The sequence below is a fragment of the Lepeophtheirus salmonis genome, chromosome 8 (assembly GCF_016086655.4).
Source record: "Lepeophtheirus salmonis chromosome 8, UVic_Lsal_1.4, whole genome shotgun sequence".
In the NCBI taxonomy this organism is placed as follows: Eukaryota; Metazoa; Arthropoda; class Copepoda; order Siphonostomatoida; family Caligidae; genus Lepeophtheirus; species Lepeophtheirus salmonis.
In genome coordinates, this window is record NC_052138.2 from 15,495,374 (window position 1) to 15,639,552 (window position 144,179).

The 144,179-nt window shown below is 32.1% G+C and overlaps 7 protein-coding genes and 1 long non-coding RNA gene across 31 annotated transcripts; 6 read left to right on the forward strand and 2 right to left on the reverse strand.

The window, feature by feature from the left end:
* The first annotated feature begins 3,451 nt into the window (after positions 1-3,451).
* LOC121123564 (T-box transcription factor mls-1) lies at positions 3,452-97,673 on the forward strand. Of its 2 annotated transcripts, none has more exons than XM_040718691.2 (7): positions 3,452-3,527; positions 85,269-85,488; positions 93,806-93,922; positions 93,996-94,252; positions 94,308-94,414; positions 94,464-94,528; positions 97,322-97,673. In XM_040718691.2, the coding sequence occupies exons 1-7, from the start codon at positions 3,515-3,517 to the stop codon at positions 97,536-97,538; spliced, it is 996 nt and encodes a 331-aa protein (XP_040574625.1). In that variant the 5' UTR covers positions 3,452-3,514; the 3' UTR covers positions 97,539-97,673. The 2 variants fall into 2 exon arrangements, with proteins under 2 accessions (XP_040574625.1, XP_040574624.1); XM_040718690.2 differs by lacking the exon at positions 3,452-3,527 and adding an exon at positions 81,030-81,302.
* LOC139906134 (uncharacterized) lies at positions 32,026-34,967 on the reverse strand. Of its 3 annotated transcripts, none has more exons than XR_011781441.1 (4): positions 34,707-34,967; positions 32,910-34,643; positions 32,567-32,847; positions 32,026-32,506 (listed from the first exon to the last, which is right to left on the reverse strand). It is a non-coding gene; the product is annotated as an uncharacterized lncRNA (long non-coding RNA). The 3 variants fall into 3 exon arrangements; XR_011781440.1 differs by having other exon boundaries at positions 32,026-32,847; positions 32,910-34,417; positions 34,509-34,643; positions 34,707-34,965; XR_011781439.1 differs by having other exon boundaries at positions 32,026-32,847; positions 34,707-34,966.
* On the forward strand, positions 57,788-58,453 carry mRpS33 (mitochondrial ribosomal protein S33). Its single transcript, XM_040718692.2, has 2 exons — positions 57,788-57,930; positions 57,995-58,453. Exon 2 carries the CDS (start codon positions 58,027-58,029, stop codon positions 58,369-58,371), a length of 345 nt encoding a protein of 114 aa, XP_040574626.1. The 5' UTR covers positions 57,788-57,930; positions 57,995-58,026; the 3' UTR covers positions 58,372-58,453.
* A 4,388-nt stretch (positions 97,674-102,061) lies between the features above and the next one.
* Positions 102,062-102,391, forward strand: LOC121123769 (transmembrane protein 14C). Its single transcript, XM_040718901.2, has one exon. It carries the CDS (start codon positions 102,062-102,064, stop codon positions 102,389-102,391), a length of 330 nt encoding a protein of 109 aa, XP_040574835.1.
* A 94-nt stretch (positions 102,392-102,485) lies between these two features.
* Positions 102,486-104,540, reverse strand: egh (beta-1,4-mannosyltransferase egh). The gene is made up of 2 exons (XM_040718900.2): positions 104,398-104,540; positions 102,486-104,082 (listed from the first exon to the last, which is right to left on the reverse strand). Exon 2 carries the CDS (start codon positions 104,071-104,073, stop codon positions 102,661-102,663), a length of 1,413 nt encoding a protein of 470 aa, XP_040574834.1. The 5' UTR covers positions 104,074-104,082; positions 104,398-104,540; the 3' UTR covers positions 102,486-102,660.
* Positions 104,541-104,629: 89 nt separating this feature from the next.
* On the forward strand, positions 104,630-107,716 carry LOC121123767 (dihydrolipoyllysine-residue acetyltransferase component of pyruvate dehydrogenase complex). The gene is made up of 6 exons (XM_040718899.2): positions 104,630-105,146; positions 105,218-105,763; positions 105,837-106,249; positions 106,329-106,581; positions 106,646-106,810; positions 106,881-107,716. Exons 1-6 carry the CDS (start codon positions 105,039-105,041, stop codon positions 107,166-107,168), a joined length of 1,773 nt encoding a protein of 590 aa, XP_040574833.1. The 5' UTR covers positions 104,630-105,038; the 3' UTR covers positions 107,169-107,716.
* A 5,709-nt stretch (positions 107,717-113,425) lies between these two features.
* Positions 113,426-120,116, forward strand: Unr (cold shock domain-containing Unr). Its single transcript, XM_040718817.2, has 9 exons — positions 113,426-113,557; positions 113,965-115,738; positions 115,928-116,107; positions 116,177-116,552; positions 116,608-117,284; positions 117,348-117,930; positions 117,989-118,150; positions 118,225-118,393; positions 118,469-120,116. Exons 2-9 carry the CDS (start codon positions 114,872-114,874, stop codon positions 118,659-118,661), a joined length of 3,207 nt encoding a protein of 1,068 aa, XP_040574751.1. The 5' UTR covers positions 113,426-113,557; positions 113,965-114,871; the 3' UTR covers positions 118,662-120,116.
* Positions 120,117-132,609: 12,493 nt separating this feature from the next.
* On the forward strand, positions 132,610-141,706 carry up (Troponin T, skeletal muscle). Of its 21 annotated transcripts, none has more exons than XM_071890488.1 (11): positions 132,691-132,792; positions 132,868-132,983; positions 133,328-133,389; positions 134,772-134,822; positions 136,525-136,560; positions 136,828-137,209; positions 137,273-137,494; positions 138,266-138,336; positions 139,878-139,980; positions 140,441-140,519; positions 141,119-141,706. In XM_071890488.1, exons 3-11 carry the CDS (start codon positions 133,355-133,357, stop codon positions 141,334-141,336), a joined length of 1,197 nt encoding a protein of 398 aa, XP_071746589.1. In that variant the 5' UTR covers positions 132,691-132,792; positions 132,868-132,983; positions 133,328-133,354; the 3' UTR covers positions 141,337-141,706. The 21 variants fall into 21 exon arrangements, with proteins under 21 accessions (XP_040574142.1, XP_040574141.1, XP_071746580.1 ...); XM_071890484.1 differs by lacking the exon at positions 138,266-138,336 and adding an exon at positions 138,827-138,897 and having other exon boundaries at positions 132,703-132,792; XM_071890480.1 differs by lacking the exon at positions 140,441-140,519 and adding an exon at positions 140,120-140,198 and having other exon boundaries at positions 132,708-132,792.
* The last annotated feature ends 2,473 nt before the right edge of the window (positions 141,707-144,179 follow it).

A 144,179-nucleotide genomic window follows, 5' to 3' on the forward strand; every position in this document is an offset into this window, starting at 1 on the left:
TGAAGAAAAACGCTTCTCAAGTGCATAAAATGCTTGTGGGAGCTTACGGTGGACATGCTCTAAGCAGAGCACAGTGCTTCAGGTGGTTTGAAAAATTCCAAAGTGATGATTTTGACGTGAGAAAAGAAGAGCTTCGAAAAGAAGGAAATACAGTATGTATCGAAAAATAGATCCATGGCTGGTTCGCAGCCAAAGACGAACACTTTTTTGGAGAGGTATCCATAAATTGCCTGAAAGATGGAAAAAATGTGTGGCTAGCGAAGGCGCATACTTTGAACATTAAATTTGTAACCATTTTTTCACAATAAACATTCAATGTGTTTTTAAGTATTATTTCATAGGGGCATACCTGGTAAGACAATGATAGTCTGGGATGAGTTTTTAAGAGATAAATAGCAGTTGGTATGATTGCTTGCCTACTAGATAACTTAGGGCCTTTTTTCTGTTTCTTTTTGGAATAAAAGTTGGATGGTACAATAAAGGTAACGGAATATATTAAATACATTTTACACGTACTACATACATTGGTATTTTTGAAAGCAATTGTAATTTATTTTCCCTTCTTTTATTAAGTACAATGTACATACTCATTAGATATTATTGTCATTATTTCATGATATATTATTGAGTGTTCTTGATCAATTTGTCAACATAAAAACAATTTTGAATAAAAATCAATAAAACTACTAAATCCCAATCCATTTTTTTTACTACATACTATTTCATAGACATATTTGAGTCAATCATATACATTGCATTCAAATGACTGAGATGACTTAATACACAAAATAATTTTACCTACATATACTTCAAATATCTTATTACATATATGTTATCTATATTGGCTCCAATATCGCCCCTCTCAAACAACATACTTGGCCCTTGCATGCACCGGTGATTTTGTTACGATGCAGCTGTATAGTGGCTCCTCAGGTAGAAACGTTTTCGTATCAACAAACTTTAGTGTAGCTTTGGGCATCATGGCGACAGCTGCTCCAGATATAAAGAAGATTGAGTTTACATAGGATGAACGGCATTGAGTCGTGACGATGATTTTTGTCCACAACAATTTAGAAATTTCAAAATGAGAAGCCTCAAATGTGACTTGTGCTCCAGTTTGGACCGTGCAAAAGATTCGTAAAGATGTTTTGGAGATTTCTAATCTCAGACAGGCCGCTGAAGTGGCTGAGAGAGCACTGCTATGACTTCATTGGGAAGGAAATATGGCTCCCACTAGTCTGTATCTTAATCCGATGGATTATTTTGTCTGGTATAAGTTGAATTTAAAAAAATCAAACATTTTATGAATCAAGGACTCTCGAATTGCATCCATCAAGGAGACAATGATAAGCATGCCAAGCGACTAACTCATGAATGCCTGCTCCGCCTTCCAGGGCTGGATCCTGGTTGTGATTGATGCTGGAGCCCAATACAATAAATGAGATCTTCCACTACATTCATATTCATAGTTCAAGGCAATTGTCAAGTAAATCTCCCAAAAAAATGAATTGATTTCATCTTAACACCCTGTACATTCACGTGCATTACATTTCTCATAATTTTATTGTGAGGATCAATTTTGGCTATTTTAAATCCAATTTGTGACACACCCAAAGGTTTAATAAAAATAAATTTGATGATACAAATTGACGATAGTTTTTGTTGAAGAATACAAATGTAACTTATACTCAATTTTTAGAAAAATCATTCTCGCTTGCTGTTATTTTGATGGACCACATATTGTATATTGTTACTTGAAGCGTAAAATATTTAGTTAGAGGTCTGTAAGCAGTAGAGGTGAAAATCGTCTAAAAAAAGTAGCTGTTTAAATTTATTAATTTCTCCGTCGAACGCATATATAGGAATGACATAAAGGCTGGAATTACTTCGATGTTGATTCTCAATTATATTGTTTGGGTATGAGCCGGATCCGAGATGAACATTCTCAGTACCGCCATTTGGGACTAAGTTGGCTCCGATGCCAAGGGTTTAAACTTAAGTTATTATAGGGGTGAAACTTCAGAGAATACTCATCTCGAAATTCCTACCCCCAATTATTTATTCATAAAATACTATACCTCATACAATAATAAATACAAATTAATGTTTGGTAATTATGAACAAGCTTAACAAAAACAGTTTTTAATTCTTAGCACCAGTATTTACAACTTTAAATCTTAATATATGGTTTAAAAGTGTTTATATAATTAAGCACTTTCCAACACACTTTAATATGAACAACACCATATTAATCATATCACAATTCTTTCTCTCTTGCTCCCCCCTCCCAGCTATTGTCGGTGAGAAGAAGAAGGAACAATGTTGAGCCATATTGGAGGATATTATCTGTATATTTATAAAAGAGAGATTGTATGTGTGTCTTTGTGTAGATGTCCTGTGGGAATGTATAAAACATTCCCACACCATTCAACCTAGTAGCCTGAAACTTTGCGTGGGTCCCTCTTTTGAGCTGGGACAGGCTACGGCGAGGGTGTCCATTTTTGGGGAGGTTATATAAGGGGGTTTATGCTAAACCCAAAAACAATAATCAATAAATGATTGGCGTTTCGGAAACAACTATACGAATTACTACGTTTTCTAAATTTATTCAAAATCAAAATTTGTCTGGAGATTCGTTTACATATAAATTTCCCAGATAAAAATTGATGTTGACATTTTCTGAATAATTTTTATTTTTTTTATTTTTTCTCTCTTTTTTTTCCCATTTTCATCAAACGTCAATTTTCAGTTTTTTAAGAATAAATGCAACAAGACGATGCTTTTTGAATTAAAAAATGATTTTTTAGATGCATATATGTTACTATGTTATTTGAAGTTTATAACACATTATTTTTTTTTATATTCATAATAATTCTACTAACTAAGGTTAGAAGAGGCAATAATTTTATATTATTTAAATATTTTTTTTTTTTTGGGGGGGGGGAGTTTCGATTATGAGACTTTGTAGATTAGCTTACTTACCCGGATTGATATAGTGTGAAGAATCCAAGAGAATTAGAATTAGAACTATCAGGATCTTTTTCGACAACAACGAAACATTCACATTATAATTATTAGTATTTAAAAGTATTTTCTGAATATTTTTTTAATTATCTTAATTAATTTGACCATTTTCAATTTGATTTCCCGCTCCCTCCTTTTATCGAACAACGCCGGATAATCATTTGCTAGCATTTATATTGGTAATTAGGCTGCAGGCGAGATGTGGGACAATCTGCCTCCTTTTTTCTTTGACTGCACCTCCTTAATCCCACACTAATCGCCGCCATTTTGACTGGTAAGAATATTTATTACTTTACGCACCACTGTGATAGTACGATATTTTATCCTATCCTCCTTTTCTCTTCTTGAATATCCTCACGTCACACAGCCAATAGCACTACATAGTACGGATTAGCTTGTTAGCTAACGATATAACGAGTATTCATCAGTAGTAATGTTTATAACGTGAGTAGTGGTACTGTGTTCAGGTACTTAGTGATCACCAGCATCCATGGATTCGAAAGGTAGGGCTTTGATTTTAATATAGTTGACTTATTTTTAAGGATATAAACTACACGATCTTTCCCCTAACCTTATCTTATATGAATCATTGAGCCCTTAAGCTCAATGTAAGCCAACTCCCTTTTGTCAATACCTAGATCCTTTAGCACTGAGAATAATTTTTCAAATAGTGCACCTGACCAAATATAGACAATAGATTTTGGAATCTATATTCATCCTTAATTAGTTAGCTGAGCTTTTCGTTAATATACTTTTGCATTATATGCGTCTAGCACATTAGTACTTTCTTCCGTTATGGTTGGGTTTAGTTACTATCATGTCTGGCTTCATTAGTACTCCATCGACCTCAAAAATAGGCTCAGAAATTACCATGGTAATGTTTTAGATAATCAACTAATTGATCGTGTCTTAATATCCGGAAGCATATGCGTCTTGACACATGACTGTTGAATATGGTCAAAAATTTGAATGTTAACCCCCACCTCATCTCTGTAGTTAGAAGGTTGCCAGCCATTACTTTATATGTGCGTCGAAGTTCATAATTCGACACAGGAATAGTTCTATCCGTGAGCCATTTCCTAAGGCCCATTGTGCCATTTTGGAGAGTATTTATGAATTTTGGTGTCGACTGATCCAATAAGATTTTGATGTCCCTCCTTCTCATAATCATCTTCATTTAGAACATTTTTATCAATTTTTTTTTACTATAAGTTTATTAAATAGTCCTGGGTTTAAGTTTTTAAGTACCATTATATGTTTATTATCAAAACTGATTAACTTATATATTCTTGCATTTAGCAAAAAGTAACATATTTTAATAAATTCATTTGACCTAGTCTACCCCTCTTTACTGCATTATTTCGAAAATGCAAACACTCTCATCTTTGAAGTGAAGGAAGTCTCAGAATGAAATTTAATAGTGAATTGTTTTTGCATGCTAAAAACTCTATATCGTGATTGATAGTTTATGGTCCCAATTTTCTATATTTGATGTATTCCTATCATCTACAGACATTAATTTTGAAAGGTTCAAGCGTAATATCTTGGCATAGATTTTCTACGATAGTTACACTTCGGAGTAGCGATAATTTCTCTTTCAAAGCTTTATTGCTTACCTGGATTGGGTTTTAATTGTGTTGAATAAACATTATTCCATACAAAAGTAGATCATTCTTCAAAACATCTTTTGTTTTATAGATTGCATCATAGTTTCCATACATAACATTCATATACTCTTTGACTGAATTGAAGTGCTTGGCGTAGTAGTCAATTGTTTTAGATCACCTGAATTAAAAAAATATATATTCACTTCAGAGATTGCCTATGAACAAGACAAGTGATATGCAACATAATTGGAAAATGTTGTTTAAGGCTTTCGGCTGCTTTTAATCTCCGTCGCTAATGAAAACCTTCAGTCTTTCGCCTCTGAAATAAGAGACAAGAACGTTGCTAATACTTTTTACAGTAACACTTGTAATCATTGGATACCTTCTAAATTAATGAGATTAACACCACCCAAAAATTAACCATATAAAGGACCAACCAACACTGTAGTCATGGACCGCTGTCGAGTGTCGGTAGTTTCGTCCAATGCAAGAAACATATCTTTCCCTTCAAGTTTTTTAAAATCTTGGTCAACACTACTTTACTTTGAGACTCCATTGACATTGATGGAGAAGCGAGATGGAATTACTTTTCGGGTGTAAATTTCCATCAACTTAACAAAATTTGGATGATTAACGATATGGAGTGGAATATTACAGGATACAAGCATTTTGGTTCAATCTTCTGTAAAATTGGAATGTTCATTATTGGAATTAATCATATGACTTGTATACAGTTTCAAATTCCTTTCGGGAATTTGGGTTTTACTGTGTTGTTCTACTTTGAACATCATTTTGATTTCATGAGCGATCAAATAATATTTATCAATTAATTTACCCTTTAAAAGCTATTATATAGATATTAAATAATTTTGAAATACAATATTGTTAATTGATTTTACATATATTTTTATTTTAAACAAATTATACTTTCTTCAAGGGAAACATAACTAAAATTAGACTTGTAAGTAAAATGAAAAGTGCCTTTGAATAAACACAATTGATTTTTTTTTTTTTTTTTTAAAATATATGATTGGCATTATATGATAACAATTCTTTTTATTTTAACATGCGTAAAGGAAGATAACAAACTATCAAATTAACATACAATAACAATTTTGCAATTGAGAAGAACTAAATTATTAATGGTATCAACGCAATTATGTAACAAAAACGTGTCAATGACGTAGGATTCGATAGATAAACTGTAAACAGCAGTTTCTTTAGCATAAGATCAACTCTCTCCATACCTTTGTTCAGAGCATTACCATTATACATGAATTACTAGATATATGGATGAGTGGAAATTTTATAAGTCAACAAAATCTCAGAAGCTCACCTTTTTCTATTAATAATAACGAAGGAAAAATATGGTAACTCTTTAATAGTCCTTCATTAATACATTGAATGATGACATAAAAAAATAGCTGTATTTGAATTTTCAAACAAGGAGTGAGCTACAAGTCTGACATTGGAATATTTTGGATTTAAAAATATAATGTAAATATTTATAAACAATATAATTATAACTGACTATAATTATCCGTATAAATCTTCTAAATTAATTTCATAACAGTATCTTTTATTAAAAAAATAGATGCCGTTTACATGAATAGTAAAATTGGAAAAGTTGTTTGAAAAGATATTTAAGAGCATAAGAAGCTTCTTTTTATCAAGTTCTAAGCAAAAATGGAGAGCTTTGGAAGTAGTAATTTATGTATTGTTTTATATAATAATATTAAAAATTAAATTATTAAAAAAACCTTTATTATACAATAACTATCTAACACAAGCAACAAGAAATTTTAACAATATATTTCAGTCATTAAAAATAGTATTTTAAAAGTATAAAAAATAATCATCACTATATTATACACAAATTCCTTATTTGGTTAGGTTTTTGTGGTTTAAAATCAAATAATTAGAGACTAATAGAACCGACTATGTAAATAGTAGGGTTATAGTTGAATTAATATAATATTAACGTTTTTAAAATGGCAATACGCTTCGTTTAATTGGACTCTATCCCGTTGTTCCGATCGTGTATAATAGGTATCCATATTTCTCAGTAGTTTGATTCTGAATTGCATCTAACTTTCTTGAAATATTGATGAAGCAAAGTAATTGTAAGTTTTTTAATAACTATATGAAGTTCGAGCAAGCAATTAAATTGACCAGTCACAGTGTCCATTATTTTAGATGAAGATTTCAGAAACACTAAATCCGAAATGTAATAATCATCTTAATACAATAATTTAAACTAAAGAGCTCACAAAAACCATAATCTGATAACCTTCAGTAATGGATTTTTCGATTTTCCTTACGCTTTAATTCTACACTATTTTAAAAAGTTGAAATGTCAAATTTATAGATTATCTATCAAGACGTTCCGACTCATAAAATATATGGATATGAGGCTTATACCGAGTCAATGATGGGATCAACACTAAGGAAACGACAAAAGGGGTTGCCAGATGAACATTGTGTTATAAAAGTTATTATAGTCATGGTCAAAGGATGAAAGTAAGGGTTGGAATGAATGGGATAAGGAAAATCACTTAAGAGGAGTCATTGACAGGCTTATTTCATTTGTAGGAAGGGAAACCATCCCTGGACCACCATAAAATCCCTTTAACTTTATAAGACTATATATGCATAGAATATGATATATCTTTGTACGCTTATGCCGATAACTCTTCCTCGAAAACCTCAACGCGTTTGATCATTTATAAAGATATCGTAGATATCATCCTATAGGTTGACATTGTAGTATGTAAATTAGGAAAACTCGTTTACTAATTATCTTGAAATGTATCACCCAACATAGATTATATCCTTTTTGATGAAATTTAAGTAAGAAAGGCCCATCCAAATTAATTAGGGATCAGATTGGTGTTTTTCATCTTCCTCTCACTAAAGTCCTTCCGCCACTATAACTAAGGAAATACACTTGCTGTCTCGTTGTAAAATTTGACACTTTGAATCCCATATGACGACAATGAAGTAGATACTTATCCGCCTCGTGATTTGAGGAAGAAATAAGGAACCTGCATTCCTTACTGCTGTTCAGGAACTTATTCCTTTACTTTTAACGAGTCACATGTAACTAATGGCATTATTAAAAGTCTTAAGTATCACAGCAGTAATAAACAATATCCTTTGAATAACTAACTGAAAAGGTGAGCTTCAGAGTTTCGTCATACAGAGTATGATTTGTGTTTTCTTTCTTTCATTCTTTCCATCTCTCTCAGGGCTGTCACAGCTAATCTAATAAAACGTCATGACAGCTAAGTTTCTCTACTCTCAAATATTCTTCAAATTGTGGGTTACCACGTTAATTCGGTTTATTTTTTTTTAACATACCGGCGGGACATTTTCATCACTGGGGATAATCGGGCTGCATAAAGTAGATTTCGTTGCAAACTGTAATCATAAAGTATAGTATCAGTATATTATATCTTTCCTATAGTAACTGCCTCTGACATATTTAAGGGGTCAACTATTGTGGTATCTGCAAAGACCATGTCAATCACAAAATTGAATAGTGTGCCAGACATTGGTTCACCTTGTGGGATTCCCCTCCTAAATTTGACTTCAAACATCCCATGTATGTTAGTTCAAGCTATACTATATACATTATTGATATAAGTGATCGGGTGGCTAGGAATTGATAGCCTCTCAAGGGCTCGACTCAATGAATCATGGCTCACCGAGTCGAGTATTAAGCCAGCAAAATCTTTTATATTCCTTTTCGGCATTTCTATAATACCTTGTAATAGTAGATTATTAATTGAGCAACCATCATCTTGTGACCTTTTATATTTTAACTTCTTATTGTAAATTTTCATTTCATTTGTCCTCTTCGTTAACACAGATGAACTTCTTGAAAAGTTTAAATGCATCGTTTCCACTATTGCTTTTATCAACATCACCTGCTTGATCTAATCTTGATTCATTTGGGGTCCTCGAACTAATTAATTTACCTTTTATATTTTAACTTCTTATGGTCTAACTCATACGTTCAAACATTTCTGTTCATTTGTGCCGACGTTCAAACATTTATGTGTGCCGACCTTTCTTAGAACTTCTGTAGTTATTAAGATTTTAGTTAGTATTCATGCCCCCCATATTTCGATTTGTTTTTGATTCCGATTAAATTGCTCCAAATGTGCTTTTGTTTTTTTGTTATTTCTGCGTAAGGTTTGTTGTCCCTAATTTGTCCATCGTAGTTTTTCTCTTCTATTAGTCTTAATTGCCTGTTTCTATTCAGATTATCACGTGAATCAAAGCTCTCTCTCTCTCTGCATGTTGTCCTGTCCTGGGTGTTGCATTGTTGATCATAGTTCCACTGTTCATTATTATAGCTTCTCTTCTGGTTGTTTTTGAAGAGGGGTTTCCAGGATGTTATAATTCCTTTGTGTAATTTGCTAGTATATATATTATTTCTAGGTAAACCCTTATACCTGCAGGCTTCAAATATACGCTTCACATATAATAGCTTCAGGTAATTCCAGGAAGGCGTTTTTAAAGCTTGAAAAAGGCTGTGTATATTCTTGATGAGCTCCCAAAGTAAAGTTACCAACAGAATTAAAAGCCCGAATAACGTCAAGGTAATCATCGTCCAACACATTATCTATCTGGCCCACAATATCTTAGAGGATAAACCCTGTAAGAGAAAATATCCTAGTTCTAGTTCCAAAGTTAAAGAATAACGACACCTACAAAAGTGGTTGATTAAGACACTGATCCTAGTTGACAGCCGATTTAAGATCAGCACGTTTAGGCCATTATTAATATGCTCATGGTTAGATTGTTGGTATGAAAGTCTATTACGGCTAACACTTTTCCGACCTTCACTGTTCCTAGGGTTACATTTGGTGTCTAGGTTTAACTGATAAATACCTACCATCATTTTTGTCATAATTATTATAAGACCCAGAATCCGCTTTTGAGTTGATTGTTGTGGAATGGTTGGAATCAACTCTTATACATTCATTAGTATGGCCTTTCGCAGGAACTGATTTCACAGTGTCACCCAAATCCATGCCCTCTACTTGAGGTAGGCTCATTATTCGTAGCAAGGACTGTAACCGGAGCACTCTCCTTATACCATTTTAGTATGTCGCCCACTTTCCAGTCAACAAATAAATTATTATCTGTGAAATCTAGTTTCCAAACAAGCGACTCATCATTAGCTAATAACACCCCATCACTTTGACTCGGAGCTTCAAGTAACACCCAATCCAACACCTCTTGACTCTCCATGGTGTTATTAATTCTTGGCTCGTTTGGCTTACCGATAGTCTCAGCTGCAACAGATGGGGTGTCAAGGTCATGCAAATCAATTAGGTTACCAAATAGTAACTCCACAGCAGCCTCCTCCGAAGATGAGTCACCTATTTTTGTAAATTTATTAGGTTGAGAGGAGTCACTACCATGATTTACCACTTGTGTCCTTTTCTTAGGTACAGTATTTCTATCTACGTTCTTATCCAAGGGTGTCTCTTCACATATAAAAGGACTTACACTTAGGACTTACAACTCAAGAGTTATTCTCTCATTGTTAGTTTTCGTATTTCATGAGTAATTGCACAAGTGATTACTTTATATTCAGATCTTCTATCTAAAAGAATTAAATAATAATGATAGCAGCTTTGAAAAATAAAAGTAAACTGTTTTCGCTTTCTATAACATATTTTATATACTTCTGTTAACTAAATTAAAATTTTTACTAATAAAAGCTTCTTGGAATAAGGTTTTGTGGTAGAAAATGAATTACTGCCATAAATTACATTTAAAATTGCGCTAATGCAGGGAAAATATTGTAATTATATTTAAATTTATATATATTTTTTTTATTATTCCTTTTTAAAACAAATTAAATCAAAAATAGGCAATTGTTCTCTCTTTAGACACTAACACCACGACGACTTATTATTCAATTAATGTAGAAAAAGAAGAAAAAACAGACTCAGCAACCGTGTTTCCTTTTCTTATTGCATAACTTATTTTTTTCTTTACAAAGATCCTTTCTTAATTTATAACTTAAAATAATTAATTACTGAAAATGAGAGATATATAATAACTGGTAAAAGGTGGTTAACTTAATTTCATTACTCTACAAGAACGACAGATGGTAATGTTTTCAAGAAAGCCAGCTGAGGTTGTTGCACCCAAAACAATTGAAAAAAATTAAAGTACGGGATACCTCGTAAAAAGCCCTCTTGTACTTGAAGGAATAGCTTCATAATTTTATAAATTCATTAAGTACAGTTTTAAGATCATATTAAAGGTCCAATGTCACAAAAAAAATCAACTTCTTTAAAAAATTTATTTTAGCGTGTGTACCTGGGTGTCCCATTTTTAGGTGGATCTGTTAATTTTATCTTCTGATGTATATGAAAAAGTCATGTTTGAAAAGTTTCAGTTTTCAAAGGCCGTTTTTGTGACCTCTATAGTATTTTGAAAATGTCTTTTTTTTAATGACATTTTCTATTTTTAAAGAGATTCAATTTTAAAATTATGTTACTGAATTATAAAAGCTTTGTTAAAGTTTCTTATCTCAAATGATACATAGGAATATAATCCTGATATTAAATTTTGAAGGAAAAGAAACTACTTCAGATACTCAAAGGATCTTAAACACTGTACTGATTTCCAAATAGAATCAAATAAGTATCTCTTAACTGTATTTCTAAGTGGCTGAAGTAATAGAAATGTGGAGTGTAAAAATCAAATGTACACATAGTTGACAAAGGATTACATGGAAAACTACTTATGAAGTAAGAGAAGAAATCAAAAATAAATTTTGTACAAAAATGGTTTAATATTGTAAAAGGGTATCAAACTTTTATGCAAATATAACAACAAGTATTTTTAATATTCATAATGTATATTTTGCACTAATAACTAACATATTTATAAATTCATTTCCCAAATGACAGCCATATACATTATGAGAAAAGGTGTACATTTTACATACATAAGCTGTCAAAAACTTCATTCTATATTATAATTCAATGAATTTTGACTTGTTTAGCATACACAATTGTTTTTTAAAGTCATATTTATAATCGCTCAATATTAATAATGACATAAAATATATAACTTAGGACATGATTTAGAGTAAATTATTGGTTCCAGTTGATATATATTTAACTTTCAATGTCCAGGAGAAATATGGTATTAAAAAAAAAAAAAAAATTGATAAGTAAATACTTAAATGCTTCCTTGTTAACTGGGTTCAATAAAATTTCCTAATTTTCTGCAATAAATCCTTAAAATAGCAATATATTGGATTGGAGAAAAACTAATTCCGTATTTTTTTCCCGCCTTTTATTTAACTAACTCTATCTTGTTCATTATTGGTCACATTGGATCATACAATAAAGTGCTGTAAAGCCTGTTCAGTCATGAATTATCGTGGGTCAGGAAATGGAGGTCTCAAAGGAAGAAATTCGACATATTTTACAATCATACTAACTGAAAGAGAAAAACACGTCGAAAGCGACCAATAAAATTATGATGTATACATGACCGATACTTTTTCGGTTCGTGTTGCAAAACAGTTGTTCGAACGATTTTCCAGCGAAAATATGAAGTCTGCAACATTTTTTTTTTTTTCCTTTATGTATTTTTTGTACAATTGAATCAAATTTTTTGATAAATTAATAGTGAAAGGATTGGATAATTATAAATCTAGTCTATAATTTTAGAAAGACACTTTTGAATCTAGTCCGAATTTATCTCCGGACCCCTGTATTAAAAAAGAAAAAAAGATGGCATACAAGCACTATATAAAAATGAATGAAATCTTTCACACGTATTGATCAGCTCATATTTTATCCAACTGTAAAAGGAAAATGTGTCTGTTTGTCGACGCATAGTAACACAGGACATTGCTAAGTACTACTGCTAGTACAAAATCAATCTGATTATGATTATTGGAGCATGGCTATGCAAGCATTTATGATTTCCATTCAATATTACTCCGATTTTAAATGATCAAATATTTACATAGTTATTTGTTTTTAAATTGAAATTATTGAGTAGTTTTTCTTGATTCATTGGATGACGAAGATATTTTCATATTTTATTTCTTGGTTTATTCTGTTTACGGCTCCTTAGTGAATAATTGATTTTGTCTTTCCCTTCAGCAAAGATTAGGTATAATTCGTACATATTTTATGAGTGTGCCTCTGAATTAAAAACTAAGAATTAAATGGGTTTTTTATGATTTAGTTTATTCCATATTTGACGTCAATAGAATCAATTATTTATGTATTTAACATTCTTTGACTCAGTATATACCAAAAATTCATAAAAAATTTAGGATACATTTTTATTTTGTCAAGTGTCGACTTGTATACTCTGGCTTCTTAGTTATTTTTTTGTAGTTAGCAAAACATTTTCTTAACTTAACAAGAGCTAATTCCAGCTCAACTGATTCAAGATTTGTTGTGTCTTGACGAGGGAGAGACACAAACTTATTTATAGGTGGAGAGATCCAGGATGACCGAGAGACAAATGAGAAGAAGAAATGGCGTGGAGGAATAAGACTACACTTTTTATAAGGTCATCTGTATTCTTTATAATACAAACCCCTACTCTAATTTATTTACAAAATACATGACTATTTATACTACGTAAAATAGAGTACTTTTAATACATATATATATAAAAGAAAAAACAAGAAGATAAGAACAAGGGGGAAGGAAATATGAAATACATTACAAAATTATATAAATTGTTAGGAATTGTTCACAGGTTAACAATACCTAATTTTAATTCAATCAATCAACGTTCAAAACACTGATAAGGTATTAACAAGCCAAAAAATTAATAGCTGGCAATAAAATACATTATATTTTATGTATTTGTGTGGTAAAGCCGTGCGAAAGGCATTTTTAACCATAGGACCAAAGCGAAACGACGACCATATGCTCGATTGCGTATACAAATTTAATTTGCTACAAGAATACTTTTTGTCTCTAGGGGCACATATTACTCTACACCTAATTATCCAAGGTGAATTCTACAGACAAAAATGTTTTTAATTTGTAGTGACAAGGAGGGAGGGAGACATTTATCATGTCGGGGGTTTAGTCCCAAAAATTATCATCAAGCTGTTATATAATTACGTATATTAATAGGTTTATTTTATGTATGTACTAACAGAGGGTTACCATGTTACAGGTGGGCATAGAGGATAATATAAACAAAGAAAGAAGGTAGAAGAAAAGAGACAGAGAGAGGGATGTACAATGACACAGACAGAGAGATGTAGAAAGAGACAGAGTGAGAAATGTACAAAGAGATGGGAGAACCAGTCATAGAGAAAGAAAAAAAAGTTTTATTTCGGTCAAATACAGGCTTTGAATGATCTCAGAGGCGCAAAAAAATATAAAAGGAATATGCTTGGTTATTTTAAACGTCTATTTGCTAAATTTCAGACTGATTTGTTTGATTATTTTGGATTATACGTGTGATAACACCAAAAACAGACTTATAAATATAAGATATGTTTTTAAAAAAACTAGTAGTGACTCATAATGGACATTTCGTGGATAAAAATATTTTCCTAGTCAATAAAATTTGAGGAATAATTAATGACGTGATCGTCAATTATCAAAAAAAATCTGAAATTATTGGATAAAAGGAAAAAATGGGATGGAATAAAGACATACTTGCTTAAACTATGTAAAGTTGACTCTTTGATCCACCAATGAAGTTTATTGAAGTAAAACTGGAGGAATTTATTTATAAACAATTGGTTATAGATTAATTAAACATAAATACATCAGGATTGTCCTTTGTATCACGTAATATAATATCTGTATTGGTTGGAATATTCAAATATATGTACACTGCACGTAAGATTTCCTTGTTCTTGAAATTATATTATACATTAAATACTACTACTTATAGAGAGTAATTCTTTTCCATAAGTAGTATAATTATATTTTAATTATTGTATAAATGAATAAATAATTTATTTTTGTACAAAATTTGAATAAAAATTATTATCAAGAATATTTTAAGTTGTTTAAATGCTTTTAAATTATTATAGAAGTACAATGACCAATTTTTCAATTTGGAAGAAAAATCTTCCTCTTTTTTAAACCAAAAAGAAGCCTTAATTTTCCAATCTTTTAAATCTTGGTCAGATGCCAACAAATCATTAAACTATTGGAAACTTCATTTTCTGTTCATCAGTGAAAAGAGACGACAGGATGGGATCAAAAATTTTTTATAACATTCAAAGAATTTTTTTGTAATTAAATTATTCATTTCCCCCACTCTAGAGCTCTATTTGAAGAAGAAAAAAAAACCTGATTTTTTCATTGGTCTATAATTAATGAATATGATCATTCCTCATCTAAGACATTCCTTCAGTATCTCTTTATTTCATAGATTCATGCACTCATCCCTATTTATTTCAAGCTCCATAGAGACAAGATGACTCGTTACAGACCCGTAGTGTGTGAGGGATTCCAAGAGACGGAGTTTTTTGAGCAGACCTGAACAAAATAAAATCCTAATCGCCAAGGACATTTCACAAGGAATTCCATACCGCACATGCTCACTTCTTCATTGATGAACACCGATCCCGAATTTGGGATCATACTTTCAAGAGGGATTTTATTTCACCTTTTCAAACTGCTAGCGCCTCGTTTTCTCTCTCTTTCTTCCCCTCTCTTTCTTCCAGCTGGGACAGTCTAAATGTATTTTCTTATGAGATCAATTCAAAAATTAGCTTTATCCTTCAAATATTGTCCTTGACTTATCTCAAATTTACGCGTTTTTGGTGAGGCTCTTTTAAAAAAATTAAAGTTCATATATTTTCCAATGAGATACTTTTAAATATATTCGTCTTGTAGTTATGAGCCTTTGAATAAGAAGTACCTATTTTCAAATTTAAACAATGATAACTTGAGTTATAAGTATGATACAGACATTGTACAAATAGTTTTAGAATTTCTCAACATTGGGCTTTAAATATATGGAAACCCTGGAATCATTCTGATTTTAAGTACTTATATTACTTATGCTATTCTTACCGTCATTATAAAAGAACTTCTCATTGGTCTTAAATCAAGTGTAAGATGGTTCCGACCTTACATCAAACACGATAGAATTCACGTACAATACGTCCACTTATTGTTTTTTTTTCTGCCTTTTGACAGAAAGTCGTACTATCATACAGGAAGTAATGTCAACTACAATTCTTGGGCAGATGATTAATTTTAGATTCTAAATTACACTAATTCAGCTTATATGGAATGTTTAACCTTATTATTCTAGATTTTATGTGATGTAGCAATAAAAAAAACCCATTGGAAATGTGATACATCGATGACTGATATTCATAAATCAAGCAAAAATGCAGAAAAGGCTGTGTAACATGTTATGGGGTAAATTCATGGAAGTTCAAGAACTGAAGAATGTTTAAATTTGAAGTTGATAGGAAAAAATTAATTTAAATAATATAATTTTTGTTAGTCAAAATCATTTATTCAAAAATATTTACATTATAACAATAAAACTGTATATTCATATTATAATTTTGAACATTACAGATTTATACAAAACTTAACTTGAACGGAGGGAGGGAATTTGTTTATTTATTGTCAGAGAACAAAACCAATATTCTTCAACTACAAATAAAAGTTTCTCCCATGTAAGTGGTTTCCCATAAATAAAAATTTGTAATTACCCTAATGTTCATTACTTCCTTCAAATATCCTGAGCGGAAAAATCACCAAAAGACCTATATTTTAATTCCATTTAGAAACTTATTGTGATAAATCTTTTAGCTGTATTACTAAACTACCGGTTAGTACCAGAGTTATTGGGGTGGACGAACAGACAAAATATGTTGGAATAATGTAAATTTCTTTTATTAATCTAGAAAATGACTCACCAACCAATCCTCAGTGTTCCTTTCAATTTTTTATGAGCAATCTTACACATATATATTTACTCAATACTTGGATTTTCTCTCTTCAAGAATGAAAGGATAATGATTACCATAGTTGAAAGTAAATGATCTTCCAGTATGCTTAAAAAAGAAACCGAAAATTAAAGTGGTCACCAGTCTTACCGTGTAAGAGAGTCAAATTGTTTTTTCGGACAGGTTAATACCATAAAATCCCTATAACTTTATAAGGCTATATTTGAATAGATTATGATATATCTTCGTACCCTTATGCTGATAACTCTTCCTCGAAAACAGCAACGCGTTGGATCATTTATAAAGATATCGTAGATATAATCCTATATGTTGACATTGTAGTATGTCAATTAGGAAAACTCATTCACTAATTATCCTGAAATGTATCCACTAACATCGATTATTATATCCTTTTTTGATGAAATTTAAGGTCAGAAAGGTTCATCCAAATTAATAAGGGAACTGATTCCTTTACTTTTTATGTAATTATTGGCACTATTAAAAGTTCTAAGTATCACAACAGTAATAAACAATGTCCTTTGAATAACTAACTGAAAAGGTGAGCTTCAGAGGTTGCGTCATACGGAGTATGATTGGCGTTTTCTTTCTTTCTTTCCATTTCTCTCAGAACTGCTCATAGCTAATATAATAAAACGTCATGACAGCTAAGTTTCTCTACTCTCAAACATTCTTCAAATTGTAAGGGTTACCACGTTAATTTTCGGTTTATTTTTTTTTAACATACCGGCGGGACATTTTCATCACTGGGGATAATCCAACCAGGGCTGCACTCTCTTCAAAGCTTGCCAGATTTCGTTGCAAACTGTGAATATGGTTACTATAAAGTATAGTATCATCAGTATATTATATATTTCCTATAGTAACTGCCTCTGACATACTTAAGGGGTCAACTATTGTGGTATCTGCAGAGACCATGCCCATCACAAAATTGAATAGTGTGCCAGACATTGGTTCACCTTGTGGGATTCCCCTCCTAAATTTGGCTTCAAACATCCCATGTATGATAGTTCAAGCTATACTATATACATTATTGATATAAGTGATCGGGTGGCTAAGAATTGATAGCCTCTCAAGGGCTCGACTTATGGAATCATGGCTCACCGAGTCGAATGCTTTGCGCATATTAAGCCAAGCAAGATGCACGTCTTTTATATTCCTTTTTGGCATTTCTATAATACCTCGTAATAGTTCATTATTAATTGAGCAGCCATCAATTTTTCTAAAGCCCAATTCTTTAGGGTCGATATATCAATAACATTCATCCTTTCATTTATTATTCGATGGAAGATTCTAGGTATATGTGGCAAGACAGAAATAGGCCATAATCAGACGAAGAAATCGGCCTCTCAACTTCAGGAATCAAAGTAGTATGGGATTTAAGCAGCAATGGATGAAGTTGTTCATTGAAAAGTACAAAATTTAAATGTTTGTTAATCACTTCAGGGTCCAGATTGCGAATATCCACTACCGTATAACCAAACTCATCTTTACCTACTCAGGGAGATTCTTCAAAATTTCGTCCTTTCAGACTTTTTGTCATTAGATATTTCTTTCTTCACTATAGGACGGACATCCTCTACAGACCTTGTATCGAAAGTATCTTTCCAATCTCTGAGGAAAGAACTTCTTATATTAATATTTTCTCCAAGTGGTGTGTACGTACCATCAAGAATTGCATTAGTAATACGAGCAAAATCATTTTTGAGGTCCTCTTTGTATATTTAAAAAAAAATCCTTGTCAGGTAGAAACTGCAAAAAGCTACTCACTCTTCCATTATCATATTATTGTTGGTAACAGCTTGACAAAATATAAAATGATGAATTGTTCAGGTTGGCAACAACATCAAAACGTACATAATAAAAAAGCTTATAAAGCTTATTGAGTACAACCTCCCTCTTTCATCCTTTTTTTTTTTTTTTTTTTTTTTTTAAATATGACAGGCGGAGCTTAAGATAATGTTGCCATAATATTTGGGAAATAATGGATTATTTATATCTTTTTTTCAAGAAATATATTTCTTGAAAACTTATTTTTAAGAATACATTTCTTAATAGCGGATGCACCAGGGAGTTTTGTTTGGGATCACTGTCTGCAATCCTGATCAGGATCAAACTATTATGACTTTCTGATCAAAAATATTCATTGCTAGTAAAAATCTGATATTTGACATTAAAATGATTACAATTTACAAAACCTTGCCTGAAGGATGTCACACAAGGTGGGATTTAGGGGGAAGAAAAGAAAGGAAATCTTATAAGTATTGTATATTTACAATATAGCCAAGATAGATTGCTGATAACTAAAGATGGGATGTATCCAAAGAAAAACCTAAGTATGGCGATAAAAAAGAAAACTGTTAGAGTGTGCTCTTTTGTCCTCTTTGCTCCTTATTTAATAGGTCGTTGGATAATTCTGACCATTTTATGCTCATTATTTAATATAATTCTGACCATTTTATGTAGCAGTTATTAATTTTCTCCCCTATTCCTCCTCCCCCTCCTCCAGAAAAAAAGTCATAACACAGGGAGCTGAGTTTTAACAATAGTCTTAACACAGTAATACCATATTATTCTTCCCATCTTCTCCTCACGCTCTTACACAAGTTACATCTACCAGTCATAACGTCAGGCTATGATATACACATACGTATATGTCATTTAAGTAATGCTCATTTTTGTAATTACTCATAGCAGCTAATATCTATCAAACTTTGATAATAATTTTTTTTAAAATATATATTGCTATATAATATGATGTAAATAAGTAAAAATGTAATATGTTTGTATTATACTACATTATGGTTGAATACTCTCCGCCCTCAGATTGTCCCGGAGGTAATTGGGATCGTTAAAAACCACGTCTAATTCATCCAAGGAACCCCTCTAATACCAAAAATAATTTAAGCTCCCAGGTGGGCGTGGAAATCTTGCTTGTGTTAAAAAACCAAGTCTCATATGCCGAATTTCTATATTTTGATAAGCCCTAAGCTAATTATCCCTCTCCCCCCAACACCAATCCTCTCGATCCATTTCTTAGAAGATTGGATTTAATTTAAAAAATTGCAAGGAAATTGTAGTGCGATAATATTACTGGTACTTGAAGGTACTCCCTTGGGGGATGGAACAAACAAATATGTTTAAATATTATGTGTTATCATGAAGTTTGTACAAAATACTGGCAATTTTCTCCCGGGGAATTTTCCTAGTCCCATCTCTTTTACATACCTCAAATATCTTATTTGGCTTAAAAAGCCATCGATATTTTTAGGAAAAAATCTAAGGACTGACAGCCCCAAAGACCGATAGGACAGGTCCTAAGACTAGACTGGACTAAATAAATAAGGACCAACACATCACTATAGGATTTTTTTTACCAAACCCTCAATTTTTTTTTTTTTTTTTTGAAATATAATGAACAGCAATACCAACGGAAAAGTATTTAAAATTACCGTATTTAGAAACCAACTGTGAGATCGTTGATTGGAAGATTAAAAATTTTCTTTATTAAGTAAAATGGTTACGACCTTTTATTACTTTATAAACTCATATAAGTGCAAATATTGACTGGTTAGAATATCAATAATGTATTAATACCAACAGTTTCAATTGGCACAACACGGCCTAATATAGATCTGAAATTTGGAAAAATTTCATTAAGCCTCTATTCCGGTTTATTAGTACAAGATAGAGAAATATGGTAAGCAAGGCCAGATAATGCAAATATATATATATATATATGTATTTTTTTTAATGTTCCTGTGCAAATATTTTATTTATTCAAAACTTTGTATATTCAAAAGATTTACTAATGCTAAAAGCATAATTTGACTGTAACATCAGTATTACTATCACTGAGACCTTGTATGCAAGATTAATAGGCTATTACCATCTATGATGTTAGCTAAAACCACACAAAAAAAAATATCATAATGCATTTGTTCAGAATGTGAATGAGGTCAAAGTTTATTCCGATTGCAGTGCCCGGCCCTGTACAGTGTACATAAAGGATGCATAGACTACAAAAACAATCATTTGTTTATCAACTTTTGCGTCTTATTCCTATAAAAATCAACTAATCAAATCTTAAAATGTCTATTAAATTAAACCATTTTTTACCAACTATAATCGAAATTTTGAATAAAAGAGTAAACTTTTTGTCATAAATTTTTTGATATTTAACATTGATTTGAACACTACTGGAGACACTTCAAGCTCTGAATAGTAATCTAGAAACTTTCTTTTTGTGTCTTTGTTTTTTCAAGCTCATTAAATATTCAGTTTATTTGGAGAGTACAGAACGTAAACTCTAAATATCCACTCAATACTATACTAAAAAACTTGTTGCAAGGAGGAAAAAAGAAGAGTTAATTTATGACTATCACGGTGTTACCTAACTAACACAATAACTTTATAAATTGTTTTGTTGTCAACTAACGATTTTTGTTTTGCTTTTTCCCTCTTACCTGTACTTTGAACTTTGATGAGTTGAATTCAAATTAGCTTTTGTTGAGCTGATAACAATTCCTCACATCATTAAAAAATAATTCCATATTTTTGAGATATTTTTCTGATGCTTTTTGAAAGAAAATTTAACAGTTGAAATTTTTTCTGAGTAAGTGTAGATTTTGAAGAAGAAAAAATTAAATATAACTTTTGAATTTTTTTTCAAAAAGTTTATTTTTGAATTTTTTTTTCAAATTTTTGAAGAAAAAAAATTGAATTTTTTTACAAAAACGGCAACGTTTTCAAAATGGTTTTGTATTTATTTTATTCGGATTCAAAAAGTTTCTCGTCCACAGTAGGAAGAAATCTGCATAATCTGAGCCAGTTAAGAATGTTACTGTATTAACGTTATCATCTCTTATTGGAGAAGAGAAAAACATTTTTTAAATGAGACGTTTTCAATAATTCTTTAAAAAATATGATATTTTAACAAACAAAAAGTGATTGGGCGAGTATCGATAATTTCCTAATTTCTCGAGTGATATTTTTTTTTTTTTAGGGAAGAAACTATACTTAAGGTTGCAAATCCTAATCATTTTCTTACTGTGTAAGTTTTTGATGCTGTTGTTGTAGGCAACCGGAACTATGTTTATTTTATATTGTCTCAAGCTGTTATAACTATTCATTCATTCTTGAGGAGAGATCATCCAAGTATTTAGTAAATACGTGTGAGCGTGCTCATGAAATACGTAGCATACCACTGAAGATTTTTGGAGAGTTATCTTCTATAAGATTAAAACATTGTTTGACTGTTTTTTGGAATTTTTATGAATAAAAATTCATAGAAATTCATAGTAAGTTTAATTTTTTTCAAATTGTTTTTTTAATTTATTTGAAAATAATGTCAAAAATCTATAGTTATTTACAAAAAATACTAAATTATTTGAAAAAAATTTCAAATATTAATTTTTTTGCTCTGCTGCATAATTTTCCCGAATAATGAAAAATAATTATAGTAAAAAGTAAAAACTCCTTTTTTGTTTTATGGGGGTGTGGGTACAAGCCCTATAGCTTACCCCAGCGGACGCCCCTGATTTGTGATATTGATTTGTATAACTAAGTAACATTAATTTGAAAAATAATTTGCATGTACCATCTACGTCATGAATGAATAAAAAAGGAAAATATTTTCATACGTTAAGCCAGCCTCATAAATTATATTACATATGTATTTCATATTAGCACTTATATTGTTTGCAAAAACAAAAAGTAAGTAAATGCATATTTCGGAATGGATTCTTTATGAAGGATATTCATGGACGAGAGGGTATTTAATTTTTTGTTTCTTTGTTTGTAATAAAAGAGCACACATTGTTTATTTCCATGTATAAAAAACAGCTTGCTATGGTAAACAATAATTTATTCTGTTGACTTGAAGGAATTGAAAAGGCCTCTCATCAACTAACTCTCTTATTCTACTTGGCAACGGCACGAGAATGTATTTGCAAGTGGGGTGTGGTATATGAATCGTAAGCATTTTTTAGCAAGAGAGTTTTTTGTTGTTGGTTGTCTGAACAGTGTTTTTTTTTTTTTTTTCTTGAAAAGAGAAGATCTTAGAATATAGTAATCAGAAGTGATTGGAATCATGAGTGGTGGAGAGTGATACTGAGACATTGTTGGGAAGTAATAAGTCCCTGTTGGACTCAGAGTAGAATTGCCCTTGCTTGATAAGGCGCCATTACAGCTAAGCTGATCTTCTTCTAGATTTTCTTCTAATTATCAAGGATATCCTTTTAATTTAAGATTTTTTTTTTTTTACATACCCAAAGTGTTTATGATTTATAAACAAGGTTTTGCCCTTATCGGTCCTAGCGGTTCAAGCTGTTTCGGTTCTAGGCATTCAAAGTCGAATTGATGCCGCAATTTATTGCTTATCGGTCTCAGTTCTTGTGCTTTTGTTCCTAGATAGAATATATATAAAGAAAATACCATATAGATATATAATATAAAAAAATTAATCAAAAAAGTCAATTTATAGAGTTTGTTTTGTGCAATTGTAGCGTTTTCTAATGATTATTGACCCAGCCGCTGGTACCGTGTATCAAATTCAAAATTTTGGCATAACCTTGTATTTCTATTAACCTTGTACTGTCTAGACTTAACGTCTATTTTCATTTCTAAGCACACAATTTATAGTTTAGTAGGAACGTGCCCTGTGTTTTTTTCTCTCTCGAAGAGGTGGAGTCTCAATTTTTATGAAATATTTACCAATTATAATTAAAAATGAATAAATACGTAGAAAATTACAATCTTGCCATGCCAGAATACCCTACTTCCTAAATGAAATAAGGACTAGCAAGGAGTGGATAATTTGTTATTACGGTATCAAATTTTTTTCTCAAACTTCCATTCCCAGTTGCAAGTCTGAACATATAATTCCAGTAGATTTTATAGCTTTATCTTCGAGTTAGTTAGATTTTGTTAATCATATGTGGGCCTCAGGCTAAGCCAGTTGAAAAATAAAGTGAGTGGATGACGTTAGACACTTTTACTTACTCTTTCTTCTTGTAATTAAAAATTTCATTTGTATGGTATTACGATCAGCTATGCATTCGATCTGGGCTAATCCCAATCAATTTGGAGTCCTATGCAAGATATTATTCAATCAATATCACACTCTACCTCAAAGCTGAAAATATAATTTCCCTTAGACATTTATTATATTCGGAGAAACAATAATTTACCTCAAATAATATAATAAATAATTTAAAAATGTAAGATCAATAGTCGATGCAAAAGTTTAATTATGTACAAAACGAAAACTGTAGAGAAGTGTTAGAAAATAAATTATAATATTACAATTGCACGAATATGTGTACAACGTATGCACTTATTATATTCATACTAAAAATGCGGTTCTTAATTAGTCAGGGTAGTGCATTCAGGTCGAGTTGTAGCCAATCATATAGACAAGTGATTCGGGGCTAATTTTATCCTCTCACACGTCAATCACCCCTCCCCAAAATCTTGCATTAATGTCTAAAAAAAGAACCCACATGGTTCGAGAGGTGAACACTATAGACAAACTAAGACCACGTTGGTAATATGAAAGATAAGCTCAGAGGAGAAATTTATAGGATTTTGAAAAAATTAGCAAAGCCATATTAAAAACTGTAATGTTCCGCGAACACCACTTACAGACGGAAGCAACGGACCGGAGTAAAGTTAATAAGAACACCTTTGGATTGGGGGTACTATCATACACTAAAACATATATTCTGTAAGGGATTACATTTAAAAGGACGTACATACATTTGAGTATTAAAATATACAAACTCGTAAAACACCTATCTATTTAAAACAAATCCCTACGTCATGATTTAAAACTAAATAAAAGACAATACATAACACCACCCCTCATTCAACTTGTACTCGAGGACGAAGTTGATTCATGTGTCTTTTCACCATTCCTTGAGGGATCTGAACAGACCACAGCACATCTCCAATCTTCTTTTGTAACACTCCAGCTACCCACTTGGGCTGGCGAAGGCCGTACCAACGGCACCACAAGGTCATTTTGATTTTAAATTCTTTCTTTCGTAATGAAGGAGGAGAAGAAGAAGGATGAGTGAATTGTGACGCCGGGGCTGGAGCACTCTCCTGACATGTACGACACGCTGATACGAAATCCTCGACATCATTATCGAAACCGGGCCACCAAATCACACTTCGAGCAACAGATTTCATCTTAACAACGCCTCGATGCGTCAAATACAACTCTTGCATAAACTTTCTTCTCAAGGGAAGAGGGACGATGAGGCGGATACCCCAAAACAACAAGCCATTCTTGAGGGACAAACAATTCTTCCTTTGGGAGTAGGCCCTGAGGATGGTACTGTCCCATACACCCGTTCTAGCAGCCTCCACAGCGCTGCAAAGCTCTTGATCTTCCTGTAACGCAGACAGGAGGGACGATTCAGAAGAGCATGAGCTAGAGATAGCTCTACATTGTAATAATTCCGTGGGATCATCCAGACACGGAGGATCGTCGACTGGTACGCGGGAAAAAGCATCCGCGTGGGAATGGTCGATGCCTCTCACATGTTCGATTGAGTAATCAAACGTCGACAACAACATTGAAAATCTAGCGAGACGGGCAGAGACGACACTTGGCAAGTCTTTACATGGGTTGAGAATATATTGGAGTGGTTTGTGGTCCGTCTTGATTTTGAAATGACGACCAATCAAATATCTTTCAAATTTCTTCAATCCATAAATAATTCCTGTTGCTTCTTTGTCAATTTGTGAGTAGTTAGCTTCACTCTTTGATAGCTTTCTTGAAGCAAACGCCACCGGGCGCTCCATACCATTTTCCAACTGTGCTAGAACGGCTCCAAGACCAATAGGGGAGGCATCCGTCGACAACACCAACGGCAGAGACGGGTCATAATGAGTGAGAACAGGTGAGTTAGCTATAGCAGACTTTATATTTTGAAAACTCACCTGTCTTTTTTCAGACCACGAGAAGACAATGTCCTTCTTCAACAGTTCGTGGAGGGGAGAAGCTTCCTCTGATAGATGTGGTATAAAATGACCATAGTATTGTACAAGGCCCAAGAACGATTTCACCTCAGTACACGATGCAGGAACAGGAAAGTCCAGGACCGGTCGAATCAACTCTGGATCCAGGGATCGGCCACTTTGGGATATGCGAAACCCTAAATAAGTTAACTCCTCACCCATCAGGATACACTTGCCGGGCTTCAGACGACCTCCAGCATTCGAGATTCGACTGAACACTTCATTTAAAATACGAAAGTGTTCCTCCTTACTTCTGGAGAATATGAGGACATCATCTATATAAATCTTGACACCCCGAATACCACTTAATAGCCTCTCTTGAGCTGCCTGCACAATAGCAGGAGCCGAGGCCAGACCATAAGGTAAGACGTTATATCTATAAAGTCCTAACTGTGTATTTATAACCAAAAACTCTTTTGATTTTTCTTCTAATTCATATTGTTCATAACACCTTGAAAAATCCAATTTGGAGAAGAACCGGGCCTGAGCAAGGTCCGCAAACAATTCATCTGGATGAGGGAGTGGGTGCAACATCTTGTTGACAACTGGAGATATGGTTTGAGTAAAGTCGGCACAAACCCGAACACTTCCATCTGGTTTAAGGACTGAAACGATTGGAGAGGCCCATTCTGACGAATCAATCTTGGAAATGGTACCGCGCTTCTCCATCTCTCGGATCTCCACAGCGACCTTCTCACGGAGTGCGAGTGGCACTGAACGTGCTCTGATGTAACGGGGACGGGCATTATCTTGCAGGTGGATCACTGCTTGTGTATGTTTCATTGTACTTCCTTTGGAGTCGTCGAATATAATATTATATTTTTTCTTTAGAATTTCCACACGGGATTCCGTAGAAGCGCCAGCCGTACATGCGTTGATGGAGTTGCTCAATTTCACCAACCCGAAATCTAGGCAATCACGGAAACCCAGGATTGGCTGCCCAATAGGAGATACAATAAACCTACGAACCACCGGGTCAGAACCATTTAATGAAACCAATAACCTGATAGAGCCAAGAGTCTTGACCTTTCCCCCACCAAAAACCTCTATTGGACCCGTATTCTTAATCAACTTTGACATATCCACCAGATGTTTCGGTAAAATATTTACGTTAGATCCAAGGTCGAGTAACATTTTAACTCTTCTCCCATTTATCCTCAGGAAGGCATAGGCCCTATCCCCTACTCCATCATTCAACTGGAAAGAGATGGAAGAACTAGACAGCGCAGATGACGGACAGCATACTCTAAAATGGCCCATCTTCCCACACCGGGAACACTCCTTGCCAAACGCAGGGCATTTTGCCTTCTGGAAAACATGGCTTCTTCCACAAAACTTGCAGTTCACTCTGTCCATGTTTGGACTAGCCTTTGGCGTCGACCACGTCCCTTTGGAGCGACGGAGACCTTTTGGCCCCTTATACTCTGATGCCATTACAGTTTTACTCGATTCCATTTCTTTTGCGTGGCTGATGGAGGTTTCCAATGCTCTGGCTAATGACAACACGTCTGTCAATTTCGTGCTACCTCTCTCGAAGACAGTTTGGCGGAGCCGTGGGGACGACGTGTTCTTAACCACCACGTCTAGAATAATTTCGTCTTCGAACGAAACTTTGCAGCTCCCACACGCAAAGCGACCAAACTTTGCCTGGCCACGCAACCGAGTCACGTAATCATCCACAGGCTCTCCGACTCCCTGTTTCATCTCAGAGAGCCGGAAGCGTTCAAACAACAGACTTTCCGTTGGGGAGAAAGCATCCCGAATTGCCCTTACCGTCGAGGTGAAGACGTCCTCCTCAGGCAATGCAACAATCTGTATGGTGTTGAACCATTGTTGGACCTCTGTCCCAGCACAGTGAAGCAGGAGAGACTTTTTACGTTCCGGGGACAATTCCCCAAACAAGGACACGTATATTTCGAATTCGTCCCACCATGACGACCATCTATGGCTCTACGTGGACCATCCATCACAAATGGAGAGGGCTGCCGTACCCCAAGCTGTCCTGTCGTGCCTGAAGCACCATCTCCAGAGGCTTGAGCCCCATCGTTGAAGTCGAAGGACTTAGGATCACAACCACAACCCTCGATGTACTCTCTCACCAATACCACGAGTTCCAATTTCTTTTTACCCCTCAACTCGTCCTCACTTCCTAGTTCCAACCTGGAACATTCGCGTCTCAGCTCCGCGAGCGTGAGCCTTGGTAGTAGTTTCACCATCTTTGTCGCCACTTGTAATGTTCCGCGAACACCACTTACAGACGGAAGCAACGGACCGGAGTAAAGTTAATAAGAACACCTTTGGATTGGGGGTACTATCATACACTAAAACATATATTCTGTAAGGGATTACATTTAAAAGGACGTACATACATTTGAGTATTAAAATATACAAACTCGTAAAACACCTATCTATTTAAAACAAATCCCTACGTCATGATTTAAAACTAAATAAAAGACAATACATAACAAAAACCTATCAGAGGCCTCTCCAAAAGAGTTCAATCAGAACATAAAAAAATGAGACCAGGCGCGGTCTCACAATTAATAATTAAAGCCCCACCTGGCTCGAGTGTTACAGGCCCAACTTGGACCAACTATTATGAACTAGTATAAATTGAGCCAAACTCTAAAGGTTTGGACTCATATTTTTTTTCTTCGCACAAATTTTGTACTTTAGGCCTGAGTTCGGAAAAATGAAAAATAAAGGAAGAACTCTTCTTTCAGATGTTCTTTCCCAATCTATCTCCCCAAAAAAAGAATGACTAAATAGTAAGTGATGAAAAAGCTAATTTTTATTGGATTATATATGATTGAATGAAACTTTTGTTTCTTAGGTATAAATGCTTATATCAACAGATATTAAGGGGTATTTCTATTATATCAACATGAGGCTTTAACTTTTAACCTTGAAAATGAGACAATCGAATCCAAGTAAGAGAAAGTCCTCAATTCCAGCATAAATGTTGCTCAACTGTTGTTCAAGGAATTGTACTTGGACACACGCTCTTTGACGTTTACATTAACGATTTAGTGAATAATTTTTCGGAAGTTATATTTTTATACGCAGATGATACGAAAAACATCTGCTCTGATATAAACTCTAGTCGATAATATTTTTACTAAATTTCTTAACTAAAGTGTTACTTTGAGAATAAATAAAATTATTAGTATATGTGTCCTGCTTCCTTTCTCCAAAAAAAAAAAAGAATTCCTCTGCCCATATCTTAAGATGGTAGATGATTATTTAAGCTTAGGAATTTAAATATCTTGTAATCTGAGATATAAGAAGCATATACACTACTGACTAAATTATAAGAAATGCCAACTGAAACTTGGAAATCATTTAAACAAGTTTTAAAATACGTAAACCTTCGTTCATGGTTAAACTTTATGTCCTCCCGATCTTAATGTACGGATCTGAGATCTGGAATCCTTCCAGAAACTACCTGGTTAAGCCCCTGGAAAAGGTGGATTCTAGGTTTGTGTCGTTTTTTTCTACATAAGGAGATAACGACAACTATCCATACAAATCAATGGACTTGGTCTCATCACTCTGTAATATAGATGAAACATTCAAAATGTTATTACGCTCCACCGAATTTTAAAAAAAAGATAAACCTATTTGGATACTAAAAAGGTAAAAAGGCTACCTCTTCCACGAAATGGAACTCTCTAATGACAACACTTTCTACCTCCCATAAGCAAATATAGACATTTTCAAGAATACTTTTTATTGAAGATCGGCTAGTCTTTACAATTTATACCTCTATGCTTTCGTCAGGCAAGTGAGACTGACCTCAAGCAATTTTTAGTTAACTCTGCTTTCGTGTGACATATTTATATACATATTATTTTGATTTTGGGATTCTTTTATTTTGTCATTTATTGATTTATTTTTAATTTTTGCTCTTTTACATTATTTTTAAAATTTTCATATTCTTATCTTAAATGTATTAATTTTGCAAACATTGATATTTTTTATAAATACTAACTATCAGCCCGTTATAAGTCTTTAATTATAGTCGCTGGTCGAAAAAATAAATTTCACAATTTTCCTCTTACACGAAGTGACGAAAAAATCTGTGTTTTGGAAAATTCAGTAGCTTGGCTTCTCTGCTCAGGAAGATTATTTTTTTCAATTTTCTCAACGGGAGTATTATCTTGAACAAATCTTCTACCAATACTATAATGGATTAGACAAGTAAGATCAATAAAAAAAATACCTGTAGGAATATACAAGATATTTGTCAACTTTTAATGTCCAAACGTTGGACAAATTGGGATTTTTTAACACTGTTACTCTGATGCAAAGTAGTGTATGGAGTAGGAACTTGTGCCGTAGAAAAGTTACAAATAAGCAATGTTTTTCTTATCCGGATTTGGCTGCATTGACATTATTTGAAGTAGAATGCAAATGTCCCTTGTGACTCCTCTAATTCGACAGCCCTTAATTACACCCTGGATGTCAGAAGTGGAAAAGGAAAGATCAAATCCCCACACGACATTACCTCACGAACCCCAAAATACAGAATGTTTTTTTTTTTTTTTTTCCGATGTCGATTCACTCATCTCAATTGTTACATCATGGCTATTTCACAATCTATTCTTTTTGATAACTAAACAAAGTAATAAGTTATTCTATACTTATACTCCGTTTCCAAAAGGACATGAATACATTTTCTTGTTGATATTATCTTATATTTGCTATTTTAATAGTTATATGAATAAATTTTTACTATCATATACAATCAGAAATATATAGGTACGCTTAAAATAAAATATTACTTCCTAATATTATAATACAAAATCAAATAGAATACCATGTAGAATATTAATATTATTATGTATATGTAGTTCGTTAGTCATAGTAGTACTTAAAAGATAAATAACAGTTGGTATGATTAACTTATTTGGCTAATTACTAGATAATTTCTGACCACTTTTTTTGTTTGTTTCTTTCTGAGGAAAGGTTGCGTGATACATTAAAGGTAACGTCGTGTTTAAGGACAATATAATTATAATACAGTATTGAATAAATACTATGTAGAATTTTAATAGAACAAAATATATTTATATATGTCTAATTCATTACAAAAATTGTAGATTCATAATCATAGCCTAGGAGTACTTATGAGATAAGTAACTGTTGGTATGATTGACTTATTTGTCTAACTACCAATTGATTTCGGGTATTTTTTTCTGTTTCTTCTTGAATAAAAGGTTGTATGATACAGTAAAAGTAACGACGTGTCCCACAATTGAAATTTTATTATATAAAATTCCTTCCCTCTTATGTTTGACATAATTCCACAGCTCTGCACTAAGGAGGTTTTACAAATATAATGTAAGGACCCTTAAAATATCTTTCTTTCAACTTGAATTGCTTTCGATTAATATTTTTATTTTTTTGATAAATAAATTTTGAATGTTTTTTTAAAGAAAATGATTTTTCGTGGGACCCTCATTTTTTATTTTAAAGTGCAATAACTCAGCAAATTCAGTATTATAGACAGTAAGCCCTTATTTTGTATTTGTTAACTGTGGCTTTGCATAAATTTATATCAGAATACTAAGCTTAATGACGGTTATTAATCAAATTCAAAAATATTTCCTTAATAAACAATAATATTTAGGGCGATCAAGCACGGACCCTACACCAATTTCAAGCAATGCCCTCCAATAAAACCGGGGCTGCACATCAGGGGCATAGGGCAAAGATTTTCTTTCCTTTTTTTAAAATTTGAATATAACTTCATTTTTTATTTTTTTTCAAAGAATTTTCGTTTTAATCGAGAAAAACAAACAAGAAACAAAATTGTAGTTCATTGTTAGTTGTTTTGATCAAGATATTATGGGCCACCTTAATGTTTTGTTCTGTTATTTTTTCAAATGGGTCATTATTTAGGGAAAAATTTTCTAATTTCAAATGTCCCAATGCTTCCCTCCTGGAACCGGTCGTTAACAATGTTAGGAGTTGCTTAAAATAGGACATGCAGGTATGTAAAAATAAAAGAACCCTAAAACTAACTTGGTAATCCTGACAATTTGAAGAACGTTTTGGAGGAGGGAAATAATAATGCTCATGATTATAGTTGATAATATTGTAGAGAAAAACTCGTGCGAGGAGACAGGGGGAGAAAGACACATGGTATCATTGTTTAAAATACTGATGTGATTATCAGTGATAATCACATCAGTATTTATCAGTTGCCTGCTTTATTATGATTTTTGAGGGTGTAACGAAAGTATTTATTAGCAAAATGTTTAATAAAGATATAATACATATAATTGACTTAGACGATTTTTATCCGTTACAGTAGATTTGGAAACGTCACACTCCATGAAATAGTAATTTATTGTGAACCATATTCTCAGAAAAATAACTAATAAAACGACAAAATAAGAGTATTTCGAAATATATTTGAAGTTCCAAATTTAAAATAGAAGGCTTAAATTAAATATAATCTACATACTAAAAAATAAACCATCATACATTTAAGTTAAATATACAAAATTAAACAATTAGAATCATATAACTAATAATAACAATAAATTATAAATACAGAATATTGAAATAATAGATTGATCCAAATAATATCTTCTTGTTCTAACATCGGAATTCAGTTCAATATGTCATAACTTGAGGTTGCAAAATACAAGCCAGACGTGGAGTTTAATCAAAAAGATCATCACCTTTTTTTCCTTATGTGCAAGTTGCATATACAATTGTGCACAGGATAGATATATTTCTACCGATGAGATTTTAATAATTATTAATAATAAAGTAAATCATAAAATAATGTTAGATTTCAATCCATATCTTCTTCCAATCTTAGTAAGAACAGCTTTTAGAATCCCACTTTCATTTATTTCATATTTATCTAAAAAAAAAAAAGTTAATCCATGCAGTCAAATTTAACTGATAAGACAATTCAGGCAACCATTCTTGACTTATTGTAGTTTTCTAACATGACATCGTAAAGATTTAGAGCAAAAGCTAATTATGTAGTAATGTCCGGCGATATTACTCCTTATTAAGAGCATCAAAAAGATTTTTTTCTCCGCTATTTATGCTTATATAACAACATATATACACAATTGGTAATTATAATGCTACACCCAATGCAACTACCCCCGTTGTTGTGACCATTTAAGCAGTTGTTTTTGCCTTTTATGAGTTTTCTGAACACCATTTCTTGGAGCCTATCAACCATAGCTAAGCCTTAAGTGATAAAGAAGTAATATTTATTGACTATGTAATATTGGAAAACCTAATGATCATACCCAAGTCTTTAAGTGAAGAAACTAGTCTCAGACAAACTAGTTGCGAACCATCCAAAGCTACTACCCCCGTTGTTGTGACCATTTAAGCAGTTGTTTTTACTATTTAATGAGTTGTGTATCATAATTCTTGATATGTTTAGCTAAAATAGAATCATATTTTAGGGTTAGATTTAAAAAAGATTGAATACTTACTGTTAGATAGTACAAAATTCAGAGTTTCATTTCGAAATTAGTAAATATTTTATACTTTTTACTGATAACTTGATCGTCATTTGGTGTGGACGACTCAAAACATTTTTATATGTATTTCTATAAATGACATCAGTACCAACATCCTCCATTAATTTAATGATGGCTCCTCGGGAAGGGATAGGTTTACTCGTGTATTTCTCCATAAATTTTTTGAACATAGATGATTAGCAATTGATAAGGTTATATTACATGCAATAAGCATCTTTGTGAGATCAGAGTTAAAGTCTGACTTGATGTATTCATCATTAACTTGATTTTTTAGATGAATATCCATTCTCTTGATATGAGATGAGAATAATGAGTGGCGTGTAATTCTAGATAGGAGACCAAAGGCACATTTATTTCGACAAATCCGACAAACCATCTGTTTCTCATCTGGTAAGTAATTCCCAAATTCCTGGGCCTCCATTTTCAGAAATCCAGACAGAAGGCGACGTTATTTTAGGCATTTTATTCAGTTCTCTATCGACTATCACCATCTAATATTATATTAATATTGAATAATAAAGGCGGGAATGATGACGTTCTTGATTGATAGAAGAAGATGTATATTATTTAATCAATGATGCCATAAGTATTTCTTCTCTTCTGCTCGCACGCTTTTCTATTCTTACCAAAATTATCACCCTTACTCATGATGTTTCATTAATTTTAGCTACAATCAGCTTTGACAAGAGAGGAAGAAGAAAAGGATATAAACATTTGATATGTCGATCCCCAATGATGGTGGTTTATGTAAAAACACGAACGTTCAAACAGGTTTCGAATATAATTGAATATATTTAGGAAAGATTGTTCATAAAATCTTCTACCTCAGTTACCATTTCCAAAAAAAAAAAAATTCAAACGATTTAGATCTCCAATGATATATATGATGGTGGTATGTAAAAATAACAAACATTTGTCAAGTACAATTTGACCATGACATATTATTAGATCAGCTACAAGTAATTTTGAGAAGAAGGAAATGCAGAGAAATCCCACTCCGTTTACCGACTGGTCCATTAAAATTTGAACACTTTGAATTTTAAACTTCAACAAGGTATCATTTATTAATTAACAATATAATTTCAACAATATTAACAGTATAAATAGATGTTTGTCTGAACTCTTTTATTCATTAATGTAGCCACCCTGAGTGGCGATTATGGCTTTTAGGTGGTGGAAGGCCTGGCACTCACTACGGATGTAGTCCTCTTTTCATGGCGTCCAAGTGAGGGGTTCGGTGACGTGCTATTAGATGAACTGTAAGCAGCCTTGAAAGGAAGGAAAAAAACAAGAAAATGGTAAATTGGAATTCCTCCAAAGTCGATCCTCAATTCTAATCAATTTCGGACATGGACTTACACTCATAACTCCCGATCAAACCCTCATTGTTACTCTCCGTCCAGTTGTTATTTTATACTTCAATGTTCCTATAGATCAGAATAGTTTTTTGGAAGGGCTGGTGTCACGTAAGATCATGTATACTTTTGTATGTTCCTGATGTATGATTTAACTATACTTGTATATTCTTTAAAGTCAATATAAAAAATTAGACAATACCTCAACAACAGCTGACGTCATCTTGAGTCAATAACAACCTTCTCAATAAAAAATTTGTGGCTCTTTGTTTTGTCTTTGGATGGTATCTTCTCAATAATTAAATAATAATGATAACAGCCTTAGAAAATATTTAATTATATTTCTATACAACTTCACTAAAAGCTTTCTAAATCACATTTTATACAACTCTAACAATGTACATAACAAAGAGATAAAATAACAAACAATGAATCAGTGTAAAATCCATATACTGTTCGAAAATATATCAAATGCAAAATATATGGGATGTATATTTTTCTCAAATGCGTAGATCCTCAATATAACTACGGAGTCAGTCACCCCATTTTTATTTTAAATACTTATTGCATTGAACGAAGAAGTATTCTGCGCATAACTATTTTTCTTGTTTTTTATACGTAATTAAGTGATAATTCTTGGAAATATTTCAAGATGAATTATTTTTGCAAAATCACTTCGACATGTGTGAAAGGTTTTCTCTCCCCATATACCGGGATCCCGTTTGCACGGATTTTTCTGTGTTTTATACCTATGGAAAAATCCTGCATTTAATTATTTCATAATATGTATAATCTTCTTTCAGTTATATATCTTCTATATTAATAAAGCAAAGTGAGTCTCTGGATGAATCATGTTCAATCATGAGCGTGGATGTAGGTAAAGCTCAGCCTGCATATTTAAAAAAAGAGAAGTAGATATATAAACTAGAATGGGAACTCGGTAGAGCTCAAAAACTCCGCTTAAAATAAAATTGGTTAATGTATCACAATTGGTTCTAAAGTAATGTTCGATTATGCATTTTTTACATTTTGTGTTATCTTGACCATTGACCTTCACCCTCAAACGTTAATTGGCCTCCTCCTGTGACTATTATATAATCTGATATCCAAGTTTGATCAAAATCGATCCGTAACGTGACTAACAAACAGAGGTAAAAAAGGAGATACATATAAAAAAATTAATGTGAGTTTTGAGTATAGATTATGATTAGCTACAAGCCCTGTGTATTTTAAGCTCAGTGCCTCCCATTAATAAAGAAAAGAGGAGTTCATATATTTAGGTTGTAAATTCTAAGCAATTTTTAGCATACAAGTTTTGTTGTTGATGTTGGCAACCTAAAAAAAAGTTTTGTATTTTAACAAGGTGTTGTCATTGTTCTTCATTCTAGAGGAGAAACCCGTTCCAAGTATTGAGTAACTACGTCTGAGTGTGCTCATAAAAGACGGAGAGTAACTCTAAAGCTTTGTTGATAAGTTATCTTCTATATCAGGGGTCACCAAACTACGGCCCAAGAGACATATCTGGGCTGCAACGTCAGTTCATCCAGCCCACCGGCGCTACTTTAATATTTTTGATAAAATATATGTAAACTTTGGGATAAAATTTAAATTTGAATATAATGCTTAGAACACTAGGAGGTTGTGTGTCTAAATTTTACTATTGTTATATTGTATTTTATGTGTATTATCTTGTAAATAATTATGGAGTACCATTGTCCTGTTCCATACATTTCGAGAAATATATGTTCATTGTACATGTTGTACCTGTAGGAGCAACATTCATTCCCTCCATCTCTATTTGGTATCCATTTTTCCGTTCTTTCATTTTCAGATCCCATTTGCTTCACCTTTATTAGGGCTGCTAATAAAAGAAAAGTGGATGCCGAATGTCGTATCTTTTAATGAAGAGTGGGGAGTAAAGTATTTCTTTGTGGAGACAAAGGACCAAGCTAGTTACGTAATATACAGCAAAAATGTTGTTGTTTTGAAATAATATAACCTTTGGCGTCACTATGAAAACAAAACATCTATCAACATATTGAAAGTTTTCTGGAAAGTTAAGCTCTGAGAAATGTGATTGCATGAAAGGTGGTTTAGAAACTTAAAGAAACTTCTCCACAAAAAAAAATTGTTGAAAATTTATCTGTCACTCTTACAAGTTACAAAATATTTTAGATGGGAGATCGAGGAAAGCCCTTTACGGATGGCAACTTTATCAAAGAGTGTATGATGGAAGCAGCAAATAACTTATGTCCTGAGAAAGCTGATTTGTTTGGAAGTATCAACCTTTTGGCAAGTTTGGTTGTGCGTAGATTAGAAGAACTTGGAGATAAAAAAGTGCTACAAAAACTAGGAACTTTTTGTGGTTTTCTCTGTACCAGGAAGGTCTACTAATAGTTCGAGTACGTCACAACTTCTTGTGTTCATTCGTGGTGTCATTTTGGACTTTCAGATAGTGCAAGAGTTGGCATCCGCTTGCAGCATGCATGGAACAACTACTGGAAAATACATTTTCATGTAGGTGCAAAATACTTTGCAAGACAATCGCCTTCAGTTGAATCAGCTTCGTAGTGTTATAGTCGATGAAGGCAACACCATGGCTGGAGAGAGGAAAGGTCTGGCCCGGGAGATCTGTTCATACACTGATCATACATCAGCAAGCATTCTGTGGGAAACACTTAGATATATCTTGTGTACTGAAACCAGTAGTTGCAACTTTGAACTATATTCGTGTACATGCACTCAATCGCCTTCAGTTCCAAGCTTTCCTTGAAGAAATTGATTCTGATTTCTGTGACATACCTTATCAGAAAACAGTGAGGTGGCTCAGCTGCGGTAAACTCCTGTTTCGTTTTTACAACCTCCGAAACGAAATGGATGTGATCCACAGCTGTCAGATCCTACCTGGCTGTGAAAGTTGTCATTTTTGGTCGACATTACATCCTACATTAATGAATTGAACTTAAAACTTCAAGTAAAGAATAACTTCATCTGTAATCTTTATAGAACCATCAGGAGATGTCTGAGAAAGCTGTCATTGTTTGAAGTACAACTGTAAAGAAAAAATATTCTAATTTTCACTCTTCAAAGAGTTTGTGCACCAATCAATGTCAACCTTGATTTTTCTTTACTAAAGGGTATCCCAAAATTGAAAATCAAGTTTCTTGGGATGCCCATCAAATACAATCAGAGGCGTCACAAGAGGAGGGGGGCTTATTTTTGGATTTATTTTTTTAATTTCAAAAATCCATGGCTATTCACAAAAAATAAGCATTTTATATGAAAACTTTCAAATAATAAACATAGCTATTCCATAAAAACAATTCAAATATTAAATTTTCTAGTAAAAAACAAAAATTCCTTTATTTGGGGAGAGCCCCTCTAGTCCACCACTGCGGACGCCTCTGACAATGTTCCAGGAAATGAAAAACCCTTTTACATGCACATACATACTTTAATAATACAATTACATTATTGAAGAAAAATTTATAAAACTCACAGGGTTGTTACTTTGAACTCCTAAACGATATTATTTATTCATTGAAAGAATTATTTATTAAAAAAAATAAAAATAACCTTATTTTCATGTTTGCAATCAATCGATATCTTAGTACATATTTACTATTCAGTCGCTAACATCTTGCATATAACTACATAAATAATGTATTGACATGAATTATTATCTTGAACATTAAAACCTCAAAATAATATCGTCCCTATTTTGCCGTTTAAAAATTTTAAATTTTAGTTTTCTATCAATTTATGCATGGTGTTGCTCTTTTTCATATTATTTTTTTTTTTTTTTTTTTTTGGGGGAGCTGAGCCCTCAATCAATCAGCACCTTAATATAATCTTATTAATACAGCAAATTTTATCTACCTATATATTTTATGCATGAAAAACAGTCACAAGGTATATTGGATGTGATGGTCCCTGATGTATATCATGCACATATTTTGAACAATGTACTCGTATTAATGAAATATAGCAGACATGTGCATATAGCGTCGAACATGTATACATGTTACACTGTATATAATGCTTGCTGATGTACATCACCCTCTAGGAAGTAAATGTAGCGTAGCATAATATATGTATGTATTTAAAAAAAAAAAAAAACAAGGGCCACTATATAGTACACCCAAAGGGTAGCTATAGACTGGGAAAGCCACCGATTTTTTACCTGTAGAAGTGTAGTACCAAAATCAAAAAAGATTAATAAAGTCAGTAGTGCTGAAATATCATTAAAAATTGATGGATAACAAAATATGATATATTTGAGCAGTATTTTTTATATATTCCCTTAAATTGAGACCTTTTATTACAACGTAAGGTATAATTCTGCATTATCAATTATAAAAAAATGAAGAAAAAAACATTAATCTTAATCAAAATGTGGAATGCATTTTTAGGATTTAAAAGAGGTTATCTTAGAATTTTTTTTTAAGACACAGAGCTAATTTAGCAGCTTTTTTTCGTCGATATGATGTTAATTATGTTTTCCGCTTCAGACTTGAACGAATTTCATCATTTCTTGGCCTTACAAAGTTCCTGATATTAATATTGAATACTTTGCATCAAATCTTGCTCAATAAATCCTAGTATTTGTAGCCAGATTCACATTTTTTATCAAGAAGTGACACTTTTATCCCCCATTAACTCACCGCACAATTGAAAATATTAGTAGCAGATGAAGCGTTGAATAACTTTCTAATTAAATCTGGATTCTTCAAAATGCGACTTATGAATTTGTTTATGTAGCAAATAAGCAAAAAGAGCAAATTCGAAGGGATAATAAGTCCTCCCCTATTAATCAACTCAATTCAACAACTGTTTTTTTTAGCTCCTTCTTCAGTAGGTGCTTTAATCTTATTGATATCGAAGGAAATCTCTCTAATTTAAAGATTTTTCAGCTGGAACAATAACTTTTTTTAGAGAACGACCTTATAATGAACCTACAGATGTAGTAAAGACTAGCATTGAGAGCGGTATCTTCATTGGTAATCCCGATTTCGGTGTTATAGAGTTTGTTGCCGATGATAAACGCCAAATTTAAGTCTATTTCATATTCCAATTAATTGGTGTCTTCAAATATTCCGGAAAACTCGGTTATTGAAACTTTGGGATATTTTATAAAAGCTCTCAATCGAAGTGCTTCTTCTGCTTGAAGAAGTTGTCTAATTGAGATGAAATAGTTTGCCCCTGCCATCATTCGATATCGTCCAAATCTCTGTTCAATAAGGTCAGATTTGAATTTCCCAGTAAGTACAAACTCAAATCCCCAGGTATTAATCAAATAAAGTAAAAAGAGTGATTTAAAATACTGCAAAGCTGTTACCAGATGTTTTGCAACATTGTTACAAATCACTGTGATTACTTATGCATAACACACTTAGTAAAATTGTTATTGAAATGACATATACTTTTAGGCTTTTGAGTTCTTAGGTTGTTCATATTGTTTTAGTAAAAGTAAAATTCCTATTAATAATAAAGATTTTTTTTTAAATGATGTATTTTTCTTTGCACTAGTTATTAGCCATAGTGAGTTGGAGCAGCATAGTTTTGCAAAAATAATATACTATCAAAATGACACCCCAAACTCAGAAGCGTTGACATTTGGCTTTCGGAATCTGTTGAGGATAAAATATTCCAGACAAGGAATCATAGTTGTCAACTTTGCAATTTCTAAATATGATCAAAACATGATTTTAAACCACCTACAAAATGGTTATTCCAATTAGTTGAAGCTTCTGATTGCTATATGATTAAATATTTTTTCGCATATTATGATATATTCTTGTAAATATCACTCTCAGCTCTCAGAATTGCTATAAAATCTCACTTGTTGGGGTTTATACCAATTCGAAACAAAACAAAGGATACTAAATGTGCACATTTAGTAACAAGTTGATTCCTCCTTTCTTCTTCAATCCCAAGGATAGGGTTAACGCGATAAGGTACAGCGAAGTCATGGAGGAGTTCGTCATCCCCTGGATGAAGGATATGGCCGCTGGGAGGGAGTTCATATTCCAACAAGACTCAGCGCCCGCACACATCGCTATGAGGACCACTAACCTCTTCAACTCCCACGACATCACTTTTTGGGATCGCAACACCTGGCCCTCCAACTCACCCGACCTCAATCCGTGTGATTACTACTGGTAGGGGAAGTTGTAGAGGGAGGTGTGCAAGGTCAGCCACAAGAGCATCGTGGCCCTGAAGGGCTCCATTACGAGGGAGTGGAGTGCTGTCGATTCCGCGGAAGTCCTCAGGGCATGCAAATCCTTTAGGGGCAGGATGGAGAAGATGGTGGCTGCTGAGGGAGGACATGTTGAATTAATTTATTTTTTAATATCATGTCTAACTTTTTCATATTAACAAATACACTCCAAATTCCATTTTTATCAAGCAGGTTGAATTTTAAGATAGTTACAATTTATCGTGGACACCCTGTATGTATTCATTCAATTCAATTTAGAATGAGAATCCAGAACCAATTTCATTAACTTGTAAAATATATATTCATGTAAATTCCTTTGTCAATGTTTAATTCCATCGATTAATTGATTTATAAATGCATACTTAATGACAAAAGAAACGGCTCTAAAAACTTTATTCCACACTCATCCAGTAATCAAATTTGGTTAATTTTGGTACGTATGGTTGGGGGCAACTCTATGCGAAGGTTTCAGGCCCACAAGATTTCAGGTGGTTTATATTTCTTTTAACTGAATTGTATTTTAGAAGTGTGTCATTTGTGATATTGTTTTGTCTATTTAACTCTAGGTTTACGTTTCAATTATAGAAAAGTACAATGGTGGGTATTAGTCTATTTCTGGTGATCTTAAATATACTAATAATTTTTCAAATGCCCTTGAAATGTCGTTTCATGAATTAAATACATATCATCAAATTAGTGATTTCGATCGTTATTTTCTGCTTATGTATGTTTAAAAAATCCATAATTTTCAACTCATTTATATCAAATATAAATCCATAGAAAAATCAACAAAGTTGCGAAAGAGAATTTACATAGTTGTAAAAGTTACATCTATCAATTTGTGATAAATAAATAGGTTTAATTGGTCATTGGCGAATGTCTAGTCATACGCCCTCTTACAAACACTAAAATTATAATGGAATAAAATAAGAGCTTTAATGTCGTATATAATAGATTAATATATGTTTACTTAGGATTATCACAACATGAATATGATACATTAGTTATTATCTTAATGTTGAAACATATCAAACATATTACATAATACAGAAAAACATTTGGATAAATGGAGCGATGCATATTTAATTTAGATGTGCTTTTCATATGCTTAGATCGATCTTCATTCATTAAAGACAGAAATGTTCTCTAAGAATTAGGACAAAAGAAGATATTCGAGATACTTTATACCTCAACAAGAGATGCTTGATTTCTGATATATACGGAGATGATGATGGGATGAAAATTTATCCTAAGAAGTGAACCAAACCAAGCAAAGGTTCATACGAAAGTAGAGTGGATTTCTTCCTAATCTATTCATCTATATGTAACACTAAATATATTCAGTGGTTGAAACTCTGACGGGATCCATTCACTTTGAGATTCAAATATAAGGCTCTGGATGGGAAATATTAAATAAGATATATTAATTACAAATACTAATAGGTACTAGAACAATTTGAATTTATTACCATAAAACTAAAATATTTAAAAAACAACACACATAAACAATTGAATAATTCTAAGAGAGACAAATTTAATATTTATATGTACTTTTAATTTGTCATTTGCGAATGCCTAAGGGTGATAATTTCGGTAAGAATAAAAAAGCGTGCGAGGCGAAAAGAATAAATACGCATGGCATCATTGATTAAATAATATACATCTTCTTCTATCAAGAACGTTATCATTACCGCCTATATAATTCAATATTAGATGCTGATAGTCGATAGAGAATTGAATAAAATGCCTAAAATAACGTCGCCTTCTGTCTGGATTTATAAAAATGGATGCTTAGGAATTTGAAAAATACTTACCAGGTGTGAAACAAATGGCTAATCTGATTTGTCGATATAAATGTGCCTTTAGTCCCCTGTCCATAATTCCACGCCACTCATTATCCTCATCTCATATCAAGAGCATGGATATTCATCTAAAAAATCAAGTTAATGATGAATACATCAAGTCAGACTTTAACTTTGATCTCAAAAAGATGCTTATTACATGTAATATACTATCCATTGCTAATCATCCTACATTCAATAAATTTATGGAGAAATACACGGGTAAACACGTCCACTCCCGAGGATCATCATTAAATTAATGGAGGATGTTGGTAATGATGTCATTTATAGAAATACCCTCATTGTAAATTGTGAAGTTGAGATAATTTTCAGCATGTCTTGAGTCATCTACACCAAATTACGATCAAGTTATCAGTAAAAAGTATAAAATATTTACTAATTTCGAAATGGAACTCTGAATTTTGTACTATCTCACAGTAAGTATTCAATTTTTTTTAAATCTAAACATAAAATATGATTTTATTTTCTAAAAATGGTGTTCATAAATTCATAAAAGGCAAAAACAACTGCTTAAATGGTCACAACAACGGGGGTAGTAGCTTTGGATGGTTTGTAACTAGTTTGTCTGATACTAGTTTCTTCACTTAAAGACTTGGGTATGATCATTAGGTTTTCCAATATTACAGTCAATAAATATTATCACTTAAGGCTTATCTATGGTTGATAGACTCCAAGAAATGGTGTTCAGAAAACTCATAAAATGCAAAAACAACTGCTTAAATGGTCACAACAACGGGGGTAGTTACATTGGGTGTAGCATTATAATTAGCAATTGTGTATATCCTTCATGATAATAGTATGTTGTTATACAAGCATAAATAACCGGGGGGATATCTTTTTTAATGATCTTAATAAGGAGTAATATTGCCGGACATTACTACATAATTAGCTTTTGCTCTAAATCTTTACGATGTCATGTTAGAAAACTACATTAAGTCAAGAATGGTTGCCTAAATTGTCTTATCAGTTATAAAGGAGTCTTATTTTTATATCTAAGATAAGTAATTAAGGTTTAAAATTTGACTGCATGGATTAACTTTTCTTTTTTTTAGATAAACATGAAATAAATTGAAGTGGGATTCTAAAAGCTGTTTGTACTAAGATCGGAAGAAGATGGATTTAAATCTAACATTATTTTATGATTTTGACATTTACTTCATTATTAATAATTATTAAGATCTCATCAGTAGAGATATATCTATCTTGTGCACAATTGTATATGCAACTTGCATATGAGGAAAAAAGGGTGATGATATTTTTGATTAAACATCATGTCTGGCTTGGGTTTTGCAACCTAAAGTTGACATATTGAACTGAATTCCGATGTTAGAACAAGAAAATATTATTTGGATCAATCTATTATTTCAATATTCTGTATTTATAATTTATTGTTATTATTAGTTATATGATTCTAATAGTTTAATTTTGTATATTTAACTTAAATGTATGATGGTTTATTTTTTAGTATGTAGATTGTATTTAATTTAAGCCTTCTATTTTAAACTTGGAACTTCAAATATATTTCGAAATACTCTTACTTTGTCGTTTTATTAGTTATTATTCTGAGAATATGGTTCATAATGAATTACCATTTCATGGAATGTGATTGTAATCAAATCTACTGTAACGGATAAAAACCGTTCAAGTCAATTATACGTAGTATATCTTTATTAAACATTTTGCCAATAAATACTTTCATTATACCCTCAAAAGTCATAATAAAGGAGGCAACTGATTAATACTGATGTGATTATCAGTAAGAATCACATCAGTATTTTAAACAATGATACCATATGTCTTTCTCTCCTCGCACGCGTTTTTCTCTACAATATTATCAACTATACAGTAATGCCTTAGATCATTCTTCAATCATTAAGATCGAAAGAAGTGGACTTCTAGATTCTCCAAGAGTTAGGACCAAAAGAAGGTAGAGGGAATCGAAGAAAGATAATTCTATCTTGTTCATCCATCTCAAGAGATGTTCAGATTCCACTAGGGATGGCGGGATGAAAATTAACTCCTTCTTGGGACGAGATTCTACCCCTCAAACATTTCAGGTGCTTTGTGTTTCTCAATATATTATGCTAACACTTGTTCGTCAATCCATGAGTACCTGGAGAAGGAAAGTGATATGTTTTTCTTCCATTCGAACCGCTGTTGGGTTTGTTAATTTTTCTTTTATCTTAATATTGGTGATAGCTTTTATTTCAGTTTAAAAGAATCTTGCAATTTTTTCCACTTTTACACATTTTCTTTTTTTTTCTCCTGCCATTTTTTCCTGACACCGTTTTTGGAACCACTGTCTTACGGAAATATATTTACGAGGTGTCCTGTAATATTATCCAGTTAAGCTTGATAATTAGCTTGACTTGAACAAAAGTTTCTCAAGTTTTTGAACTTATACTTGCGTGAGATTTTGAGATCTTATGTCAATTTACAACATAAAAATATAAGAAAATCGTATTTCAGTTCAGTTTCAGGGGGAGCGATATATGAGTCTTTTTTTAAGTGGCCAGCTATATAAAAGGCAAACTCGTGAATCCAAAACAGCAGAGAGGCATGGGGAAAAAATTCTAGCCAATCTTGAGATATTAGAGATAACAGCAGAAATAGTCATAAAAACTTATGACTATAAATAAGTGAAGATACGAGCAATTTTATTGCCCTTCTAAAATGACGAGCACACTTCTACTCTCGCTCAAGAATATTGAGTGGTGCTCTACTGAGCACCGCTCACTCATGCTTTAGCTATTAGTATTAGTGACTAATAGAAAGGGGGAAAAAAGTAGACAGATTTTCAGTTTTATGTAATTATGCAATGATTTTACTGGCCGGTATGCTTGGGATCAGATTAAATTACATTCAGACCCCAAAGCAAAATGATTTTGACAACATTGATATACATAGTTTGGAAAGTTAGTCTCTTTTTTGGAGTATGTCAGGAGGAGGGTCTCGGAGTCGATCCTTGGACTGAGGGATGAGGCCGGAGCAGATCATTACGTAAGGCATTACGACTTTTTCTTGTTATTAAAAGATTGTGATAATTGAATACCAACTTTCCACGCACGCAGTCTCCCAATTTCAAGATAGAATGAGGAAGTATTGTGTGCGAGCAAATATATATTATGTACCCAAAGCAAACCTTTTACTCTTTTTTAATAAAAATGTGGGGTTTTTTTCCAGTCATTAATTAATATTTTATGACTGACATCTCTTTTTTTTTTCTTCTTTTTTCACAAAAATAATTCATGGGGGTCACCCCTCCCTCTACTCCATGGCAACAGTCTTGCATATCACACTACAATATATGTTTCTATACTAACAAGTATTTTGTTCTATGCATATAATATTAAGAATATTATTATTTTCAAGCTTTTCACAAACTTACGTTCTTTGCTGATGAGTAATGAAATATATTATTAATTTTTGAATAAAGATGCTTCTCAAATGCTTAGACAAAGAAACCGTTTTATGTTATTATAAATACAACAAGACTAGCAGTATTTTAATAATACAGTCGAAAGAGTTACAACGAATAACCAGAGTTGAAAATAATTCGTTACTTCTTCAGTAAGGAAGTAACTTATTTGAATAATTTCCTTTCCCTTATAAAGCCGTTACACAAAAATGGACTGTAACTTTATAAAAAAAAATTTATTCTAATAATTCCATCAATTTTACCTCTAACTATTTTTATCTATATTAATAAATCAATATACGTATGTGTTTATGTACTACGTAAAAGTCATTTTTGAATGTATCTTAGGACTTGATCGAAGAAATAACAATCAAATCCAGCGTGTGCGTCATATTAAAAAAAAGAAGTAAGTATTCTCTATAAATGAATCATATTTGCATTCAAGAACTTTCTGGATTAGATAATTTCCGCAAGTGGGAATTTGAGGTTGCGAAACCAAATATATTTTGGCAAACAAATGTACCGGCTTTTTTACATGTTATTTCATTTACTAAAAAAATGAATAAATCCTTATTATTTATAGTACATATAGGTGCCATAAATTGGCCATAGTAAACTATTAATCATTTTCTATAACCAGTAGAAAAATAAGAGCCTATACGGGTTTGTTTAGGTTTTGGTTTATTATGAGGGATGCCTGGGTATCATACAATTTGTCATATTAACTTAATTAGCTAGTTGATGCCAAACTAGATACATAACTATGTCTTGTTTATGCATATCATGTGACGGTTTTATACATATATATGTAAATAAAAACTTCATTTCCGTTTATCGAATATGTTTTCGACCTTTTTGTACCTCAAAAGTCTTCCGGATTACGGATAAAGGAATTTCTGTTGTACGCAATATCAATAGAAATACAAGGCTATACCATAACGCGTGTACAACTGATGTTTGACTTCCACAACGCTTTTAATATTGACGTCATAGGAGAATGACTGGTTGAGTGGTTTGTTAGAATATCTTTTCTCTCCCAACAGTCGGTATGACACAAAAAATTCAAATTCTATCAATAGTGACGTCATTAGACTATGAAAAATAGCGTGTTTTGTCAAAATCTTCCTGTCATGTCCAGTAGTCAATACATCAGATTTAAAATTATATCAACTCAAATTTAATAATAGTCTAACCTTGTATTTCTATTATGCTTGGTTGTACGGAACTAAAATTGATATAAAAAGAAGTCAAATAATTTAATGAGAGAGAGTCTCTTCTGTGTAACAGAATTTCCGTTTGAGAGAATTCTGTAGTTCTTGGAATATTTACTGTATATGTATAAGTACTTCAGTTTCTAGAGCTGGGATGTCCAATCCGCAGCCTGCTTAATGTTTAGAGTTGACTTACTAAATCATTCAGTCAGGGAAAGTAGTAGTTTTTATCAAAAAGCATTGCAAATTATTTTCTATACAAAAGACCATTTTTTTAAATTATCGCTCTGGAAAAAAAAAATATAAAAGAAATATATAAATTATTTTATAATATACCAAAGTAAATATTTCATTGAGTTATAGCGAACTATGTGCAAGTAGAGAGATATGTTGACTTTTTGTTAGCTCTGTAAACACACAGATATATACCAAAATTAGTTATCCATTAGTTACATTAGATATAACCTCTAGGTTTTTAAACTATTAAAACGATATCTAGTACTTCGTTACCTTTATAAGATCACACAACATTTCCTACGAAAAGAAACCTAAATAAAGGCTCAAAATCAGTTGGAAGTTATTCTTGGGAATAGTTCAAACGTTTAGAATCTAACTCTAATTCAACCAATCAATGTTCAGAATGCGTACTAGGAGAAACTACAAATGACAACCAAATAAATAGTATACTTTTATGTTAGCATTGTAACGTCGTGGTTGATTTAAGTTAAGTTGTTTATTTTTTACCCATTTACAACTGGATATCGCTGCTCAGTGCGGTGACACGCTTAAAATAAACGGATGTTAGACTAGGCATGACTATAGTTGGTAGTTTTTGATGTTTAACAATAGAAAGTATATAGCAATAAACTACCATTAAATAGATCACCATATTTTAGCTTTCTAAATATATGGAGGCTTGTAAGATTCCAAAAGAAGTTTTTTTTCGCGTTCCATCCAAGTTCAAGTGAACTAATAAATTTAAAAAAATATAGCTTTGATTCAAATAGTGTATAAATCATGCTTCTAGTTTCAAGGTTGATGGATGATACAAATTTAATATAATCTAAAAATAATATGTTAAGATTTATACGCATTTGGTACTAGCCAAACAGAATGGACAAGTCCGATGCATATTGTTCCAAAGAAGACTCTGGGTGAGGGGAGAATTGTGTTGTATTATAGAGGATTGAACAAATTTGTAGATAGGCCAATTCACCCTTTTTCTACAGCAAAATCAAGTAGCAAATGCCCTTCTCCCAAATGCAAAGATATTTTTTACTCTGGACGCATCAAAAGGCTACTGGCAAGTTCCTTTGGATGAAGAAAGCAAAGGTTTAACCACATTCCTAACTTGTTGGGGAAGAAAACAATTCACTACAGCCCCAATGGGTTTAAATGCTTCAGGAGATGAATATTGCCGCTGAGGTGATTCTGCAATGAGTGGTATACAAAACATTCATAAAATAGTTGAAGATATTTTGGGATATGGAGAGACATGGGAAGAACCTCTTGGGTAAAATTATAAGGAGATATGAGTAAAATGGGATGAAGTTGAATATAAATAAGATACAAATTGGAGCAGAAGTTAAATTTGCAGATCTCATAATAGGATAAAACTGTGTTAAAGGGGATCCGTGTAAAATTGAAGCAATAATTAAATATTTCACAGCTTCGAAGTATTTTTGGTTTGGTGAACCAATTAACTCAGTTTTCAAAGGGTGTTGTACTTCCTATGAGTCAATTACAGGGATTATTAAATTCCAAAAATATATCCCAATGGTTACCTGATCACTCTAAGGTTTTTGAAGAAGTAAAAAATATTTTGTGTCCATCACTGATCCTCGAGTGAGGATGACTATGATCCAAAGAAGCAAGTAACAATAATGACTGATGCATCAAGACTACATGGATTAAGATATGCACTTATGAAAGGAGAAGAAGGATGTCAACAATTGGTACTCTGCGGGTTAAGATTTATAAGTGAGGCTGAATCAAAATACGCAACTACTTGCTATATTTTGGGTCATCGACAAATGCAAAAATCTATCTTTTAGGAAGGGAATTTAAAATCAAAACGGATCACAAACCGTTGATTGGTATTATTAATGGAACTGATATGGGAGCAAAACAATAACTCATTCTTTATATACAAAACCATTTATTGAAAAATACACCTTCGACATAGAATGGACGAAGGGGAAGACTCATTTATTTTATCGCAGATGCATTGAGCAGAGCTCTAATTGAGAAACTTGTAGAAGAAGAAATTGAGGAAGCCAAAATATGCAAAGCCATTTGTTACAAAATATTAAAAGAAGACAAAGCATTAGATGAAGTGTTTGACGCAGCAGAAGAAGACGAAGATTATATGATGGGGTGTCAGTCATTACTAGAAAGAAAGGACGTCAGGAAGTTAGCACCAAACCATCCATCGCATCTTTACAAGAAAATGTGGAACCGTTTATCCGTTGAGAAAGAAGCTAGGGGAAGGTTAATATTAATGGACAATTATAGAATTATATTGCCAAGGAAAATTCGTCCCAAAGTTCTCGAAGGACTTTATGAAGCCCATTTGGAGATGTCAAGAGCGAAAGAAAGAAGACTATACTATCGGCCGAATTTTCAGAATAACATTAGTCAAAAAATTCAGACTTGTGAAAAATGTCAACGATTTCGAATAGTCAGCCTACTGAGACAATTTGTAAAGAGACCATATGAAGCGACGTCAGCAGATATTTTCGAATATGGAGGGAAATATTTCCAAGTTTACGTAGATCGATACAACGGATGTTCCAATTTCACAAGGCTCCAAATACAAAAAATGTGGTCGGTGCGTTAAAAGGTCACATGATGATATTTGGAATTCCAAACCGTTTGAGAACCAATGGGGGACCTCAATATACATCTATAGAATTCAAAGAATTCTGTAATAATTTTAAAATTGAACATGAAAAATCAAGTTCACACTATCCCCAAAGCAACGGACATGCTGAAGCAGGCGTTAAAGGAATGATAGATCTTGTAAATAAATGCTGGATAAATGGAAATGTCGGCATCGATAAATTTAATTCGGCAATACTAGAGTGGTGGAATACACCAAAGTGGGGTGGTCTATCAACTGCAGAGTGGTTATTTGGAAGAAAACTCCGAACTTTGGTTCCTGCACATGTATCACAATATCGAAGAATGTCTGACTCCATAATTAAGACCGCGGAGAGAAAACGTAAGTAGATTGGAGATAGGAATTCTATGGGTACTTGGGATTCACCAATGCTTGAAGTTGGACGACAGGTCCGAGTTCGAAATCCTATTAAGGGAGAATGGTATTCTATTGGGATTATAGATTATATTCGTGAAAATCATCGGTCTTATATTGTCAAGAGTGAAAGTGGACGTATGTATTTGAGAAATCGGAGGTTACTCAAACGCAAATACTGATCAAATCTAAAGGGGATTTGTTATAGGTTTGATAATTGTAAATAAAGCGACACATCTCTATATTAATTGTGTGAATACATATGTATATAATAACAATGATTATTTATAAAATATATCACAAAATTAATGTCGTATTTGGTACCAAATTGACTGTAAATAAATTGCCTTCGTCACAAATGGCTTTATAATTTTTGCTATATCATCATTTAAAATTAAAAAAGAGTATCCAGAAATCATGAAATATTACCATTAAAGAAATATCAAGTTTTTGGGAAACAGCATGCGATAAAGATGACTCTTTTTCCAAGATTCTACAATTTAAAAGATCCCTAAAAAAGGCACAACTAATTATGAGCCTGGAATTTTATATAGTGAAATAGCATGTCACACTCTAGATAAATCAAGAGAAACTATCATTTTTGCCAACGAACACCTTCAACGGATTCTTCCAAGAGATTATTAATAGAATTTTTGGAACTCACAATAATATTTCTTGGTAGTACTATAAACCGAGGAATTAAATTTATGTCACCCAGTCCAATGCACCACACTCGTTGTTTGTCTAGAGAGCTGTATAATTTAAAAAATTGTTTATTAAAGTAGTAGTTAACATTAACTTCTAAAGAGGAACAAGGACTTTTTGAAAATTTGTATCTTTGTCGTCCAAATATATTTAAAGGCATGGATCTCCGTTTCTACAGCCTCAAGTTATCCGTTTAAATATTTTAATTTGATTAAATCACTACATAATTATTCCGAAATCAATAGTCTAATTTCAAAAACTTTCATAGCATTTATCAGGAAAGCTTGTTGAATTTACTCTATTTGATAGTCTAGTCATTTTGGCATCCAAAAAGAAAATATTCTTTGAAATGAAAAATAAGGAACCACAGCCCTAAATTAGAAGAGAAAATTTATCTATAAAAAAATAGGAGACTTTGCTACAAATAATATCATTCAGATGCTGAAACTCCTTGAAGATTTTTTATAATTCAATTCAAAATTATGGCTAATTAACTATGATTATAAGAAATTCCTTGAAATAATGGATGTTTTTAAAGTTATCAATGAACGAGGAGTGACACTCATTAAATAATACAGTTGATCGTTAACAACTGACGAATCGCACCTTCAATTCATATTACAAGTCATTGAAGATCATCAAAAGATGCATCCGGACTCGGAATTTTTTTTTTGTATCTTAGTATTTCCTACATGTTACTCAAGAAAAAAGGGTAACTATTTATTAATATGTATATTGTGTAATAACGTCTCATAGAGTAGAAATGATTATTTTTATGATATAGATTATCTTATGTTAAAAAAGTCATAAATTAATAAAATATATATTGCACAACACAAAATAAAAAATTATTGATGATAGTTGAGTATACAATATTTTTAATAAATTATCAATTTTTAAAGCCTTTTAAAGCAACTTATAAACATAGCTCAATTTGACATACGGCTTATTAACTGTATTTTTTTTATCAAAAAGAACTAATCGCCACTGTAAAACTTTAACAATTCAACAAAATGAAAATATTAAATAAAAAAATCTTTTCAAGTTTCGTTGTGAAAACAAAGGAAAATATAAAAACATTGTGCGAAACACGTTTTAGTATTCTCTTCAACTATTTTGTATTGTAATTCAAATTATAAATATGTTTTCCTAAAAAGAACTTTAATATTTCTTGGAATAAATTAAATCATCTTGAAAAAATTATAATAAATCATGAACTGTTTTCACGATAATCGAGAAATAAATCACTTTTTTGAAAAAATTGGCAATTTTCAAAACTTTGAAAAGCTCTAAATATTGTTCAATTTTGCTGAAACTTTGTCAATTGTATTTTTCCTCAAAAGGAACGGATTTTAACCCGGTGACCCGGAAATTTTAACAAAAATAAAAATAAAAACACTTAACTCATAATCTTATTTTTAAATTTTAATTACTCGATTCAAATCACATAAAATTATTTAACTACGACTCAACATTTCAAGTTTTTCTATGCCCATTCCATACCTCTTAAATTAATTTGTTTCAGATAATCAGGTATTTTTGGCACCCCCCCCCCCTCACTATAACAAAAGTTATAAAACGACTGTCAAATATATTTTTTTAGATTTTGATTGACATAATAAATACCTACCTGACAATTTTTTTGGATTAGAAAAATATAATTTTACCCATACCTCCATACAATCCGTTAATTTCCACAATTACACAAAAAACATATTGAAAAAGGCTTGAAACGTAAAAAGAAGACTGTAGCAATGACTACTTTAATTATGTTAATTTTTTGACATATTTATCAAGTATTTATGTCTTGATGATAAATTATATATGTTACATGAATCGATTTAGCAATACCCACAAATGGTTTATATTAACAGTAGTTTAAACATTAAATGTTTGAAACGTTTGGAGAGGGTGTGGATACTATAATTTGAAAATATTCCATTGAATTTTAAAACGTGTTCAAAAAGTTTTTTACCATATACATTTGAAAAGGTTTCAAACGTTTATCGAATATAATACACAAGACTGCATCCACTATATACGTTTGAATCCAATAACTAAATGTTAAATTTTTGTGATAAAAAATATAGTATTAGTATATTATATAGGAAAAAACAAGATTAAATACATTTTAACGAAAGCATTTTTGAGAAGCGCTTAAAATTATTTAGTAAAAGCGCGCTTATGCTTTTAAATAACAAGCAGGTGCGTGCTCATCATTTCAGAAGAGCGATAAAACTGCTTGAATTTTCGCTCAATTATATAAATTTGTATTTCTTTTCTGTTTCTACCCTTAATATCCAAAAAATAGAGAATTAAAGAATATTTTTAAAGATTGCAAGAATAGTCGTTTGAAGTATGCCATAACTCATAAGATAAGCTAGAATATTTTTTCCCATGTTGTATCTGTGACTCCATTTTATTTTCGGTTGACGAGTTTGTTTCTCATGTAACATAGAAGAGATTTCTAAGAAGACTCAGATATCGTTTCCCTCAGAAACACACTCAGCTCGTTCGTGTGTGGAGATACAGTCGGATGATGAATCTTTATTTTTTGTAAACGAATTTTCCCAACTTAATTGCGATTTTCTTATTTTTTTATGCAGTAAATTGATATAAGATCTCAAATCTCACGCAAGCATAAGTTCAAAAACTTTATAATCCTGGCTTAACTGGATGACAGTACACGAAACATTGTAAATACATGTAACTTAAGATTGTGGCTTCCAAATTTTTTGTGCCCAAGCCATAATAAAAGATAAATAAAAATTTCTTGACACACCTATTTTAATTAAATAATTTAAATAAGCTATTACAAATAATGTATGATTGTCACAAATCGTACAGCACTCTTGAACTTTGTTCAAGACACACTGTTTGGTAACTTCTGCCCATTAACTCATAACATTGTCTGATTTGCATGTGGTAATGTGAATTCTATCAATTTAATAATTGTTATTTGAATGTTTTGCAGAATTGCCATTCGATCTAATCTAGCACGATTCTTCCCTTTTGATATATAAATACATTCATTTGAATAATTCAAGATATTTATTATCGTTTTAAGGTTAGAAAATATCCTGCAAAACTGATGTTAGCATAAAAGCTCATTCATATGAGTGTTCCTTGTAGTTTTTAGGAATCTTTTCAATGTTCAAACACATCTTACACAACTTATAGATTAAGAATGGTATGTACTGCATCCATTTTCTAACAATTTCTCCATAATTAAAAATATATTTATGTAAATTTGTGAATAAAGGAGAAGAATAATTAAAATGATTTTACACCAATTCAACGGAAGAAACAAATGTTTAATTTTGTTGGTGGAAAGAGACGGACAATACTGTAGATATATGAGTACTTGTTATAAAATTGTACAACATTTAACAACATAATGGAGACTTCTAGCACCATCATTTTCTGAATCAACATCATCTTCTTCCAACATTTTTTCGATTCGTGAAATAATTCGAGCCCTTGGAGTATCGCAATGGAAGTGTTTAGGTTTCATTTTAAGAAGGAAAAAATTAAAACAAATGAAACCGCTTCTGAAATTGTAGAAAATTCATGGATTTGGATCTTTTACACGCTTTTCCAAAAATTCAAGAGATATTTCTAGAAAATAATACAACCCTTACGTACTCAGCTGCCGTTGAGAGTGTATTTTCTAATAGGGGTAAAATATTTAAAGATAGATGACAGACTTTAAAAGATTAAAATTTTGAAGAAAAAAAAATACTTTTGTCAATTAATCAAATATTTAGTAGTTAAAACATTGGATTAACCCTTTTATAGAGTTTTTATTTATTTTAAATATAATTTTATATCTTATTCTATTTATTCTTGTACCTTATTTCTCTTCATGTCTGAGCATAAATTTCCGGAAGTTAATTGCAATCAACTAGAATTGTCAAATTCAAATGCTTCTATAGGAGCAAAAAAATAAGCGCCGCTCATTTTTAATTGAGTAAGAGCGTGCTAATTGCTTTAAAAAACATCAGAAGCGCTCACAAAATTAGTAACTGAGGGGGAGCGCGCTCAGCATTTCTTGGGCGGACAATTGCAATCGGAGATTCAAATAGGTTTTTAAACGAATCAAGATCTTAATGTGACGGATGTGGCCTGTGCATTGAGCAAAACAGGTATCTTCTAGGTTTAATTTTGGACATAACAACTTCACGTTATGCTGCGTTCTGTATTTATTTTTTACGACCCTTCCGTTGTGTCCCACGAACCCCACTGGGGTCGTGTCCCCACTTTGGGAACAACTACCGTATGTGATCACGAAATATTTTAAAATGAGGTTATGTTTAGGATCAAAATCTTTCTTATATGAATAATGAACACGTTAAATACTAGTGTTGGGTTTCGGTCTGGAAATCCTAGACCGGTCTGAGACTTTATATTTTTTGTTGGGCCGAATTAGTTCTGTACAACTAAAAAGCTCAGTTGAGACTGGTCTCTTATAAAAATTTGTTCTAGATCGGTCTAAATCAGTCCAAAGGAAAAAATCGGTCTAGATAAATTTTACTGATAAATTGTTTGTAACATGACCTTATATGTTTTTTTCAAGTACATTGACGTTATACAAAGTTTAAACTGAGATAGCTCGGATTAATTTTGATTCCGCCGTCTCTTACATGTATAAAGTATGTGTCTATAACTTATCTGTACTCTTGATATTTTTTTGAAAAAAATGAATGACAGTTGATCTAGACAAAAAATTGGTCTCTCATAATACATGGGACCGAAAAAAATCAGTCCATAAATTGAGACCGAAAAAAAATTGGTCCATAAAGTGAGACCGAAAAAAATCGCTCCAGGGTCGTCTGGGCCAAAAAATCAGTCTAGAAAAAATCACTTAATATCGTACCGGGAAAAAATTAAGTGCTGGACCGAGTCTCAACACCATTAAATACCTAGATTAATATGAGACCATACTGAATCAGCTGAATTATAAAAATTAAAATATTTAAAATTTTAAAAATATCCTCCTACCTACATCAGTATTTATAATTTCAATTTTGAAAAAAAAAAAAAACCCCGGAGAGAAAGGGTAAGATCGATACGTAAGGTAGAATTTTAACCCGCGAGTCTGGTTAGGTTCATAATATTCGAAATTTACGTGTCTGGTTCAATATTTTAGAATTATTTTATTTTTTTAAGGTACCTAATAACTTTTTTTATAAAGATAACTGAGAGTCATTTTTATTTAAGTATAAATTTAATGATTTTACTGCTAGTTTTTAAGTCAACTTAATTAAATTTAACAACAATTTAAATTAATATGTTATAACGGGTTTACAGCTATATAGAGCTCTAATCTTATGTTTGGGTTTTTGAAACCATGAACTATATTATAAATCACGCCATAGGTATGTAATGACCTTTGAATTCAGCTTTTATGAAAAGAGCATTTCAAATTTTAAAAAATTGTATATTTTCATATAAGAGAAAATAATATGAATTGATATAGACCTGCATGAATGAATATGAATAAATACTTTTCAAAATATAAAAATAGATGTTGAGTTCTTGGGAACTGTTAATTTTAGAGAACATTTCAAACTAAGTTCTGAGGTTATCCATGAGAGACACTATTTTTTATTTTTTTATTGAGTGGAAACACTGATCGTGCAAGTTATTTCAATTCTAATAGTAAATGCAGCAAGAATTGGTCGAATGGAATGCTAAAATACGTGTAGCGTTCAGTTTTAAACAAAATTAGGATTCCGTTCATTGAACGTGCGTTCCACTGAAAGCCAATAAATTTCGTGTTCCGTTCACAAGCTTGCATATTATAATTTATATGCTATCATCAATGCAAGTCCTTTTTTATTCATTTGTTGGAGTTCAATCAAGATTTATTCGAAATTTGTTCATACATATGTAGGGGAAAATATCAACTATGAGCCCTCAAGATGGTGCCTCCTTCAATTTTAAGGCAATTTATGACGTCAGTGAAAATGCTTTTTGTTATAAATTATGGGTTTCATAATTATTAGAATTCTATAAGTACATTTAGGGTAGACAGTAAATGTTTATCAATAATATTAAAAATGTTTCACTCATATCAATATTAATTCTATAAATGATTTAGATTTCTTCAATCTCTCCAATCTAACAGCCAACCTTAAAACAATATTAATTGTCACAATTTCATTTTGTTATCATAAAGTTAAGAAGGAAGTACAAAGATATTTAATAATATTCATTTTTAGTGGTGAGAGTTCAATTAGGACATGAATTCTTACAAAAATGTATGGAAGAGGTAGATATAAATAAGAAATTGATATTTATATAGGATTTTAAGGGGGTGATGGGTTGATTTTATGACAATAAATCTGGGATGATAGAGTAGATAATGTTAATAATAATATAGACCTGTCCAGTTCTTCCTTTTTGTTCGATACAGTATTTTGTCTTCATTAAACAGACCAATGACGTCATGTGATGTCATGGAATAGTAACTCCTCTACTCGTATGCTAGATGAGTTATATTATTGAGGAATGTTTGAAACTGTGATTAAATCCGCTGATCATACGGACCATCGTGCATGTCAGAGTCTACGAGTGGACCTTAAGCGTTGTCTTCTACTCTCCGACTGTTGTAAGAAAAAGGGAAAGACTCCTTTGGAGTGTCTTCAAAACAACGACGTACCTGACGAGTGCCAAGCCTTTAAAAGCGCATTTTTTGAGTGCAAAAGATCAATTTTGGACATGAGAACACGGTTTAGAGGTCGAAAAGGAGGTTTGTTGTTCGAGAGGGGGTTCACATATTAATTATTGAATATGTTATAATTTTCTCTTTTTAGAATTGCAAGCACATAATTAATTAAGTAACAGCATGTCTAAAACAACTAAATTCTTTACGTATTCCCGGGCGTTCTCTTCTCCGACAGAGTATGCCAAGAGGATGCGTCATTTGAGTAATTCCATCTTTGGCGAAGTTCGAAGGGATACCTCACAAAATTCTAAACAAGTCATATCCATGTTCTCCAAAAACCCATATGAACAACGTAAGGAAATAGTGGAATATTATCCTGCTCATGAAGAAACCACAAAGCTCATGAAACTTCTCCGAGACTATGGACTCTATCGTGATGAGCATGAAGACTTTAAAGAAGAGATGGCTCGTTTAAGAGCTCTAAGAGGAAAAGTTAGATTTAGAAGACGCTATGATAAAAGTTAGATTATTAAGCTGTTTATTGGAATGTTAGTAGCAACTAGTAATTATCTTATGTTATTTTCGAATAAAAGATTTTTTAATTACATTTACTATTATGATATTCATTTACATTCCAAATGAAAGACCTCTTGATTTCGATGACTATTCCACTAATATGTATATAATGTATTATGTTATATTACATTTAGAAAAATTAATATATCTGGGTTTTTAGGTTAGAGGAACTGTTACAGTCAATGAATAATTTGATAATGAAAAATGTGTATAATTCAAGGGTTATGTAAGTAGAAAGTTTTCACTGACATCATAAATTTCATCAAAGGTGAAATTTTTACTACATAAAATAGACGAATTTCCAATAAATCATGGATGAAACTTCATCAAATGGCTTTATGAATCAAAAAAGAATTAATTTTTTGGATTGTATACTACTTGATGCCAATGATAAACTGTCATATTTCACATACAATAGTTTACTAGTGTCCTTAATATTAATGAGAAAAGGGGTTCGTAGTTATAAAACTTTGTTGTTAAGGCTTTAAAAATGACCGACATGAACAATGCTGTCGTCCAGTGAAAGTTTCATATTAAAGTTCTGGATACTATAGATGTTTTCAAGAACAAATAATCCGAAAATGAATCACTTTTTAATAAAGGAAAGGTTTAATCTAGTTGTTTTGGTCTTGACACATGGACGGGGATATTTATGGATTAGAGATCAAGGCAATTAGTCTTGATAACCACATCACTTTAACAAAGAATGGCTCAATGTCATCCACAGTATGCAACAAAATACCCATTTTTAAATACAAATTAATGTCTCTTTGATGGATATATCGGAAAATTTAAGGATAATGTAAATACAATTTATTTTCCAAAATTAATTCAGCAATTCCCAAATATTTTGCTCTTACAATAAGTAAAGGTCTATAGCGATGTCAATTACTCAAACCAACCACCTCCAAATTGGCCCTGAACCTGACACATGCCTTGATGAGTAACTCTTTGTCCACTGCTTCGAGAATAGAAGCCTACAAGAAGTCAACAGTGTTATGTACACGTTTATTGGACTCTCTCTCCAAGACGCCCCACGTATAATAGTCCAAGGGGGGTTCAAATCCGTTGATTTAGCAGGCCACCTTTCATTTGCACAAAACATAAAGGTCTTAAAGATGTTGGGTTTCCGGAACAAATCAGGTTCCAATGATCAGATTTGGACAAAAAAAAATCTGTAAACATAGCAGTTTCGTTGTTGTTGTTTTTTTTTTTGTTTTTTTTTCATGTGCAAAAAAATGCTTTTGAAATAGAATATTGTATTCGTAGATCAAATAAAGTTAGTAGAAATTTGTTTGGAAATTAGTTTGCATATAAATTGGACCCATAAAAATGGATGTTTAACTGAAATATCTGTCATTTTCTGAATAATTTTTCAATTTTTTTATTTTTTCCCTTTTTTTCATCAATCGTCAATTTTCTATTTTTAAAAAGAAATACCACGAAACGATGCATTTTGGACATGAAATTGTAAACTTTAAGAAAATGCTGTAGTAATATTAGTTCCCAGAAAGTTTTTGTGGATTTTTGAAAAAAAATTTCAAAATTTAACTTTTTGTTAAGAGCTATGGGTTTGATTTTTTTCCAAAAGATTTAATATATCAAATTTTATCTATAAAATTTGTTGTGAATGTCTACGGATTTTTGAAATTTGTTTTAAAAAATATGAATTTGTGAAATTTGTTTAAAAAAATATGAATTTGTGAAATCTATTTTAAAAAATATGAATTTGTGAAATCTATTTTAAAAAATATGAATTTTTTGAAATTTTTTCAAAAAAATTTATATTTTGGATTTTTTTTTCTTCAAAAAACAAGGCCCCCAAAAATATAAATATAATCCTATGGACGCCCTTGTAAAGTATCGTCCATTTTTATCTATATATACTTTTTTATAATATTATTTAAAAATTGTGTTGTGTATTTCAATTCTAATCAAAGGATGAAGTATATGGATATATCATATGAGTGGTTTACAAACTGCATACTATCCAAAACGAAGGGTCATAGAGATAATTTTTGTACAAATTCATTTTAAAAGAACTCAGATCTGAAATTTCATTTTTGAGTTTTTCAATAGTAATTTATATGAGGGAAAATTTTATTCAAATTGGATGAAAAGAGAAAAAAAGTATAAATTATCCATTGAATGACTCAAATACATCAATATTATGTTTTATAAATAGTGCTTTTTTATAACCTACATATATTTATGAGCTTAAAAGAATTGTGCTATTTTTTTCCAATTTTCCTTTGTCATTTTTTCTTAAAATTAATCAATAAATTTGTATCGGTAAAATTGATGAGCCATTTGAATTTATAAATCAAAATATGTAATCTTATAACTATAAAACACATTAAATGGTGTTTTCCGTTTGAATAATGATGGAGTTAGCTCCAAAATTGCAATCCATACATACTATCCAAAGGTCACTATGAAATTAGTTCGAACCAGAGACAGAATATGAAAACACAACAACAATTTGAACAGAACAGTGCTAATCACTGCTCCGTTATTAATATTATTAGACATGATGTATCATTTATGTTAGAAAGTACTTACGGATTGACGAACAAGCATAATATGAAAGAAGATCATAATTCCTCTATTAGTCCAACAGAAAACAACCATTCAATGCATCTTACAGCAATCAATGTTACATATTTTGATTGAAAAATTCAACAGGAACATTAATCTTAACTATTAAAAAAAACAAGTTAAGCAATAAAGACATATACACCTATTTCTTTATATTTTAAGGGAAATATCTTTAAGGCAAATTGGTTTTAAAGCAAGATGTCCTCAGAATAACAATGACTCCTGAGTGCTTTTTTTATTAGCTTTATGGAGCGGAGTCCCATTGCTTAGCTTGAATGGTATTTTTTCCATCAAGAAGCAGTGTAAAATTTAAACATGAAATTATTTTTGATCCATTTTTTATACATATAATAAACGTAGCATCACACTTAGCACGTTAACACACAAACTAATGAACAAATTTTGGCAGCTGCCTGTTGAAGGTTGGTACTAAGTGAAAATGAGGAGAATAAAAAAAATAGCGCTATCTAGAAGTGTCAAGTCCGGGACTTTTCAGTCCATATGTTAATTTACACTAAACTAGACTCGGAGTACAATTGAGGACGGACATCGGACTAATTCCAGGCTATATTTCTTTTCTATATAGGAATGGAATTTGTGTTTAATTCCCTCCTCATCATTGTAGCTCGTCATGGCAGCTAAACTGCTCTCATCCCAAAAATTCTTCAAATTATCAGGAGTTCATTTTCGATTTCTTTCTTTTTTACATACTCACAGGGCATATTTTATACATTACTGGTTATCTATATAATTACATAGATATTATGTTTTATGAAGGTGTGGATAAAAAGTTATTCCTTGCTCCTTCTTGCTTTTTTATATTCAGCTTAAAATAATTATGCATTTCTTCCACTGTCTTGCTTCCTTTTTCTTTCCCATTTTTTCCTATGATCAATCAATAGCTTTTAGTTTCAACTGAATTATAAGGAATAAATATATAGAGAAAAAAACACTTTGAATATTAAAAAAAAACGTAATTATATCAAGAAGATTGTATTTTTTTAATGAAAAAAATATATGTATTTTAGAGTTGTTGCAAAATATTTCCATCAAATGAATGTAATTAAACATGTGTTCCTATACTAGTTTGATAAAAATCTTTGTATGGGGAAGGATGATTAATACAGAATAATGTATTTCGTTTAATGCAACCAGTTTGCCACGGAGGCAATTGATAATATATTTTCGTAGTGAGTAAATTTTACATACTACTTCCCTAATGATCCACAAAATGGAAACCTTTGGATTTTGGACCTTACCTCTGTGGATCTCACTTCCGAAGACATAGCAGCCTCATGTTTTAGCTCACACAAGTAGACTTGTCTTGATTCTAGCCCGTCAATATCCCTCTCTGTCAAAATGGGTAATCAAATTTATATTCCCTTTCTCAACCCCCCATTTATGTGAGTCAGGATTTTCCATTGTGACTCTCATAAAATCAAAGGCAAAGAACAAACGGAAAGGACCTTTGAATAATAGACTCTTATCAATCCCTCTCAAGGGCGTCCGCAGGATTATATATATATATATATATTTGGGGCTTGGTTTTCGGATTTTTTTTTGAAAAAAGTTTAAAAATTTCACAACTGCTTACAAAAAAAATTATAAAATTGAATTTCAAAATCCAAATTTTTTCAAAAAAAAAAAAAATGAAAAATCCACAGCTATTCATTAAAAAAATTATAAAATTAAATTTCAAATATTCTCAAAAAAAAAAAAAAGATCCAAAGTTATTCAGAAAAAAATTATTTCAAATATTAAATTTTTACTCCTATTTTCTTGTAAAATTTTTCATGCTGACCCAAAAAATTCTAGTAAAAAGCAAAAATCCATTTTTGGGGATGGGGAAGAAGGGTCTGCAGCCCCTCCAGCCCACCCTTGTTGACTTGATCTCATTATTTTGTAGAGGCAAGTCCAAGTGACACTTTATTTAATTATCTACAGACGTTGTAAATAATGTGCAATTTATAATATAAGCAGCAGACGATCAAGAATCTTTAATTACTTCATTAAAAAAGCCCTTTCCTCATTATTCAGGGGCGTCTGGAGGGGGTGTAGCCCCTCCCCCGAATCAAGGAATTATAGGTTTTTAGTAGAATTTATTTTTTTTGATAAATTTATTCTTGGATTTTTTTCTTTCAAAAATTATAATATTTTAAATTTCATTTTTGAGTTTTGATTCTTTTTTTCCAAAAAAAAAATAATTTTTTGTAAACAGCTGTGGATTTTTGAAATTTTGTTCCAAAAAAGTCAACTTTTTTAAAGTAGCTATAGTTTATTAAATTTTTTTCAAAAAAAAATTAATTTCTTTTCAATAGCTGTCAATTTTTGTATTTTTTTTTCTTCGAAAAATGGAATTTTAATCCTTCGATAATTCATTCGAGGAAATCCAACCATTTAACCAAAAAGTTAAAATATTGTCAAGAGGGAACAAATGATTAAACAAAAAACATTTTTAATTACTAAATGTAACCAAATAGTTTTTAATTAATTACAATTTAATTTTTGGAGATTTGATTAAGAAATGAACGTTTTATGATACAAAAATGATCAAGTGTTCGAACCTGCCAAGTTATCTCCTATATATAATCTTGCAGACGCCTCTGCTATTCATACTGTTATTAGTTCCATTCGGAACCTCACTTGTCATTGGAAAAAGAGGTAAATTACTCATTTTGATGCATTTAATTATATTAGACTTTCAGGATTAGGCATATTAATCAGAGACGGAGAAGGGAGCTTGTTCTAATTGAGGATCTCTGTTTGACGAGGGTTATAATTACCCTTATTCTTTCGTCTGTTCTTGATAAAAAGTAGGATTATGGCAAGGAATATGAAAAGGAGAGGTATGAAAATGTTTAATCCTTTAGGATCATATATTGATCCCATCCTTTTGACGAATTTGATCTGAGTTCCGCTATAAGGTAGCATTATGAGGACTCCCAGCAATAGACACGTTCATTTCCTTCATCTTGTAATGAGGATATTAGTGATGTAGTTGGAACAATAACGATCTTAGCCACTACTGTCACTAGCAAGTGACTCATTCAAGGTAAGTAGATTATTTATTTTGGTCATTACAGCTGACAGTGCTACACCACATATCCACATACAGCCTAGTTTATTTTATCTTTTATAAAAATCTTAGGTTTTTTTATTCATTTACATGGGAAAGTGTGTACCTCAAAAATGCTTTAAACATCTCAAGTGGACTTAAGTTGCAAAAGTTGAGAATCCCTCGTTTAATGCATCTAAAAAATCATAGCATAGAATGCAAACCCTTTTTCTAATAAATGAGTGTATCCCACTTACAACTCTTTAACGTAAGTAACGATTACTTTGGCATAACATCCAATTCACATAAATATTTCCTGCCTTTCGTGTGCTACATACTTACGATTCACATACATACAATAGAAAAACCCTTTTAATCAAAACTTATATGTTTATATGCTATATGTAGAAAACCATTTAGAATACATTAAGAGTTTGTCATTGCTTTGGTTTTCGAGGTATTTGAGCCTAGACTCATATTAGCATTTTATTGTCGTTATATTGTACTACTTAAAAATATTGAGGAGTAGGGACATAAATTTGCCATGTTCATTCAAGAAAGATATTATTTATGAATCGCTTGAGTTATTATGTGTCGACAAACATATGGAAGATAACTTCCCATGAAAAATATCTGAGTTGTTACTCTCTGTTTTTATGAGCACACTCACACGTATTTACTCAATACTTAGATTTTCTCTCCTCAAGAATGAAAGAATAATTATAACAGCTTGAGAAAAAAAAACCACATTGTTCTTGTATCTTAGAATATGCTTAGGATTTGCAACTCTAAACTCTCATCAGACTGCTCACCATTGGACTATGCAATACGTGGCTTCGTGGAGAGCAAGGCCTGCAATGTTGAGAAGGAGTGGGCTGATATATCCAATAACTGCGTCAAGGCCTTTAGACCCAGAATGGAAGGCATATTGATCGTAGAAGGAGTCTAATTTGAGAAAATACTCCTGATACAGGAACAGGGAAGGTGTATACAAACCTCCTCAAGAATACTGTCGACCTGTGAATAAACAAGGTCACGGCAGGCCAACATCGGACGAGAGGCTAAGAAGCTGGATCTTGTTCACGCCTACATCAGCTTCAGGAACAGGATTGAGAGCGTGTTGGAGGCTGACGGCGGCCGAATTGAATATAGTGTCATTTTTATGCTTAGTTTCTTAAATAAAGATTTTAGATCTTGACCATGTTACAGTTGTTTATGATCTTGATTGATGAAGATTGTCGGAATTTATCTATTATACCAGTGATTGTAAAACTATGACAGGCATGTCAATATTGATACGCAGAAGGATTCATTCTTACACTCTTGTGAAAAGCTATCGGGAATTTTTTATAATGGATTTAATAATGTATATTGGCTTAGTAGAGGAGAAATTATTGAACGGTTTGTTGAATGCTTAAATGAGATAAAAGCTATTTCTAAACATGAAAAATAATAACGATGTTCCTACATTAGATTATGATAAATGTCTGTGTAGCCTAATATTTTTACTAATCTATCAATACATTTAAATGAATTAAATACCAAGGATATGGTCAAAGTATTGATATTATGTTTGAGATTATTTTATGTTTGAAAGTAAACTCCATATTTTCCAACGTGATTTAGAAAGTAAGAATTACAAATACTTTCCGAGACTGAAAAAGAACCGTGAAAAATTTAGTGTTCGGAATTGCATAATAATCCTATTTTATATCAGTTTTAAGTTCTCTGAAAGACCAACTTTAATCAAGATTTGCACGATTTTGGGCGCTTAACAACTTAACTATTTATCATAAAAAATTTAACCAAAAATAAAATTATATTAGTTTTACTACCAATCTAGAAGATCGTGAGCGAGACAGTTTGCATGGATAAGGCTCTTGTAACCAAGATGAATTATCATTGTTCGCTTGGTCATTTGGTGCTCTCAAAAGCATTGTTGACAATTTTCTCTTCAACATATGCATGTGAAATATTTTGCTTCTTCTCTAACCTGCATCAAAAATGAACAAAGGAATCGGTTAACTGATGATACAAGCTCAACCGGTATTTTAATAAGAAAAACACATTTTAAATGAGTAGGGTAACATTATTTATCAATTAGTAAAAAAAAACACGAAAAAAAAATTTACAAACCAACTTAAAAGTTTTCCCCTCCATATGTTAGACGCTGTACTATGTACATATCTAAATTAATAAGGCAAAGTTTGTCTGGATGTTTGTCAATAACTGATTTATCTACTTTATATAAGAAATAAAAAACTATCAACGTGCCTATATACCTAAACTCAGTGGGTCATTCTTTTTTTAATTAGAAAAAATAATGTTATTTATAAATATATTTTTTTAATGACTATTGTAATGTCCGGACATTAAAAAATGACTTGCCAATAATAGGCAAGCGGCATATCATTCATATTTGGAAGTCTCTCTTTATTACATATGCAACCAGACTGGGCTCTTGATAAATGAATTATAGAAAAAAACACCAATGACCCACGCTGGATCGTTTTCATCCTTCATAAATACAAAGTAAGATAATGTGCTAATAATGAATAGTTAATGCTATAGTTAAACCATGCATGGCTATATACCATTGATTTTGATAGACACGAAGTCAGATTGAACATTTGCGTATGCTTATGGAAGAAGCTAACTAACACTGTGGAGTTGTATGTGTAAGTCCAGGGGCCAGCTAAAAATGCACACGATTTACGTCACTATTGATAAGTATTTTGTAAGATATAAAATATAATGACAAAGTGACATTAGAAAATGATGCTGATACTTTTAAAGGAATACTTGTTTTATTGTCGGCTTTCGCAACATATTCCAAATTAATGAGATACGTCAATCGTTAAGAGGTCGTCAAGATCTTTGGATATATATCCTTTGAGTGGAGGGTGAACTACTGAAGACTTGATTTTTTCAATAGAATCAAATTCAAATAATCTTTTACCGCCCTTTCCTTACTCCACTTTGCGAGGGAAGGAAATGTTTAGTTAATTTTGTTTCTTTTCTACATTTTTTTTTCTCGCCCTCACATTTGGGATTTGTACTTGGAGAGTGAGACATCTTTTTAATAGTGACAAAAGAATAAAATAAAGTTATAAAATGTTTTTTTCACATTTTAGGTTAACCATTGAGTACTTTTATTCAAAAAAGCTATCATTTTGTGTGTTTTCGTTCGAAGGCTAAAATTCTCATGAATGTATTTCGGCTCAAGAAGTTCTCACTTTTCTTTCGTTTTTGAGTGTCAATTTAATAAGAGAGGAAGAAATATTATGACTTCAAATGAAAATAGCAAATTTAAAATTCAATAACACTGATTCAGACTTGAAGTCTTAAAACTAATATATATAGTACATACTTTGTAAATCGGTTGAGTGTTGAATGGATATTAAGGCATTTTTGTTTCAATTTTTAATTTAGTCTTACATATGTTTTGAATCAGAGCTTATAAAAACCCCAATATTAGGAACTTTTACAATTCCTGACTATTAGGAGATGTTGAAGTCAAATTTCCATTTTGGTATTCTGAAACTACAAAATAGAGCAACATAGCGAATAGACAACGCCTTCAGGAGAAACTATTATCTTGAACTCTATTGGCGTAAGTTGGATACTCTGTTACACCTAGAGAAGGAAATATACATTATGCATATGGACTTGAAGATAAAGTGATTGTAATACTATAATGTTTATTTTTACTTAATTAATGCAACTCCATCTGACCAATTAAAAGAACATTAAATATACATTTTTTAAACTCTTGTTTGCAAGAATCAATCAAACTTAGGTTAGAGTTTTTATCTAATGTAATGCAACCAGGTAGATAAACATTGTGCCGTAATCTTTTTAGAAAAGTTCATAAGTCATAGAAAATGCATTAATTAATTCCCTAAGCGTAATTACTGAGTGTATTAAGCATTTCCTGGCTAGAAAAATTGAAAGAAAAAAAAAACAATTAATTTTCCATTACTTTCCTGTTTCTGATGGCTTTATATAAAATATCGGAGTAAATATCGAAGTTTATAAGATTTTTTTAATACTGATACGATGCTGATATTGTATATTTTGCCTTATCTATCGATTTCCGATTTCTATCCAATATATCAGCCTACGTCTAATGGAAAATAAATTATCAAAAAATAAAAAATTAACATTGTTTAAAAATACCGAAACCTTATCTAATACCTCTAGTTGGTCCTAATATGACTGATAGTTAATAAATAATCAAATACTTTTTCGCTTTTGAGGGCCACGAAATTGCTACCATACATTTTTACAAGCATCTCATTAAATTTGGTTAATTTTAGACTATATCCACCATCTTTTTTTTAAGGATTTTTTTATTTTGAAGTTTTGATTTAAAATGCAAAAATGACATAAGAAATAAATGAAGAAAGTAGGATCACGTAAAAAAATAACATATGTAAATAAACATTCTAGTTTATAACTATCCCTCTCCTAAAAAAACCTACATAATAATTCTATACATATTACAATGCAAAAATAACTACATAAAATCCGTCAACACACATAATTTTGAAGACAAATAAAAGAATAAAAAATATAATAAGCAATCTCCATAGTAAGACTATATCTTTTTAAAAGATTTGGGCGATCTTTCAATCCATTTTAAAGAGTTCAAATATTTTGCAGCCATCGAGGGGTAATATCCATACCATATTTCCATCCAGATCCAGAGATGTCCGGAACCATCAAAGTGAAGGCTGCATATCTTGCAATAACTGAGATGATAACTGCTTTCATCTTCTCAGTAGCCAAAGGCTCATAATTCGTATTTTTTACGGAAATAAGAGCTTTGGAATTCAACTACATTAATTCCAACGCCTTCGTTTTGAAAGCCCAAACCAATATTGATTATGAGCCATTATGTTTAAGACAATATATATATTTTTTTTAAGAAAATGTACACTGGGACAATCCACAAAAGCGTGGATAGAGGAGTTAACAGTTTTTCCACAGTCTTTATATGGATCATTATAAAAAATAAAACCAGTCAATAATTGAAACTGTGCAATAAATTTTCCGTTGTCATAAATATATAGTAAGGATCTTTCTATTTTTTTATACTCGATTTCGGAAGGTCTAAAATTTTCTCATATCCCAGTAAAATTATTCTTAAAATCCCTCGAATATAACATTTTCAAATGTCATGGTGTAGGAGGAATGTAGTTCTTAGCAGTCCTAAAAAACGTAGGGAAGATTTATCCTTTACGAATACCGAGTCAGGGTATTTTGGAAGGTCATGTCATTATTCAAAATAGAATTAAGAATAGCCAGACTTTCTATGCAGCTCGGACACTCTGCATTGCTGAAGAAATGTTTCTTTTTTACGTTTTGATGTGTTTTTGACTCATACGTTAGTTTTCCATACCATAAAACCCGATAAACAGCACCCCAGAAAAATGAGATTTTTCTCGACTGATTTGTTTGAGTATCCAATACAGTAAATCTTCATTCCCAGAGGAAATTTTTCGTTATTTCAATAAAAATCTTCTGGTATATCTTGAGGATAGTAGAAGGTAGTAGATTTAGCCCACCTACTATATATTGTTTTGCACTTTTTAGAGAAGGGATGTACTTCGAATGAAAAACGGCCGTCAGCAACAAATTGTATTCTGTTAATTGCCTTCTTAGCTAAAAGAGGGAGATAATGAGTCTTATATAAAACCAGAGAAACTACTTCAGCACTATACAGTTCGACTCTTGTCAGTAGATTGTATTTTCTCAATTCTCTTACTTTTTTTATAAACCAAATTACACAGTGTCGTCCAATTTAGGTAAGCTTGTCTGTGTTTTTGCCATTCAATCCCTAAAATTTCAACTGTATTTTGACATTACAATCTAAAAATTTAGTTGAAGAATCTGGTTTCTAAATCCCTGCTGGGAGAACAGCAGTTTTCCTTTTATTAATCATCAAGCCAGACCTGTAGGAATATTTTTGAGAAGACTTTAGAATGACTTCAATTCTTCTAACCAACTGACGTTCGACTTATAATGTGACATCCTCTACATTAGTTTCAAGTAAGTATTTAGAATTATCCAAGGAAGTTCCAAAGTTCTATATATCTCCTTTACAAAGATATATAAAATTCTTCCATTGGGGTAATAAATAACAAAAGTGCTGTGGGGCATCCTTATCTACAGTTTCTCTTGAGAAGAATAGGCTCACTAACACAATCATCAATCTCGATTGTAGATGATTTTTTATAGAGCAAGGCTCTTCAAGGCTTGAGAACCCCCCTAAGGCAATAGCTTTTTAACAGCTCAAGTATATGCCTGTGCTTAATAAAATCAAATGGATTGTAGATGTGTATTATCCTTCGAAGAATCAAGAATGTTATTAATTGATATTTCAGTTATTTTAATATTTGTAAAAAATTGTTTTTGGTGATCCCCTATGTTTTGGTTGAGGATAGGCTAAATTTGTTTTGAAATTACTCCTACTAGGATTCCGTATGTTTTCTTCAAAACTGTTATTAGGCTTCAATGACCAAATTGAGTACCGTCTCCTTTCTTAGGGATGAGTGCAATTCTACCACAGCCTATAGAAGGAGGTAATTCTCCACACTTCTCCATCGAAACTCCAAACTTTAAGAGAAACGGAACAAAAACATCGGGGAGGAGTTTAATTTTTTTTCCGCCTAAACACTCAAATCTTGGTGTTTTATCTATAGAATTTCTAGTAATCTAGGAAAATTGCTGTGTTGCCTCCAACAATATTCTGAAATTGGTAGTAGAAATAATTCAAAATATACATATTTTTATTTTATTTGAAATAAGGGATTCCTCTTCGAATATTGAACGTGCACTATGCAGTCTTTCTTAGGTTTTATCTCCTCTGCTATATCATATATTCTATACGCATTATGCGTATCAGCGAAAAAAATCTATGAAATACAGAGCCCTTCTCTATGATCTCTTCAACACTTTGTCGAACAGTATCGATTATCTCCTATTTCCCCTACTAAACATATTAGCATTAATATTTACTATAACACGACAAGGCAACTGGTCGGTTGGTTGAATGGGTTGAAAAGTATGTCAAGTTTGTATTTAAGGGTTTTATAAATTTTTCTTGTTCTATAACCCATATGGATGGTCTATAAAGCCAAATTGAAGTACTTGATCGAAATTCCACTTGGATGATCTTGGGATCAGAAAAGGGCTCGAGACGAAAGAACAATTTTTTAATTTTATTTTGAAAATATTTGGAGAGACTAAAGCAAGGTCTGTTCTTTAAGTCTAATTTCCATTTCTACGTGAAAATATGTTCTCAGGACTTCAAATTTGAACAGTATCAATGAGACAATACAGCCTTAAGTAAGGAGTGTAAGTTAGCATTTCCGAATCTTTTATCTATTCATGTCACCTATGTGGAAACATGGAAAGGAATCATATTTAACATTGTGTAACATTGAAGGGTAGAAAGAATGAGATCTTATATTTGGCCCATAAGCATTAATTAAGGAAAACCTTAAGACGTTGTTATTAACTTCAATTGTGTAGTATTGACTCCTCCGTCAGCACTGTTCGGACAAAGTAGAGCACTCCAGATTCTTAGAAACCAGTTATAGAATGCCTCTAGACCTAGTACAAAAATAATCGAGATCATGCAGAAGACAGAACCCACAAGAACTTTTACTTCTTTCTTACGTTTTGTAAACAATATACCCTGAAGAACTGAATGGTTATGTTTCAGGGTTACAAAGATGATATTTTCTACTTCTATATTAGTTTAGAAGAAGGATTACTCTTAATCGGGTTTAGATCTATTATAATCTTACTCTTCAAGGGTTTTGAAGCAAGATTTTCCTTAATTACATTAAGATCAGTGCATTCGGGGTATGGAAAGTGAAGGCACCAACAATGTTAATTAACCAATCATTTTTGGAGCCCGCTGAATTTGTTTCTTATATTTTTACAGGCATCACATTATTTTTTGTTTATTTTAGACTTCATTCACCATTTTTTCTTTTATGAAATATTTAGCAATTAAAATAAGAAATAAATTAGAAATTGCACTTTCAGCCAATCTAGAATACCTATTTCATACATGACCATTCCGTAGTGGAGTGATTTGTAAATTGTGTGTTTCGAGACATTTTATAGAAAATAATCAATTTACATAGTTTTTTTGATAATTTTTCTAAAAAATATTTATTTTTATTTTAAGCATAGATGAAAATAATTATACCCATAATCAAAAAGAAAAATTAAATTAATTTTGGGGTAAAATAGTCATAAAACGACCCATTAGACACAGTAAGAAAATGATCGCTTTTCATATTTTTTTTTGTTTTTCGTTCATTGTTCTTTTTTTCTAAACATGAAGGCCGTTTATTTTTTCCGGCTAATCTCCAAGCCTGCTACTAATTTATTGAAGTCTTTTTTTTTTATGATTATTTTTGACGGAGAGTTTGTGATATAATATAAAGGTACCGGTGTGATTTGAATGTTATGGGCAATGTGAAAAATTGGGTATTTTACAATTTGCCGAGCATTATTTAAAATGCCCGCTCTATTGAGCAATTTGATAAATATTCAACAGAGCAAATCCACGGGTTATTAATTCAACGGCGGAGCACCATAACACAATAAAAATACCCGGTTCAAATTTAATTTTTAATTCATTGCAAAAAATAATAATAATAATGTACTGGGTATTTTATAACTTTGGAACACCCCAATCTACTTATGAAATGTTCATTCATATAAAAAAAAAAGGCAGTAATAAATGCGATGTAATGTTTATTTTATTTGTGGAGGACGTTGACAGAAGTGACTTTGATAAATTATCTATAGATTTATAATAAAAAAAGAAGATAGCCACATACTTCAAAAAACGGGAAATTTATTACGCAAAGTTATAAGAATCTCTTGGAGGAAAGTCACAAAATACTGTTGTCATTGATAAAGAAACATACAAGAAGATAATAGCGTAACTTCAATGACTCGTAATCGACAGTACACCCAATTTCCCTCAGGAGTATCCCTGGAAGAACAGGCTTTGATTTTCATGGTGTGAGTAAATTAGTCAAACATTGCATAAACAAGCTCATATTTGCGAAAAAGATCTTTTCAATGTTATCAGCGAAGTCCACATTAAGCTGAGACATTTAGGTCGTAATATATTGATCAAAGAGCTGCAAAATATATTCTTTTAATTTGAAACGGAAGAATGTAATGATGTGAGAGCTAACAAGCAAAAAAAGTGAAGAATGGTATTGTTGTGAATCCAAATATTTGACACTACTTGAATTGTCACTGTTCATTGTATGTGATTGATATGCAAGCCAAAGCAGAACGAGAATGTTCTTTTACATTGGAATACCAAGATAATCTCACTAAGTTTGTCTATCTGCGCCCCTTGAAAACAAAAGGTTACTCATCAGTTGCTCTACATCTTCAGTCACAAAGGAGCGCCACTGATTCTACAGGGGGACAATGATTGGGAGTTTGCTAACAGAATCATCTAAGTGCTGGTTATGATGTGGTCAGACTGCAAACTCGTACATGGAAAGCCCTTCCATTCCCAATCTCAGTGTTCATTTGAGAGAGCAAGACATTCTGAGGATGTGTCAATGTAACAACTCGAAGAGAAGTGAACAGAAATAATCATTCAAATTTACACTTATTTATTTATGATCATTTATATTGTTCACCTATTCACAAAAGGAACGCTCTTTCAGTCGTTCTGCAAAATACCCGAGTAATTTACAAAATGTCTAATTTTCCACATATGCTCATAAAAGACGGAGAGTAACCTTAAAGATTTGTTGTGGAGTTGGGATTATAAGTCCTTGTTAGACTCAGAGTAGAGTTTATGATCAATATCGGTGTAATTCTTGCCAATGTACCTATGTATTTCCTTCTACCCCTCCTTCCTTGTCACAGCTGATAGTAGCTGCTCTCCTCGGGGTCTGTTGTGTCTTTTTAAACCCATCAGAGCCAAGATTGACTAGAAGAAAGAAAGATAATTACTCCCACTAACACTTTATATTGAAAATAAAATATCCCATTACTAAATTTCTGTCATATTCTTTCATTTTTAACACTCTTACCCTCTGTTTTTTCGACTATAACACACATCATACAACTCAAAGCCATAAACCAAATGGCAAAACCATGTCATTAATTTTTATCCAAATTGAATTGACTACTAGAATAATTTTGTGTTCGTTTGGGGCAATCAAGAGCGATATGAATCCCTATATTTGTTAAAAAAAATATGACCTGTCGGTATGTTTAAAAAAAGAAATCAAAAACGAAGGGTGTCACCCTGACAATTTGAAGAATGCTTGGTAGAAGAGCAGTTTCATTAGATTTGCTGCAAACAGCTATGAGATGAAGGAAATAAACACAAACCGCACTCTGTATCTAGCAAGGATAAAGGTCGGAATTACTACGGTGACGACCCTCAATTCTACTTCAATTCCAAGAAAGACTAACAATTATAACTCCACAACAAATCCTCAGTGTTAGTCTCAATCTTTTAAGCACTACTGATTATTTATTCTTTATATTAAGATGTCCTCTCTTCAATAACTAAAAAAGAATTATAACAATTTTGTAAAATAAGAAACAATGTTCAGGTATCCCACTCCTCCAATGTCATATTTTTTTGGAATTATATGAATTACTCTACAACGTCTATGAAGATTAAGAAAGTGAATTCCGCAAAGGGAAAAATGAGATACGTGACAAAAATGAAAAATAAAGTCATCTGTGGTATTTTAAAAGTGACATCTTGCGGGGATAAAGTTTTCTCTTCGCAAAGGAAATCTCCTGAAGCTAACTTTTGTCACTATGTTTAATAGCTTTTGATGGGGAATAATTAGAGTTCTATAAAATATGCCCTAATGTTATGTAAAAATAAAAGAAACAGAGCAATGAATTGGTAACCCTGACAACTTGAAGACTGTTTGGGGAGATTAGGTTAGCTGTTATATTATATCAGATGTGAGTAGCTATAGGAAGAAGGAAATGAATGCAAATCCCATGCTGTATTCTATGCCCTATAAGTAGGAATTACCCAAATCCCGATCCTCAACTTTAAGTCCAAAAATGACTTACACTTATAACTCTCAAACAAATCTCTGTCTTTCATGAGCAAATGCATTCGTAGTATTGGATCGATCTCAAAAAAAGTTAAATGACTACAACCCTATGAGTCTTATTAGTGTTTTATAGCAAGTACAACAGCTGAAATGAGGTAATTACTAACTACATCATTTCAGGGGTTAAAGTTTTATCATAACCTCTTTCAAAGGGACAAGATACCTAAAGTTTAAAGTATGAGTTGTGTGGCTAGAACCCATAGTACTCAAGTATTTTACGTTATAGCTACCAATCATTTTTTTCCTTTGTTTTTATTTACTTCTATCCTCGCTCGGAGTGACTAAAAAAAAGTAGGTCTGAAGTACCGACTAATTAGTCCATGGTGAAAAAGACTGGACCGATTAAAAAAGACAAAAAGGGGAAGAAAAAAAAGATTGATTAAGAATGCAACTCTGGGACCGATCCAACACTACACATTAGTAATTACTTTATACTAAGATGTTCTCTCTTTAATAATTAAAGAATAATGATAGCAGCTTTGGAAATTTAACAATACTATTGTAATTACGTAAATATGGCGCTCTTGTAAGGACATATTTCCTACAACTTTAGGAATAGTAAGTAGGTTAGAGTTGATCAATATTAGTAGAGGGAGTAATTACGAACTGATACAGAAAACATCCTGAACCCCTCCCCCTCCCTACAAAAATAATAATGTAACCAAAAGTAATAAGCAAAAAGTGTGCAAAATATTATTTATATTTAGAAGAAGACCCTTTGGTATTTGTAATAATATAATACATAAGAGAAGCTTGCATTAATTCAAACATACCTAAATATATCATGTTCCATTAGCAAATGTAATCATCATAAATGAAGATACTCATAAATAAGCAACAATATAGAATAATTGTTACAAGTGTTTAATTTGTTTTCAAGCAATTGCAATATGTACAATGTGCATGCATAAAAACTAAAAGATTGCTTGTTATTTTGTAACTTTTTAATTAAGTATGTTTGGACATTATACATACATCCAGTGGAGAAAGTAAGTATTTGATCCCTTGCCGATTTACATAAGTTTGCCCACTGACAAAGAAAATAGCGGTCTATAATTTGATTGCTAGGTATATTTTAACAGTGAGCTATAACCTATGTTGTATCAGCCAACTTTTCCTCTGAAGAGAAAATGAAAGAAAAGTGACAAAATCAGTTGATCGTTAGCCAATTCTTTTCCACTATGGAATTATTACATTAATACATTTGTACAAATAAATTGAAGACAATAATCAAATTTATCTATAAGCACAGAATCCAAAACTCCTCTCAGTTTTTCTCTCAGTCATCTGAATTCTGAAATATTTGTTATTATAGTAATTCAGGACTATTATCATTCAGATTCATTTTTTACCGTTAGAACAATCCCCAAAGTAAGAGTAGGATTAATAAAACTTATCTAAAAATATTTTTTATGATAAACAATATTATTACCCCCAAGAACTCCATCCCCACCGTCAAGCATGAGAATGTAAACATTATGGGGTATCTCTCTGCTAAGAGGAATGGACGACTTCACAGCATCACCGCCTCGAAGGGAAATCTTAAGTGATAATTTATTTCCCTCAGGTCACTAAAAATGGTATTCCAAGACAATGATTTTGTCCGTTTTTTTCATTTTCTCTTCAGAGGAAAAGTTGCATGATACAACAAAGGTTATAGCTCACTGTTAAAATATACCTAGCAATGCAATAAAGGAATGGCAAAAAAAAAGAACCCCATTAATGTCATGGAGTGTTCTAGACTGTCTCTAGACCTCAATTCTATAGAAAATCATTATCATTATAGTCAATTGATTCCATTGTTTTCACACTCGTGCATGTTTAAACAAACTATCTAACAAAAAGAAAAATCAGCTGCCTAAATGCCCGTATTTTCCCAAGAGAGCTCACCAAAGTATTGACATAGATAGCTTGCACAACCTGTAGTAGCCGTAAGAAAGTTCACTACTCAGATGCTTAGCTTGGGGAAAAAGTAATTTTCTGTAGGTATATAAATCCGAGAAATCCCGATAAAGCTGTATAAAATCTATGTCCTGTAGTCAATTTGATAAAAACTTTAACAAATATTTTATAAGCGGGTTATGTTTATGTTACAGTCAGTATATAGGTTCAGAACAGTTGTACTGAAACCATAAGGGCCAAAACTGGGAAAAAAAATTATGTTATAGTGATATAAAATTTTGGTCTTGTTGAAAAAAAAAAAAAAAATCAATTTCTCAATAAAAAAAAATGTTCTTCGTTCAAATTTAGTCTCTTCCGACTCTTTCAAAAAAGTTATTATTCAAATTTGTGATTAATTAAAATAACAAAAGAACATTATTTAAAAATTGCCAAAAGATCCCCGCCCCAAATCTATTTAGAGTAGCCAAAATCGATCCTCACAGTAAAAAAATGAGAAATTGATAGATTTTATTTAAAAGGGTCCATATCTGTAGCAATAAAAGCTTTTAAACCCAATGAAGGTTTCAAGCTATAGTGACAAAAATTGAGTATCCTAACTCATTTCAGAAATTTGAATACAATGTATTTAATAGACTCAAATACGTACATGAAATATAGGACTGTAAGTATACTTGAAGATAAAAATACATTAGAATTGTCTCCTTTCATTGATTGTTTTTACTATGACACACTACATTTATAAAAAGTTCATCATAAAATTGTAGTCATCTACAATTTCATGTTAAACTTTAAGTGTATTCTACAGAAATATCCTTTTATTTACAAAAGTCATACATATCAGTAGTCAGGGGCGTCCGCAGGGTGTGGAATGGAGGGGCTGTAGCCCTCCTTAAATTAAGAAAAAACAATCAAAAAATTTCATATATGAAATTTAATTTTGCAATTATTTTCCAAAAATTTAATTTTTTTGTAAACGGCTATGGATTTTTGATATTTTGTTTCCAAAAAATTTAATATTAGAATTTTTTTTCGAAAATTTAATATTGCAAATTAAATTTAGAAATTTTTTATTACGATAAATTTAATTTCTGAAATATTTTGTGAATAGAAACGGATTTTTGGAAAAAAAAAGTAAACAAAATTAGTTTTAGATTTTTAAAATTCCAAAAACCAAGCCTCCCTCAAAATATAATCCTGCAGACGCCCCTGCTAGTGTATGACATGTCCTATATATTTACTCGCATCCAGTCTTTGAAGCGGTCTTTCGTACTGTCAGTAATAGAACTGTTTAAAAAAGAAGAAATAATGTTGAGCGACTTTATAAGTTTCTAGGACAAAACGGAACTGGACCAAGATTGTAGCGAACTGGAGCAGTCTTTAGTCCTAAATAAGGACCGACACATTACTACATACCTTCAAGTCATTATGTACTCCAAATTATATACAATTTCTTATAAATTTAGTCCAAATGAATGTTCAAAGTAATTCTTTGTATATTTGTTTTTCCATTGCGTTGAACTACATCGTTTAAGATCTTGGATTTCCTTACCTATATAATTATACTAGGGCGAGTACCACGCATTGCTCGGAGTTATTAGGCGTCAATGAAGCGTAAAACATTATTTTAATAATATAGATTTGTGGGGTTGTAAATTGTAAGCATTTATGGTATGTCAAAAAATTAACCGATCACCCTGAACATTTGAAGAATGTTTGAGAGGAAAACTGCTTAGTATCCATGACGTTTTATTAGATTAACTACGAACGTTTACAAGTATAAGAGGAAAGAAGTAAAGACAAATCCCATTCCGTATCAAGCAAGGACATATGCAGGATCTAGTCTAACAGGAACTAATACAGTAACCCATATAACTCTCCATTAAATCTTCAGCGTTAATGTGGCATCTATCGAGATTTTATAAATACAAGTCTATCGATTTGTAACAGACCAATAGACTATGTATTTTTAAGCACTTAAGCACTTTATGCTTTCAAAATTTATTTTTTGTTGCATTTTCTCTCCTCCAAGCAAGGTTCGTTTTAAATCACAAAACCTCTTGATTTTGAGATGAAGAATTGTTGAGGTTTGAAGATTATAATATGGAAAGTCCTTAAAAATACATAGTCTATTGGTCCGTTCCAAACTTATACACGTATTTTTACAAAATCTTGATAGATGTGGTAACTGGTAACCCGCCTTTACTCTTCGTTCTTTATGGACCCATACACTCGGGATGCCAATGATAAATAGGGATATTTGAATATAATCAAAGTAATATGTACTGAAAATCTTTATGAAATGTATCAATTTGTATTATTTTTTGATGGATTAGGGACAAAAAAGTAAGATAATTTGAGAAAAATATCATATTTTTTCCATTTTAAAATTGTATTTATAGCTATACTATGGAAATAAGATTGTATAATAAAGTAACAAAATATTTTGAATACACTTAAGTATCAGATACATACTAAAACTAGGCAATATATAGATTAATTTTTTTATAGAAAGTAAGTTTAAAGTTATTTTATTTGATGGTCCCATTTTGATATCCAATAGTTCACTAGTTTCCCTAATATTAATTAAAAAAGGTTGTATTTTTTAAAATTTAATTGTTTTACATGGGCGTCCACAGGGTTATATTTTTGGGATTTTTTTTGTAGAAAAATCAAGAAATTACAAAATTCACAACCATTCACAAAAAAATAAATTTTAATATATTTTTTTTTTTTTGAAAAAATATATAAAAAATCCACAGCTATTCACAAAAAAATTCCAAAATTCATATTTTTTAAACAAAAAAATACAAATATTCAATTTCACGTTTGGCTGAATAATTTGCCCTAAAGATCCTTTAAACAAGGTTGTTTGCAACTATTTCCTCTCTACAACTCCATTAGCCTTTCTAAATTCAATAAGTCAGTAGATTTTTTTGCAAGCCCTCCAGGTCTCCAAGAACTTCCACGGCATTTCTTAGAAGCGAAGGATTCACTTCTGCATTTACTCTAACTAAAGGTGCAAATAGGCCACAGGATAGTTCAAGCAAATATAACGATTATATAAAATGGACAATAATTTTATTGATATAAAAAACTATACTTAGTTTTTTCAAAATCGACTTCATTCCTTGACTACAGTTTATTTAGGGTGTTATCAATGGCACAGTGGTTCCATAGGTCCTTTCTTTTTCATCATTTCACCAACAAATGTGCTAACATAACTTTTTATATACATATATTACATAATTATCTACATTGGTATGTTACTTTTTGTGCTGAGATTAAGAAATCCAAGAAGAATTTTGTCTACCTCCTTGCACAAACATTCATCGAATTCAGGTAAAGCTTTATATGTAGGAATTTATGAATCAATTATTAACATATTTGGCGTGTTGTATTATAGTCCTAAATAGTGGCGCCAAAAATATAGGAGCCAAAAGCCATTAGTCCCCACTTTTGGGAAATTTGTATCGTTATTATCCTATAAAATTATCTTATTATTGTGAAAATATTTAATTCATCCTTCTTCTTCCAAAAAAAAAGTTAAGTTATTAGATTTTCCAAAAAAAAAAAATCAATTATAATATTTTCCAAAAAAACTACTCGTTTCTTCTAAAAATAAAGGTCAAATCTTGCATTTATGAAAAATATTCTTGCAAAATTGTCAAAAAAAAAAAAAAACCATTATATAATTTGCCTTCCCCCTCTGTAAATAGATCCCGGGCCGCTGGCCTCAACTAACCTTAACATGTGTATTGTAACGCTTTTCATTATTTGTTGGTATTAAAATGTCACACATATAATATATAAATAATCGCGGAAAACGCCGTCTCAGCGCCAGTTATATAAGAACCAATGAGTGTACAAGGCGTAAAGCCAAATCTTTTACCTGAAGCAATCCCATGCATCGATGAATAGAAACGTCTGTTACCATATATTTTTTAAGGCGGAGGTTTTTTATTATTGTTCCTGGGGTTTGTATTTCTTTGAGTGGAAGACTTTGATGTGAGATATCCTCATCGAATAGGTTGTCTATATTATCATGGAAGAAGAGGATTCAAGGAAGATTCCACAAAAAGCAGTTCTGTCATTCTCTGTTGAAGAAATCCTAAAAAGGAAAACAGTAAGGAGAACACTCCAGAAAGAAGATAGAGAAGATATCTTCTTATCTAATGGTAAGGATTAAATATTATCTTCAAACTATAATAATTAATTAAATGACTTTGATACTCCCGAAAGAGTACAAAAGGGTAAAAAATTATCATTAAAAACTGTCAAAAGACAGTTTTTAGAATATTCTCAATTCAATGTTGTGACTAGTCTTGGGATCCCGAAAACATGAAAAATCTTTGTTTGTTTTTGCCATCCGTATGATAGTAAAAAACATTATATTTCTTACCCGGAAATTCTAATCTATCAAAAATGGATTATATTCATATATGTTTAGAATGTCTTCACAAAAACAATCTTGAAGAAAAATCAAGATAAAATAGTCCTATGAGTCAATTATTGCCTGAGTATTCAAATTTGTGGGACAAATGAAGATATTCAAGAATTTTAGCTATAATTGAGAACCTTTATTTGATTTAAGGGACTTATATTTTCTCTAATATGACTCCTTTCAAATAACAACTATCAATTATTTATTCTTATATTGTGACGATCAATTTCGGCTACTACTTTAAGTGCAATTTCCAACACGCCCAAATGGTTAATAAGTAAAAAAGAATATTGATAGAAATTAAAGATAATTCGCCGAAGAATACAGATGTGATCTACATTCAATTTGAAGAAAAATAATTATTCTTTGCTTTTTTGTCGACGGCCTACATATGTGATCAACCAATTTTGAGAAATACAATTTAACGGGAAAAAACAACAATTTTCTTAGAGTTTTTTTTGATTTTTTTAATACAATATAATTCAGCTTCAAATCAATAAAATACCAACTATTTACGTTCAGAACAAACTCCTTTTGCACAAAAACAAAATATAAAAAATTGACGAAACAGAACTCTTAAAAAAGGAAGATTTTGTGCACATTTAATTACATTTTACATGAGGATTGGATTACCCATATGAAATATCAAGCTATATTTTTAATTAACATATTCAATTTTGCAGAGAATGAGTATAATTTCAGGTGATTTACCGATATTTGTCTTACTCAAAAGTTGTTTCAAATATTTAAAAAGAGTAAAAATACTCAAAAATTTGAAAATTCTCGAAAACCACACTTGATATACATAAGATACATGTATTGATATACATATAGACTCGTAATTATTGCGTGAACCATTATTAGAATTAAATATGTGCCCCGTCATCACAAAAGCAAGCAAGAAAGAAGTGTGGATTATCCTCAATTTCTATCAACAAATTATCCCTATTAACTTAAGGTGCGTCGCAAATTGCACATGAGTGGCCAAAATTGCTTGACACAATAAAAACATGAGGTATTGAGAGATTATATTTGAAAGGGGCTATGTTGGGGCCAATATAAGTCAAATCAAATAAAGATCCTAAAATATATATATAATTATTGAGTATCATAGCTCATCCCACAAATGGAGATAGAAATTCTATAATTGACTCAAATATGTATTTGAAGTATTGGGTGGTATATAGAGAGAGAGAGTAAAAAAAAATAAGAAAACCGTCAAAAAATTTCAAAATAAAATTTTAGTCAAATTTTGTCCAAAATATCTTCTAAAATTGATATTCTCGAAAAAAAAAACCACATTTTTTCTCAAATTTTGTCTTTTGACACTTCTTTATAACTTTATTTGTCAAATTTGCATATAATTATACAAAGACATTCTGTCAAAATTGTCCAAGCAAATCCGAACATCCCAACGAATGTGCTAACATAACTTTTTATATCTCTCAGAAACGATATCTCGCAATAGATATAGATTACAAATAAACTAGTAGCTATTTATTATATCGTTCTCTCGCTACAACAAAAATATACAGTATATTTTGTTATCAACTGACGATTTTCTGCACCTTTCCTCCATATCAGTGATGGTTGATTAATTGAAATTAATTCATATTTTGAAATAATAAAGCATAACCAATTAGTTACAAAACAAAACAAACTTGAGCTGTCTAGTTTAAGCACAAATTGAGAAAATGACATTTGAAGATGATCGACGAATTTCCATTCTGACACTCCTTGATACTGTACGTCTCCAGGACAACCGTCTACGCTGTCAGCAAGTCTGAAACATTGTAGAGGATAAAGGGCCCTGTCAAAAAGGGAAAACCAGTCCCGGAGGACTTAAATAAAACAGCTCAAGCCAATCCTCTCAATTCCATGAGGTTCAATACAAGAGACCTCTGGGTTTCACACCAAACTGTCCAAAGAGCTATAAAAAAGTGGATGGAAAGAGACATGTGAAGGTAGACACTCTTGACACCAATAATGAAAGGAACCCATCTCCTTAAGAGTTTTTTTATGTTACAGTTTTGGCCCCTCTAAATCCCTTATACTAACCTCCTTGACTACACCTTTTGGGCGCATGTCGAGGGTAAGGCCTTCATCCAAAAACTAAGGCCCTCACAATCACTGTCAGCCAGCACTGGGACGCCATAACAGATGACTACATCTGCAGCGGGTTCCAGGCCCTCTGCGTCACAGTTAGCCAGCACTGGGGCTGGGGGTACCAGGCCTTCTGCCGCTTCCTGGAAGCCATCATTGCCGCAAAGGACGGCTACATTAATGATTTAGAGAGCTCAGACACACATCTATTTATAATATTAGTTTTGTTGTAATTCTATTGTTCATGAATAAATGATATCTTATTGAAGTTTAAAATTCAAAGTATTAAGATTTTAATGGACCACTCGGTATAATAGTTACTTTAAAATCTTATCGTCACTCAAAAAGCCGTGATTTTTGAGAGAATGGATTTGTCGAAGACAGCATTATAGTTTTAGCTATGTTAGTATGTACAACGTACAATGTAATTCCCTCCCAATAAAACATAGCTTAAGTACAGCCCATTTACGTATATATGTAATGAGTACAAGTTGTAACTTGTATTTTCAAATTGTACAAGTAGGAACTAAACAATGAGATGAAGAATTTAAACTATTTTAGATGAGGATATTAAGAGAGAATTAAGCATGCTTTGGATCGTTGATATATTATTGGGGTAGAGTTTGACTCTTTTGATAAAAGTACTTATATACATGGATAATAAACATTATGTGGGAGAGAAGATATAAAGTTCCAATATTCATCTTTATATTACACGTAAATATAACTCTAAATAAATTTATAATTTTAATAGGTACAAATGAAATCATAGCATCAATATATGTGACCCATTAACCCACAAAAGCAAACTAAAATGATTATTCTCAAAAGTGATTTACACTATTCAACAAAATCTTTCTTTCTTTTTTTTCGAATGACCTCGGTAAAATCTAATTAATTTTTTCTCTATATTTTCCCTTCAGATAAAGTGTTTGATATGTTAAGGTTTGAGGGTTTTTTAAGCTTTTGCGTAGAAAAGATTGGGTTAAATTATCTGAATATATCTTTGTTTAAAGTTTAAAATGGTTGCATCTTATTTAGAGACTAATAGCTTAAAAAAGGATAAACTATAAAGGTTAAATAATATCTCATTTGATTGCAGCAAGTCTTAAATTTATTTGTTTAAATGAAACGGATGATAATTATCTTCAATTTCTACTAATAAATTATTCTTATTATCCTTTTATGTGTCACAAATTGCACTTAAAGTAGCCAAAATCGATTGATATTAGGTAATCAAAATGGGGCTCAATATAAGTGTTTTAATTCAAATAAAGGTTTTGACACTATGGTTGATCATTTTGGGTATCTTAACTCATCCCTACAAATGTGAATACAAAGCCTATAACTGACTGAAATATGTCTATGAAACATAGGGTGTATAATCAAGTATATTCTTTTCTTAATTTTTGTTCAAGATTGTTTTTATATTGACGCACCACGTATAGTTAATAATTTAAATGGCTGATGTTGTAATAACATAAAACTTAACGAAATATAACAAATATAACTTTTACAACCAGATTATACAGGTTACAACTTGCAGACGAGATAAATTAAATTATTTAACAAATAAACAATTTCTATTTTTTCTTAGAAACTGTTGAAGGATCTGATGTGGCAAATGATCCTATTTTGGAGGACATAAAGACAAGAAATAAAAGCCTCAGTGATGCAGAAACCCCGAATAAGGAAGAAGATGATCGAAAGTTTGGGATATTGAGCAAGGGTGGAATAACGGTGGAGCTCGTTGGGAAGGATTTATGGAAACGTTTCTACAAGCTGGGAACGGAAATGATCATTACGAAAGCGGGAAGGTAAATCATTCTCGTACACTTAACGATGACGACAATAGCTACTCTACCCATGTACATATAATTAACATAGCTCTTGCCTCTCTAATTACTCATTAAACTTACATAATTTATTTATTCTTTTTTGAAATCTTCATCACCCTCAAAAGAAAAATGGGGTTTTTTTCTTCTTTTTCTTCTATCTAACTAACCATCCTCGTAGTTAGTTAATATGATATTAATGATAGAGTTTATATACTATAAAACATGGCCTGAAGAATCTTATTAGATGTACAATGTACGTTCATAGTCTGTTCTTCTTTTTTCTCGCAAGTAATTAACACTTTTCTTATAATATATATATATATTATATTTATCTAAATACTGCCTCATTTTTTTTTTTTTTTTGTGAACAAAAAAAAATGCGGCTTGTTCTTCTCTGACCTGCGAAATCATTATAAATTTATTTTTTTATGTATTTATAATTATCTAATTATGGTTTTTTTCACGTCTTCATCAACATCTCCATTTAAAAACTACATACATTTATGTATATTAAGTATTTAACAGAATATTTTTGGGAAAAAAAAGGGAAAAATATGATTTGAGAAACTTTTTAAAGAAAATCTAATAATAATTACACCTTTTTTATCTTCCGTTTCTTGTTGTTTCGTTAACAAGAGGTTTTCATGCGTTGAATACCCCTCTAAATGTTTCTTTAGCGGAATAAAGGTGCTATTTAATTGTAATATATGTGGCCCGTCAACACAAAAGCTATAATGATTTATCTCAAAAATGAGTGTGGATTACATTTGTAATCTTCGACGAATGATCGTCAATTTCTATTAGCAGACTATTCTTATTATTGCTTTTCAGGATTATATTTGGGGGAGCTTGGTTTTTGGATTTTTTTTTTTTTTTTTTTGAAAAAATTTCAAAAATCCATAGCTATAAACAAAGACATTAAATTTTTTTCCTCTTTTTTGCATCAAACGTCAATTTTTAAGAAGAAATACCCAAAAAGGATGCATTTTGTACAAAAATGCATATAAGACATCAACTATGTAACTAAGTATTTTCAATTTCCGGAACATTTTATTACTTAATTTTAGCAATATTTGCAAAGATGAACAAGTCATCGAGGGTTACTTTTAGGACTCCATTATTCCCCATAACTTTTTTTTCAAAAAAATATTGGTAGGTTTGTGTTACCTTTCAAAAATAACAATAAATTATTTTTTTCTACTTTTTTTGCAAAATTATTGGATAACAATTGCATGTTATGTAATTGAGGGGGGGGGGAGGGAGAAATTTAATGAGTCTATAAATTACCTTCTACAATTAAAATAGCATTAGTACGGGGGAAATCTTATAATTATATTTGAATTCATATAAATTTATTGTATTACATATTTTTAAATCATTTTACACCAAAGATAGGCGAGGATTTTTCTTTTAGAAAAGAATTTTCCAAAGGTGATACTACCATCCAGGGGCCGTTATGCGAGAAGGGGCGATTGAATATTACGTTTTTACATAAAACAAACAAATTGATCTACGAAATTTCAAAAAATGTGACCTGTTTGAATATGTTGAATGTTATAGTTGATAGTATATAAGTACGTTATATCGAGATTGCATTTATATTGTTGTACTGCATTATTGGTGCTTTTATATTTTATCCTATACCGCTACTCACAAATACAAACAACATACTTAAAATAAATTCTTAAACTTTTTTTATCCATTGTTCGACTTTCAAACTGGGATTTGGGATGATATAAAATATCAAGAATGGCATTGCTTATAGTCAGATATATTCACAAAATGCAATTAAATTAATTTGGAGTCGCAGTGAAATTATAACAATCATTTCTAGTTAGATCTTTTATCTCCACATCCCTGTCTGAGTGCAAGCTATTCTAACGAAATTTGGCCCGCCATGAACTTTACCAGTTTCCAAGGCGCTGTAATAATAAGATATCTGATTATCACCTTCAAGTGCATTGTGCTCTCATGGAAGATTTGGAAAGATACATGTCTGAACGATATCAGGATCTTTTATAGCTAACAATGCCAGACTAGGTTGTCAATGCATTCTTAGAAGTCAACAGTGAGGAAACAAGAAGGTTGAGCAAGAATTATTTTTAATCAAGCACAACAGGTACATTGTATGTATAAGTTTGCCAGCACGTCATACTTATTCTTTCTGTATGACAATTGAAAACAAGGACAATGGTTCGTTGAAATTCAATTAGTGCAACCTTTTCATAATAAGGAAATAACTTCACAACGCGAAGAATATATCATTGGATTAGGAGGATTGAAGGAGGCTATCTGTGGACCGAGGGAAGAAGTCGAAGGAGATCACATCTAATTGAGTAAAGCACATCAACTTTTTCTTTTATCATTTCTTGAAATCCAATTATTCCTGCAAAAAAAAAAATACTATAAATATCCATCAATAGAAATAACTCTAATGATTCTCTAATACTACGTGGAAAACTTATTCGATTAATTATAATCAATTGAGTCGAATCCCTCCCCTCCTCCTCAAATTATATATTCGAAGTTGTATTAATTATTATTATTAAAAGGTCTCAATAATTGATTTTAGACTATCGTCCGTCACTGTCTCCAATTTCGGGATAGAAATAAAAAGTATGACATGTGGGCAAACTCATATAATGTACCCAAGAACGACATTGAGCTAAGTCCAACGTTCTAAATATCATATCAAGGTTTAAGGCGGCAAAAAATAAAGTATTATGAAATACGGTGAAAATATATTTATCGTTTTTCCAACATTATATTTGGTAATTGCCTTGTTTTTTTGGTTGTTTTTTTTTTCAATCAAATGAACAAGCTTGGAATTATCGAACGTGGGGATCTATGTTTTCATTTTAGTAAATTTAAACCTGATATAGAGGAACTAATATTACTATCCCTACAACAAATACACCCATCCCATTATTTTCATTTTGAAAAAAAAAACACTTATAGGTGTTTCATGACGGGGGCTAGGAGTCTACTACAGCCTTACTGCCAATCGAAATCCTTTTCCGCAGGATTATCTATATATATATTTGGGGGGGAAGGGGGTCCTTGGTTTTTGAATTTAAAAAAAAAATTCAAAAATTGAAATTTTGAAACAAAATTTCAAAAAACCACAGCTGAAAAAATTTCAAAAATTATATTTCAGTTATATAATTTTTTGAATAAAAATTTCTAAAGTTATATTTTTCGATAAAAAAAATTCATTCATAGTTATTCACAGAAAATTAAATTTTGTGCGAAAAAATTTGAAAAATTAAATTAAATTTCAATTATTAAGTTTTCTAGTAAAAGCAAAAGTTCCTTTATTTCGGGGGGGGGGGGCTACATCCCTACAGCTCACCCCCTGCGGACGCCACTGTTTTTCTACATGCATTCCTTTTCTCTACATATGTAAACACTCTATTTAACATAACATATGGATGGTGAATGATACTCATGTTCCAAAAACGTGTGCAAATGTCCAGTCTGTTAAACTTTTGGCTCTATAAAATGTATGACAATTTATTGATATTAATGTACCATTAAAACCATTAATAAGTGTATTGCTGTTGTTAATGGCCTATAATTTTTTCGGTTTTAATATTATGAAATTGTAATTAAAGAAAATAATAATATTAACATGTTCGATCCTATCTCATTCTAAAGTACTACATACCTTTATTGTGTCATTAATATACTTTAAAATATTGCTATTTAATGAGTTTTTAATATCGACACGAATTAGAATGTTTCCTTTAGGTGTTTTTTGACACCTTCAACAAGGCTCAAAAACGTTGGGTCATTAATTCGATGGAAGAAATATGTATAAGTGCCCTATTCGGAGCGCTTTTTGTTCCTCTTTGCACGTAGCAATTAGCATGTACTATTAACTGTTAGTTAGGATCCGTTTTGAGTAGAAAATATGTACTGGGTAGTGAATAAGTCATGTACCACCAATCATGCTATAATTCATTTTAATCGGAATAATGTCAAATGAATTTGGACATGGTGGAAATCAACGAGGAAATATTTATTAAATATATATATAGTAAAAGGGCCGAAGACAGGATTGTTAGGACCGGTAACAACTTTGGTTTGGGGTCCATGGATCTGTTTCTCGCCTCATCATGAAAAAAATATGGATAACTGTTTAACCATCCTGCCTGATTGGCATCATGTCCCCATCATACCATAAATATAATCATTATTAAAAGTTATAACTGTTTAACGTAAATAATCTGTTTCTATCTGATTGGCTATTTAATGTTCGAATATCTATCTGTTTCCAGGCCACCCAGGAGGTAAGCTAGGGCACCACTGCTATTAAGTCACTAGAGTTTGTATCTCCTCTACAAGCCATTATGTCCTCATTTTGTTGGGTGCTTCAACTGTTATATCATTGTAGGAGTGCCACTCATATTTGGACTTAGAGTAAAGTGACATTTGGGAAATTGTATTTATTATACAATTTCCCAATTTTCAATAAAGGAATAGATCAAGAGAAAAACAGGCATAAACATGGATAGCGTAGACTTTGCTTGTCGTGGAAGGAATACTGAGCTAAATTCATCCCACTTTCACTAAGAAATAATATGTATTTTTGCCCTTCTTCAATAGCGAATCCAAAATATAAAGCATCCCATCGGATACAACTGCGAATTTTTTTTCCATTGAGTACTAAAAAAGAACGTTTTATGATTTTTTGAAAAGTCTGTAAGACTTACCATATAATAATCTGATAGGGACCCTTCTTGCTCTTCGCTTGGCAATGGTATCAATTGAGCTCAATTTTCTTTGCAAGGCTACTTTCAATTCCAATAATTGGCACTTCAAGAAGACACTCCTGCTTCATTGTTGACCAATTTTAAGCTCCTGAAAGACTTCTCAGTAATCGAAACACTAACAGGAAGTGTCAAGAATATTTGCAAATCAATGGAAATGTTTTTATAAATGAACTCAAGGTCCATGGTGGTAATTTTGGTCAAAAGAGATAATGACTTTAGTTGAGTTCTCTGGAGGTTTCTCTTTCTTTTTTTTCCAATTTCTTTGAAGTAATTGATAATTTATATTTCCTTCTCTTGGAACGACCGAGGCGCAAACCTACGAATATTGTGTTCAATAAGATCATTTATCCCAAGGACGTTGTCCATTGACCTACGGTGTTCCCTTTTTTGCTCTCTCTCTTTTGCGAATTTTTTCTTTCTCAGTGGCCTCATTGGCTTGGGGGCACGGTAAAAAAGTTAAACCTGTTACCTCCTCTCTCTATTCCTGTACAGGAACATTATTCGTGAACTTGTCGGGGTTAGGCGAAATGGCAGCCTCCAACCTGGGATGGAAGGCCGCCACACATTTGAGATGTAGCAGCGGTTAATTTTCTTTATCTTCATATTCACAGAAAGCTTGAGGTCAGCAATATTGCAGTGGCGGACTTGCAAGGTTTTGGACTCAATTTGCAACCAGATTCTGTAGTACAGCGGGTTGAGGTGGGCCTGGCGTGGCCAGAATTTCAAAAAAAAAAAAAAAAATTATAATTGTTTTATGCTTTTGAGTCGAGAATTATCTCTTCTCAAACCTCTTTAACTTCCTTTCCAAGTAGCCTTCAGGGATGTCCGGAAGTCTAGAGGGACTGGAGGGGCTTTAAACCTCCTCTAAATTATGGAGTTGTTGCTTTTTACTTGAAAATTTAATATTTGAAATGTATTTTAATTTTATTTTTTTGCAAATTCGGGTATGGATAATTCATGTCTTTTTGGAAACGGAGCATAAGCATGTTAAACATTAATTTATCAAAAATACTAAATTATGAAATAGGCATGATGTATCAAGGGAGACGAGGTAATGGACATTTGACAACAAAAAACATAGGGTATTTTCGTGTTAGCGATGTAAGGCCGTGTTCAATGTTAGCATCCTCTTCCAACTTATTTTTTACATTATAAACAGTCTTCCTTGCCGATCCAAAAAACTTTTGAAATTTGAGATGGAGATTGACCCGCACGTCCCACTCTCAAGCCATTTTTACTTTCATTAAAAATGATAAATATTTGCTGACATCTGATATTTCATAGATACTGTGAAGCAGCTGAATTTTTAAAGTTAGTCATTTAGAAACCTCATTATTTTGAATGTTAAACAGGTCGTTATATTTAATGTATAATGCAATTTTTCTTCCAAAAAGAAACTGAAAAAAGTCCACAAATCATTTGGTAGTTAGCGAAATAAGTCAATCATACCAACTGATATGTATCTACCTATGTACTCCCAGACTATCAATGTCAAATTATTTATCCACAATTTTTAAAATGAATTAAATATTTATGTATATTTCATAATATTAAAATCCGCAATCCGTATTAGATACTGTATTATAATATTGCTTAGTAATGTTTTTGTTTTTTATATATATAAAATATATTCATTCATTCTAAACAATGCATTTATAAAACAACAGGAACATTATTATCACGTCCTGGTTTTAAAAAAAACAAAGAAGAAACAATACTTGCAGGTTTAATTAAAATTAAGTCAATGACACAAGGATAAAAACTAAATAGAAAAACCAACAAATCCAGAGATCTGATTGGTACATCATATCATGAAGAGAGTATCTTGAGCTACTTCTGGCTAATAATTATTAATAAACATACAAATATATTCAGGGGCGTCCGGAGGAATATTTATATTTTTTTTTTTTTTGGGGGGGGGAATTTTTCGAAAAAATCCCAAAAATTCCAATTTTTACTCTGCTCCATAAATTGGTAAAATAAAGTTTTTGTGCGGGTTGTTGATATTTTACATTAGTATTTCGCATCGATGGAGAGGAGTTGAGGATGCCCATTGCCTGAAAGACGTTGGAGCCATGAAGGGGGTTCTTGATTCCTGTGTTTCACTGCGTATATTATGCTTTGTACTTTGGAGATGAGCCACACAATCTTCCACATATCCTCATATCGTAAGGATGTTATAATGACCTAATCCGAGGGACTCAGACTCGCCTGATAGTTCATCCAGATCTCTTCCTCCACCATCTTAAGGATCCGGGTAATAGATGAAACGAGGTCTACAACTCCTTATGACAAAAATAACAACCTCGCTCTTTAGGATCTTCTTGTAAGCTTAGTAATTAGTAATAGTAAATAGTAATTAGTAAACTTCAAAGCGTAGCTACACATTTGTATTTATAATAATTAATTTATTAAAAAATATGAATTGTAAAATAGCCATGACGTATCAAGTTAGATGAGGGGAAACTTTAGCTTACAACAAAATACATTGAGTATTTTGTTTGTCAATGTCTATACAACTACTTCATTTTTGAAATCTCTCAGATATTATTCATCAGTAGAAAAATGGCGCTCAAAAATCCGAGCGGTATTTAAATTGAATGGATCTTCACTTTTGTATCTTTGCACTGATTCTTTTTGTAGGAGGGGATCCTTGGGAAAGCGATGGTATAAACATTCATAGGATTCAATCAAGTTTTGATAGCGCATGATTGAGTTCCACCTGGACGTTTTGTATTCACAGAAATGGACGACTATTATATTCTCAATTTAAATAAATATGGAATATTTTCATGAACTTTGACTTTGATTTTTAAGCAAATACCACTTCAATCAAAATCAATTTTGTGACTTGTATCGATACGCTACTTGGACTTTTTTTTTTCAGCTGCCCAGACCTAGTTTTTATAGACATTAATCTTTGTGTTAGCTAGGTAACATTTTGTAAAGTCTGTAAACTTTTGGTTTGCATCTGGACACGTCACGGCGTCTTAGGAAAGGACAATTTATGTCACGAAATCAACATATTACAATCCTCAAATCTCAAACCTCCTAATTTTCAAAATGAAGAGGTAATGTGGCTTAGAATGTTTCTTGTTTGGTGGAGAGAAAATAACACAAAAATATCAATCTGTAGGCCACACAGCTAAATAAACAAATATTTAGTGTATTTTTTTTTTTTTTTTTTTAAGGTTGACTCAGTCATTGGTAAGATTATCAATTTAATGAATATAATGCTTAATAACTATTCTCTGAATAATAGTTAACACTTGACTACAAGAAAAATACATATCTGTTTTTAATTTTTTTTCTTTTTCAGCAGTTAATTTTTTAACTTCTCATCAGTGTTTTGATTTAGGTTGGCGGAATTTGAGTTAGCTTCTTTTTTTTTTGTGGCCTATGTGTCTAAGATTGTTTGTTCTGCCAATCATTTCCAACTATTTTGACCACTGACTATAACCCATTCCATCCTATTTTTTTTATATTAATCAGTCCTATTTTAAGCCATTTTATTATTTCAGGCGAATGTTTCCAACTTTAAAGATTCGTATCAAAGGGCTGGATCCATGTCAAAACTACGTCATTTATTTAGATATTGAGCCCTACGATGATAAGCGCTATCGCTATATTTATCAAAGGTACATATTTATAAGTACAAATTTAATATGCACGGGTTTAATTTTTTTTTTTTTTTTTTTTACTACCAAACAGCTCTGAATGGACAGTGGCTGGAAGTGGGGACATTCCACCGAGTCATTCATCAACCTGCACAACCAGTAATTTTTTTATCCATGAGGAATCCCCTTCTCTTGGAGTCGTTTGGAACTCACCTCAAAACGTTGTCTCCTTTGATAAACTTAAACTGACAAATAATCGATCTTCAATATTCGATGGTCATCTCTGCCTTCATTCAATGCATAAATACATTCCAAGAATTCATATACAACCCTGTAACTCCAACATGATGAGTAGGTATCCTATTGCATTTCTTATGACACCTCATTTAAGTTATATCATTTTTAGATCCTGATGGATCCATTTCAGAAAAAGCATTAGATACTTCCTTGTCCACAACATTTGTATTTAGAGAAACTAGTTTTACAACCGTGACAGCATATCAAAACCAACAAGTAGGGTCCTCGTTATGTTTCAGAATGTATGATTATAATTCCTTTCCAGATAACAAAGCTGAAAATTGAGAGTAATCCATTTGCGAAAGGATTCCGAGAGGCAACTCGTACGAGGTATGTGTTTTTGATTAAACCCTTTAACGACGAAATGACACATATGTGACATCCTCTTAAATTGGATCTAATTTTTTAATACTATATTTCCTCTATGTTTTTAAAACTGATGAGTACTTAGTACATTCTATCTAGTGTTGGATAGATCCTAGGACTCCATTACGGATCATTAGTGTTGGATCAGTCTAAAAAAACAGTAGTTCTATAAATCCGGTCATAATAAAATTAGTTAGTCCTATTGGTCTTTTATTGGAATGACGTAGACACTAACTAATTATTTTTAGCTGTTCAATATAACCTCTTTCAAGAGACAATATAGCTAGCACAATATTACTTGCTGAAGTTTAAAGTAAAAAGTGTGTGGCTAGAACTTATATTTATAAAAAAATAGATATAGAAAAAAAGTTATTGATTATTATAGTATAAGCAGCTGACGTCATCTCAAGTCGATAAACAAACCAGTGATCAAAAGGGTGTGTATTCTGGACATGTTAAAAAAGCGAAAATCAACATGGTAACTCTGACAATTTGAAGAATTTTTTGGAGGAGAACAGCTTAGCTGTAATGACGTTTCATTAGATCAGCTACAATAAGCTGTGACAAGGAAAGAGGGGAGAATAATTATTCCCATATTAATCCTTAATTCTACTCCGAGTCAAACAAGGACTACACTTATAACTCCGCAAAAAATTATCAAGGTTATTCTCTCGTTTTTTATGAGCACACACGAATGTTCAATCAGGTTTTGAATATAATTTAATGTAGAAGTACGAAGGGAAGTTCACTTCTCAGGAGTTAAATAATAATGGCAACTGCTAAGGAAAAGAAAATTCATTCTTCAGATTACCAATTCCAAAAAAACGGGCAAGCTAAAAAATACATACGATTTATATCACTATCGATAACATCGTCCTCAATAAAAACTTATTCGCTTTTTCTATTGTCTATGGCTCGAGCATTATACTTTTTAGCCACAAATCTCCTCCGCTAAACTTCAGCTATCTTGTCTCTTTAAAATAGGTTATGATTAAACTTTCGACATATCAAATGTTAAGAACCGATCCTGAGACTATAGTCTTTTTAGATAGATTCAACACTATTTCTATCGAATCTTTGTATCTAATCACTTCCAATATACTTACTTATCTATGTTCAGTATGCTTTCCAACATAGAGAGATGCTGGAACGGTTATTTTTTAGTATATATTTGCAAACTTATTCTAACTATAACTAAGTTTTTGAATATGTGGTCCTTAAACATAAAATCAAGCAGGAATGATTTATCTCAAAGTTTAATGTCGATTACATTTGTATTTTTCGATACATCATCGTCACTTTATATTGGAGACACTGAAAATTGCACTTAAAATTAACACCAAATTGACGATGATGTATCGAAAAATACAAATGTAATCGACATTAAATTTGGTCCCAAAATCGGGGCTAATCTAAGTTTCTTTAATCAAATATAGGGCCTAAAATATTGTTAAAATTAAGGACTCAAAAAATGTCCTTGAAATATTGGGCCGTATGTTGTATAGGTACCTATATGATGTAAAATAATAAATTGGGATTTTCTCCTTTTCCTGATTCCTGATGTTCAAGATTGTTTTTATGTTGACGCACTAAATATATACTTGAATATAATTTGAAAACTATCTTTTCTGCCAGGTGCAACATCTAGACCTAGCCATTTAAATGCCTGAAATTCATTAATGTAACATGTATGAATATCAAGGCAAAATCAGGGGCGTCTGCAGGAGTATATTTTTAGGGTGGAGCGGGCTTGGTTTTTGGAATTTTTTTGCAAAAAATTCCAATTATTACAATTTAATGGAAAAAATTTGAAAAATGTAATTTTTCCAATATAAAAATTTCAAAAATCTACAGTTATTCACATAAGAATTAATTTTTTTTGGAAAAAAAAATTGTGTTGCGATAATATAAAAGCAAGCTGGGATACTTTATATCGATGTTGCGAAAGTATGATAAACGTATCCGTTGATATGAGTACTATAATTTATATATATTCAAAAAAGGGATAACGTCCTTAGGAGCCGCGGTTTTTAATACTAACTGAACATGATAAAAATTGGTTATTTCGTAGAACTGATCATAAAAGAAACTGAGACGTCATGACGTGAAAATCATTTTTAAAGAATAGTATATATGTATTCACGTTGCGAGGATAAAGGGATTCGCTGGTTTAGAACATGCCTCACCAACTGAAATTGATTATATTAATGATATCAAAATTCGATTTAAAGTTCAAATACAGTACAATCAAATTGATCATGTTCATGTAAAGATTTAAACAAATATCATTCATATTAGTAACTTATTGGACAGTTTTTAAGTGGTTTTCACTCTTTAAAAATTCATCTTCGGGTTTTCATTGAAGTAAAAAACTTATATTGCTTGATTCTCTGTTTCATTAAATTTTTCTAATTTTTTTGGAAAAAAAATTGGAAAAATCCAGAGCTGTTCACAAAAAAATTAATTTTTTTGGAAAAAATTTGAAAAATTTAATGAAATTTCAAATATTAAATTTTTCGGAGAAAAATTCCAAAAAAATTACCTATTCGCAAAAAATTTCAAAAATCTAAAGCTATTCTAGGCAAAATTGAAAAAATATTATGAAATTTCAATTATTACATTTTTTGAAAAAAAAAATAAAAAATTACTTTATTTGGGGGGGCTCTTAATACCTTTTTTATTTTCACCTTCGTCGTTTAAGGGTTAATTAATTGATTTCTTAACTTTCCTCGACTTACTTAATAATGGCTATTATAGGGATCCATTCTTTACGGATTATCTACTCTACTCCTCTCTTTATCTGCCTGGATTTCCACATTATGGAGATGAACGCCTTTCGCCATATTATCAAACTCCAGGTATGGATTTAAGTGTAAATCCTGCTCTAATGATGATGATGATGCCTTCTCCTCACTTTGCATCATCCTCGAACGTATGTAGTGAGTTCTATAAAGACTCATTTAATAACGGGTGAATCTACATAAATATACAAAACATTTGATATTCAATGTTGTATGTACTTTCATTCATAGATTAACTTATAAAATATATTTGGATTTTAATATCATATTATACATAGTTTAAAATAAAATAAATATATGACATGAAACTGTTCAAGTGCCTTCTATTCAATCAAAAACTTACAGGATCTCAAATTGTAAACATTAGGAGGAAATCCCAATTTCAGTCAAAAATTTCGAAATTACTTCCTGGCATCATTTGATTTAAGCTTGAATTTTTCACATCTCATAATTTTTCAGTCGTTATTATTGTTTCAAATAATATGAGTAATAATAGTTGGGCTACTCCACCACCTATATGGGATTTAGGTCTTTTCATGGCTCCGATATAATTCTTATAAAACAAACAATTAAGTCATTTGTCCTCTTCTAAAATAGCTTCTTCAGGTAGTTTCGGACTTAATGTAGCCTTATATAAAATTCAAATTGCCAAATAAAAGTCAACTATTTTTTTAAGGTTAAATCTTTACCAAAAATAAATTCTTTTGTTGACGGAGGTCCAAATTTGGTTCCAGTTATGTTCATGAATGCCACTGCTATTTCATTTGATACCCAAAATTTCCATCATTCTTCTAACTTTACAACTTCCGACTTTAAGACCCTCTTCAGGCTTCCAGGAGCCCAAAGGTAAAATAAAGGTCTTATTTTTATTCACACCCAATGCTGGTTTTTCTTTTTAACTTCCGAAAATAGTTAAGACTTTTATTCTGGCAAATAGCTGAGACTCTGAATTCGCCTCTACGGTTAAAGTTACATCATCTACATATAAATCAATGATATGCTGATATCCCTCAAAGCTAATCCCAAAGCCTCTGTACGATACATTAAATTGAAAATTATAGCAATTGTGATGTCATAAAATATAAGTGGTTGCGTGTTTTGTCAAAATCCACCTGTCTTTCCCAATAGTATAACCTTGTATTTCTATTAACCTTGCTTTATTCTAGGAATCTCAAGAGACAAGCTTCTTACCTACAATTCACTGTATTCTAAAAAAATAACGACGGAAAAGGGACTTTTAGCACCTCAAACACTTTTTACATATATAAAAAGGCCAAAATACTCACTAAATCCGAATTTAACTTACACAACACAAAAAAGAAGTTTGCACAAAATACATAATGCACGCTTCTCCAATCTATTGGAGATTCGTTTGCGTATAAATTTGCGAAATAAACATTTTCTGAATAACTTTTTCTTTTTATTCATTTTTTTGTCAAACGTCAATTTTCAATTTTTTAAAAGAATTGCCACAAAACGATACATTTTGGACATAAAATTTTAGCTATCTACTAACGTTTCAAATCCTTCTGAGTTTCGCCTCAATACTAGAGTCGTGCATCTGCAGACAAGTCCGGCACGGACGTTAACAGTCTACATAAAGAAATAAATATATAGAGGCGACAACTTGGAAACAACTTGATCAAAATTTGAGTTGTTAACAAGCATTGATGTATTAGAGACGATACGGTTTGCCGAAAGCCACTTTACCAAATACCATTTTGCCGAAGGACACTTAGCCAAACTGAACACTTTACTTTTAAAAAAAAAAATATAATTGATGATGATTTATGCTCCAACACTATGTAATTATGATTCCCATTTATGCTAAACCCATTTTAAAAGATAGAATGTTTCATCATTTGCCAAAAATTGTAGTGATCAAGCGTTGATTAATTAATAATAATTGATTCCTTAAATTATGAGGATGTTTTAAAAGTTGTGTCGAACACTTATTAGAACTCCTGCGACAAAAATCGTGACAACCACTTAATAAATAAATTAGAAAGGTAAAAAATCTTTAAAAAAGGGAGGCAGGGAGTTGATCCATATAAAAATAAATATACAATGAGTTTATCAATCAATGATTGTCGATCGATATTAAATGGCCAAAGTGAATAAATCAATCGTTTAGATTGAATGTGTAGAATCTTTTGTCTCGGCGTTCGCAGGGGAGCTGCAGCGGCTGTAGATCTCCAAAAAAATATAATCATGAGGACGCTCTAGCTTGTGTACCTGGTCAAGTACTGATAGACACATCTCTATCCCGAGATCGTCTCAGAAGTACTTCAAAAATCTTTAAGTATTATCTAACCGTCAGTAAGGATAGCCCATCGACATTTTGTAGATCTTGAGGGGAAGGTGGGAGCAAGAATAAACAGTGAGCATAGTAGGTGCCTAATAATTAATAGAACATACCTTATTAACATTAGTTCTCTGCAGTGGCGTACGCAAGATTATATACATATACAGGGTTCGGAAGCAAAACGTAGACTAAATGACTGATTTTAGAAAAATGTCAATAATTTTATTTTTTAATAAATAATTTTGAAATTTTATTTGACAAAACTTTGAGACACGACCTTTGTGAATATGCTCACTCAATATGGCCGCCCTCAGCAACAATCACAGCCTCCACACGGTGGCGGAAAGCCTTGCAGGAGTTGATGATGAACTTCTCGGACAAGTTGTTCCACTCCTTCACAATGGTGGCCTTCAGGGAGTCCACGTTCGAATGAGATGTCCGGTTAGTCTCCCTCTCCAAAGTGCCCCACATAGCAAAGTCCAACGGTTTCAAATCCGGCGAAGATGATGCCCACATGTCCTTGGTCCAAAAATCAGCCATGTTGTCGGTGCAGATCTTCGTTCATTCGGCCGAGGTGTGTGAGGGTGCACCATCTTGGGTCCACAAATAGTTGTCCTCTGGGAAGGTGGCCTTGAGCCATGGCAGTATGGTGAACCTCAGCACCTTGTAGTAGGCCTCCTGGTAGATTTTTTCCTCAGCCTTAGAAAAGAAGGGAGGCATCTTCTTGCGTTGGACGCCACGACCCTCAGGACCATTATTTGGACCGGATGTTTTGTACGGAATCCCCTTGACCTCTTTTGGTGATCCTCCAAGCCAACGGTCGTTCCGACGGTACTAGATCTGGTCCACAGGGAAAATCTTCTTGTCAGACAAAATTTTTACGGTCGATCCATTTGCCTTGATACACGGAGAAACTTTCTTGCACCTCTGCAGTCTCCTTTCCTTCAGAGTGTCCGTCAACAGGTGGTGTGAGATCCTTGCGTAAGAGGACACCCCCAAGTCCTCCTTCACAGCCCTCCTGATTGTCTCCTCGTCCACGTCAAACTCGTTACAGAGGCGATTCATGGATTTTGTGGGGTCCTCCTTGATCTTCTTCTTCAGGTCTCCCAAAAACCTCAGAATCCCTTTTCAAGTTGTGTCCCCCACTTCCTTCTTTCCTTGAGATGTATTTTCCATCCTTTTTCATCTTGGACACCTTGAAGATGATGCTCCTGGAGCACTTCACAATGTCCTTAATCTCTACCACTTCAATTTTGGCATCCAGAAGGTCTGAGATCCTCTGCCTTTTTGCTTCTTACTCACTCATGATGAAAGATTTGAGAAATGTTTATTATTGTTTACTTATGCAAAAAGGACAGGAAATTCGGAATATGCATGAAAAATCACAAAACCTCTCTGTTTTAATTACATAATTAGCATTTATTAACTATCCACGTTTTATTTCCGAACACTGTATATATACATATATATATTATTTTTTTTTAATGACAAAAAATTACCCCCGTTTCCGTGAATAAAAATTTCATCCTGCCGAAAAAAAATTCTAGTACACAGCAAAAATTCCTCTATTTTTGGCGGGCTACTGCCTTTCCACTCTGTTATATAAATTTGGAGGGGATAATATAGCACTATAGCCCATAGGCGTCTGAAAAATATCACAGACGATGAGACTTTTACGATTTTTATAATACTCTAGGAAGTGCTGTTATCTAAAAATGGTTCTAAACGCATTCCAGCTATAGTCCTTGTCCCATGTTTCCAATTTTATATTGCATTATATATTTTTATTCGGGGGAAAACTGAAGCAATGGATTTTGGACTTTTTTTGTTCAACTATTAAATTTTATACTTTTTTGACAACAGCAGCTGTCTTTTAAACAGAATATTACAAATTTTGCTTACATTAAATCAAGTAATTCCTACTGATAACCTACTTTTGCGACTTTGTAATACATATAATATTTATTTAATTCAAAAATCCCTGTTTGTCATTTGCATCAAGTAGAATTCAATACAAAGGTTCACTGTTTTTTTATTCATAAAGTCATTTGATGGAGTTTATTCATGATTTATTGGAAATTTGTCCATTTAAGGTAGTAAAAACATCAACTTTGAGTCTCCCAAAATGGCGTCTCCTTCAATTATGATGCAATTTAGGACGTCAGCTCTATAAGAACTTCTTTTTAAAGGTATCTTTTATTTCAATTTCTTATAATAGAGGGCAGTAAATGTTTAGATAAGGAAGATTTTCACTGGAGCATTTATAGCTAGATAACCTTTATTGTTTCAGCCTTCATGTGTATACGTCACATATAAAATATACACCGTTCTCAATTTTCATTTGAAGATTTCTTTATTTTTTGTACAATTTATTTCTATTTTAATTACATAATGGACTATTATGGATTTGCATACTCAGCAGCCGTTGCTTTTGGCGGAATAATGGGCTTCGTCAAAAAGGGTTCAATTCCCTCTATGGCCGCCGGGATTGTATTTGGAACAGCTGCTGCATTTGGAGCCTATCGATTCAGTTCTAGTCCCAAAAACTTCCATGCCGCTCTGGGTGTAAGTACTACTCTCCTGGGAATCATGGGTCATAGATTCTTTAAAACTCAGAAAGTGATGCCTGCAGGCGTCGTTGCCGTATTGAGTTTCCTCATGGTTCTTCGTTACGGATACAGTGCCTGGTCTTATGGAGCTTTTGGGCACAAATCCTCATAACTGTTGTTTTAAATTCTAAATTGTTTTATTTTTTTAGCTCTTAGGAGTATATATTATTATGATAAATAAATATAGTCACTTTGATAATAACACGTTGAGTAGGTTGGATTTATTTATATTAATTATAATTAATAATAAATTAAGCAAAGAACACAATAAATATTTGAAAACTTGATGTAAGTAATGCCAACCGTATAAAATAAATAAAATATACCAGTATATATTTTGTGAGGGTTATTTTAGAGACAAATAAGTAGTAAGAACTCAAGTTACACTTCGAAATCTTCATCACAAGTCTCTTTTTGTACTATATAAAATCCATACCAATCTCCAGACCATATCGATAGTATCGCTATATTCTCCGCTATTATGCTCACAGTAGAAGCAATTAATATTTCTGGAATGAATAGAAGGAGACGAGCCAAAGAGTATCTCCGAATAGGATATTGCTTTAAAAAGCCGTAAAAGTACATATAAAGTCCGTTAGCACCTAGAAATGCCAACACTGAGTCAGCTAGAGGAGATATGGACATAGGAAAAATGGCAGATAAAAAAATATTACTGGCACTAAGAGGCATCGTCAACCAGCTAAATAGAGAGATTCCTAAGATTATGCGAGCACGAAATGAAATTTTCGAAGAGGTAACCACTAAATATATCCCCTGCATCCAACGCTTTCGTTGACGAAAGAAATCAAGAAATGTAAAAGGTGACTTTTCAAGCATTTCCCCTTCAATAAAATCGAAAGAGTAGCCTTGTGACATAGCTAAAATACCAAAATAGCAGTCTTCTGCCTTTGAACCCTCTGGACCGTTATCAAACCCAACTCTACGTTCAGATCCAACCCTTGACACAACATAAGAGCCTTTCCATCCGAATAAAGGTTTGTTGAATATCTTAAGTTGACATCTTAATTTCCCCATATCATCAGATACTCTAAAGCTGTCTGCAACAGTGCAAATTCTATTCTGAATCGTATCCCAAGTTGTTTTCAATCGAGGAGGATTTCTAGCATATATAATAAGTCCTTGTCCAAAGTCATGCTGACCATTTCTTGTAAACTTGAGAATACCTTTAACTGAATTTGGAGTTAACAGAGTTTCCTCATCCAGATGAACTATCCACATGTGATCCTCAAGATTATTAACATCATCCTCGAGGCAGTATTGGAGGGCTCGTGCTTTATTCAAGGCTCCAGATTTAGTAATATAGCTGGACGGAACAACAATTTCACGTAAGTGCGTATTTTCTTGTAACCCAATTTTAGTATCAGTCACAACCTCAATCATAAAATCATTTACACCAACGGATTTAATAATTGACATATTTTCTTCTACTGTCTTTTTAACAAGTTGAGGATAGAGTCCTCGAGTTACTACTCGAACACAAAGAAATGGTGAGTTGAGAAGAGAGTCTTTTAGTGTTACATTTGGAGGAAAAGCATTGAATCTCACGAGACCGATCAGAGTGAATAGTGTTTGAGGTAGCGTTGAAAAACTTACAAAGCGTAGTAACATAAGAACACAAGTTAGCAATGTTCCATAGGTAACCCAAGGATCTGGCTTTTCATTAACATTATGTCCTCCGAGAGCCCCACTCATATACGAAAAGAAAATTATCCATGAAAAATAGAGACAACAATGGACGATGTGAGCTCCATGAGAATTAATACTATAGCTCATAGTGTGTCACTGGAATAAAAAAGTATAATAAGTATTGTTCATTTAATTATGGAACGTGCGGGGACGAGGGAAGTAGGATATCATTCTAATTGTTGGGGAGTGATTCATTACTACTCATTCATAGATAAGAAGGTATTATAGTCAAAACAAAAAAGGGTCTCGAAATAGCCTGACTGTTATAGATAAAAAAAGACAGAATTTATTGACTAATGTCATATTTACTCCACCTAATTTTAAAAGTACTTCAACATATATTATTAAAATGATGTCTTTTGCATTTAAAGTGAACTAATATAATAATTATAATAAAAATACGCAACTCACCTCACTAAGACTATTTCGTTAACTACAAACAAGCGGATCCCTGTAGCTTCTTCTACGAATCACACATGTTTCGGAAAACACCTTTGATTTCATAATAAATTAATTTGTTAAACATATATATGAATAAGTGTAGGAGTGTAAGTTTACATCATGCCTGTAATAAAGTTACAATGTCTGTTATACATGGGGAGGAGTTGTAATCAGTTGAATACTATGTACAAGACTACGGCTTTCTAATTGTCTGAATCTAAATACATATTATTATTATATATTATATACAACATGATAAATGTACACATTATTAGAGGGACTGTATATTTTAAATCGATTAAGGATAATGTTTAATGTATAAGTGGTTTAAAAACCAGGTCTTTTTATCTATTCATAAGTTATGGAGGCTTTTCTCTAGAAGTACTCCATTAAATGTACAACTAATTAGAGATAAATTATGTAGGTCTTCATGTACCCTCAGTTCATGAATTTGACAATAGATGCCGTTGGATGTAGAGCGCCCTCTCGGTGTAAACAGCTGGTACTTTCTGCTAAAAAAACATCAACACAGACAACGTCAACATCGACACACACTGAAGCACTCGACTCTGCAATTTTGAGATCATGCAAATCTAATAAGTTAAAACAACATGTTGAGAAGCCTTGAATGTATACTAAGACGAGAGACACTTCTCTCGAGGAGTAGACTGGGAAGTCAACGCTTTCTCAGAACAAGTCCTTTGGCCTTAAAGTTTGAGGTAAGTCTATACTTCAATCTTTCATCTGACATCTTCAGTTCACATGATGGTTGATGGGATCCCTTTTATAGCTGCGGATGCCTTCCCTGTCTCCGACTATGACAGAGGGGAAAATAGTAAATTGGTGCAAAAAAGAAGGAGAATCCATATCTGCAGGGAGCGCAATTTGTGAGATTCAAACGGACAAGGCCGTTGTGTCCTTAGATGCCGATGATGATTGGATACTAGCAAAGATACTTAAAGATGAAAATTCTGGTTCGCTTAGTGTTGGAGAACTCATCGGAATCGCAGCAGAGGATGGAGAGGATTGGAAGTTAATCGCCAGTGAAGACAGTTCCAGCAGCAGTTCTTCATCATCCTCTTCGTCGTCGTCGTCTGAGAGTGAATATTCTCTATCTGGAGATTTTGTTACAGGAACTCCTGTAAAAATGCCTAGTCTATCTCCCACCATGACGGAAGGTACTATCATTGAGTGGAAAAAGAAGGAAGGAGATATGCTTGTCTCTGGAGATGTCTTGTGTGAAATTCAAACAGATAAAGCTGTGGTTGCTATGGAGATCGATGATGATGCCGTTCTTGCCAAAATCTTAGTAAAAGAAGGAACTGAGGGAGTTAAGGTAAGGTAGAGGAAATCCTCGTATGTATGAAAATGAATTTCGAATTAAAGTTAATAAAAAAACTTTCTCCTAGATTGGTGAGCTTATCGCTCTTATTGTCGAAGAAGGTGAGGAGTGGGAAAAAGTGAGATCTCCTCCAGAGGAGTCTAAGGCAGATAGCACAAATCCACCTGTGATAAATAAAGAAGCTAGTCAGGATAAAAGTGGTGAATCCTCACAAACGGTATCCGAGATATCACACATTGAATTCTTGCCACATGTAGGACCAGCAACCAATCTTCTAATTGCGCAATATGGTATTGATCCTGATAAGCTGGAGGCATCTGGTCCCAAAGGACTGATCAAGGAAGATGTGTTGAATTTTATTTCCAAAAATAATTTGCAACCCATTCATATTTCCCAACATCCACCTTCTCAGCCCAAAAAAGCAGGCGCTGAACATGATTCGAAAAAAGCTTCAGTAGCTCCTTCTCCACCAAGGCCAAGGTACTTTTAATGGTTTTTTGTCTCATTATACATTACACATATATTAATAACATAATTATGTGTACGTTCTATTCACTAGTTCTGGTTATACGGATACCCCTGTAAGTTCTATGAGAGGAGTAATTGCCAAAAGGCTCACGGAGTCGAAACAAACTTCACCTCATGGATATTGCACAGCAACTTGTAATATTGATACTATTAGTCAGATACGATCCAATTTCAAACAATCTGGAATTAAGCTATCAGTTAATGATTTCATTATTAAGGCCGTCGCAACTTCCTTGCAATATGTTCCCGAAATGAATTTAAATGTCAAAGGTGAAGACTTTGAGGTTGGTCTCTATTTTTTTTTTAACTATCAATGAATGATTATTTCTTCACTATTTTTTTACATAGGTCATGTCGAATATTGACGTTTCAGTCGCAGTAGCTACTAAGTCAGGACTAATAACTCCAATCGTCAAGGATGCTGATCAAAAGTCCTTGCAAGATATTTCTAATAGTGTTAAAGATTTGGCGTCAAGAGCTAGAGATAACAAACTTGCACTACATGAATTTCAAGTATGTTATATTGATACTTAATTAATCATTTTACGTATCTTATTCTTTCTACCTTACTGTACTTTTTCAGGGGGGCACTTTTACTATATCCAATTTAGGCATGTTTGGTATATCAGAATTTACTGCCATTATTAATCCACCTCAAGTAGGTATTTTGGCCATTGGCTCAGGTATCCCAGAAATAAATCCTGTCACTGGCAAGTTAATGACTTCTATGTCAGCTACACTTTCGTTTGATCAGCGTTTCATCGAAGATAATGTTGCAACAACTTTCATGGCTACATTCAGGAAGGTTATGGAGAATCCAGAATATATGAACTTGGGATTAGTTCCTATTGGTAGGGTTTCTGTAGTGTAAAAATGGAAGATCACAGAGTTACACAAGAATTCGTATAACTTCCACCAAAGAAACTATGTTCCACACATACTCATCATCTGTATAATGTTATGATTTAAAAGGAAATTAATTATATTTAATGAATATGAGTTTACTATATATCTGTACATTTAATTGGCTTTTCTGCAAATTAAAAAAAAAATGGGTTTCAGAAAACTAAAAACTATCATGCCTGTACACCCAATTTATGTTGTATTGTAATTAATAGATGGATACTTTTTTCATCAACTATCAAGAGCTCATATACGTATATGTGGACACACACGATAGATGAGGTAACCTGCTTTAACAATGATACTCGAAATCTAGTCTTAAAACTCTAAAGATTTTTGTATGTAAAATGTAGATGTATTTGATTTTAAAAGTATTAGACCCTTTTCCTTCCAGAAAATTAATGAAGATTGTTTTAATAATTGAAACTTTGGGAACAGTTTGGTATATACTTATGAATGTAAGTGTTACTCTAAAGTATGGATATCCTGGAATAGTACACCTTCCACCTGCCTAAATGTCTATCTATTTATTTTCCAGTGTCTTACAGGTTATCATAGTACTTAAATAATTGTTGGCGTTGATAGACTTTCCTTTTCAGACTTGAGCAATTTCCATGACACGTTAAACTTATAGCGATCAGTGTCAATTACTTTCTTGATTTTAAACACATCCATTATTTGATTAGACGGCCTAAACTGAATTAGAATTCAAGGAGTACGTTATTTATTTGGAACGAGCGTTATTTTTCCCCTCTTGCATGTTTGGACCAAAATCATATGTAGTAAAGTTGTATTATTTACATAAAATAACTCAAAAAAATAGTAGTAGGTCATTTTATACTTAAGTGAACAATTTTCTCCAAATCATTTAAATAATTCTATAATAATTATTATTATTTTAATTGAATTTTGTTATTTTTTTGTTTAAGGCATATGATTTTCTTTTTTTAGTTTTATGAATCAAGCTATTATATTCATTTTAAAGTTTTTCACATAGAAATTTTGGAAATATAACGGTCTAAATTATTGTCGCAAATATTACAAATAATTTAAATGTTTTCATGATAAATAATTTCAATCATAGATACAAATATATATTTTTGATTAGCACAATTTAAAAACATTGCTCTGGCATCTGTATTTTGTGTAATTGCTTCATATAGATTCCAAGAAACGATAAAAAATGAATAAATAGAATCTGAAGGTAAGTCCTCCTCGATTTATCATATTGATGAAAGAATCTTAGACTTTTGGAGTCTCAACATTCATAAATCCTTCTTCAAAATTAATATTATGAAATTCATAAAGTGAAAACAGTAGCATGACAACGATCATCAAAGTCATCATACTTCCTAAACGAACTTTTAATCATAAATGTTAATATAGTTTTTCAGAGAATCTTAATTCAATCAATATAATTTACCGTTACTATAGTCAACTTGTTTGAATTTCTTCAATTAATAGATACACATTTTTCTGTATTGGATTCAAATTTTCACTTCTACATTTCAGGTATTTAATGGTGGCATCATTAATACCAGTGCTGACATTGACCGCTCCAGAAACTCTCATCAAATGGGACATATGTGGCAATGTAAGAATTCCTTGCATTTGAAGTTGCATGTAAAGAGTAGGGCTCGTTTGTTTCCTAATTAAACAGTTAGCTAACATTTCAACCGAACAGGGATAGGCTACTGGCGGCGTGTGGCCCTCGACCTCACACAGTGTAGCCTGCACACGAAGTACATAAAATCCTAAGAGAGAAATACCGGTGATACTTTGTCTCATTTGATGTTGATTGGGACCACAAAAATTGACATCTAATCCAATATGAGCCATTAGGCCAAGCCACATGCTTCTCATTAGGTTTAATTAATGCTGCCATTATTGAATGTGAGTTATTTGAACTAAGTTGTTTTTTTAACTTTTTTATTTGAAGAGTTAAAATTCCTTTTTGCACTTTTTTTGACCCAATGTTTTGTCTTCGTTGCTTATTAAGGACATGTAAAAGTGCATTTATATGCAGAAAATAGTTGTATGTTGGTTCAATAAACATACAGATATCAATACATATCTATTATGTGTTCTTATTGTGAATCATCTGTAGTGTCTGTCATATCAAGTTATTTGAAGTACGTGGTCATGTGGCCCTCCAATGATAGTGCTAAAAAAATGACCATCTTTATCATGAATGCAGCCCATGTCCTAGGATTTTCTGAATTGTTCAAACAAAAAATTGAATTTCGCATCGAAAATTTCATCCGTGTGAATAAATTTGCCTCACTTTTGGGCGTATCTAAAATGACTTTGAAATGAGCAAACTTGTCTATGTTCTTTTCCTCCTCAACTATGTAGCTGTTCAGAAAAGCTAAGATAATTAGCACTTGAGAGATGGATTGGATAGTCAATTTCTTGCTCATTATATATCTTGGACTTTACTGAGAGGTAATCGAAAATTCCCATGGGCCATGATGAAATATTTCTAATTGATGTTTTATGACTGTTCTTCAATGAACAGAATCAAAATGAAATATAGCAATTTTCAATATTTGCGAATGATATATTACCAGGGGGATTATCTAAAAAGAGAGATTTAGCTTTAACTTCTTCGATGGAAGTAATGTTATCCTCTTCAAGAAACTGTTGGCCCATATTTTCCGTTCGAATATAATATAAAATAACTATTAATCTATATATATTATTATCTATCTAAAAATTGTGAATCTCAATGGGGAATAATAATTTTGAAAAACACACACATAAAACAAAAACATATAAAATATTACCAATACTCTTCTTGGAAACTTGCTTGAATAGTTGCTCTACCGCTCCTTCGATCTGGTTGATGTCTTTTTAAATAAGAAGGACAGTTTTGGAACCAACAAGGAATGGCGTCATCTTTTAATCCTCTATTCGTCAATTTTGTGTTTGGCTTAAACTCCGCCAACGGTAAACCCGGCTTTGATTTGTTCATCGAGATAGAAGGGGCATTGTAATATCCAATATGTATGAATAATCTATAGAAAGTAGGTAGTTGCTCCCCTGCTCGGGCATTAGACACATATCAATGGGGCGAGATACTTTCTTCTTAAACATTTTTGCCCCAACGATATTTCGCCTTAGTATATAAATAAATGAGGGTTATTCGTCATTATTGTATACTTTTGATTGAATTTTTTAATCAAAATATGTAATTTTTATTACTATAAAAAACATTAAATTGTTATTTTCTCTTGGAAAAATGATGTATGCCCAAAATTTCAACAAATACATATTATCGAAATTTTATTGGGTAATTAATTCGAATCAAAGACAAAATAGCTAATAAAATTAGCATAATAAAAAAATCCGACAATGATTCGAATAGAAGAAGTGCTAATCATTTAACTCTAGGTTATCAATTAATTATAATTAGACATCATGAATTGTTCATATTGAAAAAATACTTATGGATTGACAAAAAAGCATAATTCCATAATTATTTCAACAGGAAACAAACATTTAATGCGTTTTATCGTAATAAAATAAACAATACTGACGTATAAGCCACATATATTTATATATATTGAGGCAAAATGACTTCAAGGTGAAATGGTTTAACTTTAAGGCGAAAGTATCAGACTCCAACATCTATATGCAGAAGACTCATTGACAGAGATGAAGTAACTACGGCTTCCTTGACTTAAAGGATTATTTTTTATAAAGTAAATTAATAATTCTTAATTTACACTAAAATGGGAAACGTTTTTATAAAAAAGAAGGCCATTTGAAATAAATAAAATGAGCAAATGTAATTTCTAGAAAATAAGTCTTTTTTTATTCTCTAACTTTTGGGAGAATTGATATATCTAAGTATCAACTTCTCTCTGGTACCAACAATCATCATGGAGCATGGTGTAACTATTGATTTTTTTTGTGCCATTCATTTAAATTTATACATTCTTCAGAATGTCTCGAGATTCAAGTTTTCACTTGGGAGGAATTCTCACAAATCATAACTGTTGTCAACTTTGTAGAGAATCGTCTAGTACAGTGACTCTCAAGCTTTTTACAGTATGTACCATCTGAGAAAATATCAAGATCTCAAAGTGCTACAATTATTATCAAACATATTCAATATCGGAAGCCGCGTACCACAATTTGAAAACCAGTCATCTTACACATACGTGTATGTACATTAACACCTTGATATACGAGTTAAATTTGTTCCTGGAATTAGTTCATGATACAAAAATTGTAAGTTAAAGCAATCTATCCCATAAGAAATAACTTTAAAAAATAACCTTAAGCGGATCTTGCTGTCCGTCTCCAACTCTCGACCAGATCGTATGTTGGGGTACTCGAATCTTAAGCTATGACTATCACAATTGCTTTGGCATTTTTGTATCATATTTTATTTTTAATTCATCCAATATTTTGTAAAGAAGTGAATGAAAGCAATATTTTATTAGTGACTCAACTCCAAATATTAATTTTAATTATTAAACATAGAAAAATAATTAATAAAAATTTAATAGTCATGAACCATAATAATAATATATCGAACTCAATGAATGATGATTATAATTATTTACTACTTGTTTTCAAAAATCTAAAAAAGTAGAAAATCCCAATTAATTTTTTTTTACTTAATATATTTTACATATAGCGCAATATTTCATAGACATAATATTTGAGTCAATTATATACTTTAAAACAAATAATTTCTTGATATAAATTCATGATAATTCGTATAAGAATACAAATGTAATCCCAACTCAATTTTGAGAAAATCCATTCTAGCTTTATTAAATGTTGACGGGCCATTTTTTTTTTTTTTTTTTTTTTTTTGCATAGTATCTAACTGCAATAATATTTTATATTGTTGAACGTAGCTGAGTGAAAGTGCAATTTTTTGGCTCAAAAAAATCTCATAGAGGGAACATACTGTTGAATAAATAATAAAGGTTTGACCAGTAAATAAAAATGAAGGAAATTCAATAAAACGTTTTCACTGACCTCATAAATTGCATCATAACTGAAGCAGACTTCGTCTTGGGGGATCAAAGCGATATGTATGGAAAATCCCTATGAAATTTATAAACTTGTACAATTTTTGTTTGTGTTTTAATCGATTAGGTACGATAAAAGTTGGATAATTTTTAAGAAAAATATCTTATTCCTTCCATGGTAATTGTTAAAAATTATCTACAAGATGGAAATAAGATTGTATAACGATGTAATAACATATTTTTTGATTAAAAGTAAGATTTAAGTCATTTTATTTGTTGGTTCCATTTAGACGGCCACTAGTTTCCTATCTTCCTTAACATTAATGAAAGAAGGGCTGTATTAGTTGTTTAGGCCCCGAAATGGCCGCCATCACAATGCTGACGTCACATGAAAACGCTTTACACAGCCTATCTAAGTTATAATAAACCCCAAGGTCAACACTACTACAAATACAACTAAATTGCACCTGCTCATCTATATGAGTAAAAGATGATGATTAAAGTCATTTAATAAAGGATGCAGTTGCTTCTGTAATAATATGTACTCTATCAAAGATTGAGTACTTCTTCATTAATTTAATGTAGTATGTAGCCAGTTTTACTACAGCACACACAGCTATCACTTTAGTCCATTACTATTATTTGTGAGTACTTAATAGTAACTAATAAAATATGTAGACCCCTCAATTGGCCTCATAGAATGAAGTATTTATATATGTACACTTGTACGACTAGTTATTTAGATTTATTAAATGATCGGAGAAAAGCAAGAAAATACATAGCTTTTCATTATGGTCAAATTTGAATTAAGTATTTGGGATTCGACGAATCCTATCCCTATCCTCAGTCATTTTCCATGACAATATAGAAGCAGTTACAACGCCTAAAGTTGATAAATATTCGAGACAAAGAAAAAATGCATAAAGACACTCAATATACGTAAGATGCGCGAGTGTATTTATTCACTTTTTTGCATAAAAGAAACCGTATCACGTGATACAGTACGCTTGCTCCACATAGCAGCATAGTTGAAATTATTGATTTGAAAAGTAAAAAAAAAGATACATAATATTATCGGGATAAGTAACAAATTACAAGTTACTACTGAATATACATAATAAAAAGTTCGTTTCATCACTAATGTCGACCCGTTTTGTAAGAAGTAGTAGTCTATAGAGTACTTTTTTTTTGGTTTTTGCTCGTTGATGGTCTTAATATTATCAGCCGGCAGCCTGTGTTGTATAACTAGGCCAGACCGGGGAGAAGAAAGAAAGAAAGAAAGAAAAAGAAAAGAAAGAAGAAGAAGAAGATAAAAGAGGAAAGAAGCCATCATGGCGGGATGTCCTCACTTGGGAGACACGTAAAGGTTTGTTTCTCCGATTTTTTAATATTTATTTTATTGGAAATATGAAGTCCTCACCATTGATTTACACCTCAAATTGTTCCTATGGTCTTTATTGAGCCTTTTTATTTGCTCATTTTTCCTTTTTGTCTTTTATTTTCTGTGTAAATCTGCGATAATCTGATGGCAACATTTATATTGATAGTATTAACATTAATGCAAGATGATGTATGGAAATGCAATGTTAGGAGTGGGATGCTTTCCCTGCGTGGCTCCATATCCTTCCCCTCATCATGTAGATCCCATTTATAAAGGTGTGGATTCACTACATATAATGTCATCCGTGACTCCGAATCCCTCCCCTGTGCCCTTAGCCATTTCCTTCCTCCCTAAATGTACATGAACTATCTCTAAATCTTGACTTGTTTCAGGTCGTCTGCTAAACAAACTTACCACCAAAACTACTACGACAGACAACTACTACCAAAACATCACAAATTAAAACCTCCTTTTCGTTCATTTCTCTATAAAAAAACTAAACATAACTTAATTGCTCTATTAGTTTTTAAGTTACTTAAAAGTGCGTGTGTGGATTCAAAAAACCAAAAAAAAAAATACAAAAAACTCCGTAAAATATAATAAAAAACTTAAAATTGACGTCTTTATATACAAAATATTCCAGTAAAAAAAATGTTTTTTTTAAATATTGATTTAATATTTATATACATAAAATAATTACTTTTCTTCAATTTATTTATTATTCAAAACTGTAGATTTCAGTCATTTAATTAAAAAAATAAAATATTTGCTAATAAAAAGAAATTGAATTTATAAAAAGAATCCCTCCCAAAGTGTGCAAAACAGAAAACTACATCCGAGTTTGCGAAATCGTCGACTGTAAACAATATTCCGTAACTCACCGCCATAAACGAAAGAAATCTTTCAAATCTGTAACGTAAACCCTAAGAGACACTAGTGAAGACAAAACTTGGAATGTGATATTATTGAAGCGTTTTTACTTTGGGACAACTTCAAGAAACAATAATTTAAAAACATTACAAAAAATATAGTAGCCCAAGCCTAAGGAAACCAGAGTGTCAATATATATAGATATATATTTTTAGTTACTTCTTCCCGACCTTTTCTTACACTATTACACTAGATTGAAGAAAAATATCAAGAAATAAGTCCTTTTTCTAGTTTAAGAAGAATTAAGTTTAATATAAACATTGATATAAGAAGATATATTTATTGCATTATCGCCTGTAGTGTGACTGTATATTGTAATATTCCTTTTTTTCTTTTGATTTCTTCGTTATTATAAGTGTTCATAACGATATGAGTAATTTGAGCTCTCAGTGGAGACCCCTATTACCCACTCATGACTGTGGTAGTAGTAACGGTGGAAGTACAGGATTCTTCAATAACTCCTCTATTTCTTCTCTCCAAAATCAACAGAGGCGATCTGTCATATCGAAAAATTCTCAAAATACCTTTCAAAACGTGATGCCACCTCAACCAAACAATTTCGGTTTGAATAAAATGTCTTTGGACTACAACAATGCACCTCCAGTAAGGGAAAGGGGAACCTCGCCTAATAACTTTAATTTTTCATCGTCGAGGGACTTTTTATCTTCTGGATCCAACAGAATGATGAATCGAATTGCCCCATCTGCAAATATATTCGGTTACAACAATGAACCATCTCCTTCATCTAATCAGCAATTTGACTATAATATAAGCAACCAACGTAGTAGCACGGCGTCTTTTGATCGCTCAATTAGTCTTCAAGATCACTCTCATACCATGGTTAATGGCTTTGGTAGACAACTATCATCCAGTGGTGTGGGTGTTGGAAATAATTCCTTTGATTTCCGTGGATCTACTTCCAATGGCTTCGGTGGGAGCCGCTCACCTCCTTCAACCTTCAGTAGTGATAATCAGCAAAGAGGCTCTCCCATGAAAATAGGAACTTGGAATTCCGTCTCTCCATCGTCTAATGCGTCATCATCATTTCCTCAAGTTTCCACTTTCGAGATCGGAACCTTTAACAGCAATGGTTTGAATGCAGATTACAACAATTCATCAAGTTCATCATCTTCTACCAATAACCGCTCTTCTGTTACGAATGGAGGAGTTGCTCAAAGTAATGGAGCTCAATCTGGAGCTGGTGCGAGAGAAACTGGAATTATTGAAAAACTTCTTGTAAGTTTAATTTTATTAATGTGTCAGCCAAAGCATTCAATTAACTTTTATAACAATGATCTTTGAATACTAATTTCTCAGATATCGATCATATTTGCTTTGCTTTGTTTTTACATTTTTATTTTTTTTTTAAATGTTGATTTTATATTAGTGCTTTATAGACAGTAATTTGATCTAATCTTTTAATAGCACTCTTACGGTTTTATTCAATGCTGTGATCGTCAAGCACGGCTGTTTTTCCATTTTTCTCAATTCGAAGGAAACATTGAGCATCTTAAAAATGGCGACCCAGTTGAATTTGAAATGACATATGATCGTCGAACTGGAAAGCCCATTGCTAGTTGTGTCTCCAAAATAGCTCCTGAAGTGGTATGTGTATTTTTTTTTTTTTTATTCTTCACTTTTTACTGAGTATTTGTAACGTGATTGATCATTTAGGTAATGAGTGAAGAAAGAGTTATTGGTACGGTTACAACAGAAGCTCGTATTGATTCTGAAACTGGAAACCCTACTCAGGGTAGAATTAGTTATGAGAACAGAGGTGAATGTTTCTTTTTGCCCTTTACTATGTCTGATGTAGAGGGTAATGTAACTGTCGCTTCTGGGGATAAAGTTAGTTTCCAAATGGCTACTATGCAACGCTCTGGAAACTTAGTTGCTCGTACAATACGACTTGAAAATCCAGCCGCTCCAGTTAAATATCAAGGAGTTGTTAATTCTATTAAAGAGTCATTTGGATTCATTGAGCGCGCCGATGTTGTCAAGGAAATTTTCTTTCATTTTAGTGAGAGTGGACATGAAGATATTGATTTGGGTAATACCCTTTAAGCTGGTTCTTTTTTGTTATTAATATATTCGCTTATTCACAGGTGATGATGTTGAATTCACCATTCAAACCCGTAATAATAAGGAAGTAGCTTGCAATATAACTAAACTTGAATCTGGAACAGTTATTTTTGAAGATGTAGGAACTGAATACTTCAAGGGTCAGGTCCTTAAGCCTTTGGATAGAAATGTTGGTGGAGACGTTTCACCACGTGACGTGGATCCTCTTCCTGGAAGAGTCAAATATCGTGGAACTGATCGTTCTGAAATTGAAGTTCCTTTTGGTGAAAAAGATCAGCTTGGAGATTTTACTCTTCGTCATGGTGATTGGGTTAAATTTCTTATTGCTATTGACAGAAGAGATAAGCTCCGCCGTGCTACTAAAATTGAATTACTTGATGAATCCTTTGAGGTTTCTGATGAAAGAAGAGAACAAGGAGTCATCGAGTCATTAAAAAATGGATTTGGTTTTTTGACCTGTGTTGATCGAGATGCCAAGATTTTTTTCCATTTTAGCGAATGTCTAGATGTTAATAAGGTTTTGGCTGTTGGAGATGAATGCGAATTTACAGTTACTCCAGATCCTGATACACGGTTTGTTGCTACAAGAATTAAACATTTAATAAAGGAAAGCATCAAGTTTGAAGTCATTATCCACAAAAATGTATTTGGTGAAGTTCAAGTCCCACCAACTCAACCCTTGGACACGAGTGATGCTAAGGTATAGTTCAATTTATTTTTCATTCATGCCTATTTTGTTAAAAACATATGTATATATTGATAGGAAGGAAATGGTAGGATCGTTTATGAGCTGAATAGTACTATGTTGGAGATACCTCTCCGCCCTAAGGATTTTAACTTTCGTAAGTTACAGCTGACGAAGGGTGACTTTGTTGTGTTCGATATTAATCAACTCAAAAGCACAAAGGAAACTAATGCCGTCAATGTAAGGTTGATTAAAGATACTAATGAAGCGGAATCAACTTCCTCCACAACTTCATTATCTTCTTCTGATTCGGAAACTAATTTTAAAATGAAACAAGGCTATGTAGCTGCATTGAAGGATGGATTTGGTTTTATCGAAACTCTTGAGAGGGATAAGGAAATATTTTTCCATTTCTCTAATGTTGAAGGTAAAGCTGACAAACTGGAAGTTGGTACTGAAGTTGAGTATCGACTCTCCGGTTCTTCTAAAGATAAGAAGATATCCGCTGAAAAGTTGAGAGTTTTGTCGAAAGGGTCCATTCCTCCTCTAAACTCTAGTAAGGAAATTCTCAATGGAAAAGTTATTCGGACACTGAGGTCTGTTAATCCTGATCAGGATTGCTACGCAGGTCTAATTCAAGTTCGTTCCGAAGAAGGGATAGGTTTGTTGATTAACATCATTTTGTTTTTGTAAATTAATGTGTATACTTTTATATGTAGTTATGGGAGAATATGAATATGGGATTGTAAGTTTAGTCAATAAGAAGGAGCTCTTGCAGATACATGATCCAGTTAAATTCCGAATATCCGAGTGTAAGAATTTAGCATTAAATGTAGAAGCAACAAGGGAAAAACTAAGAGCTACAGTGGAAGCTGTTAAAGGTAGGAACTGTTTAATAAAAATCTATCACTGTCTAGCCATACTAAATAATTATATTCTTGCTATTTTACTTTAGGACAATTTGGATTTTTAAGTCATGAAGTGGATCAAGGAAAAAAATTATTTTTCCATATGAGTGAAGTCGAAGCAGGATCTTTCTTACAGCAAGGCGATGAAGTAGAATTTGTTGTTGTAACAAGCAAGAGAACAGGGAAAAATTCTGCTTGTTGTGTTAAGAAAGTTGGGTGAGTATATGCACATATTTTGTGTTCGAGGAAGTTTATTTTCATGCTTAACATTTAATATCTTGGTCCTTTCAGAATGTCTAAAAGACCTGATCGTTTGTTAAGTCGCTTGAAGTCATTAAATTTAGTGGATAAAGACATAGGCGGTCTTAAAGTTCATATTATCCGTCAACCCAAAGTACCAGATGGTACTAAAGGTTTTAAATCACGAAGTACTGTTGCGGCAATGGCTCTCCTAGAGAAGATGGATAGCAAAACTGATATTTAGTGTGTTAACTAGATGTTAAAAATTTTAAAGGAAAAAAGGATTACATATACCTACACTCATTGGTGGTAATATAGGATTGATTATGTTCAGTGACCAATAAAACAAACGTATGTGTCCTGAACATTGGGAAGGGGGAACTTGGTCTCATTATTATTATAATTATAATTACTACTACAACTACTATTACTATTTATACGATTATGTTTATTTCTTCATTTTTTTTTTCAATGATTGAAGAAGCCATTCCATTATTTTCTTCTTACTCGAATTTTGTAGACATGCTAACATGGCATATCATTATTTTTCTTCAATTCAATACATAAGCAGTTTTATATTTTGCGGGAAAATGGTACAGTGATATAATTGTACAGTGTCTGTGATTTCACTTTAATCAATAAGGTAAATATATAAATATTTAGATTAGTTTCAAATAAATGGGATATGTGTGAGTCCATTAATATATTTTTCTTTCCTTTTCATCGTCCTTTTTTTTTTTTTTTTTTCTTTTTTTTTTTTTTTTTTAAACAAGTGAAAGGAATTTCTTTTTCTCATGTTGATGTTGTTAAATATAATAATAATATATTTGCAATTTCCTTGTTGAATCATTACAATCCTTTTTTGAGAGATTGTTCAATAATTTAAGTGTTTCTTATTTAACTTAAATGGGCTGCTAAGAGTCTCCCCTTGTAATTGCAAGTCAACTAGTCAATTTTTCCTCCTTTTATAATAAAAAGAAATATAAAAAACTTACTTACTCTTCCTTTCAATCAAACAAAAAATTGTATGTACATTTCTTATTATGAATAATAATGATATTTAAAATATTAAAAAAATAAAACTACAAAAAAAAATATAACAAACCAGGAACTAAAAAGAAGCTGTGAACATATTTCCCACCCACCCCCACTTTCTCCATACCCCTCAATTTCATTTCATTATTTAAAATATTAATAGTAATATAGAGCATGCAATTTTGATTATGTATTTACATGTGTATAAAGAATCCCATTTATAGCTACTAACGGTGATGGCTATATGTTTATTAACTCTTGTTCGTTGCCGTCGCCGTATTCTTCTTTGACCATTATATACATAACTTATTACAATTCAAAGTATGGCAGAATTATTAATTATTTATTTATATAACTTAAAAAAAGTGAGCTTTTAAGAAAAAGGATGGGAATAAATAATATATGTAAATTTTATACCCAACATAAATGTTAACTAAGTGACATGGCTCAAAAACATGCGTGTACAACAATTACAAAATAACATTAAACAAACTATTAAATTATTATTATATTCATTTGGTTACATGCGATATTTTTCTTCTATTTCTCTATTAACCCAGGATTATTTGTTATTATTACTACTACAACAGTACAATGCTCTTTGTGCGAACCTAGGATGATATGCTATTATTTATAAACTGTAGAATATAATGTAAAAAACAAAGGAACTGATTCTTTCAATGGCAGTGAAGAAGCTCTGCTCTCTCTCTCTCTCTGGGGGAGGAAAAAGAAGGACATTACTAAAGCAAAGTTGTTATTTATGCTTAAGCATAAATTAAGATTTTTTGTTTGATTCATTTTTGAGTGTTTCTTTACATTTAAAAAAAAAATTACGTAAAAAAATACTTAGTTCAATAAATATCTGAAGTTGCACAATTTTTTTTTTTCTCACAATGTTAAACTGAGGATGGCAATCTTTTATTGCGATTGTTATTACTATCTCAATTTATCCATTTCTTTTTCCTCTCTATCAAGCAAAGTTTATATAGATGATGATGTAATAATATACGTGTTTGTCTCTCTCCTTTCTTGATTTTTTTAAAACAATAATAATATGTGATTTAGTTGTAATTAAATATTATGAGAAGAGGATATCTTCTTACCAAAAAGTCTTAACATACATGATATAGATAAGTTGACAACCCGCATTACCCAAGGAGGAATACTCTATACATGGAACGGGCATTCAAAATCCCTTCCTCTTTACAGAGCAAATTGATTCATTCCTTAACTATTTTACAATATAAATAAAAAAACACCCTTAGTTTGCGCTGCAAGGGGGGTGGGAGTAAGGAAAATGTTCCATGTAGAGTGTATTCCCCATCACATTTACCCCTGCTCTTGACCCCAATGCACATGAGATTGACATCACACCTCCATTACGCGCTGACCAAGTTACTGTAGAATGGCGGAGGTTTCCGTCCCTCTCATAGTTATTAAGTGTATTTATCACACACACATAGTTCACCATCATCTGTCTCTGACATTATTTTTTATGAATTTACTCACTCTTTTTCTCCCACCCCATCCCATATTTCTATCTCAAACCGTGTCAGTCCGGGTCTTACTCTTACCTCGACTATGTTACGTTTATTACAACTCTGAATTATCATCTTTGCTGTTGCTGTTGTTCAATTGTCTTTTTATCAAACTTTATTATTGTATTTACTATACTATACTTGAAAAGGAGTCTGTCTCTTTGCTATGCCATGCATTTTCTCTTTCATTCAATTTAAAAACGAAACAACATACATACAAACACACAATTCAATTATTATCATAAATTGTATTTGGTTATTTTTTATTTCTTTCATTTTTTGTCAATTCACTTTTGAATTATTATCATACTTATTATGTCGATTGTAAACCTGAAAACGAAAATAATGGTCTCTCTCACTCTCTCCCTTTTCTTTAAAGCTTATTATTGTTTTTCGATGACAACTATTACTACTACATACAATATTACTATCTCTATTTCTACTATATAATTATTATTATTATTCTAGTAAAGTAAAAATTATTATATATCATTTTATATTCTAATAATAATAATACACTTAACTTGTGTGTGTCAACATATTATACACAATTATGAGTAATTTTTAAATATAAATAAAACTACAAAAAAATTGAAATACAAGATTTTATACCGACTTTTCCTTATGTATGATATCATCTTCATTCTTCTCCTTCTTTCACTAGAGATAGGACGGGGGGGGGTCGGTAATATGTGTGAAGAAAAAACTAAGTTTCGCGATTAGAAAAGGAAAAATGATTATTGATGTGTAGTGATGAAAATCCAGTATGGAATGGCATGTTTAAAAAAAAGAACCCGAAAATCAACATGGTAAACGAACAATTTGGAGAAGAGAAACAATAAGGCTCATGACGTTTCATTAGATCACCAACAATCAGCTGTGACAAGGGAGGAAAGAGAAAAGGATATAAACAAGGAAATTTGCTAGAATTACTTCGATGACGAAACCCAATTCTACTTTGAGTCAAACTAGGACATACTCCCCATCAAATCCTCAGGGTTACGCTCCGTCTTTTATGAGAACACACGAACGTTCAAACAGATTTTGGATATAATTGAATCTATTTAGGAAAGGATGTTCTCTACTAGGGAATTAAATAATTATGACAACTGCTATGGAAAAGAAAATTCCTTCTTCAGATTACCAATTCAAAAAAAAAAAAAAAAAAAAAAAATGGGACAGCTAAAAAATACAGCGGATTTTTGTCACTGTTGATTAAACTTTTTTGTTCATTATCTAATAATCGTGTGTTTGCTAACATCTTCCTTTAAAAGTAGAACTATCCCCTATTTTTGGTATTAATTAATTCAAAAATGCATAATAAAATAAATATACATTAATTTAAATATAATTTTAATATTTTCCCTGTTTTTCCCTATTTTAAATGTAAATCGTTTTCTCCTACCAAAATCATAAAATAGGAAGCTGATAGTTCTTAATTCATGTGGACCATTTGTCTTGCTCCCGCCTTCTCGTCACGCCCTTACAAAAAAAAAAAAACATCTCCAGCTATAATTAAACTTGTATTACCCGACACGATCCGAACCTGCTTCGGGTACTCAGTAACTAGGAAATACAATTATAATGTATTTCCTAGTTACTGAGTAATGCTTTGAAAATAAAGAATTCATTGTATATAAATTTGGTATACAATCTCACAAACAAGAGACCTTTCAAATTATTTTTTATTTTGCCCCCTCCCCCCTTGATTAAAATATTTGTGAGATAGTTTACAAAATTTATATAAAATGAATTCTTTATTTTCAAGGTTTGATGCAAATAGATTAATAAATCAGGTACGCGGCCTCTATTGGGGTCAAGAATAATTGTATTATTTATTACCGAATAAAAATCCTTTTGAACGACCAATATATTTAAAGATGGTTCACGCTAAAAGAGATTTAAAATTAAATATTACTTGCCATTAATTTAATCATAAATACACTTACTAATAATAAAATATATAATTATGTGAACAAAGCCTCCACATGGAGTCTCTTTTAAAACAGAACTCAACTCCCTTCAGGATTTATTCTCAATGAAATAACCTGTAAGGCTCCCAGTTAAAGTTACATAATTCTTCAATTACCTAGTCACTGATTAAAAAAGATCCGAGGAATTTTTCGGATCTTAAATAGCTTATAGTATTGGCGTAGTCTCTCTAGTTAAGTGACGTCATTACGAGGGGAAGATTAAGGTAGTCATGGGCCCCAAGGCTATTTTTTCCTTGGGGCCCCCTTATGCATCATGTTCTTCCAGAAAAAAGTAATTTAACACTCATTTACTATAGCAGCCTTTATTTGTAACAAAAATATTACAGAAAGCCATGTAAGTACATCAGCTAGCTTAACAAACATTAAGCTTGCTGATCCAGGAGACATCTTCTGCAGTAGCAGCACAGACCACCTTGCACAAATCAAGCAGTGGGGCAGAGTGATACAATTTCAAGAAAAAACATAATACAGCCGCAAAAAGGCTGTGTGTGTGTGGCAGCAATGTAACAGAACTGCAGCCCAGTAAATACACACATTATTTCCCCAGGGATATCTTTCTGTGTTTTTTTTTGGATAAGAAGTCTTTGATGAGGCTGGTAAAATCCAGTTTTCTAAGAATATCACTCACAATGCTCATCAAAGACAGATAATTGAGTCTGTTTTGGCCCATTGTGGATCTCAGTTTATTCTTCATAAGTCCAAGGTTTGAAAATGAACACTCTCCAGTGGCATTGGTAATAGGTAAAGTCAAAAAGAGTCTCAGTGCTATATCAACATTCTTATATGACTCAGTAGTGATTTAGCTGAGGTCCTGCCCTTAATGAATTCTCTAAACTGTCCAATTTCATCCACAAAATCTTCTTCTAGATCACCTGAATATTTACTCTGGAGATCAGCGGCTCCTGAACAGAGGTCTTGTGTGGAGATTGATTGAATGTTGTTCAGAAATCCAAATTTGTGCTGAACATGTGTGTAGGAGTGATACCTCTGATCTATTTCAGCAAGGATACGATCTATGGCATCAATGAACAAAACGCTCCTCAATCCTTCCATCGGGTGACACATATCTCATGATGAATGCCAGCTGATCTATATGGGTCACATCTGGTGTGGAATCGACAGTTATTGAAAAGTACTTTGACACTTTTATTTGTCTGATTATCTCTGCAAAGACCTGCTCCCCCATAAGGTCCATAAACTCCAAACATTTTGTTGAAGACAAATAGTATTCCCGTAAGAGCATTGCCATATTTTGCAATATGGGCTTTCAGAAATGGGTCAAACTCAGCAATGATTTCCAGAACTCCCATGAAATTCCCATTATCAGCATGTCCAAAAATTTGACTGTGTCTTCTGAATGGTAGTCCTCGCTCCCCCAAAACTTAACCACCGCAACCACCCTCTTTAAAACTTCTCTCCAGTATTCACATTCACTGTCAAATTGTTTCTTTACTTCAGTGTCAATGCATCCAGCATCAGTACAGCGTATAAAATAGGCTCCCATGGTTTTTCTGTGGCTCTTCGATCCTTCATGTTCAACGAGGCGCGCAGTTGCATTCTTCCAGTCACTATAGCTAGTAGTGAAAGCTGAATGAAAATTACTGTCACTGAATAATTTGCATGCGAAACAAAATACAGGGGGAATCCAGAAACCATTCTCTTTCCACACTTTAGCTAAATGCCAGTTTTCTTGTAGACAAAGTTTTAGAAAAGTGTCTTTTTTGTTGTTTGTGTTGTCCTTGAGATGCAGCCACATCTGTATCTTTATTTTGACATGTTTCAGGTCCCATTTTAATCCAGTATTTCCTCATATCTTCATCAATTGTCTCCCAGTACGTAGGATCTGAGCTCCGGGTATTGTTAGCAGGATTGCTGTCGTCTTGTGCACTCTCTGCAGCAACAGGTGAAACACTCACGAAGGGATTAGTGGAGGCTAGCACATCATGGACACCAGAAGCACAACCTGCTGTATCTGCCGATTCTGTTCTCGATCCCTCGGTCTCACACTCGAACACTGTCAGACACTCCTCATTTGCAAGCAAAGACAAGGACAAGGCGCGGTGGACGCAGGCAGTGTCTTTCGCCTCCACATCTTAACCCTGACAACCCCCAGACTTAAAATAACCTGTTAGCTTTGGAATCTTCATAATAATTGATTGTCCCTGGTTTCTTTCTCCCGCTGCACTTTACGTTTCTGAGCACCACTGAGTTTCTTGTCGGACATTTTGCCGCAGTAAAATTGACAGGGATTAGGATTAAAGTCTCTCTCAATCAGCAAGGATGACAAATATAAAATGGGATGTAATTGATTACTTACGAAATGATGCCAAATTCGTTATTGTTGATTACAATGTATATTTCGAATGAATAAAAAAGGGGAAAACAAAGGAATAATTAAAGTGCAACGCGTACATAAAAAACCTGCCTGCGCGAGGAAGGGAAACCAAACGGAAAAACTCTCCTACGCGGTTTAGAGAGAAAACCTTATTCTTGTGAAGGAAAAATCCACGTGATGCAATCCTATTCATGATACCATGCATATTCGGATATGCTTGTAGCCAGATTCCAACAACAGCTGACAGCATTTTGATGGAAGAATGAGAAATCAAAGCAATGAGCTTATTGGATAGAAATGACCCATGTTTGCCGAATCAGTGCTTTTTTGCTTGTCTATCACCACACGGACGAATTCTTTTTATACCATTACATTACTAAAAATAGTTATGCCCAATTCAAGGGCCCTTCATACGTGGGGCCCCTAGGCTGCATCCTAGGAAAGCCTGTGCATTAATCCACGCTGGGTCATCACGGCTGAACTTAATAAGTGATGCAAGATGGAACTGTGGTCATCAGTCATAAATAAGGACCGACGCAACACTACTTGGAGTGACATCTACATAAACAGTTGCATCCTGCACGTCGTTACCTTTATTGTATCGCCCAATCTTTTCTCTGAAAAGAAGCAGACAAATCACCCAAAATCTGCTTCTAATTCTTACTAGCTATGGAATTATTTTCAATAGTTGTTGAGAATTGTTCTTCAGCTTAAAAGGAGCTAACTTCAAGCAATCAACGTTCAGAACACTGATTAGGAAAAAAGAAACATAAATATCAACAGCTGACAACCGGAAACATTATATATTTTCATAGTAGCGTGGTAACGCGATGCCGTGGTTATTCCTCACGGTGTTATCTCACTATCACAAAAATTTACAATGTATTTGGTTCTCAGGTTTCTATATTTCTTCTACTTTACCTCTAATAGGTGTTATTAATATTGATTGATTGGATTCAAATTAGTTCTTATTAAGGTGTGAACAATTATCATCTATTATTGAACAATCATTCTATAGTTGGAAGAATTAGCTAACTACTGCTAGCGGATTCTGGGCTGTCTTCTGTTTCTTTTCGTAGGAGAGGTATACGATATACAGTATAGGAAATGATGCGTCAATGTTATAATAATAATTATGTTTTAATATTAATAATTAGACTTAGGATTCAATCGCGATTAAAAAGCTAGGAGTTTATTTTGATTTGATGTTGTTTTATAATTAATTTTTTATATAAATTCGACTGATTTCTTACATACAAATGAAAACCTTTTACATAAAGAAGGTTCTCGGTAAAGAAAAACATGTGTGATTTAGTGATTAGAAAATGAAAAATGGTTATTGCCTGTGATCTTTTTTTCTTTTTTCCTCATTATTTAATAGGTCGTCGTTGTGTTAACTTCTCCCTCTGAAGTAAGCATTCTCCCCTATCTTGGGTATAAATTGTTTTAAAAATTCATAATGAAATAAACATATATTAATTTCAATGTAATTATAATATTTTCCTTACACTAATGCAATTTTAAATGTAGAAGGTTTATATCGGTAACTTATTTTCTTCCTCCCAAATTCATATAAGAGGCAGCTGATATTAACAAGTGCATTAATTCAGTTGTACCATATGACTCGCTCTTGCCTTTTCCGCATTCTCCTACAAAAATCCCATCTCTAGACTAATACTACCAGTGCCAGCTCAATTGCAAACGTATTTTTTTTACACCTGAGTTTACACAAGTTGATGATATCTCAACAGATATCTTATATATATGGAAATGGAAGATTTCACTCTTTTTGTCATTCCAATATGATTTTTTTTTATTTTTTCCGAAAGCTGTTATCATTACTATTTTATTATTAAAGAGAGAACAATAAGTATAAAATAATCACTAGTCTGTTAAAAGTTAGGAGTAACTGTAAGGTTTTGTTCTGGAGTTATAAGTATGAGTTCTTGTTGTAGTCGGAGTAGAATTATGGATCGACAGCGTGATAATTCCTAACTTATTTGGAGAGGTATTTTTTGTTTATTTCTATCATCTCAACGATGCTCGGAGCTTATCTAATGAAACCTCATGTCAGCTAAGTTGCTCTCCTCCAAAACATTCTTTAAATTGTCAGGGTGAACATTTTAATTTTCGGTTTCTTATTTTTTAATAGGACATTTTCTAGAATTACTCCGATGTCTGTCCCCAATTATACTCTGAGTCCAACAAGGAATAATAATTATTACTCTGCAACAAATCCTCAGGGTTATGCTCCGTCTTTTTTGAGTAGGCCCTAATATTCAAACAGGTTTTGAATATAGTTGAATCTATTTAGGAAAGGATATTCACCACTCAGGAATTCAATAATTATGACAACTGCTAAGGATAGGAAAATTATTTCTTTATACTATCAATTACAAATTAACGGACCAACTTAAAAACCCACCGGTTTTACACCATTGTTTATGATCATACATAGATAAAAATAGTATTATATTGGAAGAGGCTTTTTGCCGGTGCGTCCTTGGAACGGGCAGGCTGATACTAGTAGCACCGGCAAAAAGCCTCTTCCATTATTATTAAACTTATTATTAAATTATTGAACAGATTTAATTCTCATAAGTGTTCATGCAATCTAAGACGAATTAACTGGCTAATGCAATCTCCCCTTCAAGTTACTTCCTGAAAAATTATTGAACTGATTGAATTCTCATAAGTATTCATCCAAGACGAATTAACTGGCTAATGCAATCTCCCCTTCCCGTCGAATTTTTAATAGTAGAATGAAGGATAACATCTGTTGCTAGGCAGAAAAAAAACGGAGGAGGAGGAAGATTCAAAAGTTTATTTTTGTAAATATAAGACTTGAAAAGGAATTTTTAATTTTTCAAAGCTCCTATAATTACACTTTTATTCTTGAAAGGAGAACATATAAGCAAAAGTGTATAACCGCCTTTTTGTAGTAAGAATCTGAACAGGATTTTTATTTTCTAAAGTTGCAATAATTATTATTCATTTCTTGAGAAAGTAATGATGAGGTCCCGAGTTATAAGTGTAAGTCCTAGTTAAGCTAGAAGTAAAATTGCGGGTCAAGATAGGTGTAATTTCAGCCTATATAAACAAATAAAAGGACTTAAACCTTGTTGTCTACAAAAAATGTATCCCTTTCTTGCCTATTTGTATTATATATTTGACCTTAAAATGCATTAAAAATATGTTATTACTCATTTTTACAATCTTATTTTGATAATGTATATAAAAATTAACTATTACAATAGAAACAATAAGATACTTTTCTCTCATTATCCTACATTTCCCCACCCTAATCCCTAATATATCATCTGTATATATATAATACAGTTTGTGGGTGTTTTTTTTCACATTGTTTGGCCTAGGAGCTGAAACTTTGCATGGGCGCTTCTTTTGAAGTTGGTCAGGCTAAGACTTATCATTCTATACCCAAAAGACAAAAATGGAATTTTGGAACTCAATGACATTAAATAGGAGGTTGAGTTATAAATAAAAAAGACTGGCGTCTCAAAAAACAATTATACGAAGAACGTCGTTTTATAAATTTGTATTTCAAAAATAATTAGATATTATTTCATATAAAAAAAAAAATATCGAAATTCTTGATTACTGGAGTCTCATATATATAGTCCGAATTTTCCTGGTCCAACTCTAATATATGTAAAATAAACCTTGTATATAAATAACTAGAAATGGGTTAACCAGCGTTGCTAAAGACAAGGAGGGAGTAGGACAATGGTCAAAAAAAGAAGTTATTAGCATTGTAAAGAAGAACACTTACCATTCAAGATTTTTTTTTCGTACTTGTAATGCTCTGGAATAATCCCGTCAAAAAAATTGCCCTTCATTTGTGCAAATATTGAAAAAAGTATTTAATAAAATGTTCCAAATTGCATAGTTTTGTGCATTTCTTCTTCAAAATTGAAAACTGACGGTATATGAAAAATTTATTCTGAAAATTATAAATATTTCAGTATCAATTTTTATGTGTCAAATTTATATACAAATGAATCTCCACAAAATTTTATAAAAACTTTATATAATCTACGAATCCAATATTTTATTCATAAAATCCTCTTTTTTTTCATCTAAAGAATAAACCGAAAGTGCAAGTTTCACCAATTTATTTTTTGACCATAACTTTTTTTACCCCCATTTGTAAATACAATCAACCCCCGAATGAGAGCACTTAATGCCCCCTAGGTATGGAGCTGGAAGATACCTTTTTTTTAAATAATGAAACCTCCTTTTTTTTTTTTGCAAACACTCTTCCAAGAAAAGAAAGAAAAAAGAGAAGCTAATTTTAATTTAATATTCTCTATGACATTTAATACAGGAATTTCTTGAGAAAGAAGGCAAATATATGTAATAGTATGTAGGAGATGGGAGGATCAACTCTTATAATGACGTCGTTTTACTCCAGTTTTTTTATGCTTCAAATTCATTCATATGTAATTAGTAATAGGTAGGCATGTTTTCATGTCTGCTATCGATGACGGAATATGAGAAAAGGATAATGATGCAATGATTTTATTCTTATACAAGTTTTAATAAGTCATTTTTAAAAGAAATGTAAGTACAAATTATTGTAAAAAGAAATACAATTGCATATTAGTTTTTCAAAAATCGACAAAATGCTTGGCCCACGCAATATGTAAGAACGCACACTTATTCTCATTTTCGAAATGTCTATATTTTCTTTTTTCTTTGAAGAAACCTGGATATGACAGATTTTTATAAATATCAACATATGTACTTTAAAGGAATGTTGATTTGTGGCCAATCATGACAAAAGCATGATTTAATGTTTTTTTAAAAATTGATTGTGGATTACATATGCTTTCTTCGGCGAATTATAATAGCCATTTTATATGAACAAATTATTTTTATTAACACTTTGGGTGGGTCGTAAATTGCACCTCAAATACCCGAAATTGATCGTCAAAATAAAACAATCAGAAAAAATTAGTAATTGGGCACTGAAAACTGGCAGTAGCATTTAATCTCCATTATTTTTAGTTAGCTTTTTTCATTATGTAATCAAACCACAGCTGAAACCAAAATAAACAAGCATTGTTTTTGTGCCATGTCTCTAAGTGTTATAATCTTTGAGCAACAAAAAGAAAGCATCTCCTAATGATAGTGGCGAAAAGGCTGCACAGACCATTTGCATCTACATCCGGACTACCTACAATATCAAGAATTCAATTACAGTCCCATATAGCTAAGAAGAACCAATAATTTTCGAGAAAAAATATGGCAGACTTCAGGCAGTCCTCCATGTGGCTGTCATCCAGCCCAGACACAGACTTTGCAGTTTGAAGCGTCTTGAGGAAGGACGATTTTTTCTAATTCAAATTTAGATTCGCTACGAGCTGCCATCATGATAGCGTTGTACCCCATGGACACGGCCTTCATCGTTCGCTGGCGTATTAAGACTGGTATTTCTTGTGAAGGGGGACATATTGAATAAAAAATATAGCTAAATATGGTATTAAACCCATCACAAGTTGGATTTAATTTGGCTTTAGTTGATTCAATAAAAATTCAATTTTCATAATTTAGCTATGCAAGTAGATTATGTAGATTTTATTTGAATGAGGCCATATCGGGGCCAAAGTAAGTATTTCAAATCAAATAAAGGTTTTAAACTATAGATGAAATTCTTGGTTATCTTAACTCATCCCTGTAAATATGTACTCGTATATAATAAGAAGTAAATTGGGATTTTCTTTTTTTCTTGATTTTTGTTCAAGATTGTTTTTATGTTGACAAAGCACATTTGTATTTTCTCTTGAGTATAATTAACAGCCATTATCCGTGTACATCATCATATAAAGAAATACATTAGAAGGAATCCCTTTGACAAAGCTCACGTGTCTTACATAATTATGAATCTATCTTTAGTATCCTTACGTTAAGATTACATTATGATAAATAGACTATGGCTTCAAAAAAGCAACTAACAAAAAATGTATATATGTAGTTCATTAGTTGAAAATTTATTTCCTTTCTGATTGGAGTGCAAAGTATATAGGACCCAAGATAAAGACCGTAAGAAAATCCCCTCTCTTTTTTTCCATGATAACCATTGCAACAACCCTCCTTCTAAGTGCTCTGTCCTCTATCTCCATATTTGCAGTTGCAGTAGGAGTGGCAGGACGACTACGTAAGAACTTAAAGGAGGTCAAAGTTAGTCTGCCATCAAGTGTAGTGTCTCCTATTGTTCGATTCCCTTCACCGAGTCGGGCTCTCTCTGGACGTTCAGTTAGCTCCAAAAGGAATATGGAGTTTTATAGTTTGAATATGACGGGCTTTGATGGAGGACATAACCTGGTTCCTCCTCCTCCCAGTAAGAAGAGGGATGTGGAGAAAGAGGCTTCAATCGATCTCTTATGGATGGGTGAAGAAACAATTATTTAGACATTTATATCGTTTTATTATTTTAATTGAGTATTTTTGGAAATAAACGAATGTATGTATATTAAAAATATGTACAAATATTTTGTCCATTACTTGGAATGTGTTTGAAGGTCAATTTAAATTTGTAGGAATTCATTTGTCAATATTTTTTACTCAAACTTCAGCCAAGGGAGAGCTTTAGCTTCAGATTCCTTCTCCTCAGAAATTGCTTTCCAAATTATAATAACAAAATAATGATAGTAATCTTTATACTATATTATGATTAAATATAAATCAATATTTTAGCACCCCTTTCTTTCCTACTCCACCTTATCCCTCTGGATGGATCATCTTCATAAAGCAAGCAAGGCAGGAAGGAGGAAGCAAGTAAATATATGTTGGAAATGTCAAGAAGCTCTCCGGCAGGGTGCCCAAAGAGAAAAGAGAAGCAGGATACCCTTAGTTCATTAATGAGAGTATATTATTAGGACACGTATATCTTAGAGGAGGAGATTTATTTATGTAGGACAAACCCCACTTCTTCTCCATTCCAAGTATATAATATGTATTAATATGTATTTAGCTAGTATATGTGTGCCGATGTGTATAGATCTGAGGGGTAGAAAGTGAGTGAAACCCTTGCCACCGACTTTCTCCACCGCCACCACCTCTGGGTGTAGACAGGCAGCTGTTCACCACTTTCTTTTTCATATTCTTGTACATATACATCGACTCATAGGAAAGAAGGAATCCAAAAATAAATCCGCATTAGAGCGATGATCCAAGCTTTCTACCTCCTACTTATTCTCCTAACTAGGCACCTTGTCATAGGATCCGACCCTCTAGATCATATGTATAGAAATATCCTTTAAGCGCACGCTCTGCCTCAAGGTGAGTGGGTGCTGCTGCCGGACTTTTTGGAGGACAAACCGAGACGACAAAGACCCTAAAAATTGTAGCATAAATTGAGTCGGTTCTCTGACATCGAGAGTCATCCTCCGTAGAGTTTTGTTTTCGTGTAAGTCAAACTATCAACGCACATAGTTTACACATCTTTCAAAAGTATATTTTTTGATTCTCAATCTCTTTCAAATCTCTATTGTTTGAGCTGTCTCACTCTGTTTGTTCATTTCTTAGTTTACATCAATTATCTAAGGGGATCAGTCTTTGATTCCTTGATCATTGAATCTCTCAACTTCAAAATATTATAGTGAATTATTTTTATTGTTGTGAATTGCCTTCTTCTCTAATAAGTAATTATTCATCATTCAAAACTCCTTTTGTGATAGCTTCTCTGCATGTTTGAAGAAAGGACAGCTTTGAACTTGTACCTTTCTTAAAAAATTATATACATTTGTTTCAAAAGACAAGGGGGTAACGTATAGGTGATTTCTTTTAATCCCCTTTCCTCACAAATGAAGAATTAGCGAAGATACGAAGAGGAGAGGTCTTTCACAACACTAATGTACAAAATAAAATTTGGCACGAAACAGACTTTCCTTTCTAATTAAACAAATCTTCATGATAAAATAATTATTAATACATAGAGTGTTAACAGATCCATCTAATGCAACAATCCATTATTCTCTGATTTCAGACGTGAGCTTACGATCAAATTGTCATCATGTCTGACGAGGAATACTATGAAGAAGAGGAAGTGTAAGTTAATTATTAATTTTAATTACTCATTACAATTAGCCCTAATGGAAAAGCCCTTCAATTAGGGATTTAAAAAAATACTTTTAAAAAATCTTCCCCTTTTTTATGGAAATTATATAGAAACATTCAAAAACTATTAAATTAGATGTAGCAGACTTCAAACATGACAAAGTGATTCAAGACTAACGATTTATTATTATATTATTTATTTTTTTACATGGGGACTCAAACAGAACCTCCACGTATGTAGTCAAGAAAAAAAATATTTATTGATTAATTAATTAATTAATTTTTTTGATGTGTGCTATCAACTCAATTCATTTGGAAATGAAATTTGATGATGATATAAATAGAGTTTTTTGTTTTTTTTTCTATGATCTTTATAAAAGTTGCTTATTTTTTGAACATTTGCCAAAAAAAAAAAAATCGATGTGAAAGTCATTCAATTATATACCTATATATATATATAACTATCTATACACATCTTAAACATGGCTACATATATATATATATATAAGGGATGAGTGAACATAAAAACTATTTTGAACAAAATTCAAGAAAATGAAATTACTTTATACCTTCATACATGCCAATATTTGCTCAATTATAGGGTTTATAACTTAAATTTATGGAATGATTTAAGATACCCAAGAGGTTACCTGTAGTACAGAACCTTCATTTAATTTATAAAACTTAATTTGACCCCGATTTGGTCTTTCCAAATAAGCTCAATCAATTTTTAATTCATTTAATTGGAATGATTATTTTTTGATACTACTTTAAGGGCTCTTTGCAAATCAACCAAAGGATTAGTCAAAATAGTTGGCTGATAGAAATTGACGAAAATAATTCGTCAAAGAATACAAATCCAAACTCAATATACGAGAAAAAACATATTTCTAGTTTGATTTGTCTTGATGAGCCCCAAATTTAAGAATTTGATCCAACAAAAATAAAAGAATGGGAAGCTTCTCTTTTTTTGGCAGTTTTTTTTTATTAATAATGAGACATGGGCAAATTAAAAAATAGATATATTATCCACAAGATGATGCCACAGTATATATGTAGTTTAATGGCGCAACATAATTAATTTTCCTTGCGCCCCAAATACAATTTTTAAATTTACAAATAACAAATTTATTAGATAAAATCCTTATTGAGGGAGTTGCATTTCTCTGGATCATTTCGTAAACAAACAAATATGTATATTGATTAAATAACACTCATGTCCCAGTATTAATCTGATTTTATACGTAATAAATATATGTTATATGTATCCATGGATGAGTATGAGGGTTGAAGGCTCTCTCCTTTTTGAGACATGGAGAATCCTTTTGACTAATGATATGTTTAATTTTTTCTTATATCCCGTGTGATTGAAGTGAAGAATATGAAGAGGAGTACGAAGAAGAAGAGACTGTTCAGCTCTCCGAGTACGTGACACGACTTTTTCGACTCTTTTCAAAAGAAAATATTTTGAGTTCTAAATTTGGCTGTGTGTCTCTTTACTTTTAGAGATAGTTTTGCTTCACTGCATGAATTTGCTCTTTATTATTTAGTTGTTTTGGTGTGTGTAGTATATTATTGTTAATTAATCATAGATCATATCATGAACTATTTATTTATTCATAATCTTTCTCTTTTGCATGACATTGAACTTATTCTTCTTTCGGATCAATAAGCAGTACCTCTAAGAAGTAAGTAGAATGCAAATCACTTAATGAGTCCACCAATGCTTAGACTTTGCCGAGGGGATTGCTGCGATCCTTTGTTTCCATAACAAGTGTTCCATCTCTATTTATTCATTTATTTCCTCTATGTTCGTAGATAAAATATATTATGTTTGTATTCCTAATACAAAAATCATGTAAAGATTGGCTACATTGAGGCGAGAGAACAAACAACGGTGGATAAATTGTCTTACAAAATATGATCACTTTGAGAAACGACATATTTACAAGTTGCAAAAGGACTGCTACTTCCTTTACTGTATCACGCATCCCTTCCTCAAAAAACAAAAACAGGGGAAAAGGCCCAAGATAAGTTGATAGTTAGCCAATCCTTTCCAACTATGGAATTAGTATTCAATAATTATTGGGAATAAAGCTTATAAATCGGCATTACTCCGCACACAAAAAATACAGAGTATATTTTGTAGTCAGCTGCCCCATTTTCTGCTTCTTTTCTCCTAATCAGTGTTCTGAACGTTGATTGGTTGAATTAGAAACAGATCTTGTTACCTAAGTTGTGAACAATTCCCATTAGAAATTGAATAAGGATTTCCTAGTTGGGAGGGATGGGCTAACTGCTACCAACTGATTTTGGGCCTTTTTCCCCAGTTTCTTTTAGTGAGAAAAGGCTGTGTGATATAATAGAATTAATGTCATGATAAACTTTAGTGCTCCTTTCACCCATAACCCTTAGAATTTTCAAAATGAGGAGGAAAGTATTAGTAAGACCACTCTTACCAGCACTAACGCTCAGCACAATTTAGCCAATATTCACATCAATATTAGGGTGACCACATATTCATGTCCAAAAAAGAGGACACACTAAATTGGTTCTGTGTAAAGAGGAAATGAGACTTTGATATTAATAAATTTAAGAATAAATAATTTTTCCAGAATTTTTTTAAATTTTTACTTCCAAAGGATTTTCATATCAAGATCATTTATTTGATCTGTAAAAATCAACGGCTCTTTTACAAAATAGTTTAAAACTTTGATATTAATAAATTTAAGAATAAATGAGTAGTAATTTTGTTTTAAAAAAAAAATGGATCCTACATTTTTTTATTAAAAAAATATTATTTTTGCATTTCGTTATTTTAATTTAATTTGAGCATGCACTTTTTGATCCACAAAAACCACCGGATATTTCATGAAGTCACTGTGACGCCCAGGTGCAGGATGCTGATCACTCTAACATATATGTCTGTATTGTGTAATAACGACTCGTTCTCCTTCGTATGGCTTGGCTTACTCTCAAACAGCATTATTTCTGCATGATCTTCATTAAAACAAAAAACTTAGAGGCGCACAACAAATACTCTTTTTTTTTAATAATAAATGATTCATATCTACAAATTATGTAGTAAAATTCATTCTGTTTATTTTTTACCAACCATCAAATTAGGAAAAAGTCAGTGAGATCCGAAATATCCCGAGACGAGTGAGTACTTGATTTTATAATTATTATTTAAATTTAAAGAAAATAAGTTTAAGGGGGAAAGCTATATATATATTTATTTATTGAGATGGAAAGGGTCTAAGCATTTCTTTAAGAAGCATTTGAGACCGCTTCCGTCATAGCATTGTCCTCTTTAGTCCTTTTATTTTATTTTTGGACGAGAGGGGACTTCTTTTTTTTTTTTTTTAAATACATATTTTTGAACCACAAATGTTTATAATGTCATTCCATTCACTCTTCGTGATAAAGGGGGGATGGAAACTTCCTTAAGGCTCGTCAAGAAGCCAAAAAGGGAGAACTTGACGAACAGCTTAAAGAATACATCAACGAATGGAGAAAACAACGCTCCAAGGAAGAAGAAGAATTAAAACGTCTCAAGGAAAAGCAAGCCAAGCGGAAAGAGATCCGTGCTGAACAAGAAAAGAAATTGGCTCAACAAAAGAAGGAAGAAGAAGAGCGTCTTCGCAAGGAAGAGGCTGACAAAAAGGCTAAAGAAGCTGATGAAAAACGCAAGCGTTTGGAAGAGGCTGAGAAGAAACGCCAAGCCATGATGCAGGCTCAAAAGGAAAAACAACAAGCTTCTGGTCAAGGAGGTGGAAAGGGCGTTTCCAAGAAATCCGATGGAGGAGGAGTAAGACCAATACTACTCAAGGATATTTAAAGAAATATTGTAATACTCTCTCCAATTTTGTAGCTTGGAAATGTTCAAGATGCCCGTCGTGAAATGACCAAGACCAAAGAGCAATTGGAAGAGGAGAAAAAGATTTCCCTCTCCATTCGTATTAAACCTTTGGACCTTGATGCGATGGACTCTGATGTTATGAGATCCAAGGCCTCTGAGCTTTGGGATACCATTGTCCGCTTGGAGACTGAAAAGTATGACTTGGAAGAGAGACAAAAGAGACAGGACTACGATGTAAGACCTTTTTTATTTATTTCTCATTTATAAAAAAACCCTTATTTAAAAAAAATGATGAGGAAATGAAATGGTAGGTTGGCAGAACTACATGAGTTAAAAAATTCTTGGACTCAAACGAGCAAGAATTGATGTAATACATATTACATGAAGCCAAACAAAAGAAATGATTTCCATTCTAAATTTTACACCTACCTACATATATCAAATGTGAACAACCACTCATTTTCAGTTAAAAGAGCTCAAAGAGAGGCAAAGACTTCAGAACAAACAAAAAGCCATTAAGCTGGGTCTTGATCCTGAGTAAGTTTTCGTAGATTAGATTTGGAAGACAAAACACTCAGCAGGAGAAGAAGACGAATAGTTTTTGTATTTTATTTATACCAATAGTTCATCTTAGGATGAAGGACAAACAAACCAGGAAGGATTTCCATTCCTGGGGCTTTATTTTGTTCTTTTTTTAAATTATTTTTAACGAATTATGATTTACATTACTACCATTACTACTTCTTCTTTTGGTGCTTTAGGCACTCCAACAAATAGTCGTTTTCTTTCATTTTTTCGTTCGTTCGTTCGTTCGTTCTTGCTTTCTAATTATTTTTGAGTGTCTCATTTTTCTAAAAATGAGATACTCAAACAAGAGTTTATGTCATACATACACACGTGACATGATAGTGACCTCGTTGGCTATCATGATCAAATATCAACAGACATGAATCTCTATCCATCTACCAAGCAAAACAATGATATAACTACCCCCCTCTATTTTAGCTTAAAGAGCTCAAGGAAAGGCAGAAACAACAGCTCAGACAGAAAGCTATGAAGAAGGGCTTGGATCCTGAGTAAGAATTGCAATTCACTTTGTTATACATAATAATGAATTAATTATTTATCTTTTTGAGTCCACCTTTTCACACATATACACAAATAATATTAAGATTTTCGTAACTTTAATTTTTTTGATTGATTAAATCACACAATAAACAATGTTATTTTTCTCTTCTCATTTTTAAATACTCTTAATTCTTCAATGCCCATTTAAAACACAATCCTCCCAGTTAATCATAAATAATCATAATACAATGTTAACTCTAAGCCATCATCGTCATATTATCACAAAAACAGTATATAGAAAAGTATTATTCGGTAAAACACCATTTACAATAATGTTTTTATTTGAATGAATCAATGTTTGATATGAGGGAGTAGGGAGGAATGTCGAAGGACAGGGGTTATTAATTCCACATCATTTAATAACCTGTTATAATATATAAAATATAATATAATGAGATACAACATTTTTAAACATTTGGCAAAAAAACCTCTTTCCAGCTAAAAGAATTGAAGGAAAGACAAAAGCAACAGCTGAGACACAAGGCAATGAAGAAAGGTTTAGACCCAGAGTAAGTCATCAAATTGGCAAGCAAACTTTAAACAAACACCCTCTCTGATATCTATCTATCTATATATATAAGCAACAAACCTTCATATACATTTATTCACTTCATGATGTGGTCCCACAATATGTATATATACGGATATTTTGTCATGAATTTTGAAGCAATACCTTAAATCATTATATCACACATAAATATGAGAGTACAGTTTGTTGTATTATATATGCATATATAAATATTAATGAAGGGATTGAGTTTAGTTATGTAACAAAGAACCCCTTCATCAATTGAGGAACCTGATCCCAGAATAAAATATCCGTTATACAATATAATCTGCGGACTGGGCCTACTTTTTTTTGTCAATGGATTCGAGTTTGATTTCCTCCATATACAAATATAATAGAATTTACATACATACACCTATTTTTTGCATCATTTGGCAAGTTATATACATACAAGACGAGATATACAATAAAAATCAATTGATTGATTTTATATGTAGGTTGTTTTATCCCATCTTTTTTTCAACATTCAATGCAAAGAAATATATACATACGAGTATATAAAAACGAAACAAAAACGTTTGCGAATTATTTTTTTCAGTACAAACTATGCAATAATAATTAATTATTGACACAATTAAACACAAACCCCCCTTTCAAAAGACAAAAAAATCACTGGATTTATTTCATAATGGAAAAAAAAAATCTAAAGATTATATTAATTCATTCAAATTAATATTCATATATACAACCCCCAGAGTTTGCTCCTAAATTACCCGCTTTAATTAATAATGTTTTGTGTGTCTAATGTGTGCTGCATTAATAGTAACTCCAATCATAATCATACTTAATTAACCCAGAGTGTTCTTCCTGCCTCCAATCTATTTTTTTAACTCATTCCTTTCCTAACTCCAAAAAACAAAGAAACAAAAAATGCTTATTACTTCACTCTATGTTCCCTGTCTAATTGCTTTATTTGCTTAGGGCTCTCACGGGTAAATATCCACCAAAAATTCGCATGTATTCCAAATACGAACGTAGAACTGACACCAGAACCTACGAAGACAGAAGAAAGCTCTACGAAGGCGTAAGTATTATTATTCCAACACTTTATTAATATTCTCCCTCCCATCCAAATTCGTCAATTTCAAATTGCGAATGACACCTTTTCAAAATATATTTGTAATAGCAATTGACTCATTTTATTTAAATATCCTTAATACAAGGGATGGGAAGTCGTAAGAGCAGAACATTTGCAACAATTATGGAAGGAGAAGTACGACGAATGGCAAAAGAGACCCAAGTGTGAGTGAAAGCCTCCTTCAATCAATGAGTTTTTTTTTTCCTTTTTTTCGGAGGTGTTTTGGGTCCTTTTTGATTTTACGAGACAATCTATACAATAAAGGGCCCTATTTTAATTTCTACTGTTAAATCCATGACCTGATAACATTAAGACATAATCAGGACACATCCCCCATATCCCATACACTGATTTAACCAAATCTATTTGTGTTTTTTTTTCTTTTTTTTTCTTTAACAAATTAAAGGGTTGGATAGTATTATATTCCGAAGTCCTCGAAAAAGACTGGAGGGAAAAGCACGAGGATTGGGTCAAGAGATCCAAGTGTGAGTTTATATATATATATCTACATATACGTCATAAAGAAATACATTCAGAGAGACGAAAAAGGAAATGCACTGCATTATAGTAAGGCTTTAGTAAATGAAAATGAATAGAAATATCCTTGGCAATGAGCCTTTTCACTTCATTACCCAATTGCCTTGTTATATTATATAGTATATGAACCTATACATATCACTTTGATTATAGTATAAAGTAGTAGTCAATTCATGCCCCCTTAAATAATGATTCGAAATATCGCGTCATTGAAAATGTTCTATAAAGTTTTCAGATTCAGATGTTGATTTGTATTTACATTATACCATCAGAGTCAGTCTTGATGTAATATCCTTTCCCATGTTGAATGAAATTCATAACCAGTCAATGTAAAAACAAATATATCCCGTCACTGATTCTTATTGTCAGCTGAAGTCTCGATGTGCATATTTCTTTATCTATGTTGTATTTATGCATGTATACAGATGGCATTTCCATTGTGTGTGTGTGTGTGTGTGTGAGGATGTGTGTTTTTGTTTGAAGACGGTTTTTTACACAAATGGAAGGCTTATTTGATATTGATTTGGTATCATTTTGTTATTTATAGCCAAGCTTCCAAAATGGTTCGGCGAACGCCCAGGCAAAAAGCCCGGAGACCCGGAGTCTCCTGAAGACGATGAGGAGGGTGCAGCAGATGCTCCAGCAATTGAAGACGAGGAAGAGGAAGAAGAAGAGGAAGAAGAAGAAGAGGAAGAAGAAGAGGAAGAAGAAGAGGAAGAAGAAGAGGAGGAAGAAGAGGAAGAAGAAGAAGAAGAGGAGGAATAAACTAAAATTCCACTTTTTGACACTTCTTACACAAATCTCAACACTCCAATCCTTTTTTCTCAATTATTATTCTTCTGTTGTAAAATATTGTCGGCGCAATGTGGGGGATTCAAATGAAGAAATGACAGGCTATTTTTTTTTTGTATTTTTACAACAACAAATGAATCATCATTTCTTTGCAAATTTCATAAACGTTTTATGTTTTTGTAATATATATTCTACACACCACCCTACAACTACTACTTCGATGACGACAACGACGACAAAGTCAGTCAACTACAGAATACTCCTATCTATGACATCTTTTTTTTTTTAAATCTTATAAATACACTTTATTAATAATAATAATAAACAAAAAATCCATCTCTTATCATGGGTGGCATATTTAGACTTTTTCATCAAAATCATTATTTTGACAGAAGATATTATTATTAAAGAAAAAATCAACTTTTTATATAATTAAAAAAAATTATATTTTTTTTGTACTAAATAGAAACGAATATTAATATTAATTATAATTATGGGACAAATTTATAGTCTTTTTTCCAAGGGTAAAAATATAATAATATATTCCTTCCTCATCCATCTTTTTTTACTTCTCAGAGACTCTCTTCAAATTCCCTAGGCCCAAAAGAACATCCATCATTTGAATTTGAAGAACACCACCTCCTGTTCTGATCTGTTTCAATCATGGAGGGGAAGGAATTGAATGTAAAATAAAAAAAAGGGAAATATATTTTATATCATCATTTATTTGTCAAAAACAAAAGGAAAGAAAAATACATTTTATCTTTTATAAGAGAACCAGTCACGAATAAAAGAAACTTATCATTAATAATTTCTGCAATTCTTAAAACATTATACATATATCAATTTATTGAGTAGGAATAATTACGTCATGATTACAGAGAAAGCAGCTGTTGTAATGGGTAATGTTTTTATTATTTTTCCAACTCTTTATCCACATAGTATAGTGGACAACGCTCTCCAGTAGAAGTTATTTTCTTGAAGTCACTGTGCATGAGTTCGATTCTGAGGTCAGACCCATGCTATAAAGCTTGCTGTCAAATTTGTAGAAAAGTAAAAGTTGTTTGTCAATTAATTTTTCTTTCTATCACAATTTTCCGAACTCAAAATTATGTCTTTCTATCACAATTTTCCGGACTCAAAATTGTGTCTTTCTATTAAAATTTTGTCGAAATGATTGAAACAAAAGTTCAAATGAAAAAAATTTTTAGACATTTAGACTCTTTCAAATAAACTTTGTAAAACTTAGTTTAATTTTACTTTGCTAAAATTTTATTTGTCAAATTTGATATTCATACAAAAAAAACACATGGTGTTGAAATGCGTAGCTTTTGTGTAGAAAGGCACAGCTTTCTACACAAAAATACTCCTACTTCAAGTTAATATCTCACAACCTTTCAGAAAGGTCAAAAATCAGTTGGTACTAGTTAGTTAGTCAAATCACCCAATGAATTAATTATTCAATGCTTAAAAAGAGCCCATTTGAGTAATTAAACCAATCCAATTACAGAACACGGATAAGTAGAGGGTTGGGTCGGTCCTTGTTTATTTGGTCCAGTCAAATCCTATGATCCTTAATGATAAATAGGAGTTTAGCGAGGAATCAAGGGACGTGTAGTTGTTTGACGTTTCAGACAACTTTTTGGGCAGGTATTATTGCAGCTATAGGGAGCTTTATGGAATATTAAATAATATTCATAAAGGAATCCATTGGTCAGTTCATTTTTGAATTTAAAAAATCATCCATCAAAATTAATAGATTAGTGATATTTTGCGCAGCATGTACCTATATTATGGAGTGATGGTGTAGTGTCAGCCCTTATTTATTCGGTCCAGACAAGTCTTAATACCGGCCCTATCAGTCCTTAAGAGTGTTAGGTATAGAACTGATTAATTTTCGTTAAGTTGAGGGACGTCATCATGGACCGATATACAGTACTGAACTGAACGGGCAAGCAGTCTTGATTCCTAAATAAGTTAAATCCAATCAATTATTATTACCATGACCAATATCCGGCGTGTTTTTTATCTGGCCAGTTCATTTGTAATTGGTAGTATAAAGAAGGAATTTTCTTTTCCTTAGCGTTTGTCATTATTACTTAATTCCTTAGTAGTGAAAATTCTTTCCTTAAGTGATTCAATTATACTCAAAGCCTATTTGAACGTGCGTGTGTGCTCATGAAAGACGGAGTGTAACCTTGAGGATTAGTTACAGAGTTATAATTGTAAGTCCTAGTTGGACTCAGAGTAGAATTGGGAATTGACATCGGAGTGCTTTTAGCAAATGTCCTTGTTTATATCCTTTTCTCCTTCCTCTCTTATCACAGCTGATTGTAGCTGATCTAATGAAGGGTTATGAATATTATTCTTTCTCTCCTCCAAAACATTCTTCAAATTGTCAGGGTTACCATGTGGATTTTCGTGTTTTTTTTAATTGCCCATCCTCCACTGGATTTTTATGATTGATCGTTACACATACATATTAGTAGTTAGTATGACCTAATTATGCACACGACCTACAAAAAACCTCAAAGAACATAAGATAGACTTAGAATATAAACTTCTTTTTTTTCTGCTAAAAAAAGAGAAAGAATGAAATAGTTGGACTTTCTTCAAATTTATTTCTTATAATAATAAGATAGGCGCCAATTCTTCAATACAAAATATGACTTCAACCTGAGTCATTGTTTATTTAGATCTGTAAAATATACATATGAATTGTATATGTGGGCGTCAACAGTAAAATAATCTTGAAAAAATCAAGAAAAGGAGAAAATCACAATTATTTATTTTTTTACTTTATCAATTTTGGCTAC

Coding starts and splice junctions, on each gene's coding strand:
- mRpS33 (XM_040718692.2), top strand. CDS start 58,027: ATGTCTAAAACAACTAAATTCTTTACGTATTCCCGGGCGTTCTCTTCT.
- LOC121123564 (XM_040718690.2), top strand. CDS start 81,170: ATGGAAGAAGAGGATTCAAGGAAGATTCCACAAAAAGCAGTTCTGTCA. Junction 85,489..93,805: donor ATCATTACGAAAGCGGGAAG/GTAAATCATTCT, acceptor TTATTATTTCAG/GCGAATGTTTCCAACTTTAA. Junction 94,529..97,321: donor CGAGAGGCAACTCGTACGAG/GTATGTGTTTTT, acceptor TGGCTATTATAG/GGATCCATTCTTTACGGATT.
- LOC121123769 (XM_040718901.2), top strand. CDS start 102,062: ATGGACTATTATGGATTTGCATACTCAGCAGCCGTTGCTTTTGGCGGA.
- LOC121123767 (XM_040718899.2), top strand. CDS start 105,039: ATGTTGAGAAGCCTTGAATGTATACTAAGACGAGAGACACTTCTCTCG. Junction 105,764..105,836: donor AAGGAACTGAGGGAGTTAAG/GTAAGGTAGAGG, acceptor ACTTTCTCCTAG/ATTGGTGAGCTTATCGCTCT. Junction 106,250..106,328: donor CCTTCTCCACCAAGGCCAAG/GTACTTTTAATG, acceptor TCTATTCACTAG/TTCTGGTTATACGGATACCC.
- egh (XM_040718900.2), bottom strand. CDS start 104,073: ATGAGCTATAGTATTAATTCTCATGGAGCTCACATCGTCCATTGTTGT.
- up (XM_071890479.1), top strand. CDS start 133,355: ATGTCTGACGAGGAATACTATGAAGAAGAGGAAGT. Junction 137,495..138,265: donor AAAAGAGACAGGACTACGAT/GTAAGACCTTTT, acceptor CCTCTATTTTAG/CTTAAAGAGCTCAAGGAAAG. Junction 138,337..139,877: donor AAGAAGGGCTTGGATCCTGA/GTAAGAATTGCA, acceptor TTATTTGCTTAG/GGCTCTCACGGGTAAATATC.
- Unr (XM_040718817.2), top strand. CDS start 114,872: ATGAGTAATTTGAGCTCTCAGTGGAGACCCCTATTACCCACTCATGAC. Junction 115,739..115,927: donor GAATTATTGAAAAACTTCTT/GTAAGTTTAATT, acceptor ATCTTTTAATAG/CACTCTTACGGTTTTATTCA. Junction 118,151..118,224: donor TACAGTGGAAGCTGTTAAAG/GTAGGAACTGTT, acceptor ATTTTACTTTAG/GACAATTTGGATTTTTAAGT.